The 119,645-nt window shown below is 34.4% G+C and overlaps 14 protein-coding genes across 21 annotated transcripts; 9 read left to right on the forward strand and 5 right to left on the reverse strand.

The window, feature by feature from the left end:
* Nucleotides 1–2,020: 2,020 nt before the first annotated feature.
* On the forward strand, nt 2,021–2,839 carry LOC130984001 (uncharacterized). Its single transcript, XM_057907566.1, has one exon. The coding sequence runs from the start codon at nt 2,021–2,023 to the stop codon at nt 2,837–2,839; it is 819 nt and encodes a 272-aa protein (XP_057763549.1).
* A 372-nt stretch (nt 2,840–3,211) lies between these two features.
* LOC130961569 (uncharacterized) lies at nt 3,212–4,925 on the forward strand. The gene is made up of 5 exons (XM_057887523.1): nt 3,212–3,404; nt 3,661–3,813; nt 3,961–4,136; nt 4,240–4,372; nt 4,660–4,925. Exons 1-4 carry the CDS (start codon nt 3,270–3,272, stop codon nt 4,340–4,342), a joined length of 567 nt encoding a protein of 188 aa, XP_057743506.1. The 5' UTR covers nt 3,212–3,269; the 3' UTR covers nt 4,343–4,372; nt 4,660–4,925.
* A 164-nt stretch (nt 4,926–5,089) lies between these two features.
* Nucleotides 5,090–6,100, forward strand: LOC130961561 (uncharacterized). Its single transcript, XM_057887510.1, has one exon. It carries the CDS (start codon nt 5,285–5,287, stop codon nt 5,909–5,911), a length of 627 nt encoding a protein of 208 aa, XP_057743493.1. The 5' UTR covers nt 5,090–5,284; the 3' UTR covers nt 5,912–6,100.
* A 4,972-nt stretch (nt 6,101–11,072) lies between these two features.
* LOC130967040 (GCN5-related N-acetyltransferase 6, chloroplastic) lies at nt 11,073–13,498 on the forward strand. 2 transcript variants are annotated; one of them, XM_057891865.1, is made up of 9 exons: nt 11,073–11,408; nt 11,500–11,725; nt 11,850–11,902; nt 12,228–12,264; nt 12,365–12,430; nt 12,535–12,639; nt 12,723–12,876; nt 12,983–13,062; nt 13,180–13,498. In XM_057891865.1, the coding sequence occupies exons 1-9, from the start codon at nt 11,296–11,298 to the stop codon at nt 13,243–13,245; spliced, it is 900 nt and encodes a 299-aa protein (XP_057747848.1). In that variant the 5' UTR covers nt 11,073–11,295; the 3' UTR covers nt 13,246–13,498. The 2 variants fall into 2 exon arrangements, with proteins under 2 accessions (XP_057747848.1, XP_057747855.1); XM_057891872.1 differs by having other exon boundaries at nt 12,986–13,062.
* Nucleotides 13,499–14,176: 678 nt separating this feature from the next.
* LOC130967030 (uncharacterized) lies at nt 14,177–18,777 on the reverse strand. Its single transcript, XM_057891855.1, has 6 exons — nt 17,159–18,777; nt 16,601–17,028; nt 16,112–16,273; nt 15,490–15,565; nt 14,805–14,960; nt 14,177–14,683 (listed from the first exon to the last, which is right to left on the reverse strand). The coding sequence occupies exons 1-6, from the start codon at nt 18,587–18,589 to the stop codon at nt 14,537–14,539; spliced, it is 2,400 nt and encodes a 799-aa protein (XP_057747838.1). The 5' UTR covers nt 18,590–18,777; the 3' UTR covers nt 14,177–14,536.
* A 4,081-nt stretch (nt 18,778–22,858) lies between these two features.
* LOC130984017 (uncharacterized) lies at nt 22,859–32,169 on the reverse strand. Its single transcript, XM_057907568.1, has 12 exons — nt 32,079–32,169; nt 31,859–31,969; nt 31,232–31,363; nt 30,994–31,149; nt 29,059–29,145; nt 28,358–28,444; nt 28,207–28,269; nt 27,547–27,985; nt 26,531–27,456; nt 25,352–26,443; nt 23,343–25,028; nt 22,859–22,866 (listed from the first exon to the last, which is right to left on the reverse strand). Exons 1-12 carry the CDS (start codon nt 32,167–32,169, stop codon nt 22,859–22,861), a joined length of 4,878 nt encoding a protein of 1,625 aa, XP_057763551.1.
* Nucleotides 32,170–39,590: 7,421 nt separating this feature from the next.
* LOC130984033 (replication protein A 70 kDa DNA-binding subunit A-like) lies at nt 39,591–42,297 on the reverse strand. Its single transcript, XM_057907569.1, has 10 exons — nt 42,121–42,297; nt 41,744–42,014; nt 41,530–41,629; nt 41,186–41,395; nt 40,945–41,074; nt 40,739–40,851; nt 40,344–40,458; nt 40,059–40,247; nt 39,868–39,963; nt 39,591–39,758 (listed from the first exon to the last, which is right to left on the reverse strand). Exons 1-10 carry the CDS (start codon nt 42,295–42,297, stop codon nt 39,591–39,593), a joined length of 1,569 nt encoding a protein of 522 aa, XP_057763552.1.
* A 2,446-nt stretch (nt 42,298–44,743) lies between these two features.
* LOC130984049 (putative F-box protein At1g50870) lies at nt 44,744–45,889 on the reverse strand. Its single transcript, XM_057907570.1, has one exon. The coding sequence runs from the start codon at nt 45,887–45,889 to the stop codon at nt 44,744–44,746; it is 1,146 nt and encodes a 381-aa protein (XP_057763553.1).
* Nucleotides 45,890–62,957: 17,068 nt separating this feature from the next.
* Nucleotides 62,958–67,411, forward strand: LOC130967052 (O-fucosyltransferase 35). Its single transcript, XM_057891878.1, has 9 exons — nt 62,958–63,685; nt 64,354–64,494; nt 64,580–64,652; nt 64,747–64,817; nt 64,902–64,990; nt 65,296–65,428; nt 65,731–65,963; nt 66,140–66,616; nt 66,724–67,411. Exons 1-9 carry the CDS (start codon nt 63,173–63,175, stop codon nt 66,914–66,916), a joined length of 1,923 nt encoding a protein of 640 aa, XP_057747861.1. The 5' UTR covers nt 62,958–63,172; the 3' UTR covers nt 66,917–67,411.
* Nucleotides 67,412–67,462: 51 nt separating this feature from the next.
* LOC130967063 (12-oxophytodienoate reductase 3) lies at nt 67,463–68,991 on the reverse strand. Its single transcript, XM_057891887.1, has 2 exons — nt 68,508–68,991; nt 67,463–68,433 (listed from the first exon to the last, which is right to left on the reverse strand). Exons 1-2 carry the CDS (start codon nt 68,845–68,847, stop codon nt 67,598–67,600), a joined length of 1,176 nt encoding a protein of 391 aa, XP_057747870.1. The 5' UTR covers nt 68,848–68,991; the 3' UTR covers nt 67,463–67,597.
* Nucleotides 68,992–73,555: 4,564 nt separating this feature from the next.
* LOC130967073 (uncharacterized) lies at nt 73,556–80,859 on the forward strand. The gene is made up of 18 exons (XM_057891896.1): nt 73,556–73,962; nt 74,679–74,945; nt 75,166–75,366; nt 75,553–75,636; nt 75,843–75,902; nt 76,007–76,051; nt 76,245–76,444; nt 76,532–77,129; nt 77,216–77,413; nt 77,562–77,648; nt 78,177–78,239; nt 78,636–78,710; nt 78,818–78,868; nt 79,165–79,242; nt 79,451–79,585; nt 79,852–79,959; nt 80,176–80,241; nt 80,425–80,859. The coding sequence occupies exons 2-18, from the start codon at nt 74,688–74,690 to the stop codon at nt 80,491–80,493; spliced, it is 2,376 nt and encodes a 791-aa protein (XP_057747879.1). The 5' UTR covers nt 73,556–73,962; nt 74,679–74,687; the 3' UTR covers nt 80,494–80,859.
* Nucleotides 80,860–84,446: 3,587 nt separating this feature from the next.
* Nucleotides 84,447–86,429, forward strand: LOC130943964 (growth-regulating factor 1-like). The gene is made up of 4 exons (XM_057872075.1): nt 84,447–84,822; nt 84,910–85,399; nt 85,478–85,983; nt 86,141–86,429. Exons 1-4 carry the CDS (start codon nt 84,624–84,626, stop codon nt 86,146–86,148), a joined length of 1,203 nt encoding a protein of 400 aa, XP_057728058.1. The 5' UTR covers nt 84,447–84,623; the 3' UTR covers nt 86,149–86,429.
* A 3,795-nt stretch (nt 86,430–90,224) lies between these two features.
* Nucleotides 90,225–95,044, forward strand: LOC130970201 (mediator of RNA polymerase II transcription subunit 20a-like). Of its 5 annotated transcripts, none has more exons than XM_057896201.1 (6): nt 90,225–90,623; nt 93,486–93,627; nt 93,708–93,850; nt 93,942–94,120; nt 94,193–94,282; nt 94,478–95,044. In XM_057896201.1, exons 2-6 carry the CDS (start codon nt 93,614–93,616, stop codon nt 94,706–94,708), a joined length of 657 nt encoding a protein of 218 aa, XP_057752184.1. In that variant the 5' UTR covers nt 90,225–90,623; nt 93,486–93,613; the 3' UTR covers nt 94,709–95,044. The 5 variants fall into 5 exon arrangements, with proteins under 5 accessions (XP_057752184.1, XP_057752217.1, XP_057752209.1 ...); XM_057896234.1 differs by having other exon boundaries at nt 94,202–94,282; XM_057896226.1 differs by having other exon boundaries at nt 93,585–93,627.
* A 422-nt stretch (nt 95,045–95,466) lies between these two features.
* On the forward strand, nt 95,467–99,636 carry LOC130962502 (uncharacterized). Of its 3 annotated transcripts, none has more exons than XM_057888721.1 (12): nt 95,467–95,582; nt 96,037–96,116; nt 96,217–96,272; nt 96,356–96,413; nt 96,498–96,537; nt 97,246–97,344; nt 97,460–97,491; nt 97,605–97,665; nt 97,956–98,047; nt 98,123–98,359; nt 98,578–98,703; nt 98,781–99,636. In XM_057888721.1, exons 2-12 carry the CDS (start codon nt 96,078–96,080, stop codon nt 99,333–99,335), a joined length of 1,395 nt encoding a protein of 464 aa, XP_057744704.1. In that variant the 5' UTR covers nt 95,467–95,582; nt 96,037–96,077; the 3' UTR covers nt 99,336–99,636. The 3 variants fall into 3 exon arrangements, with proteins under 3 accessions (XP_057744704.1, XP_057744697.1, XP_057744693.1); XM_057888714.1 differs by having other exon boundaries at nt 95,558–95,582; nt 96,023–96,116; XM_057888710.1 differs by lacking the exon at nt 95,467–95,582 and having other exon boundaries at nt 95,977–96,116.
* The last annotated feature ends 20,009 nt before the right edge of the window (nt 99,637–119,645 follow it).

The following is a 119,645-nucleotide window of genomic DNA, read 5'->3' on the forward strand; positions in this document are numbered from 1 at the left end:
AATAAATCTCTAAAAGTTGTTTAAATACTAAACTAGTAACCTAGGTTTACAAAAAATGAGTAAACTAAGATGGATAGTGCAAAAATCCACTTCTAGGGCCCACTTGGTGTGTGCTGGGGCTGAGACTTAAGCCTCTCACGTTCATGGGCTGTTTCTGGAGTTGAACACCAGGTTGTAACCTGTTTCTGGCGTTGAACTCTAACTTGTAACCTGTTTCTAGCGCTGAACGCCAAACTGCAACATGGAACTGGCGTTGGACGCCAGTTTACGTCGTCTATCTTCGCGCAAAGTATGGACTATTATATATTGCTGGAAAGCCCTGGATGTCTACTTTCCAACCCAATTGAGAGCGCGCCAATTGGACTCCTGTAGCTCCAAAAAATCCATTCCGAGTGCAGGGAGGTCAGAATCCAACAACATCAGCAGTCCTTTTTTCAGCCTAAATCAGATTTTTGCTCAGCTCCCTCAATTTCAGCCAGAAAATACCTGAAATTATAGAAAAATACATAAACTCATAGTAAAGTCCAGAAATATGAATTTTGCCTAAAAACTAATAAAATTATACTAAAAACTAATTAAAACATACTAAAATCTACATGAAATTACCCCCAAAAAGCATATAAAATATCCGCTCATCATGCAGCTACGACGGTGATGGTAGTGCGCGATTTGGTGATTTTGTTGAGGAAGGAGGAGAAAGGGAGGGCCAAGAGAGCAGAGACTGCGTGGAGGGAGGTCGTCTGGGAAGCTTGCGAATTTTTATGGCGGCAGTGATGATGGTAGTTGGAGATGAGAGTAGTGGTGAAGAAGAGTTTGGGTGGTGGTGGGATTTGAGATTAGAAAAGTGGTGGTGAAGATAAGGGTAATTTAGCGATTTTAAGTGATTTTTTAGTATTTGGATAATTTTGTTGTGCGGATCTCATATCTCATGGGTACAAATGGTAATTTCTTTCTTTTAGGAGTAGATATGTTAGCATTTTCAACTTTCTTGAATAGAAATTGTAGTTTACTCTAAATTTGACATAAACAATTCATATATTGAAGAGCTAATAACATTCGATTTCAATATGTAAATAAATTTGATCCATCAATTATCACTAATATAATAGTTTTTTCTTTGATTTTTGAAACATTGATGATTGATTATTAGAATTTAAAATTATGTAAAAAAAATGAAAGAAAAGAAGTGTTATAAGAGAATTTTGGTCATATTTTTCTAACACATGAAATAAAATATGATTTAACTAGTCACGTTATTAACGTTCACTCATTTGATTAATTATTAGTGTCAATGTTAACTCTAGGATAATATTAAATCTGTTTAAAATTTTTGGAGAGAGAAATAAAACGTTTAAACATTAGTTGGAGACCAAAATAATATTTTTTTTAAGTCGTATGAAAAAGAAAATTTGAAATGAATTAGAAAACAGGCAATTAAGACATTAAATTAGCATCTTTACGCGGCGGTTTAACTTTTTGATGGAGAGAAGCAGAAATGATACAGAATTTCTGAGCTTTTAAAGTAAGGGATGCCAAAGTCATTTAGTTTTACAGATATGAGTGCGTAGTTCATGGAGCCATGCAATGCTGCATTGTGTGAGAGAGAAAAGAACCTTCTATCTGCCTACGCCAATTTCAAATCAAACTCTCATCTTAAAACCAATGCTTTATTTAACCAATGCATTGACCTCGAAACCATCGCAAAACATTTTCATTTGCTGCCTAAAAATGCTGACGCCCATTTGAAAACATGCCTCCCATGCCACCATGCTTCTTTGCTTCTTCAGTCAAAATAAAATCACTCTCTAGTCTCTACTATACCTTCATGTACCTCACATTCTTCTCGGTATCCAAGAACGAAAAACCCGATTGAATGAATTAATTAATATTAATTCACCAAAGATCATGTCCCTCCAGAATGCATGAGCGAGTGACGTACCTCGTGTTCAATCGTCGTGCCTAATCGGATCATCAAGTATTTATTATCATTGAATCCTCTCATCTCATCTTATCACACATCATGGACCCTCTTGGGAATCACAATCATAACCATAAACCTTATTGTTCTTCGTTCACGGTATCGGAAGAGGAGTTCAAAGTGTTCCACAGAATAGACAGAGAGGTGTACAGAACACTTACCATGGACCTCAAGCGGGACCCCTCGGAATGCATGCAAGTCATGGGGATGTGGCTCTGGCTCGAGAGGATTGGGTTTCGCAACGTAGTTTACAAGATATTCTCATTGCCCACCCCCTTAGTAAACGACCTTGCAGAAGAGACACTTACATGCCTCAACGCCATGCTACCTTCTTCTTTGGAAAGAGACATGGACAGCATCCCTCTGCTTCAGAGCGTCTTGGACAAGGACATCTCGCTCCAGTTCTTGCACCAGCATCACGCCGACGCAGTGCAGGGAGTGGCGAAAATGGTGCAGGAAGTGTGCATCAGAGCCTTCAGTGACATCAAGATGATGGTGATGCAGCAGCAGCACAGGGTAGAGAACAGGAACAACGGTGGTAGTGGTGGTGGTGAAGTGGTTCCAGCAGAGGCGAGGACGATGTTTGTGACGTTCTCGAAAGGGTACAGAGTGGCGGAGAGGGAATTGAGGGACTTCTTGACAATGGCGTATGGAGATTGCATTGAAGCATTGTACATGCAAGAGGTGCAGCACCCAAACCATCAGCCCCTCTTCGCTCGAATTGTATTTAGAAAGCCATCCACCATTGACGTTGTACTCAGGGGTGCAACTAAGGTTAAGTTTAGCATCAATGGCAAAGATGTATGGGCCAGAAAGTTTGTGCCAAAAAACTCTACTTCTAGTTTGAATATCAGAATTTAAGTATCGGTTATTTTTTCTCTTTTATCAATATGGTTGATTTGGTCAAGGTCAATTTGTATATATGTTTTGGAATTTGTTACAATAATAACATCGTATAAATGTTGATTATGGTTTTAGACTTTTGGTTGGGGTTCTTGGAATGAAAAAGATGGAATATCTTGTGCCAAAAGTTACCCTGATTTCAACACACACATCGTTTCACAAATGATCATATTCTTTTTTGGTCTTGTTTTTTGATCTTTGTTATTTTTTGGTCAGGGCTTGAGTCCAAAACTGGTCATTTATTGGGCTCAAGCGGTTTCACGGCCCAAAAAGAAAAGAAATTTTAATTTTATAGGCGAATAGGTGGCGAATAACTGAATAAGAAAAAGAAAAAAAAAAAAGAAAAAAAAAGGGAGGATCTCCACACTCCAGTTTCTGGCATTAAAAAATGGAGCCAGCGGCGACGAACGGGGAAGAAGCGAGTTCATGGGATGAGCTGTACAACATCAATCTAATCCCTTCTGAGTTGTTTGTGAAGTTTCGCAAAGAAGTTCAGGGCATTCGAGTTGGTCTCAATATGGAGGTCATCTTCATCCTATTAGTTTTTTTCATCCTCTTGCACGTGCCTCTTGCATGTAACGTGTTTGATATTATGTCACACTGAAATTCCCGCATCTGGGTATCTATGTGTGTGCTACATCCAATCACTTTCTGCCTTGTAGCAATTAAACTCATCCTCAGAGGATCATGTTCTCTTATTAGGGTATTTTATTTTGTTAATTGTCTCTGTGCTCTTATAATTGATTGCCAAAACTCATGAGAACATTATTATCTTGCAGTTCTATAATACTCCCATCAATGAATATCAAGCCAAGCTTGTATTGAAGCCTTTAACTCCTGAATGGAAGTGGAAGCTAATTTACGAGCCTATTCATCAAGATGTTCGCATTCTCTCCAAAAAGATCCCTGTCACCAAATTTCTGAATCTTCAGGTTCCATGATGTTTAAAAAAAGCAGTAACTCTGGCATTTTTTATGTGGTTCTATGTGTTGGTTCCCTCTGTGTACTCAGTTATTAATGCCATAATAAGCTTAAGTGCTTTCGTTTGTAGTGTTTTACTCTGACATAAAACAGTGCAGGTTGGTGTAGGACACAATTTTCAAATGCATGCTACGGGTTGGAAATGGAAGCTCACTACATGTTTAGGTGGAGATGGTGTATCCCGAATTCGAAATAAGACTTCGGTTGGCTTGTTTCCAGGCTTTGATTTACGATTCGGATGGAGGGCAGACTATGTTCTCCCTGAAATTACTGGGCAAGTTTCAAATTTATGATTTTTAGATACTGCTACCTTTTATTTCTCTTATAAAATTGCTTGATGAATATGATCGATTGGTTTATACTTTGAACCTTAACAGGGCTCTAGGTACCGATGAACCACTGTTCAACATGCAGTCTGGACGGCTTCAAGCATCACTTGATAGAGTTGAAGCCATCTTAACCCATACTGATTCTGTTTGATTGGCAAAGAAGATAGTCTAAGAAAATCAGGTATTATATATAACTCTTGTTAACATAGGGGCTCTGAAGGACATCATACTGATGGCTCTTTTCTGTTATGAATAAACATGTATTAAAGATCAGATATATGTTTTACATGCACCGGTGTATGCTGTTAAGTATGCACTGTCCTATAATATTACGAATGGAAACAGTTATTCTTTTAATTTAAAATTGCATTGGTGGGTTTAGGTGACAACTAACAAGATAGCTTCACCATAGGGTCCTATAGTTGTTACTTGAAATTGACTACTTTTGTAATCGGGTTTTGTTGGCAGGATTATGCCACTTCTTGTTCGAAATGCCTGCAAGGCCTCGAAGTGGAGTTAAGCTGATAATTACCGGGAGAGATTTGAAAAAGTTTGTGACACGGGAAATTCTAGAGCGGTTGACAAGGAGCGTAGTTAGTCATTATAGACAAACGCCCCTACTTGCTTTTTGTGCATACATTATTTCAATAGTATCAAGTTATTTTGCAAGTGTGTCTGCCAGTACATTGTAATTTGTACATTACATAATCCAACATAATCAAGTTACTTGGTCATTTGTTCTGTAATTATTCATATTTGAGATGCTGCAAATCGCCTTTTTACTTTCCAAGTTATCCATACTAAGCCAGAGCAGGGTAACCATACTAATGTAATCAAGTGGCAGATTGTAGACACTTTTAATCACTATATACTTTAATTCGAACGCCTGAGGAGGGAACATTGCAGTCCCCAAGATTCAGTAAAGTTGGACCCACCAACCAACCCATCTGCTTTTGTATCCTAGTCCTAGCCGTTACACCTAGCCTTAACGGTACCATTCAGTCATTCACCACCTTATAAAAGACTCAAATAATTTAAACACCATCTTCAAAAAGATTCAAAGCATTATACAATACTCTCAAGAATCGCCGTAATGGCATCTTCCAAGCATAGAAACGCATGCTCCTTCACCACCATCCTCCTTATCTGTTTGAACTTGTCACTGTTTTTGATCTCCGCAGCCTCTTTTGCTCCCACAATCCTCCTCAAGATGCCCCCAACCTCCTTCGGCATGGCGTTCTTCATGGTCTCTGGCATCTCAATTCTCTCATCCCTTGTGGGGTTCTACTCCCAGCTCACATACTTATGCTTCCTCACCCACATTTCCCTTGTATTAGCCTCATTGGTAGGTCAAATTCTCACCATATTTGCCTTGTTTACAAGAGAGAAAGCAAGCCTGTCTCTGCTAAAGTCGCCTCGGGACCCGAAAGAAGCTAAGTTCTTGGTGAGGATGGAATGTGGGGCTTTGATGGCAATGTGCATGTTGCAGGTGGTTGTGTTGGTCCTGAGTTGTGCAGTGCATAGTTGTTGGGTCAAAGACTATGAGGAGCTGGAAGCAGAGAAGGAAGCCATGGCTAGGAAGAGGAGCAGAAAGATGGCAAAAGTGCAAGAGGAATCCATGGCCAATGGAACCAAAATTGCACAGTGCAAAACCAAGGAGTTGGATGAGAACATGAAAAGCAAAAATGAGCAGTGGGTGAAGACTGATTTTGAACCCTGAATGAAGCATTTTGTTCTGTTTTCTTCCTCCTTCTACCTTGTTAGTAGTGCAGATATTTGCATGTTTTCAAATTCTTATTCAGTTCCATGTTGTTTATATTCGGGTCACTGCGGTTGTGGCCATTGCATGTGTGAGCATCCATTTTTCTTGCTTTCAACTTAATGCAGCTAAGTAATTGATTTGTAATCATGCTTCGATGGTCTATTTATTAATTATAATACAGGCCGAAAAAGAAGGGAAAACGAGTTAAGACGCATGTTACCAAAGTTTAGGTTCAACTTCATATAATAGTAAGTTGGATGGCCAAATAATACACATGAAGTACATGAAGTTTCTAAAACATTAGTTTAAAGTGTTTAAGGAGGCAGCTCAATCAATCAATCACGTTTATACACTTTTTTTATTTTATATGGACAATGATGGTTTTTTTTCACACCAAGATCATGTTCTATGGCTAATCATAACTAGCTACAGTATTATAATAAGCTGTGAACAAACCATGGGCTTCTACCACTAGCTGTTTTGGAATCCGCAACTTCTTGTTTATGTATTGGAATTTCAGTGGGGGATGTTATTGTAATCTTACTAGTTAGTTCCAATTGTAAGGTTTTTATTTTCTCAAATGATTCTATATAAATAAGTTAGTTATTGCAATAAAGATTTTATTATTGTTATCATGTTTATTTTATTTTTAATCATTAGATGATAAATTATAAAGCTTGATTTGTTGGGAATAAGACACCATTCCCCCTTGAGAAAACACTTTTGACAGAGAAATAAAATAGACACAATCACAACACAAGAATTTAACGTGGAAACTCCAATTACCGGAGAAAAAACTACGGCCGTTGTTAAATGACAACTAGAGAATATCACTATGTGAAAATTGTTACAACACATAGACTTCTTTCTCTCACCGGCACCCCAGTAACCCACACTCTCTCAAAGCAAATATCTAACTACACCTTACAACACTCTCTAATCAAAGAGTACAGAGGAAAAGAAAAATCAAATACAAGCTTAAAGTGTTTCTGACTGGTGCAAAAACAAATGGAGAACTTAGCCTCATATTTATAGCCTAAGCCACCCACTCCATTTGCTATCCTAAACAATGTGGGACTAATTCAACTAAATTCTAACAATCTCCACCTTGATTGAAATAGTCACACATCTTTAGCTTCCATTGTCAACACCGACAATTCTTTGCTGCCATTGTCTATACCGACAATCATAGTTCAGAGAACTATCATACTCCACCATGAAAGTATACTCACTTGGAATTAGACCACTCCAAACATTTCGCCTTGGTACAGATCGAAACCTTGCTGAAAATTCATGGTGCAACTTCCAAATTGGCTTTTCCTGGAAGTTCTTCAGCCATCGACCTAACTCCGCCACACACCTTGCATCTCAACGTCAACCAATGCCCGTGTGCAATTGTGGACCCGATTGCCACAACTTATCCTTATCCATGGCAGTGCGGTAATACCATGAGGATACTTCTTGTCTTCTAGAGAACATCATCTTTCATACCAGAGATCTTCTCCTTCAACGCCTTGTGCAAACCTGATTGTATCAACACATCCTTGACTTGTATTTGCCACAAGCCAAAATTGATTCTTCCATCAAATTTCTCTATTTCAAGCTTCACAGCACTTGAATATCCTGACATTGTTGCAACCGTATACTGGAATAGTATAACTCAACTGTAGACCATGCACTAGGAAGGGTCCCCAGGAAAGAGAGGTGGGTCACAATGGACACACTTAAATACCAGGTTTTTCCTTAGCCAGAACCTTTTCCAAACTGCACTCTCACAGAGTCACACTGCCTTCCAGCAACAACAACAGCAACCAAAGCTCAACCTCAAGCCACAGGACAAAATTCTTTTCTGATGTGGAAGGTCAGACTAGGCTGCAACCACAGAGCATACTAAGAATAAATCCCACCGAACCGAAGCTCTGATACCACTTGTTGGGAATAAGACACCATTCCCCCTTGAGAAAACACCTTTGACAGAGAAATAAAATAGACACAATCACAACACAAGAATTTAACGTGGAAACTCCAATTACCGGAGAAAAAACCACGGCCGTTGTCAAATGACAACCAGAGAATATCACTATGTGAAAATTGTTACAACACATAGACTTCTTTCTCTCACCGGTACCCCAGTACACCCACACTCTCTCAAAGCAAATATCTAACTACACCTCACAACACTCTCTAATCAAAGAGTACAGAGGAAAAGAAAAATCAGATACAAGCTTAAAGTGTTTCTGACTGGTGCAAAAACAAATGGAAAACTTAGCCTCATATTTATAGCCTAGGCCACCCACTCCATTTGCTATCCTAAACAATGTGGGACTAATTCAACTAAATTCTAACATGATTTTCATATATTATAAAAATATTACTTTTATTTAAAATGTGGCTAAACAAATAAGTTAAACTTTTTAAACAAAGATCATTATAAAAAAAATGTTTTTGACATTTTTGTTCCCTATAGATAAAACTACCTACTAAAGGATAGTCTACGATTTATAATGGAATTGACAGAAGTCCTTACAAAACATACGATCTCCGCGTTGATAATCTAATGTCGAGTAAAGTATCGTTTTTGTCCCCAACGTTTGGGGTAAGTCCCAAAGTTGTCCCTAACGTTTCAATCGTCCTATTTAAGTCCCTAACGTTTCAAAATTGACTCAATGTTGTCCTGCCGTTAGGGATCCGTTAATAAAATTGACGGCAGGACAAAATTGAGACGATTTTGAAACGTTAGGGACTTAAATAGGACGAAAATGTTGGGGACAAAAATGATACATAGAAATAAATTTTAATTTTATTCTTCAATAATAATAATTTTTTACTATACATAATATTCAATTATTTTTAATCACATCTACACTTAATCACATCACTTTTATTCTAAATAAATTTTTTTTATTTTATACTTAAAGTAATGTAATTTTTTTATAAATAAATAAATTTTACACTTTTATTCTAAATAAATAATGTAATATGAATAGAATGAAAGTGTAAAATTATAAAAAAAATAAGTAATGTGATTGAGTAATGAAAGTAAATTACATTATTTAGAATGAAAGAGTAAAAGTATAAAAAAATTAATTTATTTTGAATGAAAGTGTAAAATTATAAAAAAAAATTATAAGTAATGTGATTAAGTAATGAAAGTAAAATTACATTATTTAGAATGAAAGTATAAAATTTATTTATTTATAAAGAATTACAATACTTAAGCATAAAATTATAAAAATTTATTTATTTAGAATGAAAGTGTAAAATAAAAAAAATATAAGTAATGTGATTAAGTAATGAAAGTAAAATTATATTATTTAGAATGAAAGTGTAAAAGTTATTTATTTATAAAAAAAATTACATTACTTTAAATGTAAAATTATAAAAAAATTTATTTATTTAGAATGAAAGTGTAAAATTAAAAAAAAAATATAAGTAATGTGATTAAGTAATGAAAGTAAAATTATATTATTTAGAATGAAAGTGTAAAAGTTATTTATTTATAAAAAAAATTACATTACTTTAAATGTAAAATTATAAAAAAATTAATTTATTTAGAATGAAAGTGTAAAATTATTAAAAAAATTATAAGTAATGTGATTAAATAATGAAAGTAAAATTACATTATTTAGAATGAAAGTGTAAAATTTATTTATTTATAAAAAAATTACATTACTTTAAGAATAAAATTATAACAAAATTAATTTATTTAAAATAAAAGTAATGTGATTAACTGTAATTTAAAAAACGATTGAATATTATGTACAGTAAAATTAATATTATTGAATGATAAAATTAAAATTTATTTCTATGTATCGTTTTTGTCCCCAACGTTTTAAAATTGTCTCAATTTTGTCCTGCCGTTAATTCTATTAACGGATCCCTAACGGCAGGACAACATTGAGTCAATTTTGAAACGTTAGGGACTTAAATAGGACGATTGAAACGTTAGGGACAACTTTGGGACTTACCCCAAACGTTGGGGACAAAAACGATACTTTACTCTCTAATGTCAAAAGAAGTGATAATGACATAATGTTCATGAACTTAACTTACTACTAATGGCACCATCTAACAGTGGATTACAATTTTTCAAGCCTGGTCGGCTCGGCTATCTTGTCATTAACACTTTGAATTTGGTCCAACTCCAATCAATTTTGCTTTTACCTTGTTTACCCTATTCCACTCACTTTTCAGTTTTCATGTTTTTTTCATGGGTAAAATACCTATCCCCACTATTGATAATTTTTTTAAAGATTCTGAGGTTTTCAACCAAAAAAAAATCAGTTTCGACCCTTTCTTTAATATTATGAAATTAATTAGCTTTTATATTAATAATTTTTTTTAAAATATATTTATGTTTGATCACTAATATATTTTATATTTAATTTTTATAAATAAAAATAATTTAAAGATTACTAATATTTTTTAAACAATTATTCAAAATACAATGAGACTCCTAACAAAAAAATCTATCAATCTTAGTTAGCTTTTAACGGATAAATCAACAATTTAATATATCATGTATGTTTATTTTGTTAATACGAAAAATATTGCCAGAAGAATTAATCAGTTTCATAAAAATAAAGATTAAAAGCCGAAAAATGTATTTTTTTTATTGAGAATTTCGTTATCTTTTGAGATAATTATCAAAAATCAAAAAAATTATTTCTCCTTATTCATTGGCAAGAAGAAGAAAAAAAAAGAAAGTAATCCATTTGTCATATATATTTTATGGAATTGCCTATTTCACATTATTCAACTATTTATTTATTTAAGATAAAAATTCTGGTGTAATTATTTTTATATAAAATTTATAATTAAAAATTATTAGATAATAACTCAATTAAGTTAATTTTTAAAATTATTAAATAATTCAATAAATTTAATTAAATTAATAAATCATTATCTAATAATTTTTAACTATGAATTTTACATAAAGATAATTGTAGACGAATGTTCACCATTATTTAATTAAAATTTCTTAAGTAAAGGTATTGGTTTTCAAAATTTAGTTAATGGCTATTTGCATCTAATTAATGTAGCCAATGGGGAAGAGAGGTAGCGCCAAATAATAAAATAAATAGGGAACACAACAGAAGCACTTTGAAGCTGCAGTCACAATCGTAGAGAGAGAGAATACTTTGCCTTCCTTCATACCTCAATCCTCAAACTATCAAAAACATTTGCAAAACGATAACTCTCCCCACTTTTCTTGCTTCTCTCATTCTTTCATTCTTTCATTCACCATATCGATTAAAGGGGGAAAAAAGCACTTCTTCCTTCTTTTCGCTCTTTCAAATTCCACACTTTTTTTTTCTTCAGTTCTATCGAACCAACCAACGATGCCTTGTTCCGTTTCGATTGCAATTCAGACACCGGAATTCCAGAGTTTGTTCATCCAAGTTTCTCCCACTCGTACTTGCAAATGCCGACGAATCTCTGCTTCTTGGACCACGTAAGTTCCATTTCTTTTCTTTCTTCACTCGTTCATTTTGGTTGTATCTTTCTTTCTTGAACTCTGTGTGTTTTGATTCAACGCGAAACAGGGCTATGGATTCCAATTTTAATCCAACGATGAGCAGCAAGAAGAAGAAGGAACTTTCGGTTCAGCTTCCGAGTTCAGCGCCGCCAATCCCAAAGTTCGAAACTTTGAGGTTCTGTGATCTTCACTTTGACCGATTACAGCCGTCGGATCAAGAATTGGATCAGCATAGTAGGTTCGAATTTGGCCAATTCGTTGCACGACAAGCCCTCCTTGATGAAGAGTATTGGGTAAGCCATGAAAATTGAGGGATAATAAAACCCCAAAATTGAATAAAAATTAATTGAGCTTGCTCTTTGTTTTTGTTTTTAGTGCTATTCATGTATGTATAATTTAGGGTTCATGTTGTGCTAGACAGCAGCATGGCTGAGGGCAGAAAGCCATTGGGAGAATCGAGCATATGAACGGTATGACGTTGACAATTAGACATAGTGCTTCATCAGATTATCAATTTTTTTCCATAGTTCATTAATTAATTGGGGTTCTTGACAAAAACTTGATTTGTTACTATTTGTTGCTTACTTCACGATGTTGTGATTGAATCAACAGATTTTGCTAATTTTTTATTTTATTTTCAAAATTGAAGCAAAGAATTAACCTCGTCAAAATCTGTCTCAAGCATACTTTAATTATATTTTTTTTAATACAAGGAGATCTTATCCAAACACAAGTGTATTGAGTTGATTTGGATGAAGAGTTTTATGCCACTAATTATCCTTATGTTTTCTCCAGATATACTGATCATTATAAAAGGAACTTTGCAGATCAGGTAGGAGTTGATACACATTACTTTTCTCACTGTGTATGCTAAATACAATTGAGTGTATCTTGTGAAAATCATAATCTTAACTGGAATTCTTATTGCTTAGGAATTTAATGCAATAAAACGGCGGTGCAAGGTGCAAAACGGGGAGAGTTGCACTTGCATTATCACGGTAAAACAATCTCATCTTAAATCCATGTGTATACACTTTGACAGTTAATTTGTCCTTGTTTGTGTATGTTTTCTCTTATGGTGTGTTGGAGTCAAGTTTATCAGGTGAGGAAAGAGCAAAAGAATGTAAAACGCTCAATAATAAAAAGTGTTGTTGGGACCCTTGATTTGAATATCCGGTACTTGCTGCAAGGAGAGACTTTTCCTGGGGTATGTCACATTCTTTCTCACTGAGATGCAAACTTATGGCTTGTTGCTAGTCTAGCCTGATGCCAAATTAACCATTTCTGCAGGAACGAGCGAAGGCTCCTCCATTCTGCAGCATCAACAAAACACCATCAAGCAGATATGGCTACATTTCAAACTTGTGTGTTGCCAAATCAGCACGACGCCAGGGAATTGCAAGGAACATGCTCCATTTTGCTGTTGAATCTGCAAAATCCGTAGGTAAAGTCTGGAGCATTGAAGTGAAAGTAGCTTCTACAATTCATGTTAGCACATGAAATAAGCCCGAAATCCAAAGATTTACGAATGTATTTGGATGTTGATTTAGCAGGTGTAACGCGTATATTTGCACATGTGGAGAGAAATAATGGAGCTGCACAATCGTTGTACAAGAACATGGGCTTTGAGGTAATATAGCTGTTAGTTCATATGTTTATTTCTCCAATTCTATAATGAATTCTTTCTCTTCCTGAATAATCCACTAGTCAAAGATTTTCATGTTTTCCCCATTTTGTTCCCCCTCAGATGGTTGAAATGGCAAACTCACTGTTGTTAGATGAGCAAACATACTTGCTCCGTTTACAGACGTAAAGCACACAAGGTTGATGGTTGATGGTTGATGCCGCTATGCTTTTGATTAGCCAACATCAACAACTGTGAATTCCAAAATCCAAATACGCCAAGTTCATGTAAATGCATGTAAAAGTCCATGCCATACCGAATTGACGGGTTTCTTTTTTCTTTCTTTTTTTTGGGAAAAAAGTGATTCTGTTCCTATATCATAGAGTGGAGTGAGTTGTAGTAATATTTTGTACTTGGATTACAAAAGTCAGTTTATTTTCTACCTCTTCTCTGAATCATCTATTAAGTAGTCAGATCTTTGATTAGTCTTGGTACTTTTTGAAGCACTTACAAGAGTCGACTATGTTCGAACATCTTAATGCTCAGTCAAATGGAATGAACATGAAATGGATTTTACTCTATTGTTTGCATATTTAAGGACAGAGTGAAATAAAGTAGTCACTGTTATGTGAAACAACATTGAGAGCAAAATGATGGAGAAAGAGTTTCATGTCTGAAAAAAATAAGAGGACGGAAACGACAATACGGTCCCTTTTTCATAGCATAAGCAATTCACAATCATTTTATCTAGTGAAATACAAAACTCAAATGGCCACGAAAATAGCAAATTAGAGAAACTATATGATTTTTAGTGCACAAGCAATAAATAGAAAATCAACTAGTTTAATGCAGATTGTATGGTTTGGTAAGTTGAAGAAAAAATTCTACAAAAGGTCCAATTAAATCTTATTAGTTTCCTATTTCATAACAACCACTGCGATATGAGATTAAAATTTACGAAAGTATTCAGAAGCTAAGAATGTTAAAAGGAGTTAGGAAATAATCAAATAACTCGAGCACTAATGAAAATCACCAGTATATGGCACTAGCCTTGGAATTTGGAATCCGTAGCATTTGAGTCCACAACTCAGCATAACTGAACTAAAATATTCTATCTAAATGAGAAAGAAAATTTATTTTTTGCCTCCATTCAAATTTAGACTAGAGTGTACAATTGACATCCTCTGTACAAAAGGAATAGGAATATACTCTCTGCTAGAATATGTATGGTTAAGCTGTATGTTTGAGAAGGAAAAAGAATGTTACCCTTCTCCAATTACAACAAGGGTGTACGAAAGAAATCTTCTCTGACGTCCTCGCCCAAACAAAAGGCAAAAAAAAGAAGGGGGGTGGGGGGGTGGACTTTGTCATCTCCTTCCCTCTTTAGTTAGCACCATGTTAGCAGAAAGTTAACTCTGCTTTTGCGCAAAATATCGCTGTCTATAATCTTCTATATATCTAATTTTGTTTTAACTTTAATTTATGGCGAATTTACAGGTACCGGTGAATAACGCAAAGCACCTTGATGATAATCAGGCACTTTGACATGTTGCAATAAAGGAGACATCTGCAATCCAATGATCTGGGTCTCTGGGTTTGAATATCCTTTCAGAAAAACATCTGTAACCTGAAAGAATATATAACATTTAAACAAGTCATACCCATATTATATTTTATTCTTCTGTTTGCAGGAAGACAAGAAATTCATCATAGAAATGCCTGGGGTGGGTTTGCTGATAGATAAATACCTGTGTACATCCAAAAAGTATAAGAAACTTTAGCGAGAAGCAGCTATCCACAATCAAACCCAAGTCGGTGTCTGTCAAATTTCGGCAAAAAGACAGATCTAGAACTTGCAGATTTTTCGCATGGCTTGCAAGTGACACGGCTGTATGCTGACCAACCTGGATTAGGCAAAATGTGACAAGCACTCAGAAAACAGAAAGGTATAACTAATATTTGGCATGCTGCTGGAACTAAACAGCTATCACAGCCAAATGGAAAAACAATTGACAGAAGTTTTCTTCCTTCAACAGGGAGATAGGGCTTTGTTTCATGTCACTAAATATAAGAACCAGACAATTACCGGGATCATGACACACCTTTAGAATAATTTCAATCAACTAGCTTATTTTACATTATATTATTTACAATTCTCATCACTGCAGCTATGAATTTGACTTTTGAAAACAATGATGAAAATAAGTAGCAGAAAGTTAAGTGTCTGCTGACTCTCCCAATAAAACACATGATCCAATGTTGGCAAGGGTGAAAATATATCTATTTTAATCCTTCTACAAGGTATACCCACCCAAACACATCTTTTTATGAGCATGTGCTTAGAGTATGATTTATGTGTAGGATGCACATACAAACACCTGCATTCCAGTTTGTTATTGAGTGACATTCAGTGAGGCAGTGTAACCAACATACCTTCTTGATTTTATTGAGTGAAAGTTCTTTCAAGGACTCTCCAATGATCTCTATGAAGGCAGCTATTGCTTCATCGCTGTAGTAAAGAGAAATTTTCGTAAATTAACCCATCATTAGGAATTTGAATGAAAGAAATATTCTATGCAATAAGCACTGTGTACCATCCAAAGAAGCATAAGCATAGAGTAATTACATACGCATCGAATAATGAAGAAACACTCCTGACATTCCAAATGCTAAAAAGTCGATACTGGTCCAATACAGCAGTGCCAATACTCTATGAACAAGTTATCATGGAATCTGATTCCCTAACCCTAATACAGAATCTGATGCACTGAAAGGAAGATTGGATAATGGAAATCTAATCTAATTTCTAATATGAGTCCCAGAAGCAATCAGACAAGTGCTCAAGGAGGATTGAAAATTAATCATAAACTCCTACTATGGAGAAGGAATTCAATCCACATATGGTATTGTAAGATGGTGCTAAGCTAAGCTTTTGACCCAGGTATATCACAGAATTGAAGGTTTCCATCCTAAAAAAAAGCTGTGCTAGAAAGTTTTATAAATGAGTCATCTCTAGTAACTCAAAAAAAGGAAGAGGAAGAAGAAGAAGAAGTACCTGAATGGTGTACAGGGGAGCTTCAATGTGTTAAGTGCTCGACAATTATTGGCAAGATATCCTATAGATAAATCTGTCAAATTAGGCAAGTTCTCGAGATCAAGGACACACAACAGAGGACAGTGTTCAGCAATGACTTTAATCGACACATCAGTCAACTTTCTGCATAGTTAGAAACAAACATAGCAAGGGAAAGAGATAAATTTAGCAATGAAAGAAATAGGGAAAGTACAACTTGGAAATCCTAGCAATATAATTCTTTTTTTTCTTTTAGTATAACCTGGCAATATAATTCTGATTCAGAAAGAAACTATAATTGAAAAAGATAGAAATAATAGTTAACCCATGCTCAGAGACCAATTGAATATAAATTTTGATTATTTCATTTCCCTATGATAATTTCAAAATAGGAATTCTCTCAATAAACGCTTCAATTATAGAGTAACCTTCTTTAAATTTCATGAATCAGGCAGCTCAAACAGTACTTACACACAATCCTTTAAAATAAGCTCCTTCATGTTTTGACCATTGGCAATGATGTAATCCTTGATAAATTTATCACAAACAGTTCCCACGCCTGCCAATGACAGCACTTCTAAATTTTCAAGTGCCTTCAGTGCTGGCACAATTAATGCAGTATCGATGTTTTGGCAATGATCAAGATACAACTCTTTCAGAAGTGGTCCTAGTGAATCAGCCAAAATATTAATACTGGCAGATGTGAGAAGGGAGCACTGGCTTAGGTTTACCGATCTAAGAGCCGGGGCAGAAGAAATCAGTGCTCGCAACCCCTTATCTGATAGACGGCAAGCACCAGTGATGGACAGACTGATTAATCTAGGTAAGTGTAACCACCTCGGTGACTTTGTCACAATATAATCAGGTATACAACGTCCACATTGGTCAAGTTGTAGCACCTATTCACATGTAAATACACAACAAGAATTAAGAGGTGTCAAATATAGGTAGTGATCTCAGAAACTAAATGAAATTCAACTTTAGCATTTGAGAAGAAATGACAAGTATCAAAGAATTCAAGAAGCATACCTCCAATTTGGAAGTGTCACACGCTTTGAGAGATTCTGTCAATTGATCCTCAGACATCCATGAGCAATCTCTCAGGCGAATCTCAGTGGGAGACCCTTTAACAACAAGTTCAAAAAAGTGAGAGTCCATCCGATGAGAGTCACAGGTCAGCTGGCTAAGTCTGTGCCTCAGGTCTTCTGGGACACCATCAAGTGACACAATTGCATCAGCATAGCTGGCAAGAACTTTTAGGCATATTTCTTTCAATGATGGCACCTTAATCCTAGGTCTTGTATGATTCCATTTAGGAACCCATGATTTATTTTGCACATTTTTCATCCCTTTCTCTTTGATAAATTTCAAAGCTGTCGAAAAAGGTGTTGGCCCCTCATCAATTGGAGGCTCAGGGTTAGATGATTCATCCTTAGCATCCGGCACGAACCGGGCAAACCGAGATGCATTTTCTTTGGCTATGTCCCTGAAACGTTCCCTTCTCCTTGAGCTAACAAAATCCTGTGGTGGCTGGCGGATTATAACATCGCCATCATCATCATCATGATCATCATCTGAAATTTCAATCGGAACGCCAGGGTTCGAATTTTCAGGTCTAGGTGCGCGGAATGCCTCGTCATGAAAAGCATTTGCCAAGAAATCAATTTCCATCACCGGCCCCTTCATTTTCTCTTCTCTGCTTAACCTCCTGAGACCACCGGAATTACCACCACCACCGTTGTCACCACCAAGAACCAACCTTTCAGCGGCACCACTGGTATCAGCACCATGACCATCCAATTTCCTCTTCCCTCTCGGATCACCTTGCACTTCCTCCACCTCCACCACCGGCGAAAAGAAACCTTGAGAAAAATCAAACTGAAAATCAGGGTTCTCGCTCCATACTTCTCCCATTGTCTTAGTGCGCTTGGGAGTGGCATTATCGACGTCAATGGGAACGGTAACCCCCATATAATCAACTGTTCCTCTCTTGAGAAAGCCTCTTTCTGTTTCATCAGCAACGCCATTGCATGTTGCCCCATGATCGGGACCACCAAATAAGTCGGAGTTAGAGGGGTTGAGAAAATTGGCAATAATTGAGCCAATGTCAATGTCTTGATCGGAAACCCCAAACTCAGTTGAAAATGGCTGAAAGTTGGTTTCTTGGTCAACCCAGGGATGGGTTTGAACGGAAGTGGTGGCGTAAGGAACCCCGAAATCCCTAGGTTCTTCGGGGTTTGAGAATTGGGGGAAATCGGGTATTGGATTGAGAATTGGATGAGGCTGAGGTGGTTGTTGGGGATAAGGGTTGGGGTTGGGGTTGGGGTTAGGGATAGGAGTAACCCCAGCCATGGGTTGGGAAAACAATGGAAGCTGAAATTGAGGTGTTGATGAAGAATTAGAGGAAGAAGAAGGATGAGGAATGGGTTTAGGGGTACTATGGTTGTTATTGGGAATCATCGGTTTGTTGGTGATGTTGACGTTGATGTTGACTATGATGATGAAATGCAAATGAATGGGATTTGGAGGAGAGAGAGTGACACTCGCCAGTGAAGAAGAAGAAGAAGAAGAAGAAGAAGAAGAAAGGCGTGTGCTTGGAAGCAATCCCAACGGAATTGGAAGAAAGAAACGAAAGAAAGAGAATTTATGCGTACTGTGGAGAATCGAAACTTCCTCTCTACACCTTCCTCCCTCTTAAATGGTGATCAATACTAGTAAAAAATATATATTTTTTTAAAAAATTTTATTAATAAAATAACATACTTTTATCTTTAAAATTTAATAATTTTTTAATAAATAAATAAATTTTTGTAATTACTTTTGTTAATAAAAACCATTAAAATTTAAAAATCTAGAGTTCTTTTTGGTCTAGTTTTGTTGCATGTACTTTTTACATAATTATTTAAATATTATCATAAAATTTCAGATCAAATATATAAGTAATTTGTTAATATAAAATTTATTTGGCATTTTATAAAAAAAAGTACTTTTTATTATTTTTTTTATGTCTTAAATATTTTTGTTGTTAATAAATTTAACAAATATTATTATTAATTAAAAATATTATATACGTATTAAAATTTTTTTATTATATTTTTATTTATAAATATATAATATTTAATTTATTTTTAGATATATTTTATATTCTAATATACATTTTATACAAAAAATTAATTTTAATATATAATTGTTTATCCACAAGTTAATAATTCAATATTATTTTGTGTTTACCCTTTAAAATAACAAAACACTGTAATTTATTTACTTCCCACTCTTTGCAATGTGAACTTGACTAATTAATTGCATATTGACTGATTAATTGCATGCATGGAGCATACAGTGCCATTTAATTTATGGATATTGTCGATAAATGTTTTTAAGGAGTAAACTACTAAGATTGTTCGTAATTTTTAAATATGCTGATAATTTTTTTATTTTTTATAACAATAAAAAATATTTTTAAAATGTTACAAAAATAGTAAAAAAATATTTTTTAAAGTATTAAATAATTTTTGTATTAATAAAACTCTACATTGAAACAAAATATTTAACCAAGTCTAACTAATTTATTATAACAACTTTTTAAATCATGAGTATCTTTTTCTTTTTCGTTCTCTTTTTTTTCTTTTTCTTATTTTTCTTTTTCGTTATTGTCATCACCGATAATACTAATGTTTTGTAAACATTTTTATTAGTTTTGATTTTTTTTATATCATCATTAAATAATTTATGTTTATTTCTTAATTTATTTCGATTTATTTGCATGTTAATTGATGTTCACTTGATTTTGTTGATAAGTATTGATCAAATTTTTTATTCCTTAAGTAATTTTGGTTTCTTTTTTAGTTTAATTGATATTTATTTGGATTCAAAAATAAATTCGATTTATTTTTGTTAATGATTAAGTATTTTTTACTGTTTGTTCAAATATAAACTAATTTCGGTTCATTTGTGTGTTAATTGAGATTTACTACTTGATATTACTCATGAGTATTGTCCAAATTTTTTATTCTTTAGAAATTTTGGTTCATTTCTTAGTTTAATTGAGATTTATTTGGATCAAGAAATGAATTTCACATATTTTTGTTGATGATTTAGTTTTTTTTATTGCTTGTTCAAATCTGAACTAATTAAATAGAATAGAGTGGAATCTAATGCAATTGAATAAAGTGATAATGAATAATTTCATTTTTCTTTGTTAAAAAATTTGGTCAATACATATGAACAGCATCAAGTGAACCTCAATTAACATACAAATAAGCCGAAATAAACTAAAAAATGAACTGAAATTATTTAATGATAACAGTAGATAAAATCAGAACCAATAAAAGTGTTAACAAAACTGCAAAATATTAGTATTGTTGGTGATGACAATAACGAAAGAGAAGAAGAAGAGAAGCAGAAGAAGAAGAGAAGAAGAACATAAATTTAAAAAAAAAAGAAGAGGAGGAGGAGGTAACGGAGAAGGAGAAGAAAAAGGATAGAAGACAAAGACAAAGACAAAGAAATTGCCTTATTAAAACATACATGTGATATATTTTAATATGATAAAAGTGATTTTTATTAAGTTTGTGCCAATTTGATTGAACTTGATTACAAAAAATAATTGGATAATTATTTACAAAATACATACAAAAATTCAGATAAAAAATCTATTTCTATAATTTTAAAAATATTTTTTACCATTAACTAGAAAACCGCATAAAACTTTACTTAACGTAAAATTATAAAATTTTAAAGATTAAAATGCCTTTTTTAATCATATTTAAAAAAATTAAAATGTCTCCTTTTTAAAGTATTTTTTGAAATATATATTTAATATTAAATATTTGTATCATATTTTAATATATTTTAAAAAAAAAATTTGTTAATAGGAGTAGAGTTTTTTTTGTCAGTGTTATAAAATATCGGAGATAATTTTAGTAATTTATCCGTTTTTAAGGTTGTATATTTCTTAAGGTTTTCAAAAAATAAAATTCCTACCCCAAAATATTTGTCACTTTCAGAAAATGAATACTTATACAGGGAAGAGCTAGCAAAATAAGCTTATACTACAAGGAAAAAATATCTAGAGAACTGAGAAGAGAGGCAAGGTTTTGGCCGTAGCTATTTTAGCAACCTCACTAAATTACGTTTATATTAAAAAGGAAAATTTATTTTAGACAATTGATATGTTTTCTGAACGCGATAATACATTTTTATTTAAAAATTTGTCGAGTTACTGCATACATAAAGTAAGATTTAAATTTTTAATATTGGTTTAAGTGAACTAATAAATTAATTACTAAATCAATCCAACTTGATTAGTAAATAACTATTTTTAATTATCAATGATTCGTAAATAAATCTAATAAAAAATAATTTGCTATGACAAGTGATGAGCTTGGGATAGAGTGGTTCAATGGGGTTTTGGAATTTGATAGGACACCCCTCTGAATTCATTATTATCCTTCACAAAAAAAGGAACGCCGAAAATAGTAGGTTTCATTGTTAATTTTATTTAACAATAGTTTAATTTTTTTTTATAGTATTGGACATCTTATTATCATCTAAGATTAATAACAATTGATTAAAACTTAAAAGTGTCAAACGAAGATAAATAGTAGTGGTTACAAATCATTCAGGACCAAAAATGGTTATTGATAACGACGTAACATTAAGCAAATCATGTGCTCAAGCGGAAAAGAATTTAGGTAGAGGCTTTGCCCCATGTGATCACAATATTAGTAATTATTTTAAAAAACTTGGATGACAAATAAATAAAATAATCATATATTTTCACTAAACAGAATGGTACATTTACTTACTAGTTATTACCCCATCCTTACCTTCACTAATCTTTGAAAGGTGCGTGTCCCGTTCTCACATGTGAAAATGAATATATGTGGTCAAAACTCAAAACACACATCCATTGTTTTCACGTGGTTTCCACTTTTTGTTTTATTGGTGAAACATTATTATTTACTAGCAGAAGCCCCCGCGCATACGCGCGGGTAATAGTAGTGTTTAGATGGTGTAACTGCTTTGTTCACAATATTGGATTGAATACTAATATTGTATGTAATATATATAACAGTCTTTTGAACGATTTTCTAAGACATAATATAAATAAGATGTGAAATTAAAGAAAACATAAATAAAAAAAGGAGTCGTTGAATGTTTTAGTTGTGATGTACTATCTACTATGTACTTTCTTGTAATTAAAAATGTAAGGTTCTAATATTAGTGTAAACAATAAAGGAAACACAATAAACAAAAGAAATATAAAAGATAAGAAAATGATAGAAATTGACACAGTGATTTAGATTTATGCTGTAATGAAAAATTGGAGGAAAATATGAGTAACCATGAATGTCCACTGCTTTGTTAAGTAATATTTTTCCATTTTTGCATCAAGTTGGAATATAAATGCACAGAAAGATTATAATTTAACAGAAATTTGAAATATTTGGAAGCAAACCAACCAAGGCAGCATACAATGAAAAGAATCATGTTAATAGAATTTGAGAAGAGTTTAATATACTGAATAAAGATCTATTTGTCAGAACACAATATAGTTTTTGTTCATGTTTCACAAAATTCTTAAAGCAAGAAAGTGCAACATACATTGAAAGGAACAGTTTTAAACTTGTTCAAGTAATTAAAAGAGCAAAAAATATTAAAAAGTAAATTTCCTAATGCTGGAAGACAATTTTTCCTTGTTTAATGATGGCAATTGTAGGTTTGTCGTTATGGACCTGCATAGATTGTTGAGAAAATATAAGTAAATTTGATTTAATCAACTAACAGGTGCAGATACATGTTAAATGATACAAATAGAATACTGTTTTAGTAGTTTGTTTTAAATGAGTAGTATATTATTGTAATTGGGACTTTTATGAAAATTTAAAGTATATTGGAAGTGAAGTTTAGCAACATGGAATATTGATTATGGCAAAGAAGGTAAGGCAGATAATACTTGATTTCAAACATTATGCATGATGAGAAATCAGGATATTAATGAGGTAAATTGACTTATCATTCCAAAGCAAAATAACATTCTGGGATAGATGACTTATCATTCCAAATTGTCTGTGTTAGCATGCATGGGAGGCATGACTGAGGAGTTGTAGGAAAATATAATTTTTTTAAGTCACATAGTTGCGATAGGAATATAATAGGAATTTTAACAGTAATAACAAAATATTAATCATAATGGTAGAGTTGTGCATACCGGTATCATTTGGGAGATTTCTAAAAACTTCTTGGTATACCACATTTTGTGTTTCGGTTGAGTTGTTGGATTTCTCATGGGATATTACAATTTTTAATCCACTTTTGTTGGTAACCCGTGAAATTGCCACATAAAGTTGTCCATGCGTGAATACTGGTTGTTTAAGAAGTAATCCTACATGATTCAAAGATTGTCCTTGACTCTTGTTTATTGTGATGGCATATGAAAGCATCAAGGGAAATTGTCTGCGTTGGAACTTAAAAGGTAATCTTGCATCGGATGGGGTTAGAGTCATTCTTGGTATGAAAACTTTTTCACCAGCATTATTGCCTGACAAAACTTCTGCTTCGATAACTTTATTTCCAAATCTTGTGACAATCAATCTAGTTCCATTGCAAAGACCCGCTGAATGATCAATATTTTGTATAAGCATCACAGGACAACCTTTTTTAAGTTGTAGCTCATGACTGGGGAGGCCAGATGATTTAATGGTTGCCAAAAATTCCGGTGTGTGTATGCTTTCAAATGTGTTGTTAGCTCCATCTTTAAAGCACGCTGAGTTAGAACTCACATATGTTTTCATTTCATTCACATTTAAAGAGAGCATGTAATTATTGACCTCTTCAACAACATTAATGGTAGGGGCTAAAATAGCTCGACCTTGGAGATGTAATGGATTGCAAACATTATTTAAGTAATCAGCATAAATAGCTCGAACTATTGCTTCAATTGGATCATTGAATTCTGTAATTAACAACTCCGGTGGAATGTGTATGATACTACAACCATCATCCGAGTCTCCTAGTTTACCATCTCCTATGGCAAGAATCCAATTTGCAAATTCTTTCAATTCCTCAACACTGTGGTCCTCATGCATAGAGTTTAAACGCATATTTTGAGTCAATTTTAAAATTTGACATTGTTCCCACAAATATGATGAGTTAATTGATGCATCAACAATATCTTGTCTAGAACCTTTTGTTATTACTGGAAGAATCTGCCTGAAATCCCCTCCTAAGACAACTGTTTTTCCTCCAAACGGTAAGTGCAAACTTGCATCATTGATATGACGCAATAAGTCTCTCATTGTTCTATCCAGTGCCTCAAAACAAAATCGATTCATCATAGGAGCTTCATTCCAAATAATAAGTTTCGTTATTGAAATTAATCCAGCCAACGGACTTCCTTGTTTGATGTTGCACGTAGCACATTCATCTGGAGTAAGAGGAATTGCAAATCTAGAATGTGCAGTTCTTCCACCAGGTAACAAAAGCGATGCTATTCCACTTGAAGCAACCGTTAACACGATTTCACCTTTTGATCTAAGAGCAGCGGAAAGAGTTTTCCAAACAAAAGTTTTTCCTGTTCCTCCATAACCGTATAAGAAGAATACCCCACCTGAATTTGATGTGACAGCTGCTATTATTTTGTCATAAACATGCTTTTGGTCTGTATTCATCTGTGATAGAAATTGCTTGTGTTGTTTAGCTAACAGTGCACGATCATAACGAAGCTCATCTAATATTAACTTGTTCTGAGAGGCTTGCTCCATTGTGAACTGAGTGTCATCTACATCAGGAAATGGCATTGTTGGAAATTCTCGGAGTGACTTTCCATTTCTATTAAGAATTTCCTCAATTTCAAGAAGAGTAAGTTGCAACAATTCAGCTTCTGATAAAATCAAATCTACATGATGAAAATCAATTGTATGTAAGAAACTATATGGGTAAGTGTGTAAACTTTTGTTGTTGATATTGAGTAATAAAAAATTTTTAGGCCACAATATGAAGGAAAATTTGAAAAATGAATAAATATCCATTTAAAATTAATCTTAGGATATGTAAAATAAATAAAAAACCGAAAAAGAGAGGATGGGAGTGAACCTGGTAGGCAAAACATGTTTCTATGATCATGTTGTATTCCATCTGATAAGAGACTCCAGCATTTTTGCCAAACTACTTCTGGTCTAATCATTGAATGTGTCCATAGTAGTGTGACAAATAGCTTACGTAAATAATATCCAGAACCCCAATGACTTGCTTCTTCAATAGCATCAATATATTCCCGATCATCATCCAATAAACCTCGGGCATAACATGCATCTCGAAATGATGAATATACAACATTGTTGTAGGTTCTAAGATCTCTATAACTTTTGGGGCCTTTTACAATGTTCAATAACATTCGTAGGTAGTATAATTCTCCAGATGATGGGGGAACAAAGAATAATCTCCCAATAACAGAGTAGCTTTTTCTTGGCTCCCAAATCCTAAGAGATGGCTTCCAAACAAATTTTGTTGGAAAATCATTGTAAGTTAATTCTCTTGCAGCAGCATATTCTTTGTTAGCTTTAAACCAAGCCATAAACATTGATTCTCTGACAGTTGCTTTATCAACAACAGTTTGCAATGCATCATCATCCTCAAAAAGAATTGTATGTTCATCAGGCAAGTGAAAACTTAATCGTTCAACTGATGGTCTTCTATAGTGGATGTCAAATGCAAATATCCTCCAAGCAGATTCACATGGAGAAATATATCGACAATCATAAAACATTTGAACTTCATCGACACCAGTGGCTGAACTTTCATCTATTCTTTTTGAATAGAAAGAAGCTGTAATGCGATCAGTTCCCTTGTTGACATACTTGAATAAGTATTTGATTGACCTTGATTGATTGCACCATTCGACATTTATATGGGCACCATACCTTAAGAGAAGAAATCTATTATGTGGCACAACATAACGATTATCCAAATCAATGCCAGACACCTCGATGGTACGACCATTGTTGCGACGTCTATAGACTGGATATCCCTCTTGATCGATAGTACTGTTCTGAACAAACTTTTTTGGGAAATGACGAATGCAGCGGCCGTTTTCCATGCAGGGTGAGTTTTTCCTTGCTGATCCACATGGACCATGCATCATTGAACTCTTTACAGCTTGATAATATTCATGATCAGTTGTTGGATCTGGAATCTCTGCAGAGATGATTTTATCAATGTCATCTGGAGTAGGAAACTTGTGTTCTGGTGCAAGGAATAAAAGGATATGAGCATGCGGTAATCCTCGTTTTTGAAACTCAATTGTGTAAATCACTGAAAAAATTTCCATTGAAATTGTTAGAATATGTGTAATTGTTGAAAGAACAAAAATGTAGTAGAAATTACAGTTTAAGAGATTACCTGCTAGTGATCTACCGAATATATTGTTCTTGTCGATATCTCTAATGAGCTTTTCCAATTTCAGTTTGAACATTCTGCAAACTATATCAGGTCGATCTTCTGCTTTCAATTTGTTATCTTTGCAATAATCTGCAATCTCCTTCCATTGTGGGTTGCAAGTGAAGGTTATGAACAAATCTGGATATCCGATTGCTCTACATATTGCCATTGCATCTTGATAATTTTGAATTGTATATCTTGGACCTCCGGTGAAGCTTGCTGGTAGAACAATTCGCTTGCCAAGTGTAGATGCCTGTGTTTCACCGTTAAGAACTGCATCTTTTAGGCCTTTATAAATCTCAGCTCTAAACTGTTTTTGCTTGAGGTATACATATTTCAGTCTAGCAGCTTCGATCATTGAGAACGCATCAACTATAAACTGCTGGAAAAGTCGTCGAGAGTAAATCAGAACACCTTCACGCCAAGGTCTGTGTTGTATTCTATATGCGAAAAAGTCTCTCATGCTAATGAATCCTGGTTCACTTCTCATATTCTTAGGTAGTCTGTTCAATGGAATCTTTTCTCTCCAACCGTCCTCCCCAAATGGAAAAAGGAGTGGATACTGCAGACCCAAGTATGCAGGATTCAATTCAGATATCCGTTTAAGTATTCCAGATTTTGTTTCAATTACAATATCTCTTTCTTTGGTGCGTCCATCAAAATCACCCACAAATAAACCAGCGACTTCACTAACAGAGGGTAGATTGTACCGTCTTCCATCTCTACCTCTTTTACCAAACAGTCGAAGTTTGATATCTGTTCGTGGATTAGTTCTAACCATTTCTCTTGCCATACGGAATGATTTTGCAAGAACATTGTGTGTATCTAACACGTTGATTAGATCAGAAACTATCTCGACATTCAAGGGGTTTGACTTTTCGCTTGAGCTGCAATTGACATGACAGTTGTGATTAATATTTTAAATACTTTGTAGCAATGAAAAGATGGAAATTTAGGGATTAAGATTCGATACTAACCTCACAACTGATGTTCGATTATTTATCTCATTTTCCGTGTCATAAATGTAAAGTTGAGCAAATTTTGCAGTGCTTCCTTCTGTTGGTAGTAAACTGCCCATGAGATGATAATTTTGGCCGTGTAATATGAACGTAGGGGGTGCTCGGCCTTGGTTAATTGATTTATCTACTTTGCCACCAAACGAAGTAAATGCAAACATACTATTGTATGTTCGAGTGTTTTTTTGGAAATGGGTTGCCTTAGCACTATCACCAAAGAATAGATCATCAAGTGTGTTGGGCGGTTGTTGTAAAAAAGGCAATTGAACTTGACCTTGGCGACAACATAACGTAAACTTTGGATTAACAGCATTAAAGTGTTTGTCGATACGCTCTTCATACCAGAAATTGGCACCACAATGCTGACACTGATATATTGGGTTCCCAAAGTCTAGATAAGCTGGAGTTGAAATATTATAGTGATGAGTTATCATGTATGTTAGTTAAAGAAGGAAATAAGTAAATCTGATAAAGTTTTACTTGCCGGAATCACATTTGTAGTATTATGATTCTCATCCAATTGCTCTGATTTATATAGATTGGTGTCAGGGTTGTGTATTATTTATACGGATAGAAAATGAGAAATGATTTCTTTATAGATATCGATGAATTGAAACTAACCTTCATCAGGGAGTTGGTTTGATAGTTGCAAATGATTAATATTGTTATCCTCATCCTCTATATCTGCAAAAACATTCATACAATACCGTTACTTGTTTGTTCTGAAAGGTAGTAAGTTAATTTAATAGATACAAATACTTTTGATAAATACCTCCTTCTTGTCGACTTTGGGGAACACTTCCAGAATCAAAGTTATCAACATGTATGAGTCCGCTTAAGTTACATGAATATTGCGCATCTGTCCAAAGAATAGAAAACACAAATGACCTTATGAAAATAATCCAGGCCTTCTCTTTTGCCAGGAGAATTTGTATGTTTAAAAAGTTTAGTTATAAAGGTTAATTATTGTTTATCAACTGGATTAAGCGATGATTTTAGGAACGGAGCTATATTGAATTTTAGGGAGGGGCAAAAAATTAAGTTTGTAATAAAAGAAGAGTAAAATCAAAATTTTAAAGAAGACTAAACTAAAATTTATATTAAATTTATGAAAAAAATTTGAAAGGGGGTGTTTCATAAAATGTTAAGATACGTGGGAGAACATGGAAAAGTGGAAACGCTAAACGCTGATTTTAGGGACGAAGGGCACTACATGCTCCCCTTAGATCCGTGCTTGGTATATGCAGGGTTAGAATTTAATGAATGAATGCTTGTGTTGTGGAGTTAACTTCTTAAAAAAAAAAAGTAACAAATTGAGTAGAAAGGCCAATGATTTTATTTAATAAAAGAGATATAAACATAAGAAAAGTAATTTAAATTTGTTTAAGATATCAATGTATTATTAATGCAATTTATCATGAAGGTTAAAAAACCAATTTGATTATTGTCGTTGTACACAGAAATAAATTAAACCTTGGTTCTCCCCTCTTGGTAAACACTCATGAACTCCAGTTTTGTCATGTTCCAATGGTCTCAGTGAATGATCCATACCTTGAACACCTATGAAAACATAATCAGCAGGGAATATTTAGTTGATTTAATCCAATTCATATAGTTTGGCAAGAGAATTTACATATTTAAAAAGTTTAATTATAAAGGCTATTTTTTATTTGTCATTGGAGTAAGTGATGATTATAAGGGCCACAACAGAATGAATTCTAGGGAAGGACAAAAGAATTTAGCAATGGAGGGCTCAAATAAAATTAATTTTTTAATAATTAAATAAAATATTATATATTTGGTAATATATATAATCATGATTAGTATATTTTCTAATTAGAAAAAATATTAATCAACACTTGTCAAAAATATAAGCTAATTAGAAAAAATATTAATAATCTATTTTTATTTTTTTTTGTTAATTAATTTCGTTTGCTAAGTATTAATGTGATAGTAAATTATATTTTTATACTTTGCATCATAGAATGTATGACATAAAATAATATGGATCAGTTGTTCAAACTATATGTATTTAAAATAAATTTGTGAATAAAAAATATAATATATACTCATTTTAATGAATTGATTTAATATGTTATAATTTTAATATCAAAAAGATAATAAATAAATTATAATATCATTTATTTTCATATACTATCATATATATAGATTTTTTGACATCTAATTAAATATTGATATTATTATAAATATTTAACTATTTTTATATAATAATAGACGTAAGAATCAAGTGAAAAAATGGAAGTAAAAAAAGAGAGAAGCAACCAAATAAAATAAAAGCAATGTTATTATAAATATTAAAATACTTTTTATATGATAATTAGTACAAAAATTAATTGAACAAATAAAGAAAATGTATAGGAAAAGTAATTTAAAGTTGTTTAAGATAAAATATATTGGTAATGCAATTTATCATGCAAGGGTAAAACACCAATGTGATTATTGTTGTTGTAAACATAAATAAATTAAACCTTGATTATCCCTTATTGGTAAATATGGGTTTATGTTATATGATTCATCTTATTTTTTTATTGGATTTTTTTAAATCAATATTCATCTTTTTTGTTATTTTTTATTTAGTTTTTTATAATTTTTACTATGTCAATTTGTATGTACTTTATCTGTTATTGTTATTTTTTTTATAATATAAATTATTTATTCTATTAGAAAGATCAAATTAACTAAGAAAAAGAGTATTTAAGAAGCGTCATAAAAAATTATAAGTCAAAAGAACTTAAATTTATGTGTAGAATTTAGTATTTTTTTATAAAGTACTCTTTTTCATGTAATTTGATCTTGCTAATGAATTAAATAATTGAATGAATGAATGTTTGTGTTGTGGAGTTAACTTCTTCATATGGCAAAAAAAATTTAACCAATTGAGTAGAAAGAACGATGATTTTATTTAATAGAAAAGATTTTCAACATAAAAAAGAGTAATTTAAAATTGTTTAAGATATCAATATATTATTAATGCAATTTATGATGAAATTTTAAAAATCAAATTGATTATTGTTGTTGTAAACAGAAATAAATTAAACCTTGGCTCTTTCTTGTTTGTAAACACTCTCCAGTGTTGTGCTGTTCCAATGGTCCCGGTGAATGATCCATACTTTGAGGACCTAGAGAAAGCATAATCGGTAGGAAATATTTTTTAGTCGACTTAATATTCATATTATAAAATTTGTATAATAGTGGACTTCATTGTCATATATACTTTCACTTTTAGTATATGATTTCTTGTAAATTTACAATGCATAAGATTTAAAAAAAAAAAAAACCTTATTTATTAACAAATGTAGCAAGCATATGGTCCATTAATAGTTCAGTGAAGTTGTATCCATAGATAAATAGATTTAGGCTTATATTGGAATTTAAAAAAAAAAGAACCTGTGTCAATTTCAATTTGAAAGGAACGATTCTCCTGATAAGTATGATCAATGTTTGTTATGTTTGACACAGTTGATGGTGTTTTAGAAATGATGTCGATAAAATTCTGCTGCTGCTTTCCACTGTTTAAGCTGGGACTATTTCCACCAGTTGAACCTGCGATATTTTGTTCACCAAGATTTACAATGCAACTTCACCATTCAGTTTTGTTAATCCGTATAGTAACATATATACTTACCTTGCGTTACAGGATTCGCAGCCTCTTTCCGAAAACTTAAAATTCGTGGATAGCTAAACTGCATCGTGTACACATTCCTCTCAGCAGAGGTTTGGTCATTGTGTGTGACAACACTCTTGATTGAATAAATTTCTAAAGATAGCCAAAATCATTGGACTCCAATTAGGTCAAAAGATGACATACGAAGGACAACTTATTTGTTAACATTACAAATCTTTTCAACTAAATTAATAATTTACTTGTGAGTCATGTTCAAAGGAAATCTGTATAGTTTTATTCTGATATTCTGTTTTATGCATGTCTTGTTTCATATGAAATATAAATAAATAATAAATTATGTGTATATATGTATATGATGTTTTCACATGAACGCCAATTACATCTTGCTCACGTTTAATAATTTTGTCTCTGGCTATTTAATTTCGTCATTTTGTAATGAATATTACGAAAATTAAGATTCGTGACAAAGGAAGTTGATTGCATACGTTAAATTTGAGAAATTCATTTCTTCCCTTATCTTTTGGCTTATAATTTGTTCCTGCATAGGTTTCATTTAAGTTTTGAATGTGAAATCTAAAACATGGAGAAGGACAATTTTGTGCAGGAAGCACATGAAGATTAACATGCCTGGTTGGATTTCAGTAAGGGGTTCTCTGTCTGTGAGTGCAAGCTTTGTGAAGTCTCTTGCTGCAGAACTCTCTCCTCTTATATGTTGCTTGTCAAGCCATCCATCATTCTCTGTATTTCATTCAACATAACACAATGGCCTATTAGTCGTAGCAATAAAAAAATGCCGAGATACACTGTAAATGAAGTTTGATTCATAGATGTTTCATGCGTGTATAACCTTTCTCATTTGATGTGCTTAGCTTTCTCTTTTTTGCTTCTCTGATGAGATATCTACGTTTCCTTGCCTTCTTCCCATCTTCTCCATCCATTGCCTACAACAATGGTGGGATAAGTTCTGAAAAAGTTATGGTATCGGATACTTGACGTGTTAGCTGAGGTAGAGTTTACTCTAAAATGAAGTTGAATCGCACGGTAGAAAAAGTTTCCCTGACACAAATTGGATCCTATTTGGTTGTTGTTTTGTGGTTATTTATACTGTACCAACTTGCTGGCTTAAAAAGAATTCACAAATGCAAGTTCCTTTGCAATGTGAATTACAAACATGGAATCCTTGTAACCTTAGTTGATCGTACTTGTACTTGGCGTTTAAATTCAAAGGTCCGACCTATATTAACACATGTCCCAAAGAATAAACTTGCTTAGTATACTTAGTTAGAGTTACAATGTAACAATGCAAAAAACTATGCAAAAAACTAAGTTCAAATAGTTTTAAATAAACAATTAAAAAATATACATATCAAGGTAGAAGCGGGAACATGGAACCTGCTTCGAGTCTGACATTGGCTATGTGGAGGTCACTGTAGCTGCATGACACACTAAGTTTATTAAACAGCGGGTAAAAAAATAGCTTCACCCAAATTCTTTACGCTTCCGTTTTCAAGCAGGATGCTTCCATCGTGACATGACTTTGGGAAAAATGTCTAGTGGCTGCAACGGAGTTTTGGGACAACTCAGATTCATATCCAATTTTTTGTCAGGAGTGGAAGAAGGGGAATCCACATAAAGGACAATAACGAAAATATAAATAATATGTATTAACGGTTCCGCAGATAATATTACATTTCGGTTACTACTTATGTTACAATCAATCTTAAACAAAGGCCACGAAATGAAATACATTGCATAACAAAGAATATGAAATTTGGTTGTTTAGACATGTATTCAAACGGGAAAAAGTGATTGCCAATATTCATTGATAAATTTGATTTCAAGTTGTTGGGTCCAATGTCCGCATTGAAGATGGCATCTCTTGAAATGAGGTGAATAGCAGAGTCTTGATAGGACAATCTCGTTGAAAGGCATACCAGTCCGTCCGGTTTCGTCAGTTAAGCAGATGAGGTCCTCGTCCATGAAAAATTTAGGAATGTCATGGATTCTTAAATCGGTGAGTTTGAAGAGAGCCTTCCATCTGAAAGAATGGTCTTCACCCTTCCGAATACTGAAAATAGATAAGGCATAGTGATCATGATCACGTAGATAGGATGCTAAACATATACTATTCCCATACTTCATCAAAGTTTGGCATTCCGACCGAAATACTTCTGGTACAGGTAAGATTGAAACTTTGTGAGTTAGCACGGAATAAATTACAACGGATTCTGCTGTTCCAAGTTGTTCGCCAGAAAAGTTTATCCAGACTATATCCCCATCGCTTGCCACGTACTCTGGACTAAGTTTGTGGATCTTTCCTTGGCATTTAACTGTTTCGCTCCAATCTTTTTCCCCGGAAGAATATATAGTATATGTAAGAATTTCATCTAGAAAAGTATCCTTAAAACCATGAAAAATAAAATAGTGTGTGCTACCGGGATAAAATGCAAATGCGAATATAGAAACTTGCATTGCGAAAGAAAAATTATTTGGTTGAGAAATAATTCTCTTTGCATCGGACAACATGTTCCAAACCATGATAGTTCTGTTACTCAGTTGAGTTGTATAAGCAACACATGCAAGCCCATTTTCTAAACCCAGTATCGAAAACGTTTCGCAATGACTCATTTCAGCTAGCAAGGGAGAATACAAACGATTACCTCCTTCTGGGTTGATTGTAATCAAAGAGTTATTATGGCCTCTCCAGTTAGGAAACCAAGCATGGATAATAATTGAACGTTTCGGCTTTGAGTAAAGTCTATAATGTCGGTAGAGAAACTCAGAACTTGTAAGCGTATGTTGCCACTCACGTGATAACATCCTGCATCTACAAATGACCACAGGATGGGCTCTATAAAGTATCTCCAAAATCAACTCATTTGGTAAAGATTGGTTCAGTAATGGTGTTGAGAAAGTTGTTTTGGACATGGTTTTGTGCAGAGCTATTTCCATCACTTTAGTTAACAGAATAAAAGGTAACTACCTTAGAGTAGAACTAAACGGTCAAGATTGTATGGTGAGGCCTATAAATAAATTACACTTATACTAAATATATTAATTTGCTCAATATATATAAAAATAGGGAGCTCCTCAGAAACGCATTTTTTTAAATATTTTTAAGTTATTAAAATTATATATCTATAATTGAGTAAATCATGTTATTTTTATCAAAATTAGATCATATTAAATTGATTTGTTCAAAAATTGGTAAATTATACTTTAAACCGGTCTAAATTAATATTTTTTTATAAAAAATAACTATAATATCCCTATTATAAAATGTCTAAAATATTATTATTATTATTATTATTATTATTATTTATTTTTTGAAAATTCTAAATTCTAACCAATTTTTTTCTCTGTGGCATTATAGAGTTAAGATTTAGAGTTTTTAAACAAAAAAATATATACATATAATAGGAATATTTTAGTCTTTTTTTATGATATGGTTATTGTAGTCATTTTCTATAAAAAAAGTATTATTTTAGATCGGTTCAATGTTTGATGTAGGGAATTTTCGTCTAAATCAGTTTGTCCGATCTAATTTTAACAAAAATAATACAGTTTAATTACTTATATGTATTAAATTTTAATTACTAAAAAATATCTTAAATTTTTTTTTTAAAAATGTTTGTCTGAATGGCTTCCACAAAAATATATGTTTAGATCATTTTTTCCAGACGGTTTTACAATCAAAAGTTTATTTACTTAAATTAATATTCTGTGACATTTATTTTTAAATCTTATGGTTAAGAATTAATTGCAAAATTTATTCTCTTTGAGTACTCTTCATTATCTTTTACCATCTTTTTGTTTAATAAAATATCACATTGTTGAGTTCACATCACTTGTGCCATACTTATCTATATGGACATCAATGTTTAAATGTTGATAGAATTAAATCTTCAGTTTTTAGTCATCAGAAGATGGAATATAATAATGGATTTTGTAATTTTTACTTTCAATTTTTAGAATTGAAAATTGATTACAAATTTTATTTTTTCAACTACACTTCTTCACATTATTTCTTGTGTTTTCTACATGTACAATTATTTTGTATTTCATAATTGCCCCTATTTATCTATTTGAGTACTTTTTATGACTTTTACTTCTTCTTATTCTTATTTTTGTTTAATTTTATAAATTTATGTGCCGTTTATTATTATAGTTTATAATTGTTAAACATTATCGATTATGTGTAGATATATCTAATATTAGGTGTGATTTATTATAATATGTGCATGATGTATTTAATATGATATTTTGTATAATATAAATATATTATAAATTAAAAGTATATAATATAAAAATAGTTAAAATAATAATATTATAAAATTTTATATAATTTTTATCTTTTCCGTAATTTCATATCTAAAAATGATTTTAGACATTATTATTCAAGAAATATTCTATTAATTTTAATTATTTTTCAATCACTGTATTTAAACATAAACCACATTAAAATAAATTTAATTTTAATTAAATTGAATGCTAATAGAATCAAATTTGACTCAATCAAAGTTTACAAAACTAAACCAAACACACAACAAATTATTTGTGTTTAATACAAATAATAGGGTAAAATGAAATATGGGATGACTTTGAATAGGAAATTAGTAAAATATAATAGACATATCTCATTAAAAGGTGATATATATGGTGATTTTATACAATTTAAGAGAGTGATCACTTATTTATTAAAAAGTTAACAAATATATAATAAGTAATTTTAAAGTAATGTAAATAATGATCTTTTAAATATTGATTTTTGACTATAAAATATTTGTTAGCAATAAATTAGGCACTAAGTAATGAAAATAATAGATTTTATCTAAATTTGTTTATCAATTAGATTAGCTATAATTAAACATAAAGTATGTTGATAATACCTAAATGGAATTAATTATATGTGATGGGATAATTTATTTAACAATTTTAAATTTTATTTAATAAGTGATTTTTTATTTTATAATTTTTAAGATTTATTTTTATTTTATATTTTCTTCATTAATACATTAAATAATCATAGATTTTAAATATTTGCTTGTTTAAAAATAGGATTTCTATTACCGTGCATGGAATGTAATAAATATTTTATTCAAAATTTACATGATACTGTATGTTCAGCTTTTTGTATTAAAATGATGTAGAAAATATATATTGTAATATACATTTTAATCATTTTCATATATATTTTGTTTTCTGAATATTCATTATAAAAAGTTTTTAACTATATTTTGTCAAGCTGCTGGCTTTAGGTTATTGTTTGTTAGACGAATTTAGTAAATTTTGATATTAACTTTTTAATTTCACGAAACCATCACATAAACTATAGTGTGTAGTTAAATTGTTGCTATATTTCTGTATTTGTTCAAATATTATAATTGCGTTAATTTTATATGCTTGATTCAATTAATAGTTATCACTAATGAATATGTCAGAATTAGCCAATTTTTTAGGCAAAGACGACACCCTTTGTATCCTTCCATTTAATGCAATCGGTGCTCAATGAAGATTCTTTGATACTTACTGAACTAAGACAATCACATCCATCACTAAGCATGCAGACAATAGTAACGATGACTCTTTTTGCTTAGGAGATAAAGAAAAGATCTTTACTTCCTCTTTTCTGCAAATTACTTTTTTTTCTTCTTTTGACATGACAAATTAAAACTTAATCTTTTAACTATTTTTAATAATTTATGACAATATTCAGTTTAATACAGTAAGTTATTAAGTATTCAGTTAAATACAATCTATTTTGCTATGAATAATTTAATATAAAATTATATTATTATTTTGAGAAAATTAAATTTCTAAAAATTGTTTACATATGCTTGAAATTCCACTGTTACAATAATTTGAATAATTATCTTTAATTAAAATAAAATAAATTATGTATAGTTTTTGTACGTAACAGGAATGGTAAAAATGATTACAATAACAGTATTTTAAGTATTTCAATTATATTTACAATCACTTCAAGCTTATAAAGTTGGAGTGAAACCTTTTTTCTATTCCCGGTGCAACTCAACGTGCTTAAAACTCTATATAAATAAAGAATACTACAAATTTTCTTTTATTCATGGAACATAAGTATAATATGTATTTGGTAGTTTCCAACGAAGCCTTAGCATTGCTGCAAATATAATGTTTATGCAGTGTGATAAAATATTTAAACAAATTTTCTTTAAAGTACATCTCATTATACACCAGTTTTGTCAGTTTGTTTGTTGTGATTTTTTAAAAAGCCAATCTTATTCAGCAATACCAATTTTGCACATGAAAGATAATAATTAAAATAGTCTAAAATGGTATCACCAATTTAATTCTTCTCATTGTTATGGACACAAAAATTTCACTTTTCCACTTCAAAATAGCAATATTTAGTGATTGATTAATTTTGTTGGATAAGTATCAGCAACCCAAACAGCAGGGATGACAATTGCAAAAGTGGTAATATGGAGGATATGGAAAAACATTTTTACTAAATTTTTTTTGCAGTGACTTGACAGTTACTGCTCTTAGTCATTAATAGCATTCAGTAGCCTTTCTAAATGCAATCTCTTATTAGAATGTACAATAAACACTTTATTTTTTTAATTGTCTATGTATAATCAAACTAAACACTCAAGCACAGAGGAGATCAAGGTAATTGACAAATAGAAACAAATTGAAATATTAATTTAATATAAGTAGTGGTAAGAAAGAAAATGCAGCAGGCCAAATCTTGTCTTCTCATCAGTGCTTATTAATTATTGAAGGGACAAGTTAGATTTGACAAATAGCTTCTGCAAAAAAGATTTGCAGAGTTAATTAATGCATTAGGCTTATAGAATCACCTCATTTTACCCCTAAACTCTCGTCAGAAAGACTAAAGTTACCATAAGTATAGAAGTTATAATTTGGTTCAATTGTAATCAGAGGACAAATATCACCAGAGAACAAACATGAACTTCTTATTCATTTACTATTATTTCATATATATAGTCGCAAAATATCAAAAAATTAATACCTGTTTGGTTAAACAAAATTGATTAAAAGATTAAAATTTTGTATTTATATTTAACCAAATTGATTTTTTTTAAATAACAGAACGTTTGACTACAAATTATTTCTTGTCATAACATAAAATATGTAGGATATAGAAACTTTTTTTTATCGATTCAGTTGAATTACTAACATACAACACAATAAACTAATTTAACTTGTCAATTTAGTCCCGAACAAACATAAAAAAAACGTATTTCATTCAAACATGAGTAATTTAAGGAAACTTTTAAGATTTTACCTCATTTTACTAATTAAAAAAATATATCCATTGACCTGAATATAATATTTTATTATCATAATTATTAACGTTATCTTATTTAACTTACAATTTTATTCAGTATTTATTACTAAAATTTTTTAATAATGTACAAACTATCATAATTTACTTATACATTTATTTCTTAGATTTAGATACATTATTTATAGGCCTTATTTTACAACTATTGTCAAGTATGAGTACATGCATTTTTTCAGTACTTTCTAATTGTAGTAGCCTATGAATGGGTGTTTTGATTCCACACCTTTTAGGTCGTCTTCTTAAAACTAAATACAAAACATTAAATAAGAAATAAATAATCAAATTTAAAAAATACAAAATAAAACAAAAATAATAGTATCATTTCTTATTGTAAAGTTACATAATCTACACATTCACGATTTTAGATACATTGTTAATTCCGAATCCCATTATTTTTATTTTAAAAAATTTTTGTTTTGGGCTAATGACAAAAACCGATTTGGGCTACGATTCATGATATATGGTTTTTTTATCAAGCTATATTAGGCTTTATATTTGTTATTGTATTAAATGTAATATAGGTAGAATGTGTCACTATGTATCTTAGGATCTTGTTCTTTTGATCAAGAATTTGAGGCATATGCTTCAACTTTAATGTGAACTCAAATTTAATGCTAATTACGGTGGATTAAACAATTTTTGTCTTTATTGTTTCATAATGCATATATTCTTGATTTTGAACTCAGACCATTGTTTGTAATACTGAAAATTATAATTTTCATTAACAACCCATGACACGCTGGCTAGTAAATATAGATTTTAGAACATGTAATAGATAAAACTTTATACAGAAAACTTTATACAGAAAAGGAATAGATTCCAACTTCTGTATGTTACACAAGTGATCACAAGTGATCTAAGGGAGTTAACAAACAGACTGAAATTACAGGATAAGTAAACACACCACCACTACTTGGTTTACGGCAAAAGCATAACACACAAGGTACTGACATAAATATCACGCAACAAACAAACATAAAAATACAACTTAAAAGGAAGCACGATTGATTACTCCATTTTCCTTTTTGCACCACCTCGTCTAAAAATTTTGTTACTGGAACCTTGCACTTCAGGAGGAGAGATGTATGGAATATCAGAATTAGATGCAACATCATGTGTTACCACCTTTCCAGGAGTTTGCTGACCGCTCTCATCATTGCTTTCTGTACCACTATCCTGGTATATTTTGGTTGCATACAAACAGAATAATTAATATAATCATATACAATAGATATTATTAGTAGCTATAAATTAATAAATAGTATGAAACAAAGTCATTATTCACCTTTGATAAACATACAACAGATGCACTGTTGACACCAGAATCTATTCCAATTTGACCACCTGTAGCCAAACTGCTTAGAATCAATTCATCAACACCCTACAACACCATAAATACAATGTCAATAAATTAAATACTATTAACTCTGTTTTCTAAACCATATAGCAAACAACTCATAGGACCCCGAAACATACAGGAGTATCCATGGAAGACGACTGAGAGCTATGAAGTCCTATGATAGATTCATCATCGCTTATCTTGAGGACAGTGTAGACAGTTTCCACACAGTTAATATTTTTTGATGTCACCGATAATTTGAAAAGGAACTTTTTCTCAAGTATATCATTTAGAGCTTTAGGATAGGTTTCATCATGATCATCTTTCTGTTACAAACATTAAAATAATCTCGATTGAAGACAATTTGAAATCCAAATATGAAAAATTTAACCAAGTCATCTATACGAAAATAAAAAACTTACACTCCCATCCATTATTTCATTTGCAGTTTTACCAATCATGACCCGAGCCTCATAATTCCAAATGATTATCCTTATACACCCAGTTCCATCGGTTATAATAGTATTAAGACGATACCTGAAAATACACAATCACTAAAAAATTAGTTGCATAGTAAATGAGTCGCAGATATTTAATAGCCAATATGAATACACTCATTTACATTGTAAAAATAAACTTATGACTTATTTTTAGTATTCTCTTCATTAAGTAGTCTTTTTTCCATACTACTTTTTTTTTTAACATAGAGACATAAGCTATTTCACCAAAATTATAAAATAAAATTATTTGAAAAAGATGATTTCATTACCTAAGAGGAGGATTGAACCCACCCTTCCTACAATGTTCACACCAATACCTATCTTTATTAACTTGAACTTTCCTGGGACAGAATCCACATGAAGCATAACACCAATCTCGAACACCATGCTCAATAGAAACTATAGTGCCAACCACCCAACATGTAGATTCCTAAAATTATAGAAACTTTTCACTAACACAACATACTGTCTAAATATAACTTAAATGAGTTACATATAAAGCATCTTTAAATTGCCAACACACCTCCCTCATGTTCAGAATTTCCTCAACTGACTTAATAGAGTCCCCGTTGATTTCATCGGACACAGATTGTGGTGGCTGACTTTGAATGTGAGTGATCCCTTGTGAGCATAGATCTCCTTCCTTTGTCAAGCTGAGTCATGCCAAATATTCCATAAAACAACACCACACAGTGACGTTATATTTAAGCATACATCAAATAAGTAAACTACATTTATAGTCATGGTCTTAATGAGTTGCGTACCTATCTCTAAATATAGCAACATCAGGGAAGTCAGGATTAATATAAATCTGAGACACATGAAAACTATTTTGAATGTTGACTTCATTCAAATACAAATGAGGTTTGAACAATTGAGTCACCATCACCAAGGGCTGACCATCAGCTTTATCTAAAATTTTTTCAACTTTGCTAACCAAGTCACCAAACAGAGTACACTTCAACCGATTCTTCCTAAATACAGCACATAGCCACACAGAAGTGATTAAGAAGAAGTCAACAAAAAGTGTATGTCACATATATTACACGCAACATGAAGATAGCTTTATATAAAAAATTGGAAATTATAATTTAAGTAGCAAACATACTGCAGATCCTCCAAATAGACTCCTAGAAGTTTACACTCCCTTCCTGATTTTGTCACCATATTTGTTACATCCTCTTTACCTACAACATGGCCAATATAGTCTGCACAACATGAAAAACATCCCATTCATAAGAAATGGTAAAAACAAATTATAATTTTTTACACAGATTAAGTTGAAACCATAAAAAATAATAATACATTGTCTTTCAAGATACCTATGAGATGATTTTCATTCCCAGCAGGCATGGCCTGAACCTCTTCATAAGATACAAAACGGAAGGGATTAAAGGGAAATGTCCCAGTTGTTAGCCGTGATACTGACGTCTTGATATAAAAGTTTAACTTGTACTTGTGATCACAGGTCCTAATCCCTTTCCCCCAACCCTTCACAATGAAATTCTTCATGGAATAAAGCTCATGTTCCCGAATAAGAGTCTTGAAGACAGCAATATTTTGTTTTGGTATGCTGCAATGGATTCGATCACCCTTGCATAACAACAAAAGAAAATAAAATTTAAATGTAAAGAGCTAATGCTGCATATATCTAATGAGCCAATCCATAAAATTTAGAATAACGACAACAGTAACATACCCGTTCATCTTGCAACACCATTTCCACACTGTAAACCTCAGCCGGGTTCCACTGGTTTTGCATCTCATACAGCCTAACAACTCCAACCACCAGAGACCAAGACAGCTTCGTTGGATTCACTTCCGAAACTGCATCAACCCCATTATCTCGCATATTAGATGACATTGGTTCAGCCATGACCATACAGGATGTATCAAAAAGACCAACTCTGTAACAGATTATATTAATTATGGACAAACAATAACCATCAATGTTGAAGAACTAATACCAACTTAAAAATTTCCCTGTTAGGTATTTATAGTGGTTGTTAACAACACTGTTGATTATTCAAATTACACATTCGTATCCATCAAATCAACCAAAAACCACAAAATATAGATTAACATAATCTCACTTAACAAATATAAAATTTACCCGGGAATCTAAACACCTGCCTCTTCAACGAAAAGCGATCCCCGTGATGCTGTTATCAGCCAATCAAATGCTACCACCGCCCATTGTGTGTTGCAAAATTGGGATTTTGGTATTAGAGATACACTGAGCACGTAAAGAACCGTTGTGCAATATAATGCTACATCCTTCCTTTTGGCAATAGCAGGATCTCTGGGTAATGCTCTCTTCATTATCCTCTCACGGCACGTGGAGTACACGTTGAGTTTGAAGATGATAACACAAAGACGAAAGAAATAAAAGGTTTGAGAGACACTTGTCTCTTTCTTGGAAACTATTTAACAGTATAAAAACTATATAATAATATAATAACGTGAATGTAATTAATTTTCATTAACAAAAAATGTAAAGACTTTCTTCTAGAATAATTGAGATGATTCCCGATGTTACCCTTTTCTAAATAAACAATAAATGATTATTCTCATGTTAACAAATAATTTTTTGTATAATTTTTATATAGTTTTTGTGTAAGTATTTTCGAAAAGTTTTTTTTTTATCAAACAGTAGATTAATTATCGGAACATTCATCATATTTGTATATACCTTAATAGTGTGCAATAAATATTTAGTAATAAGATAATTTTTTGTATCATTTGTATATAGTTTTGTGCAGGTATTTCCGAAATTTTATTTTGTTATCAAACAAAAGATTAATTATCGGAAGATGCATGATATTTGTATATACCTTAATAGTATGATGTTTTGGGAGTTTTGAAATTTATCATTTATAATTTTTTTTAAGTTAAATAAATTTTATATGGTATACTGTATCAAGGTTTGCTTTTGATTAAATCACTGAAATCAATATTTTATTATGATAGTAATGAAAGCTTTTTTTTAATTAAACTACACAGATCATGACTTATTATTTTTATCTTTTTTACTTCATTGGCATATCAAAAGGTTTGAAGTTTATAATCCTATCAAGCATTTGTATTTTATTTTGAAGTTGTCATTAGTTAATCACAATGCATGAACTCTGTTTCTACTTTAAATTGTAGGCTGTCATAGGTAGTTGATTTAATTTATTAACCAAATACTACATTAAATTTTGTTTAAAAAAAGTTTAAAATGGTGACGTTTCTTATTTTTCTGCATTTGCTCTTATAAAGCATGAAAAATTGAGTACAAATAAATTGTCACTTGAAAAGGAGAATTAATAACTTGCTAATAATTTTTAGGTATAGTTTATAATATTTTAAGAAGTTGATTAATTAATACTTGATTTATATGAAAAGATTAAAATTTTTTCTGATATCCTACTAAACTTTATTTATATTGAATTTAGTTAAACTCTTCTTTTATTACAATGGTAAAAGAAAATTTGCATAAAACTTTGTTGATTACCAAAAGTGTTGAAATTAATATTTTATACTGAAAAAATTTTAACATGTAGCTTGTTTTCTATGCTTGATCATATGAAGCATATAAATAGTTGAGTACAAAATACATTGTACCTTACAAAGGAAATTATTGAATTTCTTGTAATTTTCATGTATTATTTATAACATTTCTAAAAAGGTTCATTAAGTAATATTAAATTTAAAAGAAAAAATATTTTTTTAGATTTCTAATATTTAGTAAAAAAAAGTTTAGTTTCATAAAGAATTTGGCAAAAAATATTAAATTGTTAAAATAAAGATTCATAACACTCATGGAACTTATAGCTTTCTAGTACTCAACTTAATTGAACAACAAATATTTAGTAGCGGTTTTATTCATATTTTAGAATCTTTATTAATTTTTTTTATGCATGTAATCTTTATTAATTTTTTACTCTTTATAGTAGTTTAGGAAGCTTCTTTCTTAATGTCACCATTTTTTTTTATGAATTTGGATTATTTCTGGTAGGTAACTTTTTTTTCTAAGTTGAAAGTTTGAAAAATAATATTATCAATTGTTATGAAAGCTCAGTTACCTCATATGTTGATTACTTAATTATGCTAACAAACATCACACGATCACTATACGAACATGCTTATTCAACAGCAAAAACATAAACATAAAATAGATAAGTAGAAATGTCTAAAAACATCTCACACAAGCAACATGACATAGCAACAACAAACACACATTCCATTACAAACCTAGATAGAAAGAAAAAACTTAATTAGAATCACACCAGATGCATAGACCTAACACAATACGATCATTAAAGAACCAAACTTGCATATCACACCGGGAATAGTCCTGGATAGAATTTGTGTAGTGTCCATAATTTGACTACATTATCATAATTAACCCATTGAAGAGTCTTCTTTGAGCCAGTAAGTGGACTATAACGGCGTATATGAAAGTGAGTGAATCTGAAGTCATGTATATCTTCAACTTCTAGATGTCTTTCCTTAATCTGAATAATATCATCATCAACAATGGTAGCAGGTATGTAAGACGGCCCAATGCCACTGTAGGAAAATAGTTTAGTCCAGTTAAAGCTAGAACTATTCTGGTCAAGTTGCCAAATGACTGAGTAATATGAGTGATCATCACCAATATTAGCAGCAACACATAGGTGACCACTTCGGACTAAAAGAGTATGGGAACCTTGAAGTCCTTCATTTGGAAGTGAAATCTGATCAAAGGAGTAAGTGATAATATTGAAAGAAACTATATAAGGAGGCTGAATATCCTCTTCGTCAGTAATGACACTAACCCAATAAACAACACCATTAACTGACACACAGGCTGGATTCAACCTACGTGCATTCTCTGGGCATGGAACTGTAACATTCCAGTTTCTTCTAAAACTTGTGTACATGGTTAAAACACATGTGGAGCTATCTGGATTTTCCATGTACACGTGCAGCAGAGCATAGTCAAGCGTGTTTGGATAGTACAGAAAAGAGTAAAGAAAAACACAACCTTCACAATAATGGTTATTAGGGTCAGAAATGATTTTAGAGTAACGGGAAATCGGATTCCAGGTGAGCAAGTAGCTTTTGTTACCCATAGAAGAGTAGCGTATACAAACAATGTCATTTTCAACTCCAACTATCTGGAACCAACCTTCAGCAGTTAACAGGAATGGGAAGTGAAGTGGAGAAGTCTCACCAGTTAAGGCACTCATATTCATGACCCAGTCTAGTGACTTTGTCCAATCAGAAGAGTAGCCAAAGTGAGCAAAGATGGAACAACCCTTGCTCTTCCACCTTCTTGCAATCTCTTCTAAAAAAGCATATGAACTGAGATTTTTTCTCCAAAACCTGCATGTTGCTCGAGTATTGAGAATGGTAGATACATCACACAGATAAAAAATTTCGAACATAATCTCCATTGGAAGATCTGGAATGTTAACCCTTTTAGGAGGAACATCACTCATGGTGGTATTTTTAGTAATGAAATACTGGCTTATTGTAGAGGCTGGAAGAAGGATCAGTAGAAGACTTATTTGAGTGTTTTAGTTTAACTGTGAAGACTTATTTAAGTTCTGATGTAGTATTTATAGAATGATGTATGTATCACTTATAGGATAATAATATTAAGGTCACCTGCCTAATGCCTTTGAGTAAACTAAATATGGAAAAAAAACAATGCTATCAACAAATAGAAAAAAAGAATATTCATTGATTCTCAGATTAATGTTACCAATTAATTAATGAAAAAGAGAATGCTTGATCCTATTTGGTGAACACATGTCAATGTTGGAGATTGTTTTTACCTCAAATAATTTTTTAAAATGCAATTAAGTTGTGAAATGGACTATATAAGTTAAAGCATGGCATATGTGTTCCTTGACTTAATTCTACTTATATCCTTTGCTTCTGCAGATATATACTACATTGTTGCTTTGTTTTTTTAGTAAATACATAAGCTTTCTTTATTCATTTATATAACTACAATATCATAATAGACTCCTTTATTGTTAAATTAAACCAACAATATATGAAATGGGTAATTATTTGGCCAGTCAAATCATTGGGTTTCACCAGGTATTAATACATAATCTAAATTGGAAAAATCCCTGATGCAATTTTCATTGATGATTCGGTTTACTTCAATAAGCTTCAGACCACTGACACACATTTAAAGAGATAATACCTCTCATGTTGATATGAAACCACTCATTAATTGAAGATAGTAAAGAAATCATTTCTAGATACTTTATCTCATCTCTTTAACTAAGGTTTGTTTGGTTCTATTGTTCAAGAAATCTTTCCCAAGGTGAGGCTATTTCGAACTAAGATATTTGGAATAGTTAATATTTAACTTAGTAGGGAAAACAATCTTGTCTTATTTGTATGGAATTTACTATAAGTCTATAACAATATAGCTTTATCTTCAATTTGATAGGAAACAGAGAACTTGACATTAATATTAAGAGATATTAATTACACAACATCTTTTTAAATAAATAGAATAATATTGATTAGATGGAGTACATAATTGATTGCCTAAGATGATAGGACCTCAACTTGAAGGTTACTATAGTATAGCTCTAGAGAAATATTTTACCTACTGTATTTTGTTTAGCATAATTAGCCTAATTGTTTACTTGTAGAAGTCATTGGTACTCCAATAATGATGATAATTCCTATGTAGTCAAATTTGAATATGCTCATTTAAAATGGTTTGATTGGGTATATATATGAACTGTATGGTTGATAAATAGTTAAGTTAAATAGTATTTTTTTAATTAACAATCCAAACTAAAAGAATTGTGTATTTTTTTCTCAATTATCATGTTAATAAAAAGTTAAACATTTTTGGTCATAGATATGCTCTTATACCTTCATATAAGCTCTCATAATATTAAAGTAAGAAATTTTTTTGGTGTTGTAAATATATATGCATATTCTGTACTTTTATAAATCCAATTCTAATTGTTACAATACTTCTCATTGCATTTTTTATAGTGAAAAGTTTTGTTTACACTGATCTTTTCATAGGTAATTAGACTTAACTATATTAGACACTCAAAAGATTAAGTGATATGTTATTAATAAGCATGGAGATGCACTTACAAACATGTTCACGATAAACTTTCAAACCATGATTCAAGAACTCTCAAGACATATAAAATGTCAAAGCAATAGAATGTATAGGAACTATATACCTGTATTCTCGCTTACCAATCTGATAAGAAAGTGTTTTAAATAAGTTCTTTGAAAGAAAGTTTGTAAACATATAAATTGCAATAGCCAATAAAATGTTAGATTTGTGTTGAGCTTTATTCATCAATAAAGAGACTTCCATATGATAGAGCATAGCAACATTAAGCAAGAAAATAAACATTAAGTTGGCAATAAAGATGCCAGCTAAGTTAAGATATCTGTTAACCTGATAAATTTATACCACTAAGCAAATAGGTTAGTTTCTTTTACAACTTACTTATTACAGTACTTCATATTATATAAAAAAAAGGAACTTAATTAGATTACAATATCAGGAAAATAGTAGAAAATGACAAACTCAAAGAAAACATTAAGGATGTAAATTACAGCATTGCTGATACAAATGGATCCCAATTTTTGAAGCTAATTTCAGCATATATGCTATATCAGTTAGGAAATACATATAAATTATGATATATAGTTTCTCATAAAGACTTTTGAATAACATACAATAGTTCTTAAGACCATGTATATACTAAACTGGGACAATAGTGTTACAATTCAAATTCAGTGATTTAATATACGTAGAAAGTGGGAATTCCACCACTTTAAGTGTTCTTCTCTGCTGATTTTTTGTATCTAACTTGGTGATGGTGAACTGAGTTCCTCTAGTTGGTTGAGAAGTATCTTTAACTGTTATCAAATAATCATGAGTCAAATACTCTGGAGATTCTGCTGATCCATGACCTCGAAACTGAGATGACAACTCCCAGAAATATCCTTGGTTGCCTTCTTCAATTTTCCAGATGAGCCACCTATAACTGTCTGATTTAGCATGAACAGCAGCATAATACAAACAACCTTCACAGATTAAAAGCCGCTGAATCATAGCTCTGGCTTCCACAGGGATCAAAATGAATCCAAACTGATTGGTAAAAATTGAAAAGTGAACAATACACTGTGGACTTGTCTGTGCATGATTGTTCCAATTCAACCAATAAACGATGCCATGGTTAACAACATACCTAGAATCAACACCCTGAACATATGGAGGGCAGGGAAAATTACTATCCGAATGGCCAGTCACTGATGAGTATGAAGTCAACCATGATTGTGAGTCAATAATTTTCTTCTTATAAATATTTATCCACACATACCCAACGGAATCAGGAAAGTACAGGAATGCATAAGTGGAGGCACAAATACAACAATGATGTTGCATAGGATCCGGAATTCGTGTTACCTGATCAGTATTAGGATTCCACACGATGAGATTACTTGGGTGACTAATGCATGAATACCTAATGGCCATGCAACCATTATCAGTATCGATCACCTCGAATTGGCCCTGAGAGTTCCTCAAGAATGGGATGTGCAGGCGTTCATTCTCACCAGTATCCACATTAAATCTAAAAACCCAACTCCCTAATGATCTTCGTCCCTTGACACCAAAGTGAACATAAATGGAAGCTGGCCTCTTCTTAGCAGCATGTAGATGCTTGAAGACAAACTCCTCGGTCCCCAGCTCCCAGTTCCAATAGCTACACAGGGTTCTGCTACGACCAATCGTATTGACATCGGCTCTAGCAAAAATCTCCAATATGAGGTCGTCTGGCAGCAATATTTGAGGTTTGGAAGGTGGATTAGCCATTCTAAAATTTGGTTTGCTGAAGGAAGAAAAGAAGGCTATTACCACTGTCAATTATATGTATAACTCGAATATAGTAGAATGTATATGGCTACTTGTCATATTAAGAAAGAGACGTTAACCTTATATAAACTACATAAGTGGTATGTTATACAGGGGCATAATTACTTGGGGTTATACTTTTCAGGTTATTTTTTTCATATCCAAATGTTATGAATTAGGTAACAATAATGGTTGCAGGAAAAAAAATTCATTACTAAACAACTGTTCAAGTTTAGTTATAGCACTACTAATCCGGTTTGGTTATTTCAACTTAGTAATTATATTTAATAAAGAGATTCAGAAGTATGTATTTACACACAACAACATCCCAAAAACTATAAGTTATCAGGTTCACTTAGTTGATATTAATGCATGGTTTAAGTATGGGTCAGATAAAGCACCACTTTGGAAAATGGGAGTTCTTTCTTTCAGTCTGTGTTCTGACTTGGCTTAAAATTAGTCAGGCAATGCAACTACAAAAGGCACACTTCTGGTAAACAACTGCAGTTTTTTTATTGGGCAAAAGCTTCTCATATCTGATAACAATAAACACACACATAGGAATTGCTGCTCCATGTTTATTAAGCAAAAAGAGTTACCCTATTCCATTTGTTGGAGTTGGATATCACACTCTTAAATACTTTCCAATTTAAGAGTAAGCTGCTTCTTTTTTCCCATCAAATCATAAACAAAGCTGCTATATATCTATCTTTTCGCCGGCATTTTTTTGTCTGCATTTATTACCAAATTAAACATTTGGGGTATTTCTTTTTTAGGAACTTAATCTCGGGCCATGTAATTAAGATTCGCTTGGTTCGACCGAAAAAAATGTTCCTAAAAGTGACCGTACTTCCAAAGTAAGTTAGCTGAAATACTAAAATAGTTTAGTAGATAGACATTATGTTTTCATATATATAAGAGACTTGATTATAAAAAGGTAACTTTAAAGAAAACCCATTCTAAAAAATTAAGCATTTTTTAATAAAAAATCATAAAAAATGCTCACAATAAATATCGAATAATAATTTTTTGTATGAATTTTATATGTTTTTTATAAAATGTTTTCGAAATTCTTTTTTTTTATCAAATAATAGACTAATTAGCCCAAGATTCATTAATATTTCTAAACACATTAATTCTATGTCACATCCTAAATGTTTATATCATAAATCTGTCTGTCATTTATATTTTAAAGTTGCACTTTATATTGTGTACTTTAAAAAAAATAGCTTATTTTGTATATTTCTTATAAAGCAAATATAAATAATTGAGTATAAAATGTTTTTTTCTTTCAAAAGTGAATTAATAAATTTGATTTTTTTTCATTAATTATTGATGATGTTTATAAAAAGGTTGATTAAATAATATTATGTAAAGAAGCAAAGAATATTATATTTTTTGTATGTTTATGAAATTCAGTATACAAAATTTAACTCCGTGCATTACAGAAAAAATTAAATAGTTAAAATCAAACTTCATAATAATAATAATGGTAGTTCAAATAGTTTGTACTTAAAAAATGTAGCTGACTTTGGAATTTTTTTTTTATAATAAATACATAATTGAGTACAAAATACATTGAACTTTAAAAAGCGAATTACATACTAAACTTTTTTTTGTTTTCATGCTTTATTTGTAATATTTCTAAACAGTTTGATTAAGAGATATTAATTTTAGGAGTTAAACAAAATGATTTTTTTTCAATTTTTGAGATTTGGTATACAAAAGTTAACTCTGAAAACAAATTGATAAAAAAACATTAAACATATGAAATAAAGCATAATAAATAATGGTAGTTGGCTCTTATTAATCCAACTAAAAAAAATTAAATAGTAATTAGAATCTTTTGTATTCAATCTGTGCATAATTTTTTATGTTAGTATTTTCATAGCATTTATATTTCATTATATCAAATTCCATCTTATGTATTGTATTTTAAAAGGTAGATTATTTTCTATATTTTAATCATTGCAAACATAAATAATTGAGTACAAAATAAATTTGACTTTAAGGAGTGATTCACTAAGTGTCTTCTTGTTGTCATCTTTTGTTTATAATAGTTCTAAAAAGATTGATTAAGTAGAAATTCAATTTAGAAGTAATATTTTGTTTTATATTTGTGATCTTTGATAAACAAAAGTTGGCTCTGTAAAGGAATTGAGAAAAAGTTTTAAATATTTAAAATCAAGTTTCATAATAATGATAGTTGGCACCTATTAACTCCATAAAAAAACTGACTACAAATCTTATTTTTTCCAATTACCAATGCAGTATAGTTAGAAAGGATATGTAATTTGTAGTGATGTTATTAATTTGTTATCGAGTTCTATTTTTTTTAACGGAAAACACAAAATAGATGAAATTTAGGGTACATGTAAGGGTTTTCACAATCCGTTATTCCTTTATATAGGGTTTATGCATGTGTTATGTTCACTTCGTTGTCTTAAAGTTCAATTCAAATAGTTTTAACTTTTAAAAAGGAACTAATTTTTTATAATTTCGTTATAATAAACAAACAGAAGCCACTTCGATAAATTGGTCCAAAATGTCTTTTTTTAAAGATATTTTTTAATAATTAAAATTTAACATATATAATCGATTAAATCATGTTATTTTTATCAAAATTAGGGCAGACAATTTAATTTGATTGAGAAATGGTGAATCAGATTTTGAATTGGTCTAAATTACTAATTTTTTTTATAAAAGGTAAATAACTAAATTTGTTTTTATTTTTTATGTATTATGTATAATATTTCATATAAGATTGATAAAGAGATATTAAATTTAAGAGTGAATCAAAAAGATTTTTTTTTTTTTACTTTTGAGATTTGGTATACAAAAGATAACTCCCAAAAAAATCATGTTAAGAAACATTAGATATATAAAATAAAGCAACATAAAATTGCAACTTATATTTGCTATTTTAAAATTATCATTTATATTTTGTATCATAGCCGTTTTATTAATTTTATTATATAAAATTGCACTTTATATTTTGTTTAATAAAAAGTGTATTATTTAATATATTTTAATATTAACAAACAGAAATAATTGAGTACAAAATAAAATTGACGCTAAAGGTGGTTCACTGAATGTTTTCTTGTTGTGCTGTATTATTTATAATATTTCTAAAAAGCTTGATTAAGTAATATTTAATTTAAAAGTGATTGTTTTTGTATTTCTGATATTTGATATACCAAAGTTGACTCCAAGAAAAATTTGAAAAAAGTTTAAATATTTCAAATCGAGATTTATAAGAATGGTAGTAGACACTTATTAACTCCATCGAAGAAAAAACATTTAGTAATAGTTCTGTTTTCTTTATCTTGTTTTATATATAGTTGATTTGTTTTATATAATTACTTAGTAACAATGCTCTTAGATTTCACATTTTTTTTATCAAATGGAAGAACAATCAACAGAAGTTTCATCACATTTTTTTGCATCGCTTAATAACTTATTATGTCTTAAGAGTCTTGATTTTTTTTTTGTCTGTGATTTTCTTTAGTTAAAAATACGCTATGACTTAAAACGAATGATAATTTATTTTTATAATAATGCAAACCAATAATATTTGAAAAGTTGATGTTTTAAAATAAAAGACACCAAAAAGTTATATAAACAAATGAGTCCAGCTGCAGATTTGACTTAGAGCAAGGAGTTACATTTTGTTTACTGCATTATGAAAGTCAATTAAAAAAGAAAAGAAAATTTAGAGTAAAAGTAAATTACAAAACGCTAAAACTTTGATATGACATTGTTCATGGACACCCAAGGTCATTACAGCAATATACATAAGTTCATAATACTGAGTTTCATAAGGATAAATACCCATAGCAACTAAACTAAAGCCAACAAATGTGCACAATCACATTACATATCCCAAAATGAGTACAATCACTCAATCCCGCTTTCAAAGATGCTCTCAATGCCAGAATCCTACATGAGTGCAACAGGATTTACAATATCAAATATTGGGTTCTACAATGCAACAGAATTTGCAATATCTTATTGGGTTCTAATGGAATCTTGACCTTTGATAGTGAAACAATAGCAGCTCCATTCCCATCTAAATCAAGGTCATTATTTCCAGTTGTAGACACTACGTTTGAAAGGCCTCGTTCAACCCCCTGCATCACATGAATTCCAATTTTAGTTACGAATACACCCTTGAAGAGTATGGAAACTGCAATGGACAGTTTAATAATGAGTCATAATTTAAATACGAACTCCAATATCTATGGAAGAACTGTGGGATGAATAGAGATCAATGAGTGCCTCATCATCACTAATCTTAACAGCATTATAAGCTTGGTCCACAGAGGTCAGATTTTTCTGTGAGATAGACAATTTAAAAAGAACTACACTCAATCTAAGGAATGAGAAAGAAAGTCATTAAAATTTTAAGAAAACAATTTTTAGTCTAAATAAGAAAAAAAGTAACAGGAATCGGCAAATTAAATGATACTCTTTGCTCTTATCTTAGTCATCTACATCTCTTTCTATCTCTGAAATTGACATAAAAACTATTCCACATTAAATAATGAACACAAAAGAATCATTTATGCAAGTTAGGCAATCATATTGGCATTTCACCCCATTATTCTTATAACCTGAGTTGGGCAGTTGTATTACACTGATATTATCATGTTATTTAAAAACCATAAATAAGAAGATCTTGAAGCTTGTACGTACTGATCATAATATTTAAGAATTAAGATCTCAGAGTTTGTTAGGTGAAACCGAAAGGGTATCCGTGATATGCAGGAGAACAAATTTTGACCAAATGAAGAACAAATTGAAAAGATAAAAAACTGAGCAGCTACACTAATTTTAATTAGTTGTAAATCACAAAAACAGAACGTTGAAAAAATTATCTCTTACAGAATTATTTTTTGCATTACTTCATGATCTTCATTACTCCAAAATTATCTCTTATAGAAACACTTTTATGTTTGCAAATCTGAAACACTGTTATGTTAGTCATGGAATCAATTAGTTAAAATGAAATGAACATACAAATGCTTATTCTTTCTTTATATGTTATAGAATAAGGGCTGCTGACTACATGAATCAAACCCAAATAAATAGAAATATCAAGAGTACCAAAGACGATACAAAAAAGTAAAATAAAATTTAATCAAGATCCAAAAATGAAATGATAGAATAATACCTCTATCTGCTAGGTTACTTTGGGGAGATTTGATAGGATTCATTTTCAAATGCATCTGACTGGATAGAGTAAGGTGAGTTTACAGGGGGAACTGATGGAAACTCATTTTGATGATGCTTTCAGGGAGTGACTTCAAACCACAGAAGCTTGTTTGTGTGCTCCCCTCAGTTGTCGCGTCATTCCACCATTGACGACATCGAGATCTCCTAATCTTCTCCTCTTCAAGTGTAGCACACCATTCTGCCACTACGCTCTTCCAGAAAAAATATTTAACGGCAGAGAAGAAAAAAAAAACACAGCTCGAGCTCCTTCAATAAGCAGTAGAAAAGTAATCATTAAAAAGTTAGATTTTCTTTAAAAGAAAAAAGGGAGCATAACACATGCAAATATATAAAAACTCAAAAAATCTATGCAACAGACGCCATTACACTTACCTCTAATCACTCAATATAGTAACTTAATTTATCACCGGATGAAACCAAAGAAACGTCATTCTTTTCCATCACTCTGTCCACTAAACATGAAAAATCTGCAAAACACGTGGTAAAGTATGAGAGGCAGCAACATTTGCTTTAAAATGTAGATATCAAACATTTATTACAGTTAAAAAAGGAAAGAAAAATATAATTAGTCAATAAAACAAAAAAAAATAACTGATCATGATTTAAGTCTAATTAAACAACCCATTACCAATCTTCATCAACATAAAAACCGTTGAGGCCCTTTAGAGTAATAGTAGATCACATATAAATACAGGCATGAAATACCATGTTTATTAAGCACACACCCATATTATCCCCAAGAGATTCCAGCTTCGTTTTTGGTATTCAAGCACTGTAGAATGATAATAAACATAAATACGAAATCAGATGGAAACTGCAAGAATCCTATGCTTACCTGTTTTTACCCATGAATTACAGAATCAATTACGACAACTCTTTAAGCTGCAACTTGTTGGTATATGTGCAAAACCTATACAGCAAAACAAAAACGACAAAAAAAAAATCATGCTTGAAGCAATCAGCAAAAGAAAAGAACTCTAATGTTGAAAACTGAAGCCCAATAGTGTTAAAAAAGAAAGAGCGAAACTGTATAAGGTGATTAAGTTACCCAAAACTGACCATCTTTAGAGACCTTGAGTGATGAAGAACTTCTCAAAGCTCAATGAACAACAGCAACAGTGTCTTCAAAAACCTCATCAGCCTTCACATTACCAAGAGATCCACAACCCGAACCAAAGTTTGAATGCAGCAGCTATTCCAAAATAAATACCAATTCAAATACAGCAGCTTCGGTTAAACACGACTCCCAAGGCAAAACCCGCCGCTGATGCAGGAGGGTCTCAGCCTCCTCTCCCACAGAAGGATTCGTTCACCATCCTCAACATGCATACCAACCAACTACAACACCGTCAAACTTGCAGACCTTTCCCTTTTCCCTCTTATTCAACTCACGCCAGTCTTCCTTTTTGCTTCTGTATTTTCTCTAATCGTGAATGGTTGTGAGATTGAATCGAGAGAGAAACAAATTGAGGAAAAAGAGAGGGGGAGAGAGAGAAATAATGAATTCGAAATTTTTTTGAAGAAGATTAAAAGTTTAAAACTCATTCAAAAAATTTTGCGGAAAAATTCCCGCTCATGACTTTTGTTTAGAATTTGAAATAAAAACAATTGGCTGATCAGTGAAAGGCAATCCATGTGATGGTGTTATCAGCCAATCAAATGCTACGGTTATCCACTGCATGTCACCGAAGAAAAAAACAAAACTACAGAGGACACTTGTCACTCTCTTAGAAATCATTTAACAGTGCAAAACAGTGTGTGAATTTACTGTTTGGCTAGTTAACCATTATATATTAATAGATTCTTATCATATCCCTAGGGAAACTAAGAACAATTGGAGAATATTGTGATAAAAATGGGACATAAATGTCTATTTCTATGTAGAACTTATATTTTTAAAGAAAAATTAATAATTAATAAATGTTGAAATTGATCCTCCTCGTACATGTATAAATAGAAGTTTTTGCCTTCGAATAAAGTAACTAAGTAATAACAATAAACAATCAATATAATATTCTCTCTTTTTTTTTATACTTTTTCTCTTTACATACAATACTATTTATATTAGTAATATATAAGTTACTTTTATTATATCAAAATAATTACATTAGTAAACATTAAGACTAGAGTTTTATATTTATATTTATCTATCTTTATATTTATATCTTATTTATTTATTTATTTCACAACACGCTATCAGCACGAGACTCTGATCAAATTTTTAGGAAGACTCAGGTAATAAATTTTCATTATGTCGAAGCTCTCTCATCTTGAATTCAATGCTCTTGATATATCTAGAAACAATTATTTATCATGGATATTAGATGCTGAAATCCATCTTAATTCAATAGATCTTGGAGATATCATTAAGGCTGAAAATAATGCATCCCAGAAGGATAAAGTCAACGCCATGATTTTTTTTCGTCGTCATCTTGACAAATGATTGAAAAATGAATATCTCACATTAAAAGATCATGCAGATCTTTGGAAAGACCTTGAAAAAATATATAATCATCAGAAAACGGTGATACTTCCTCAAGCTCGATATGAATGGACGCACTTGCATCTACAAGATTTTAAATCCATAAATGAATATAATTCTGCAATGTTTCGAATCACCTCACGAATGAAATTATGTGGGGAAAAGATCACTGATCATGATATGTTGGAGAAAATTTTTTCAACCTTCCATGCCTCAAATGTGCTCCTGCAGCAGCAGTATCGAGAAAAAGTGTTTAAAAAATATTCTGAGTTAATTTCTTGCCTTCTTGTTGCTGAATGCAACAATGAGTTGCTATTGAAAAATCATGAAGCGTGCCCAGCTGGCGCCGCCTCATTTCCTGAAGTAAATGCGGCAAATTACCCCAGAAGAGGTAAATGACAAGCTTTTAATAACAAGAAAAATTATGGAAGGAAAAGGAATTATATTCAAAATAGAGGATCTCACCAGAAGTGGGATAAAGAAAAAAATATCGGGTAGAATAAATCAACAGATGATAAGTGTTTTCGTCGTGGTGGAAAGGGTCATTGGTCACGTACCTATCGTACCCTAAAGCACCTAGTCGATCTTTACCAGGTATTTTTGAAAAATGACGACAAGGGAAAAGAATCAAATTTCGTTTCAAATGATGCTGAAAATTTCACCACTCATTATGATGTATATGATTTCTTTGAGGATCTTGAAGGAAATATTGGTCATTTGATCAATGATGGAATAGTTTAAAATGTGGGATTGTTATGTATCCATGTAAATAAATAATGTAAAAAACTTATTATTAAGTTTTATTTTCTATGTATTTAAATTTCAAATGTGATGTATATAAATAATGAAATATTAATGTTTATGAATTTTGAAATCATTAAATATGTCATGTTTTAAAAAAATTTAGTATATGACATTATTTATTTTTTTGTGTAATATTTCTTAGAAAAATAACTCCGATCAAGTATTCAATTTAACTGTGCATACTACTCATTTTATTATTATTTGTCTTTGAAGAGAATGGCAAGGATGTGTAATGAAGATGTATGCCTTGCGGATAGTGCAAGTTCGCACACTATTCTTAAAAGTGATATATATTTTACCCATCTTGTGCCAAAAGAAGAATGTGTTAATACTATTATTGGCTCAGGCAATGTGATTGAAGGCTCCGAAAGAGCTATGATTTTGTTTCTCGGAGGAACAAAATTCATAATAAATAATGCACTGTTGTCTACCAAGTCTCGAAGAAACTTGTTGAGCTTTAAAGATATTCGCCGAAATGGATATCATATTGAGACTATGAATGAGGAAAATTATGAGTATTTATGTATCACAACTCATGATTTAAATAAAAAGGTTATATTAGAAAAATTACCATCACTTTTATCTGGGTTATATTATACCAAGATTAGTGCAACTGAATCACATGCCACTGTAAACCAGAAGTTTACTAGCCCAAATGAATTCATAACTTGGCACGACCGATTGGGTCATCTGGGAACAACCATGATGAGGAGAATTATTGAAAACTCCCATGGACATTCACTAAAGAACCAGAAGATTCTTAAAACTAGTGAATTTTGTTGTGCTGCATGTTCTCAGGGAAAGTTAATTTTAAGACCATCACTAGTAAAGATTGGATTTGAGTCCCCTGAATTCCTAGAAAGGATTTAAGATGATATATGTAGACCTATTCATCCACCATGTGGATCTTTTAGATATTTTATGGTCCTAATAGACGCATCTTCAAGATGGTCACATGTGTGCTTATTATCTTCTTGCAACCTGGCGTTTGCGAGATTATTAGCTCAAATTATTTGATTAAAAGTACAATTTTCAGAAAATCTAATTAAAGCAATTCGTCTTAATAATGCTGGTGAATTTACTTCCCAAATTTTTTATGCTTATTGTATGGCTAATGGAATAAGTGTTGAACATCCAGTAGCTTATGTTCACACACAAAATAGGTTAGCAGAATCGCTTATTAAACGCCTCTAATTAATTGCTAGACCCTTGCTTATGAGAACAAATCTCCCAACCTCGGTTTGGGGGCATGCTATTTTACATGCCGCAGCACTTATTCGTTTGAGGCCAACGAGTTACCATCAGTTCTCTCTTATGCAATTAGCCTTTGGCCAGCAGCCAAATGTTTCCCATTTAAGAATATTTGGGTGTGCAATATATGTTCCCATTGCACCACCTAATCGCACCAAAATGGGACCCCAAAGAAAATTGAGAATATATGTTGGATATGATTCTCCCTCTATAGTGAGGTATCTTGAGATACAAACTGGAGATGTATTTAAAGCCCGGTTTGCGGATTATCATTTTGATGAATCAAAATTTCCAACATTAGGGGGAGAGAATAAGCTTCCTGAAAAGGAACTTAATTGGAATGCATCATCGTTGATGCATTTAGATCATCGATCAGGGCAATGTGAACTGAAAGTTCAAAAGATTATACATTTGCAAAGAATAACAAATGAATTGTCTTATGCATTTTTCGATACAAAAAGGATAACCAAATCTTATATACCAGCGAAAAATGCCCCAATTCGAATTGATGTTCCAGTAGGACAAGTAGCCACTGAAGCAAATACACGCCAGAAGCGTGGCAGGCCTGTCGGTTCCAAAGACAAAAATCCTCAAAAGAGAAAAGAGGTAAATACGATTCTTGTTGAAAAAGACATAGTAAAAACACCTGCAGTTGTCCAAAATTCTGATATAGTTTTAACACCAGAAGACGTTCAGGTACCTGAAAATTGTGAAAATGATGAGATCTCGATAAATCATGTCTTTACAGAAGCGAAATGAGATCGAAATAAGACAATTATCAATGAAATATTTGCATATAACGTGGCTTTAAATATCATGCATGAAAGTAAGGATCTTGAGCCAAGATCAGTCGAAGAATGTCGACAAAGGAATGATTGGCCAAAATGAAAAGAAGCCATGAAGGCTGAATTAGACTCATTTGCAAAACGTGAAGTCTTCGGACTTGTAGTCCGTACACCATAGGATGTAAAACCTGTTGGATACAGGTGGGTATTTGTGAGAAAACAAAATGAGAAAAATGAAATTGTGCGCTACAAAGCCCGACTTGTGGCACAAGATTTTTCACAAAGGCCTGGTATAGATTATGAAGAAACGTATTCTCCTGTAGTGGATGTGATAACATTGCGTTATTTGGTCAGTTTATCTGCATAACATAAACTGCATATGCATTTAATGGATGTGGTAATAGCCTATTTATACGGCTCATTAGATCATGATATCTATATGAAAGTCCCTGAAGGACTAAAGATATCTAAACCATCCAATGAATATTTACAAGGGTTATACTCAGTCAAATTGCAAAGATCTTTATGGTCTGAAACAATATAGACGAATGTGGTATAATCGTCTTACTGAGTATCTGGCCAAAAATGGATTCAAGAATGATGATATCTGCCCCTGTGTTTTCATAAAGAAAACTACATTTGGATTCATTATTATTGCTGTGTACGTTGATAATTTAAATATCATTGGGACTCTTAAAGAGATTCCAACAATTATAAAAACTCTAAAAGAAGAGTTTGAATAAAAGATTTTGGAAGGACTAAATTTTGTCTCGACCTGCAGATCAAGTATATAAAAAATGGGATCTTTATTCATCAAACAACATACACAGAAAAGATCTTGAAGAGATTTTATATGGATAAGTCACATCCTTTGAGTACCCCAATGATCGTAAGATCTTTGGATGTGGAGAAGGATCAATTCCGTCCTAAAGAAGAAAATGAAGATATCCTTGGTCCTGAAGTACCATATCTTAGTGCCATTTGAGCGCTAATGTATCTTGCTAATAATACAAGACCTGATATATCATTTGCTATGAATTTACTAGCAAGGTATAGTTCCTCTCCAACCAGAAGACATTGGAGTGGAATCAAGCAAATCTTTCGATATCTTTATAGAATGGTTGATATGGGATTGTTTTATCCATATGGATCCAAGTCACAACTAGTTGGCTATGCAGATGCTAGATACTTGTCTGATCCACATAAAGGGAGATTTCAAACAGGATACCTGTTCACATATGGTGGTACAACTATATCTTGGAGGTCCACGAAACAGACAATTGCTGCAACATCCTCTAATCATGCTGAAATACTGGCGATTCATGAAACTAGTCGCGAGTGTTTTTGGCTGAGGAGTCTGATTCAATATATTCTGTCATCATGTGGACTGATTGATCATAAGATAGCTCCAACTGTCCTGTTTGAAGATAATACAGCATGCATTGCTCAACTTAAGGGTGGATACATCAAAGGTGATAGAACAAAGCATATTTCTCCCAAATTTTTCTTCACTCATGATCTTCAAAATCAAGGGACAATTAATGTCCAACAGATCCGCTCAAGTGACAATCTAGCAGATTTATTTACAAAGTCACTCCCAAAATCCTTCTTTGAAAGATTAGTACATGAGATTTGGATGCGCCGATTTCGAGACATTAAATGATGTCGGCAAGAGAGGGGAGACTGTACTCTTTTTCCTTGGTCAGATTTATTTTTTCCATTGGGTTTTTCTTGACAAGATTTTTAATGAGGCAGTCCCCATCACAAAAGATATTATACTCTTTTTTCTTCACTAAGGTTTTTTCCACAGTGTTTTCCTTTAGTAAGGTTTTAATGAGACAATAATCCTAAATGGACATCAAAGAAAGAGTATTGTGATAAGAATGAAACGTGGATGTCCATTTCCATGCAGAACTCACATTCTCAAAGAAGGAATAATAATTAATGAATGTTAAAATTGATTCCCCTCGTACATGTATAAATAGATAAATAGAGGCCTCTCCAAAAAAACAAGTAAGTAATAACAATAAACAATTAATATAATATTCTCTCTATTTTTTATAACTTTCTCTTTACATACAATACTATTTATATTAGTAATATATAAATTACTTTTATTATATCAAAATAATTATATTAATAAACATTAATACTAAAATTTTATATTTATATTTATCTATCTTCATATTTATATCTTCCTTATTTATTTATTTCACAACAGAAATAAGCCAAATTACTTCGTGTTAAATAACATTCATTTTCTAAGATTATAAATTTGTTCTATGTAAATTGAATATATACGCGTTAATGCATTATCCAGCTAATAAAGTTGTACGAGGCATATGAGATTACACGAACCGAAAAATAGAAAACCCGAAGAAGCGTGCCGCATACTTCTAGCATGAAGAATTTCGCATGATGCATAACAACCTGTTAACGGTTGTCACCCATGCATAATTTCATTTCAAGCTAAAGTTGCTAGTTTACACAAATTTTCTAATCTTAATTATTACTTAGTACCTCTTAATAAAATTTTGTTACTTAGGCATTTTTTTTTGGAGATAAGAAAACAAAAAGGGGGCCTACTTTGGAGAGTTGAACCAGGAGGCTTGATAAGTTGATAGCCCTCCCACATGATAAAGACATTTTTCATACAAAACTTGATCCAGTTACTATTCTGCACATTTTGAGTGAAAAAACAAATAAATAGTAGATAATGTTAGGAGTTAATATTTTTAATTTAATAAAAATTCATATGCAGTTATTTCATATAAAAATATTAATTAAAAATTATTAAATAATTTAATATATTTAATTAAATTATTATCTAATTATTCTCAAAGTAATTTCTACCATTTAATTATTTTGCATAATTAGTATTGGAAATTTATTTGTGACAAAAAAAGGAATATATTTTTGTTTTCACAAGAAGGGAACAAAAAAAAAGTGTAGAACGATCCTTGTCTGTTTTTTGTAAGTTGCTGGTTGCTACTTGCTACATTACAATTATCCATGTTCAATAATTATCAGCAATAATCAATCATTATCATCACTAATTCCAAAACCAAATTTAATTCTTTCCAAAAAAACAAAAAAAAAAAATAAAGAAGAAAACAGGAAGAAAAAGCAGCGAACAATCTTCGAAGCATTATTTCTCGGATTCCAAAATCCGAACGCGCAAATTAGAGCGAGAGAGAGAGAAGACTATCACAAGAAGCTGCTGCTGCTTCTTCTTCTTCAATGCAAAATCATCACTAAAAAAAAAAGAAAAAAAAGGCGTAGAATCCAAACAGAGCCTTACACGATGGGTGCCGATGGGGTATCCCAGCGGGTCAACAGCCCGCGTTTCTCGGGGCCAATGACCCGCCGGGCCCACTCCTTCAAGCGCAACAACAACGCCACCTCCACCGTCGCCAACTCCGGCGGTGGCTCCATCGGTGGCGGCGGAGGTTCTCTTGGATCGCTCAATGAACTTGAGCTGCAAATCAATTCTCCGAGATCGGAGATGGGGACTACTGGCTTGCTCTCATCGGAAGGGTTGTTGGAAACCGTGCCGGAGAGGAAGCACGTGCACCACCACCACCTCCACCTCCATCACGTGACGCACAGGGGTGGTGGCGGCGGCGGCGTGAAGGGTCTGCTGAAGAAGCCCATTGAGTCCATTGTTGTGGAGTTGGGTCTGAGGGAGAAGAAGAAGCTTGGGCACTGGATGTTCTTGATGTTCTGTGGTGTGTGCTTGTTCCTCGGTGTTCTCAAGATGTGTGCCACTGGCTGGCTTGGATCTGCCATTGAAAGAGCTGAATCGGACGCTAACAAGGTTCGAATCAAGTTTCAGGAAGATACATGTGTTAAAAAATTATAATTTTGGCAGGGGTTAATTTTAGTTTGTGTCAGTTTTTCACAAAAGTTAGAACTTTATTCGTGGCATTGTTCGTATTGTGATCTCTTTATTAATATTATTTTTTGGGGGGATTCGGTTTTCCTTAGGAATCTTAAGTTTTAAGATGCAAAGTATATATAATTTCTTAATGAGTGGAAGGTCAAATTTTGGATATTGCGTTGCAAAGTTGTTTAATCAGCTTTTTTGTTTGCGAGCGAAGACGCTATGTTTTGTGAACATGTTCTATTTGATTCATTTTTGCAGTGTTTGTAATTTGTTTGGTTGTTTGTGGAATTATCCTTTCTGTTAGAGAAACTGGGTACTTTTGGTTTTGGACAGTAGCTACTTTGTTAGAAATGCTTCACTTTCTAAATTGTTGCAGATTATTTTATCATCAATTTTGTATACAGTGTCTACCATACTAGTTTGCCAACTTTAATAAGTGAGTTGCAGAACTCACACTAGGGTGGATTAAGAACTATATAGTTGATAGTTCATGATCTGATTTGAGTCTCCTTAAATCACTTTAATTTTTATCCATCTGAGGATGGTGTGGTGTTTGGATAAGTTATATTACTAAGCAAATTATTTTACCCTTTTATCAGGAACTATCTGGCTCCGTTTCTAGATTAATAATGGACCGAAGCTCCATTGATTATGGTTATAGGGATGGAGAAGGTGATGCTGAACGAACTCTAAAGATGGTAGACACAGGAGTAATTGGTAGGGAGATTGCCATGGCCGAAGTAAGTCTTAAATCCCCTCTGTAGTATATGTTGTGTTTAGAGATGTCTATTCTTTTTCATTTATAAAGTTTGCATTTTCATTCAGGAGTCAGGCATCTGGTCTAAACCCAACAGTGACAATTTCACTCAATGCATAGAACTGCCAAGAAATCATAAGAGTATGACTCAAGTACCCTCCTATCTCGTATTATGCAGTGGGTTATTCTGTGATTTCTCTCTTCTCACTCTTCCTTTTTCTTTCTTTTTCATCAGGGCTAGATGCAAAGACCAACGGCTATATCCTCATAAACGCTAACGGTGGCTTGAACCAGATGAGATTTGGGGTCTGGCAGCATTGATTTCTGATGGTATATTATGAAAGTTAGGAAGCAAGCATAATCTAACTTATCATTGTGTTGTAATTGCAGATATGTGATATGGTTGCTGTTGCCAAGATTATGAAGGCGACACTTGTTCTTCCTTCTCTTGATCACACCTCTTACTGGGCTGATGAGAGGTTGGTTTATTTTGCCACCTTATAATATGGGGTAGAAAATTGGATCTCGAAAACTTCATTCGGTTTTGAAATTTCAGTCAATGTAGATGATATTTATGTTTAGATACAAGATTCATAGGTATTACCATCAGACTTGTTCAAATCAAGGCATTGCACCTCAATAAATATTGTTGGGCTATGCAACTTTGCTACATTCTTTTATATGTTATCCATTTTGCTATCACGTTCAAAATCATAGCTGTACCAAATGATGGATTTAATACTTTCTGTCATCTAAAACTTGATTCCTGTCAATATACTTACAGTGATTTCAAGGATTTGTTTGACTGGAGGCATTTTATTAATACACTGAAGGATGATATTCACATAGTTGAGAGATTACCAGATGTGTACGCCGGAATCGAGCCTTTCTCAAAAACTCCAATATCTTGGTCTAAGGTCAGCATGACTTGTTTACTCCAGCTCCTCCTTCTGCATATCTAGAATATATGTTTTACTAATTTTATTCATCACATTCATGTTGAACTTAGTCGTCCATTCATCTGATCTTTTAGGTAGCAAGTTGAGGTTGTTGACAAAATGAGAGTTATGCAATGATGCTGTTATATGTGTTGTCGTCATTTACTTTTGGTTGTTCTTTGTCATTGATTATTGAATTTTATGAGGATCATAGCTTCGCATTTCTTTTTCGTTATTGTTTTTAAAAGCACTCAAGTGAGAATATACATGTTTACTTACAGGTCAACTATTACAAAACTGAAGTTCTTCCTCTCCTAAAACAACACAAAGTGATGTATTTCACTCATACTGATTCCCGGCTAGCTAACAACAACATTTCAAGTTCCATACAAAAGCTAAGATGCCGTGTAAATTACAGAGCATTAAAATACTCCGCTCCAATTGAAGAATTTGGTAACACATTGGTATCTAGAATGCGACAGAATGGAAATCCTTATCTGGCCCTTCATCTGAGGTCATTTACAATACTAGTATTGCAAATATTAACCTGAATCTTCTCTCTCTGCTTATGTTTTATTTTTCTCTACATGTTCTTTTGCATATATGTGGGTATGTCTAAGCCTAAGCTGAAAAAGAAAGAGCTCAATTTCATTTATCATTGCTTCTAGTAACCTTTGCTCTTTGTTGTAGGTATGAGAAAGACATGCTTGCATTTACTGGCTGCAGTCACAATTTGACTGTAGAAGAAGATGAGCAACTAAGACAAATGCGGTATGAAGTCAGTCACTGGAAGGAGAAAGAGATTAATGGGACCGAGAGGAGATTGCTTGGAGGCTGCCCATTAACTCCTAGGGAAACTTCCCTGTTACTTAGAGCACTTGGTTTTCCGTCACACACAAGGATTTATCTGGTTGCCGGAGAAGCATATGGAAGAGGAAGTATGAAATATCTTGAGGATGATTTCCCCAACATTTTCTCTCATTCCTCCTTGTCCTCTGAAGAAGAGCTGAGCCCTTTCAAGAATCACCAGAACATGTTGGCTGGTATAGACTATGTCGTTGCCCTTCAGAGCGATGTGTTTCTTTACACCTACGATGGAAATATGGCAAAGGCTGTACAAGGTCATAGGCGCTTTGAAAACTTTAAGAAGACCATCAATCCAGACAAGTAAGATATTCTTAACGTACTTTCTCGTGTATTACTTTCTACTTGATGGTTCAATGAAACTATTTCCTTCTTATTCTTATAAGCCACAATTTCAATGGTTAATGCAGGATTGATTTTGTTAAACTTGTTGACCAATTAGATGAAGGAAAAATTTCTTGGAAGAAGTTCAGCTCCAAGGTAAAAAAGCTTCATGCAGACCGAATCGGCGGTCCGTACGAAAGGCAGGCCGGAGAATTTCCGAAGCTGGAGGAAAGTTTTTATGCAAATCCTCTGCCAGGATGTATATGTGAAAAATCATGATAGTATTCAAGACTCCGTACTGGTGGTTGTGCTTCTTATGATGACATCACTACAGCAGCAAACAGAAGACATTGTGACTGTGCTGTGGTATATTTCTCTTAGTCTTGAGGAGATTGGAATATGAATGTTTGGAAAGCCGGATTTTCTGGTAAGGTGCTATAAATTGCCCTTACCCTGTTGGAGATAAGATTTATACAAGGGACCAAGGTGGGTTTTGAACCTGAACTACGCGAATGTACTTATAAATTAAGGATCAGGCACTGGCAGCCCTAAGTATAGCACTCTCAATACACTCAATAGAAACTAAACAGTATACCTTGTGAAAGAAACCTCATCCCTAACCATAGTTTTGAATGAAAACTCTAGATTGTATTTTATTCTACACTTGTACTGAATAAGTTGTATTTATAATGCATCATAAGAGAGAAAAGAAAGGAAAAAAAGAAGAATGGATTTGTATACTCTAATGTTAAAGAGGGTAACGTGATATTATAATTTGCCCATTTTCATTATAAACAATCTCAGTGGTTGATTCTACACACCATCAGCATACAACTCCTTACTAACTTTATTAAAATCTATTTCCTTTGAAATTTCCAAACTATTTTTCAAACTTTCATACTTGAGATACATGATAAAAACATTCCCTTATTACATGCAATAATTGAAGTAAGATAAGAATTAAAGGCGTGAGAGTGGGTCAGTAGTCCCACTTAGGAAAGGGTAATCAGTGTAGCCAATAACAGGATCCTGAGTGTAAAATGTCTTTCTGTTATACTTAGTGAGAGGTGCATTGAGCTTCAACCTCTGAACCAGGTCCGGGTTGGAGATGAAAAGGCGACCGTAGGATACCAAGTCCGCATCCCCTTGAGCCACAGCTTCGATTCCCAACTCCCTTGTGAATCCACCACTTGCCATGAATGTTCCCTCATAAGCATTGCGCAGCGTCCGCATCAGCCGAGCTTCCTCTTCTTCGCTGCCCGGTCTGCCCGACTCGGTCTGCCCGTAAGCTGTGTAGCGGGGTTGAGTCACATGGAGATAGGTCAGTTTTCTGCCCAGCTCTTGCTGGAGGTTGTTGAGCCTCTCCACCACTGCTAGCCCCAGGCCAAGCGGGTCGGAGTCCATGGCATCCAGGTGGTCGATTGCCGGTGAGATTCTAACCCCTACTCTTTCTGCTCCAATTGCAGAAACGACTGCTTTAACTACCTGCATTAAGAATCTGCACCTATTTGAAATGGATCCACCATACTCATCTCTTCGCTCATTGATCCCGTCCTTCAAGAATTGATCAATCAGATAGCCGTGTGCACCGTGAATCTCAATTCCATCGAAACCTGCTCGGATAGCGTTGACCGCTGACTGGCGATAGTGGTCCACTATTTGTGGTATCTCAGAAGAGTCAAGTGGTCGGGGCTCTGGATACACCCCGTAGGACTGATCCGGCAAGAGAATTCTCCATCTGGAGGAAATAGCCTTGTTTGTGGAGGAAATGGGCGGCGCCGCCCCAGGCTGATACACTGTTCAAATCAGGAAATCAGATATTTGAATTTGATATATATTATTATAATATTATAAATGAGTAATCGGTTACCGGGATGAGATGCACGGCCAACATGCCAGAGTTGACAGAAGATGAAGCTGCCTTTGGCATGCACGGCATCGACGACGTTTCTCCATGCCTCAACTTGCTCGTCAGAGTATATTCCAGGTACATGAGGGAAGCCAGAAGCAGTGGGAGAGATCAAAGTGCCTTCGGTGATGAGGAATCCACCGGGTGTGGATCTCTGAGCGTAATACTCGGCGTGAGCGGCACGTGGGATCCCGTTCAAGGCTCTGCACCTGGTCATGGGCGCCAGTACCACCCTGTGCGAGAGGCTGAATTTCGCCATCTTGTAAGCAGAAAACAGGCTGCTGGACTCGTTGTCTGCCATTCTCAATCAGATAGAAGCGAGTCTTCCTCTTGCTGTTCTATTATTAAAGGCAGAACCGTGAAAGTGGTGGGTCCAGTCAACTCCTTGTGTGTGAAAGCAAATAAATAATGCGCTGCCATGTTCTGCAGTTCTCCAAGGATTTTTTTGGACGGTCACCTTGCTCTAATTACTTTCAATTGGACGGGCCACTCATGAAAATAATGCGCTTTATAACGAGACATGATGATCACGTGCTTTATCTTCTTTTCTTTCCCGGAAATTTCTTTTAAAAAAAATAGTATTTCCAAAACATGGGCTTGTCTCTCGGCCCATTAAATTGATACAAAAAGTAATCGAAGCCCACTTCTTTTATATTTTCCGAACACCCTACCTGAATGAAGTTAGTACTGAAATTAATGTTAGAACTTAGAAGCAATTTACCAAAAACATGAATCTCATATGGTTTACTCATATTAATATATTATTGCCATCTTCCAATTATACTCAATGTTGTTTTTAAATTGGTCACGGTTACTTCTTAAACACTTAAAGTGGCATCACCCTAAAAAAATCCCTCGAAGTAGCAAAGCAACATGAAATATAACCTTTCTTTCCTTTTACTTTTTTGTCATTCATCCATGCATCCAGCTGCCGTGGCATTAGCATTTTGTTTTTAAAAATAATTAATTGCTATTTTGTTTTAAAAAAAATAATATATATATATATAAGTGATTTAACCTTTTTCCTCTCTTATTTTCTAAATAAATACGCAAAAAAATGTTCCATCTTAACACCAAGTTATCTAACAATAATGAATTATTTCACTGCTCTGTGTTATATGTATGCATTTAAAACATTACAATGAAATCAACAAAAGAACCTTTGGGGGGAAAAAAAAAGGAAATCAACCGAAGAACCGTGCGTAAGTTTTTTTTTTTTTTTTCGAAAATGGGAATCAGGAATGGGAATAACGAACCCATTAAAATATGCTGAAATCTGTAATTTTCAGGTTATAACTAATGTCAAAGTCAAACTTTGTAAAGTCTAGAGAACATAAAACTACTTTGTGGAACTGCGTCAACCACTGCTTCCCACTTGTGGATATTTCTGCGGCCACTCTCATTTTAGACACATTCTTCTTCATCCACACTACAGTTAGTTGAGTTCTCGTTGATTTGGTAAACGTTTTAATTTTGCAACTTTTATTTTATGATGATTGAATTTAGCTATTATATATTAGTAAAAAAATTATTTCTTTCTAATAAATACTTAACAAATTTATATTAAATTACATTTTGCATCATTACACAAATGATCAAATGAATCTTACCTTCCTTTTTAAAACCCTGAACAATGAAATCTAGCCTAAATTAAGAGTAATTGGTAAAACTCAGCTTATTGCTGTTAATTAAAAGGACTATTATTGACTATTATGAGTCTGTTTGGGAAGTAGCAGAAGTTATTTTTTTTTTTGGATTATGAAAAGTCATAATATGCATGTTTAGCATCATTTTTAAAAAAAAATTTAACTTCTCAAAAAATTAATTTACAACTTTTTGAAAAAGTAGAAATATATGACTTCTCTGCTTTTCAATAAGTTATTCTACCACTTACTTAAAAAAAATTAATTTCAAAACAAAAAAATCTATTTTCCTTATTGACTCTGTGAAAAATACTGACCCTTCACCACCATCTTTATGCAAAATATGCTAGAAGCACTGGCTTTCCACCATCATTCTCACGCAATGTTCCAAACCTCACCATTTTCACGTAATGATTCATTTGATGGAAATATTGATCCTCTACCACCATTTTCAAACAATATTGCATCTGAACAACCTACTACATATATTTCTTCTAAGTATTTTTTTTATCATTTTATCATTCTATTTTTTATTATTAAATTTGTATTTAACTGTGGTATGAAATTTTAGTTTTAATTTTATTTTTTTACATGTAATTTTATAGCTTGCTATTATTTTCATAATTAATTATAGCAAGTTTTTAACCTCAATAAAGGAGAAGGGAGTTCTAAAAGGAGTAAAAATAAAAAATAAAAAACAGCAATAAAATATACATTGACACACATTTTATATTTATTTTTTATTTTCACCTACTATATCATACACAATATTAGTGATTAGGTTATAGAAAATCAACATTTAATATTGGAAAGTATTTATTATCATCGTTATTTTAATATTCATTCTCTTCTGTAAAAAAAATTTATTTTTTGAGTTATTTATACAAACACTACAATTTTAAAATAAATACTTCTATAACTAAAAATTCAAATACAAAATAACTTATTTATAAGTTGCTATTAATAAAAGTTCTTACGCTTTAAGTTCTTTTTCCAAAAGAACTTATTTAAATTATTTATCCAAACTAGACCTATATCTGCTTCGGTTTACCTCGACAATTAAAGTATCATATAAAATAGGTGAAACTTATGTAAAGTTAATAATTAAAAGCTATTAAATAATTTGATTATATTTTTATTTAATGATTCTTAGTTATCAATTTCACATAAATTTAACTACATCTAAATTTTCACCCATAAATATCATCAGTTCAAGAGACACGGTAACCGTACAAGGGAAAACGAAGGTTTGGCTAACACTTGTAGTTTCATGCAATTATATCAGACAAGATAATCATAATCCGAATAAGTAGGTCCCTTGAATAATCACGACTACAAATTAAAGAAAATTATTAAAGTCCTACATAGTTCGGTCACCCTCATGATATTCATGCCACTTTCCCCTTTTTATCCTCTAATCGTATCTAAACTAAGTTGGACTTTTCTTTTCAACCTTATATGGGGTAGTAGGTACCATGTAAGCTTCATTATACCACATCATAAATTAAAAGGACAAAAATAATTCGATTTGTACGTTCTTAATCAATTATTATTATTATTATTATTATTATTATTTGACTGTTACTATCGTAGTAAAATCCTATATTCAAATGAATTTTAGTATTTAGTAAATTCCTATATATATAAAATCATTTTATCTAGAGAATTTGACTCAGTATTTAGACATTGATCTAGATTATCACACGACTCATATTCTTTTGAATTCTCAACGTTTGACCCGAATAACAAATAAAGGTAACTTCCCACACGTAATAATTAAGATTACCCATTGAGCAAAAAGTCTGTAAAATTAAAATTAATATACTACTACATACACCAACCTTGTTAGGTTAGGTCTCCGTCTCTCTTCTTTTATGATTTAATTTTGTTTAAGTGGAACGGCATATTTTAATTAAATTAATAGGGAGGATTAGGCTTCTCCGATTTGACCAAAATAATATTATCGTTATCATCATCTATAAGAAAAGTTGGAGACTATCTTCATCCCCTACCGTATGTCTAAGACTTTAAGTTGCATGCATTTATACGCAAAGCGTCATCCTGAGTCACCCTTCTTTCACTCGCCACCATCCATTAATCAATTTATTATTAAGTGTAAAAAATAGAAAAAATATGAGTAGTCAATGAAATATTTATACAATGTGTACAATAGAGATTTAGAGAGTATTAGAGATACTTTTTTCTATCAGCTAAAGCTTTTGGATAAGTGGTATCACTAATGGTATTAGAGTACTAGATCCGAAAAATTAAGGGTTTGATTTTTGGTGAATCCCAAATTCAGTTTAAACTTTTGGGAAGATGTTTATTATCCTAGTACTCGAATGATTATTCTAGATAGTACGTGGATGTTTATTTTGTAACTCAATAACTCATTATACAAATAGTCCATTATCTCTTTAACGAGACTCTAAAAAATATTTTTTTTTTGTTTCTAATTATTTAATTATAATTAAATGGTCACTGTATTTAACTATAATAATCAACAATATTATTATATGCTTTTAGGAGTTCAATTTCAGTGTAATTTATAATGTTGCATAATTATATTAAATTTTAGATTTTCTTTAACTAAAATAATTATAATATATATATATTTTAAATCTTATTTTGTAAAGATAAATTAGAGTAATGTAGAATAGGTAGTTTTTTAAAAAACTTTGTGATGAATTTATGGATTCTAAAATTAATATGAAACAAGTTGTGAACAAATCAAAATAGATATATAAATCTATTGTTATAATTATTCATAATGAATCCTCATTTTGTTAGATTTTTGGTTTTAAAAGTTAAAAAAAAGAAGCGAAATTGAAAATTAAAAAAGAAAAAAAATAATACGAAAAACAAACTACTATTAATATCAGCTTATTCATCTGTTTAATTAAATATTAAAAATTTAAATTTTATTTTATATACATAATAATTTATTGACCAATAATAAACTTTTAAATAAAATTCAAATTAATCTTTAGCCTTTCTAATTAGTCGTAAAAAAAAAATAACAATACACCTAATAATACATCTAGTTTGATATAACAAGAGATGTAGTAAAACTCTATAAAATTATAAAAGCTGGTTACTCCCAAATTCATACTAAACAAAAAAATATATTTTAAAAATTAAAATTAAAATAATTTGTTTTTTAAAATAATATTTTTTTAATTTATTTCAAAAAAAATCCCAATTAGAGAGTAGTAGAGGAAAATAAAGAAATTAAAGAAGAATGTTATTGAGTAGAGAGATAAAGGAAGGGGAACCAAGTAGTAGTCACTAGTCACTACTCCCTAGTCAGCTGCGACTGCGAGCAGCACCAGAAACTGTATGTAACACTACCTCCCAAAACAAAACAAAACAACAAAACAAAGCCTCCTCCTTCTCTTTCTTTCTGCTGCATCTCATCTCATCTCATCTCTTCTCTTCTCTTCCTCCCACTTTGTCGTTTTATTATTATTTCGACAACCACAAGGCTTCTCCACTGCCGCTGCTCACACTCAAATTAATATTATTATTTTCCCTTTTTTTTCTTTTTATGGTTCTGCTCCCTCGGTTATTCCTAAATCTAATACCACTATTTATTTATTTAATTATTTATTATTTCACACTACTTGAAGAAGCTGATTAATAATTAATTAAGCTTTAATCTTACTTTTGTTCCTCCGTTAAAGCCAAGACCTCAACATCTTCGCTAAAGGCCGCCTCAACATCTCTCTATAATTTTCCTTCTTCCTCTTCCTTTTTAATTTTCCAGCTTCCAGGTCACCTTACTCTTCTTCTTCTTCTTTCGTTAATAATTCATTTATTTCATCTATCTAACTTTTACTGTTTCCAGTTTCAGCTGCATATATGCTCAATTAGATTTTTTGTGTGCTTTTTTTTCTGGGTTACTGTACCTTATATATAATAATAATAATAAGAAGAAGCTTCTATCGAACTTTTTTTTTTTTCTCTGTGTTTTGGTTTAATTCGATGCGCATCGCGTATACTTAATCTGTGTTTTTCAGAGCAGAACGTGAGAAATCCGATTTTTTACTATCACTGTGATCGGATACTACATGCTCTTTGGGATGAAAACAAATCTTTTAAATAATTAGGATTCTTTATTGTGGGGGGAAGTTTTTTAGGTTTACCTAACATCTTTTAATGAGCGACATGGGGAAAAAGGGAAATTGAATCATTGGATGTGGCCAAAGTATATGCAAAGTTCAGGGTTTTTACTTTGATTATTATTTTTTAATTATGTAGGAAAAAAACTTTTTCTTTTTTAATTCAGTTGGTGCAATTGCTGCTAATACTAATGAGCAAAACATCTTGCTAATGGCAAGTTTAGTCAGTTCAAATAAAGTTTTCTAAGAGTATGTTCATGTGACTACCAAATAAATGTGAAGTTCAAGCATAACATTGTTTCATAATGAATACTCTGACTTCTGACAAATTGTTTATCTGATTTTCTGTCATTGCTTATCATGATTAGGAAAGAACAATGACTGGCATAGCAAAGGAGGAAGAGTCAGCTAGTCCTAGTTGGGGTGAAGTGGCTAGGGCTGTTGCTGCTGCTGTTAGTTCTCCAACTTTGAAAGATGATACTGGTGGCAGCCAATTTCAGAGGCTGCATAATCAAGTTACAAAGATGATAAAGGGATTTTCACGCTCTCCTGATTCTAAAAATGCGTATTACAATCCAGAAATCCTGACTAGTTTGAAGCGTCAATGGGCTGCAAACTTCCAATTGCAACACACTGTATGTTACAAAATTGGGTTTTGACTTCAGTGTGCCAGAATTACATTTTCCTTCTAGGCTTTTGAGTATAACAATTAAACAAAGTTCATGCTTCTTATTATCGTATTATCTCTGGAACTTGGTTTGAATGCTTGTTTCCGTTTGTTTCACTTTAAACCGTTGCATGTTTGCTCACAACTCTTTGCTGTGCCATTAAATCGTGCCTCTTTTGAGCTTGCAGGACCACAAATCTTGGAAGGAGCCTTCACAGCTGTTTGAAAGCATGGTGGTTGTGGGACTTCATCCAAATTGTGATGTTCAGGCACTGCGAAGGCAATATGTTGTTAGAAAAATTGAAAGCCCGGGAAAATTGAGAAGTGCACTTGGTTATCAGAATCAATCCCGTATAGAACCCAATATAGAGCCCAATATTGAACCTCAGGTTGTGGATTTTGGTAGCAGAGATTGAATTATTGTACTTTTTTAATTCTCATTGCCAGTGCTACTTGTTCTAGTGTTCATGTATTATCATTTCAGTTTTTACTTTTATGATCACCAGAATTTTTATTGATGATGGTCTTTTTTAACCATCTCAGTACCTTTAACACTCATATTCAAGTTTTTCCAGGTTTTATTTGTATATCCTCCTGAAAAAAAGCTGCCTCTTAAATGCAAGGATCTTCTCTCTTTCTGCTTCCCTGGAGGATTGGAGGTTAGGTGTATGCTTAATGAACTTTTATCTTTATATCAACAACTAATGATATTCTTACTTGTATTTAAACTCTTGGCAACAATAGTTGTTTATACATGTATTTGTACAGTGAATAGTAATAAAGTCTTCTACTTGTTCGACTTACACTTTCTTAATGTTCATATGATCATTTAGTTATGTTTCAATGTTTTTGGTTTTGGTTATAGGTCCGTGCTATTGAGAGAACCCCATCCATGAGTGAGTTGAATGAAATTCTTTTTGGGCAGGTATTTGTGCTATGCAATACTGACATTAATATTAGTTTTAGCATCATTTTTAGTTTCAGTTGGATGTTCACATTGATAACAAGTATTCTGCTTGTATATTGCAGGAACATATCAAACAAAGGGATCTGTCATTTGTGTTCAGGTTACAGGTGTGTGAAGCTATCCTATTTTAACAAAGGCAGCCTTTTCAAACCATGTGCTAAATTATATGTAGGAATTTATTCTACATATAGTTAAGACGGGGAAAAGAATGCCTTTCCTTATTTATTTATTTATGCATTGTACTTGTTGCCATGTTCATGATGTTTGAAATTCTTCTTTTTCCTTCCTTCAACTTTGTAGGGTGCAGACCATTCAACGCTTTATGGGTGTTGTGTCTTAGTTGAAGAACTAGTTCATAAGCCCTCTGGATTGCTTTCTCTGATTTCTGATAAACAACCACCTTTTTCTTCTTCGAGACGTCATATATTAACCACACAGAGATGTTACTGCATTCTTTCAAGGCTTCCATTTTTTGAATTGCACTTTGGTGTTTTACAAAGGTAGGTTTATTTAATGGGTCTATCGGTAAGCCTTCTACATATGATTTTACCATTTTTGCTCACTTTGTTCTATTAATATCTCTGAAGCATCTTCACACAAGAGAGGCTGGATCGGTTGACGAAAAGTATTGGAGATTTAAGTTTTGAATCTTTTGATGGTAACTCTGAGGATGAAAACTCAGATGGTAATTTTGAGCACATGTTAGTGAGTGATGGGCCAATGGAAGGCAAACTTGATGGAAATCCAATGATTTCTGAGTCAAGCTTAAGAAGTTCTTCGCCTGAAAATATTGTGGGTGATGCTCATCCAGAGCATCAAATGGTTAACAGGGAACTGCAGATATACGAGAGAATCAGTTATGAGATTGTTGAACCAACTGATCCTGAAACTGGAAGGGCAACGGCCAAAGAAGAATCGGGCCCTACATATCCAGAAGAATGTGATCAGTATACAGATGCTTTTGCAACCAACAAACACTCAGAAGATAAGCATTTACCCAATGCTCTATTGCCACTTCTGCGCTATTGCCAGTATGAAAGCTCAGAATCTTCCTGCAGTTTTCAGGGCTCACCTTGTGAAGATAGAAATTTCAGGAGTGATGCTGATGATAACGAGACAGAGGAAGCGTCATCCTCTGGCCAAGAGGATTCAAGTGACTTAAATGATATTCTTGAATGGGCCAAGGTTTGTAGTTTTTCTATGCATCTGGTACTGTTATCTGATCTGTTGTGGTAATAGTTTATACCTGATGATATTTTTCCAATTACCAGGAAAATAATCATGGACCACTACAGATTATAAGCGAGTATTATCGATTACCTTGCCCTGCAAGGGGCTTGGCAGTTAGATTTCATCCTTTGGAACACCTGCATCCCTTGGAATATCATAGACTAGCTGAGGAAGCTCTCTGTCTTGTTGGTCCAACTGATGGTCTAAAATCATGCAGTCCTGATCTGAAATTAGTTGATGTACGTTGTTGTAAGACTTGGTTGAATGAACTTTTTTCCTTTCAACTTTTGATTTAAGATTTAGATTTGACTCTTCTGGGAGGAATTCTGTCTGGTAATCCTTTGCTCATGGTAAAGACAGTACTTCATGGTTGTTTGTTCCTCACAGGCACATAATGCTCTTTTGGCAGAAGAGGCAACTGCATTATCCCTATGGGCTGTAGCATGCATATGTGGAACCTTGAGACTTGAACATGTATGTTTAATCCTTTGGTCTGCTTTTATGGACTTAAAAATGTTCTCACCATGTGCTGTTAATTTCATGCTTGATCTTCCAAGTACATGGACTCTTGTTTACCCCTCTATAGAAGGTTTGGTTAAAACTATTTTGGGTGGATTTGTTATGGTCTTACCATTTATTTTTTATGGTAGGAGTGGACTTATGCTTCAGTTGCAGCTCAAGTACATAGTTTATGCATTTTTAAAGTTGAAATGTTCGACTTGGATACATCTTGTTTATATGCGAATTATTGTTTGTTGAGATATTGCTTTATTGAAAGATTTTCCACATTTACGGTGAAGGTCTGAAATTAATCATTAGTTTAGTGGCTTTTACTTTAATCAAAATTGAGGGGAAAATTCTGCATCTTATGCATTAGTTTAGCATGGAACTTTTTTCACTATGTTGAAATTCTGCCATCCAGGTGTACCAGTTTTTTGGTTGTACAAGAGTTTTGTAACTGATAGAATGTTTAATTGACTCTGTCCATTCTGTATTCTGCAGGTTTTAACGTTCTTTGCAGGAGTTCTGCTAGAGAAGCAGATAGTTGTTGTCTGTTCTAATTTGGTATGTCTTTTACAAGTTAGGAGCGAGTTAATGAGTTATTTGGGCCGCTGGTTTGTTTTGTCCTTTGGAAACATAACTGTTCACTTGCTGATAGCTCCTTGATATATCGGGAACAGTAATAATATTTCTAGTAATTATGCACGTGACATGAGTCAGTAATTTTTCTGCTTATTTTAGATGAAAATTCGGTTTATTTTTTGCATATCTAGCAAAGTAATGGTTATCATCTTTGTTTAATGAAATGGACAACTATTTTTCTCACCAGTGTTATGTTTGGGAAGATGATTCAGTGAAGTTTACTGCAAAAATTGCTGATATTTTATCCTAGTCTACATTAGAAATAACTTTGCCTCCTTGATTTGTTTCTATATGAATTTATAATGTCTTTCTTGCCAGGGAGTTCTATCTGCTTCAGTATTGTCAGTTATTCCGCTAATCCGGCCTTACCAATGGCAAAGCCTACTAATGCCGGTTTGATTCCTTTACTTGTAACACTAAATCGAATTAGTTTTATGAATTTTTATTTATTCTTTTTTCTTTTTCACCATATGTGATTGACTAAGAACATGACTTTCTAGGTTTTACCAAATGACATGCTTGAGTTTTTGGATGCACCTGTCCCTTACGTGGTGAGTAATGTTTCCTACTGCTTTATTTCTTAAGGAATAATATCTAATTGAAGTCAGGCAGTGAGGTTACTTTTTGTTTGTTCAATTGCAACCTTAGTACTTTGCTGCATTATATATTGACTATGAATATATATCTCTTTATATCTGGTAAAATTTTCATATATTGAAAGATAAAGTTGGACTTGCAACCACAGTTTGTAGTTTTGGATTTGGTTTCAAGTTAAACGTTTTTTTATCTTAACCCTTCTGATAATACCCTGTCTGATTTCTGTCTATCTACAAAATGATTTTTCAAGGTTGGTATCAAGAACAAGACCAGTGAAATTCAGTCGAAGTTAACCAATGTGATTCTTGTTGATGCCAATAGAAATCAGGTATGTCATTCTTTTGCAGCTCTCTTGCTGCTAATAAAAAAATAACTCCGACCAAGCATAGGATGAATTTCCTTTTCTGTGTTTTATAACTTAAAAATAAGGCTTTATTGAAGGAATTGCCGAATGCGGCTTAGCTCCTAGGATTATTTCTTTTTTCCTTCTAGTCGTTTGATGATAGACGGACCAAACTACTATTATGTTGCAACAGGTGAAGTCACCAACAATCCCACAACTGCCTAGACAGAAAGAGCTAATCTCATCTTTACGTCCGTCTCATGCAATGCTTGTAGGAGAAAGTTACACGGGTAGGAGAAGGCCAGTGTATGAATGCACAGAAGTTCAGGTGTGCCTTTCTTAATGATTTCAATGTTTCCATTCTCCATTTTTCGGTTTAATATCTTTATTATTGCTACGTTGTCAGTCATGCATATACCAAGTGGTTTAAGAGCCATTTTGCAAGAAACATTTCTCTAGTTTCCTAATAGTTCGTTATATTGTGCAGTCAGAAAATTTAGTATTTCTGGTTTATCACCACTTTTTCCATGTAAAACTGTTAACAACAGTTGCTCCATATGTTTGTTCTGTTATTCTCACTTGTTTTCCTTACAGGTGGAAGCTGCAAAGGAGTTCCTTTCTGTGTTAAGATCTTACTTGGATTCACTTTGCGATAACATCCGTTCTCACACAATTACCAATGTACAATCCAATGATGATAAGGTCTGTAATTCTGGGAACTCATCCTTTGATAAGTGAAAAGACATATTCTGGAAGCAAAAAATGGAAACAATAATTGAATTACATATTATTTTTCAAAGTTCTTACTGAAAAGACATGCATTGAAGTATTCCATCCTTTATAATTGTTGGCCTTCTGTGCAAACATCATATTTTGGTAAAATATTATGAAGATCTGAATGGTGGTTTGTACCTTCAGGTATCCTTGCTTTTGAAGGAGAGTTTCATCGAGTCTTTCCCGTACCGCGATCGGCCTTTTATGAAGGTTTACTTTTTGATCTTACTTCAGGCCTTATGCCATGTTACCAAATTGCATATCTATTCTTGATTATGTTGTTTCAAAATGCATAACTCATCTTAATCTTTTACACACAAACATTAGATTGTATTGTTTTCAGATTATTAATGCTGATCATTTTCCCCCATTTGTTGCTTCGGTTGTTTACAGCTTTTCGTGGATACGCAGCTATTTTCCGTACATACAGATCTTATACTCTCTTTCTTCCAAAAAGAATAGGGACGCAATGCAAAGCTTCATGGGAATAATTGTGTTTATTCTAGCTTGAACGCAAGTTCAGTGTTGTACAATTTTCCTACATTGAGTTAAAATATAATTCAGATTCCTTACTCACAAGGCTTTATGCGGCACATGTAAATGAACAGTCAAATAATATGTTCAAGCTTAAAAGTTCTATAGGTTTTTATTCCATATGAATGTTATTTTCCTACAGTAGGATCGAAGATATGATTCGAATCTTATGTCAAATGTAAATATCTCAATCTCTCTTTACTGTTATTATGCTTGTATCATGAAGTTACCAACTGTTATCATGTTCTATTGTTGAAGAATTACATGGAAACTTTGACCGTATTCCTTTGAAAAGTAATGGGTTTATTTTGGATTAATAATATTTTACTATCTGAAAAGATGCTGATTAAGGAAAGTAGTATTGATGGTTCAGGAAGGCTTTTTATGCACATCACGTGAGGGTTGGATACAGAGGAAAATATTCTCAGAAATTTTTACTAGAAAAAACTTGCTTGAAGTGGCATAACATAATACAAGTATTATGCCAAATGTCAACTATTTTTGGCTTTTGTTTTTGGGCAGCATTTATTTGGAACGTATAGCACTGTGGCAGCACTTAAATACAAGCATATGCCCCCGTGTTCAAGGGATTCTTATTTTGAAAATGACTTAGAGAAATGTGAATGTATAAACACAATGTCATAAGTATATAGAACTATTCACTTGAGATAATATTGAAAAGTGTGGTCCAACTTGAAGGAAATAGCAGTTCTCAGGCTGATTAAAAATCAGAATGATAAAGCAAAGATAGCGGGATTTGGCCTCCTGGCTACTACATTAATGGAAAACATTTGGTGTGTCCATTTCCTTTATTTATTTAACTTCTTAAATGTGTCCCTGTTTCTGTAGCTTTGATTAATTTGTACTTTGAATTTATATTGACTATGATAGAGTGCCAAATATAAAGGTGCATACAATGCTTATATTAGAGGCCACAGCTTCTGTGTTTTCATAAAGTGGAACAAATAATGGTAATGCTAGGGGGCACACATGTACCATGCACTTTATTTTTTCACCCTTTTTATATGAGGTTTGAACACAACATTAAAACGGAAAAATTCAAAACTCACCTAGCTCATCTTTATTACCCATATATGCTTAAAAAGTAATGATATAATTGTCTTAAAATTAAAACATATGAAGTAAATAAAATCATAAAACATGGGGTGTTGTTTGGTTAAACACCAAGGGGGAAAAATTGTGTTATATCCTAAGTGAACTCAACATGCATGTTCATAAGTTGTGTTGGTTTTAGTTGATCAACTTCACTCTTAGGATTGATTATTCTTAATTAACATTTTCATGTATATTATCTTCTTTAAAAGTTAGCTAAAATATTATTAACCATTTAGTATTAGATAGAGTCAAATATTCAACAAACTAATCAATTTTCGGCTTCTGTTGCTGAATAGTTGAAGAGCAGCTTATATACTATATATCTAATAAATGCTATTATGAATCAAATTTCTTGTTTTTATCATCAAATTCAAATTTCAATATTAATCAGTACTACAACTTTGGTGAACAATGAATGCTCTTGTGTACTATTGCCATAGCAGATTCGGTTGGGACTTGCCTTTCAGCAGAGAATGTTAGTAGTGATGAGGTCATCACATCAAGTTAATAAAAATAAAAATAAAAATGTTCAGATATTTTTTTAAATTTATCATCCTGAAATTTATTAGTGTAATTAATCTTCCAACCCATTAAGATAGACTTGATCTCTTTTTTAGATTCACCCTTACTGCTCAAAAACATTCCAATGAGGTTTGTCATATAAAAAAAGCATTTTTTCTGAAACATAGGTGCAAAAATGAACTGATTTGTTTATATCCTTAAAAAAAAAAAGGAAAATATGCATTATATAATCTCTCTAAATTGAACTAAACTAAATACAATTTAAAAAGAGTAATAAGATAAATTTGAATAAAACCTGTAAGATAAGGTATATAATTGAGTAGTAATAGAAGCCTAAGTAAGATATATAAGACATACAATTTTGTTTTCTTTGGTTGTTTGATGAAGCAAGGTGTTGTACAAAGGTAGAAAGGGTGTGTTTGTTCAGCTAGGTCTAGTGGTGGGGATACAAAACATTGATGAAAAATGCAACTTGTACTATACTCACCTGCCATACACTTAAAATACAGCAATACCTTTAAAGATCTCAAGATTTTAATACAATCCATCCAATTGTATTTACTTTTGTGTCCCCCATTTGGTTGACTAGCTTTTTTATATCTTAAAGACCTAAGCAGACATTCTTATTCTTACTTGGAGCATGTTTTTGCTTCCAATATATATTCAGATTGTAGTTTTTTTCCAATTGCTAAGTAGTATCCATCAAGTTTTGTTAGACTAGATTATGCAAATAGTTGGCAAGTTGTTTCCAAAATTGATCCTATTGAAAGGATAATTTACATCACATTGGTTGTGAAGTAGTGCAAATAAATTGTCCTCCTTTTTCTGCCATAATGCATAGAAGAAAAAAAGAGTATATTACTGTGTATTTAGGAGCATGTGTTGGTGTTTCTATAAGAATGATGTTGAAACCCCCAGGGTAAACGGAAGGATCAAAGTTATAACACCAAGTCAGTGAAGTCACTGAAAAAAGGGTTATAAATGTCTGAACACTAATCACTGTAAGAGTGTAAGTAAGTACAAGATTTGCATTAGTACTAGTATTACCTAACTAGCCTTACTTTTAACAGAACAGCAAACTTGTTTTCTTCCAATAGAGCTAGCAAAAGGACAACACAAAATGGTAAATAAACCAGTTTTACTATCTAAGATGAGATAAATCCAATTAATATTTTTACCATCAAACAAAAATATATGAACAGAAGTGGACCAAATGAAGCTAACTGTTAGCAGCATATGCATACATCAGTTAGTACAGTAACAAGTTAAAGAGAAAGAAAGAAAAAGAAAAAATGACTGAGGTTTTGTGAATTATGATAGAGCCAAAGAAGCCCCTGGGCTGCACCACTGAGTGAGTGATGTTGGAACATTTATTTTCCAAATGAAAAAGGGTCAAATTGTAAGTGGGGAGGGGTGGGGGGTTCTGTTCTGGTTCTGGTTTCTGGTTCTGGTCAGGGGTCTGAGGTAAAGGAACAGAAAAAGTAAATGAGAGTTAGTAGCAGTAAAAGCTCATATAAAACCGTACAACCTTCTCAGACCAGGGATTGGTTTCAGACACCAACACTCTTTAATGTATTAATACAATAATACTAATACTAATAATAACTATTTCCTCTTTTGTCTTTAGACCCTCTTTTTCTTTCTCTCTCTTCTAGTTTATGGATTTCCGTAAAGATGTCAGAGACAAGAGTTGCCAGAGAGCCAGCTTAGTTGCAGAAGCACCAGTAGCTGCAGCAGCACCAGCACCAGCATCAGAGAGGTGCAGTCATAATAGGAGCAGCAAGCACATAGTAAGAGAGAGAAAACATAACTCTCTCTCTTTCTAACAACTTCAATGTTGCTTTGCACATATTACATTATAAATATTAAGATTGAATCAAGCTCACTTAATTATAATATGTCAACATGTTACCCTCAAACTCTGATTCACTTAATTGTTTATTTGATATATAATATGTGTTTTAAGAAATAAGACATTTTGTGTTAAAGAAAAAAGAGAGGATTGTGAAGGCATGCAGGTGGCTAGGTCAGTAAAGAGAACCATTAGTTTTATGTATGTACAGAAGATTCTGTAGCCCAATGGTCCCTGAAATAAATATACCTACTCTCTCTCCCTCCCAAGGTTCCTAATAATAATAAATATAATAAGTAATGAGAGAGCAATAGAATAAGGCAATAACCCCTCACACACTCTATTATAACTCTGATATTAAAATATCTATCTATCTATCTATCTATCTATCTATCTCTGCTGCTATTTGAATCTGTATTCCACTACTTACTGCAGAGTGAGTGAGGCCTCAGGAGCCTTTTCTGTTTCATTCTTCATTTGTTTTCTACCATCAAAATCATCATCTCTTCTTCTTCTTCTTCTTCTTCTTCTTCTTTACAGCAAAAAAAAAAAAAAAAAAACTGATCTGATGATGAATGGTGGAAGCAGCAGGAGCAGCAGGTTCCCATTCACACCATCACAGTGGCAAGAGCTTGAACACCAGGCACTCATCTACAAATACATGGCTTCCGGCATCTCCATCCCCCCTGATCTCCTCTTCTCCATCAAAAGAGGCTACCACCTTGACCACTCTAGGCTCTTCCCTCACCACCACCCTCCACAACACCGTGAGTACTTGTTGTTTGTCTTCCTTATTTATGTATATGTACATGAACTTGTTCAAGTCATAACATACATGTATGCTATGCATGCAGTTGGATGGAACTATCTGCAGATGGGTCTGGGAAGAAAGATAGACCCTGAACCAGGAAGATGCAGAAGAACCGATGGAAAAAAATGGAGATGCTCAAAGGAAGCATATCCAGATTCAAAGTACTGTGAGAGGCACATGCACAGAGGCAAGAACCGTTCAAGAAAGCCTGTGGAACAACAACAACCTTTGAAACAATCACCAGCAGCAGCAGCAACGAACACCGATGATGCTGCTGCTTCTTCTCATCATGCTCCATCTTCTTCAACCACAACAACAATCTTATCAATCACCAACAACAATAACTCTCTCTCTCCTCTCTCATCTGCATCACTGTCCTCTCATCATGACCTTTATCATCAACACCAACACCAACACTCCTTCCTCTACCACCACCAACCCTCTTCAAGGTCCTCCAACTCCATTGGCTTCTCTTTTCAGGACAACAACGCTGCTCCTTTGTTTCTTGACACCCAGACCAACACCGACTGCAGGTACTGCTTGCTAATGCTTCACTTTTCACGCTCCATTTCTGTGTTTTGGTGAGTGATTCTCTTTTTAATTTGGTATAGAGAGAGGTATATTTATGGGCTGAAAGAGGAGGTGGATGAGCATGCTTTCTTCACTGAACCTTCGGGAACAATGAGAAGCTTCTCTGCTTCGTCCATGGATGATTCATGGCAGCTGACACCACTCACCATAAGCTCCTCAACTTCTTCGAAGCAGAGGAGCTGCTCTGGCTTGTCCAATGAAAACAACAACGAGTACTCTTACTTGCAGCTTCACCACCATAGCTTCAACGCTGATCATAACAACAACAACAACAACTCAAAGCAAAGAGAAGCAGAACAAGATCATCATCAGCAGGGTGGTGGTTGCTACATGGCTCTTGGGAAAGAAGAAGAGCCACATCATCAGAAGACCACCGTTCATCGTTTCTTCGATGAATGGCCTCACAAGAGTAGAGGAGGCTCATCCTGGCTTGATTTGGATGATAAATCTTCCACTACTCAGCTTTCCATTTCCATCCCCACATCCTCTCATGACTTCACAACCTTCACTTCAAGGAACACTAGAGGTAATTAAGTTAGTTAAATGGAATCAAATTCACTTTGTTAATCCATTTTTATTAGAGACAATGATAAAATTAAATATGTAGTGTGTTTAATTGAATCTTTTATTATTGTGGCTGGGGATTGATTGCTGAAAAGCTTGGAATTTTTTATTTTATGCAGATGGTTAAGCTTAGCTTTCAAAAGTGGGACCTACCCCTTGGCATGTGGGTGAGAGTAAGACTGAATCAATGTACTTTGGCAAGGGATGAGTGGGGTTTGCACATGGACATGGACATGGACATGGTTGTGAAAAGAGTATCTATTCCTATTCCAATTTCAAGTGCTCCCCCGTTTTTCCACCTGTGTTTTGTAAATGAAGTTCAAGTGGATTTGTGTCTCCATGACAGGGATCCAATGTCTTAATGTCTTTACCTCTTTACTGCTTTCTTATTTCTTATGTGTTTTCTAATTCTATGCTCTATTATTATTATTATTTGCCTTTTCTCTATCATTAGTCTTTCTACCAAACATATTTTCTCATGTTTATGGTAATTACACTTTTCTTTGTGTTCTTCATGCTCCCTCAAAAGTTAAGAAACCAAAAAAGCAAAGTAACACCCAAACATGAAATATTATACTGTTGATTAAGGAATAAGTTTTGGACAAAGTGAGTATTTTATAATTATTCATTCATATGCCTCTGACTCTGAGCTGAGCATAGAAATAATAATATAGCAGCACAAATGATTATTACACAGTTCGTTTTTTGTTTTTACCCTTTACTTTCTAGTTTGTATAACTCTACTAAAATCTTATGTGTTATGAGATTTGCACAAGTAATTTTACATAGAGATGATCGTAATTTTCTTTACACCCTTCAATTTTATAGTAGAATGACACCAAAACACTGAAATACGACGTTCAGTTATTTGGATCGGTGCGCGTAACGTGCAGTATTTGTCAGTTTTATTTAAAAAAAAAAGGAAAACAAAGCCATATATAAACACGTCATCCCTTGTCTATGTAGCAGAAGAGATGTCAAGATTCAAGAATTTATCAATAAGTGATTGCTATGGTGTCTAAAAGTGTTTATCTAACTTACCAAAAAGGATTAAAAATCAATATTTAATTTTAAAAATATAAAAGTAAATAATTATTAAATATTCAAAAATTACTCTAAAAAGTAAATTAGGCAAAAATTAAGCACCAAGTTATAGACACCATAGAATTTATCTTATCAATATATAGGAACAGATTTCTTCACCGTTAGGAAAAAAATAAATAAGCCAACGAATTATAATTCAAATGTCATAGTCTTTTTATTATTGTCAATAATTTATAAGATTATTATGAATTTATTGATTCTTTGGTGTTAACAATCCAAGATATCATGTCTTAGAAATTACGTGCTTATCTTCGGTTGATCTTGAGAAATACAAATACAGTAGCAGCAGACATCATGACAAAGACTGCAATAAGGACCCTTTCTCCCCGAGCTTTCGCCTTGAAAGAAGTTTGAAAGGAAAATTCAACAAGATTTTATTTTTTAAGTAGTTTCTAGTTTATTTTTTCTTTCTTAGTTGTTGTCTATTTTTTTTAAGCCACAAAAAAAAAATAAAAAATGTTATAATCTTTTTATATTTACCTAAATATCGTTCGTTCTAATTTTACTTCTAACTTTAGAGAAAAAAATAAATAAATAAATAAATAGAAGTTTGATAGTAATATGAGTCGTGGCCAGAAAAACTGAACCAAGGAGTGAAGAACTATATACATGAGTGATAAAATGATTAAAATCTTGCATATCTTATTGGGGGAAAAGCTTTATAATTAGGATGTGTAATTTAATTGGAAGCATGTGTAATGTTATCATCTAAGTTCTCAAATTTACATTACATACAATATTTTAGAATTTTCCCCATTCCTTCTATTCCTGCTTTGAGTGCTTTCTCTTTTTGTGTGTTAAAGGCTTTAAGTAATTTTTTTAGTTACTATCTCATTAAGTGAGTGACATAATATAGATTAGGATTAAAGCATGCACGAGTGTGATTCCTGGAAATTAAAATGAAAAGGAAAAGGAAGTGCCACATCTTTGGATTGTGGAAATCAGCTTTAGCTAAAAGAGAAAAGAAGGAAAAAAGGTAGCATGATTCTGATTTGAGAAGAAGGTGGGGTGGGTGAAGGTGAGGTGAGTGGGACTGTTGTTGCATTGGGTCCTCAAAAAGAGTAACTAGTGCCCTTGGCTAAGACCTATGGGGACTTCACTCTTCAGGCCTACAACCACTGACTCTAAGGACACATAACCATTCTTATCCTCTTTCTCTTCCACCATTCAACCACCTCTTCTGACTTCTGACTCCAACTCCTTCAAACCATTCTCTTTCTCCCTTTCTTCCTTTCTAATCAAATTTCAATTTCAGATAATATCAACACTACTTAATTCATTAACATTGCAATATATTTTTTCTTATTCTATGTATAATTGGGGATTAGACGATTAGTACCACTGAGTTGTATATCATGTTGCTATTGTTGTTGGCTCGAACTCATGCCATCCCATCATTTATTCCAATTCCAATACATTTTAATTATTAAATAAAGAGTAAAGTGTCATTTTTATTGTTAATATTTGGAATAAGTCTTATTTATGTTCCTAACGTTTAAATTATTTTTTGTATTTTTAATGTTTTATAAAAATGATTCAATGTTATCTTGCTATCAATTATACTAATAGATCAGATTATATTTTTTAATTATTCTTATTTTGATGTATTTATTCTTAGTTCGGTCTCACTTGGATGCGTTTGATTTTAATATTATATCTACTATTTGTGTTTAAGTTCAACTATATTCTTAAAAAAGTGAATTATATAAATGTTATAGGGATTAGTTTTAATTTTTGATGAGCTATTATCTAAAATAGATCATCCATTTTATTTAGAGATTTGTATTTTAATTTCAAGAAAAACTTTTAGAACTCCAACTAAAAGTTCACGAGGTGTAATTGAATCTAAATAAACATACTTTACTCTTTAATAAAATATCCCAAACTGTTTTTTGACCAAACTTGTCCAAATTGTAGCTTGATAGGTATTCTTTCCATTGGATTGAATTTTTCTCTATACATTTTTTTCCCTGTTCCATCCATTGTCCATCTTATAAAGTATAAACATGTATAAAATCACAATCCACCTACAACTCCTTTTTTTTAAAGAATAATAATTTCGTAAAAACAATCCAAGTTCATGCGAGACCAAAAATATACACATCTTAAGAAAAATATGACACAAACCATTATTTTACCAAGGCCCAACCGCAACAAAACATATTTTCTTAGAAGCCCACGTAATTCTTTTGGGATTTATTTTTCTTATCTTCCTTGTGAGTTGACGTTAACAGTAAAAACCAATGTTTTGAAAATCGGTTTGAACTGACCAATCAAACCATAAACTGTTAACAAATACTATTCGAACAGATAAAAAAACTGACAGATTTAAAAATTGAAGTTGAACCGTTGAATTGGTCGAAAATCGATCGGTCGAATCGAACCGTAACTTAGCCGGTTTTTTTAATTAGTTGGCAAAATACTGCATTTTGTATGCTGAAGAAAGGGCCAAAGGAGAACGAACCCTAGTCTCACCCACAAATCCACTCACCTCTCTCCTCTCGAGTCTCCACAGTCCACTCTCACCTCTCGCTCTCAGTTCTCACGTCTCCGGTCTCTATCTCGAACTTCCGGCGCAACTTCCGTCCAGCCACCACCACTGTTTGCGCAGCCACGCTCCGTCGCCATGTCAGTCCTCGAAAATCGCAGCCATCGCCAGCACCACTTTCCGTCGCGCAGTTAGGGACTGTTGGCGCCAGCTCTGTTCAACCCTGCCACCCCTTCAGCCATTTCTTGCCAGCCACTGTCCCTATCCCGACCAGATATGCATTTTTCAAACTTCCAGCTTCTAACCCTAGGTATGAATTTTGTTTTTTTTTTTTGTAATATTACACTCACAACACCAATATTCTCTGATTTCTATTACAATAAGTAACTATTTGATTTGGTCAATGTTTTGAAAATCGGACCGGATCAGTCAGTTGGACTGATTTAACCATGAACTGACAATATTAACGATCCGGTCAGGCATATGAAATCGATAATCAGAAAACCGACAAAAAACACCGGATGAGAACCGGCCGGTCAGACCGAACCGGAACCCGCCCGGTTTACACAAAAAAGGGAAGCTCTTTCGTTTCTTTCTCCCGTTCTCCCTTTCTTTCTTTCAGTCAGAGAAATCACACAAACCCAACCGCAAAACCCTAGCACTGTAAGCCTACACCACCGCCACAAGGAGTGGCATACTGCCGCCCTCCGTCGCACTCAAAGTTCGCCATCCGTCATCTAGCTTCCCTCGTGCTCCAAGTCTTCAACCCCTGTTCGCGGTTGCTTCTTCGACCTCGGCGTCCGTCGTTTTTGTCTGCTCAGCGGCGCTTCCGTCGCCGTCTGTTTGCCGTTCACGTTCGCGTCTTCGTTCGCGTTCTTCGCCGTTCGCTTTCGCTCGGCGTTCACCGTTCGAGTTCGCGTTCGTCTGGAAGCCACGTTGCTCTGCTTCAAACTCTGCGACCAACCCGCGCGCTCCACTCAGCCGTCGAACTGCTCTCTGTTGTCCCCACCGTGAGTTCCCTAAACCCGCCACCAGACAATACACTCACACAACACCAATACTCTTCTTCAAACTCTGCAACTTCTGATTTCTATTACAATAAGTAATTGTTTGATTTGGTAGTGGTTTGTATTTTTTTATAGACTAAATTAAAGTTACAATAGTTATGTTCTCTTCTCTATCACATTGAAATTAAGCTTTGAATTCTCTTATTTCGTTTTAATTTTACCGCACTCAACATGTTTGATGAAATGTTTTAACCATATTTCTGGTTGGTTTTATAATTTGTAGCTTTTAGTAACGTAGTAAGTTGATTGCATGTGAAATTAGAATAATTGGATCATAGTAATTAGGAAATTTTAGCTGTACAAATAGCATTTTTGCAGAAAACATATTAGCATGATGATTCCACTTGCATTAGTGTTCTTCTGGAAAATTTTTTAACTGTTATTGTGAACTTGTTAATTTGCTAATTGTTCTTGTGTTCTTCTGTTACTTTTAATTTTTTTTTTTGTTTTGTTGTGATTTTCTGTTCTTGAATTTGTTAAGTTGATAATTTGGTAAATTGTTGGGCTGCTGTTGTTTTAATTTGTCAAATTGTTAGGTTGCTGCGACTTAATTTGTTGGATTTTCTATTTAGGTCTTGTTCTTGTTTATTTGCTAAATTGTTGTTGTGTATTTATTGTTTATTTGCTGGATATTGGTGATCATTGTCTTTGAGATTATTTACTATGCAGGTTTAGTGTCATCACTGTTTTGGAATGTTTTATAATGTACTCATGTTTGTTGCTGTTTTGTAATTGCTGGTTGCAGGTTTAGTGTGATTATTGGTTAATGTTTTGTAATGTTTGGTGCTGAATGCTGATTGTTGAGTTCAGATATGGTTATTTTGACTTGGGTAAAGAGACTTAGGGGCATTTTTTCCTGCTTTATACTGATTCAGATGATTATTTTCAGAGGATGAGCACTTATTTATGTATTTTGAGAAACTGTTTTTCTGTGTGTTATGAACATTTGGTGAAGCCTGTATTGTACCTATTCAAAGCTTAGTTTTACCAGATGGTCTTCAAAGCAACTCATCCAAAATGCTACTGCACAAATCCAAGTCTATTGTCTCTAAAAGCCTGTATGCACCTTCATTTGGTGAAGCCTTTCTAGCACTAGTCCACTACCAACTTTATTATTAATAATGTTATCAAATTTATTTATCCGAGTACTATGTTTATTTTTTAGTTGGATTTATGATAATTCATTTGATATTCTTCCTATTTTTATCAGATATTTCTTTTAACATTTTGTGTACTGATGAAGAATTGTACTTGTTATCATGCTTTCATTTGGCAATTTGCATTTAATATAAAAAGGAAAATCCTAAGAGTAATTCACCACTCCATTAGAAAAACTTCATACTACCTTATACCCTCAACTTAATACTTGCATATTTATAATTTATTTATTATTCTATTCTAAATCGGTTTTTCCGGTTGAACCATCGGTTAGACCGGTTGGACCAGTAAACCAGTGAACCAGTAACTAAAACGGTTTGATGACCGGTCTGGTTCTCAGAACCTTGGATTTGGTAGTGATTTGAATTTTTTCATAGACTGAATTAAAGTTACAATAGTTATGTTCTCTTCTCTATCACATTAATATTAAGCTTTGAATTCTCTTATTTCGTTTTAATTTTACCGCACTCAACATGTTTGATGAAATGCTTTAACCATATTTCTGGTTGGTTTTATAATTTCTAGCTTTTAGAAACTTAGTAAGTTGATTTCATGTGAAATTAGAATAATTGGATCTTAGTAATTAGGAAATTTTAGCTGCACAAATAGCATCTTTGCAGAAAATATATTTGCATGATGATTCCACTTGCATTAGTGTTCTTCTGGTAAATTTTAACTGTTATTGTGAACTTGTTAATTTGCTAATTGTTCTTTGTTGTTGTTCTGTTGTTCTTCTGTTGCTTTTAATTTTTTTGTTTTTGTTGTGATTTTCTGTTCATGAACTTGTGAAGTTGATAATTTGCTAAATTGTTGGGCTGCTCTTGTTTTAATTTGCTAAATTGTTAGGTTGCTGCAATTTAATTTGTTGGATTTTCTATTTAGGTCTTGTTCTTGTTTATTTGCTAAATTGTTGTTGTGTATTTATTGTTGTCTTTGAGATTATTGCTGGATATTGGTGATCATTGATTTATTATATGCTTCATGGTTCCATTGTTTTCTTCTCAAGGAAAAAAAATTCTGTTTTCATTGTTTTGTTGATTGTTTGTTTTGTTTCAGAAATCAATTTCTCGTGATCAATGCTCAAACTCTGAATGTTGTTTTGCTGTTTTTGTTTTGTTTCAGAAATTAATTTCTTGTGATCAATGCTCAAACTCTGAATGTTATTCTGTTTTGTTTTAAGGTTGTGTTTGGAAGAGGTGATGATTTCTGAGTGTTGTTTTGTTTTTGTTTCAAGGCTGTGTTGTGTTCAATTTTCATTTTGTAGAAAATTCTGAGGTATATAAGAATTAAGAAGGAAACTATTTCAATGGTATTACTCTGTTGATTCTGGTCTGCTACAAGCTTGAACATAGAATTGAAGAGAGAAACCCTCTATTATTTCATCATTGGCCTATTTTTGGCATTGTATATCATTGTAGTTTGTTTATTTATAGAACTAGTTGTTTATGATCCCCTTTTGAAGTAAAAAAATGCAGTAGAAGAGTGTTTAGAACTAGTTGCTCTATTCACTAAATTTTTATAGAATCAGGTGTTTATTATAAAATGGTTTTTTCTGTTAAACCATGGTTGAACTGGTTGAATCACGGTTGAACCAATGAACTAGTAAACCAGTAACTAGAACGGTTCAATGATCGGTTCAATTTTCAGAACCTTGGTAAAACAAGCTACGAGCTTACTACCCTGATACCCTGCCTCTGTGAGTTGAGTTTTGCTTTGAATCTTTTGAATTTGTTGCAAACGGAATAGCAGATATAGCTTCGAAGTGATAACTGAAGATGACAGTCAAATGGTACCATCGCCTTCTCTTCCATCTGCGTTTGAAATTTTTTTCTCTCATAAAATGTTAATTTCTTTTTTTTTTATCGATAGGATTCTTCACTGGACTCCAACCCAAGGATCTGTCGTCAATAGCCAAATCCTGAACGAGATTTCGCAGTGCGTCGAGAGCTTCAACGCCGTCAAAGACGGAAGGTGGAAGGCTACCCTCACTTTCTACAGACCCAATTTGCGAGGTTTTTTTTATTTTTATTTAACCCCCTTTCCCTCTCTTGTTCTCTGGAACCCTAACGTTACGATTCTGATTGGCGCCGTAACTTGTAACAGACCCAACGATTCCCAGCGAATTCCCGCGTGATTTTCTGGGGATTTCGCTTTTGGAGCAGCCCAACAAATACTACTTCATAATTCGCGGTAACAAAATAATCCTTGAGGCTGATTCTACTATCTTGACTATAATGGAGAAATTGCAGTCTTATAAATCCAAAGTTGCTCTTAATTTCGAGGTGAATTTACTCATTTACCGTTGTAGTTATAACTGTCTCTGTGGTTTGTTGTTTAATATAATGATGGTGCAGGGAGTGCAGTATAAAATGGGTGACTTTCAGATGAAGGTGGTCAAAGTTGTTCCCAATCAAGGTGAAAGTCTCAGAGGAATTTTGATTGAGGTAACCACTTCTCAATTTTGATTGAGGAATTTTAGTTTATAAGCTAGTTGACCTGATAGTGAAGATACATGTTGTGCTACTTGGATTTTATCAATATGATTATCTCCCTAACTTTTATTGTTAAGTTTGAGGGAACCCGAAAACATACTTGTGTAGACATTTAATTAAGTCAAATTTGGCCTATGCTTTCTGCAGATTGAGTATCTCCCTATCTCATCAATCGAAAAAGCCAAGCCAATTATGGAAGAATTTCTTGAGCTGTGGCGAGAAGTCATGTCTAAAAAATCATTACCAGGGCATTTCTCGCAAGCAGAACCACATTTTGCAGAGTATAAGCTTCCCGACAATTATACCTCACAACATACAGCTATCCAGTATGCTGCTGCGTTAGCCCAACTAATTGCATCAGCACAGTTAAGGGGCTAGGAGGATTCCTAGGTATCTGTCCTCATATGTTAGTTGAAAGTTGAAAGACTTCATCTTTCCCTCGAGGAACAGCCAATTGTTCTAGCCTTGATTGTATTTAGCTGGCTAAACTCCGACACCCAGTGGCAGGGTGATTGGGTTCCACTCAACGAAGGAGACTGTGGTGATGTTCATATTGCTTTGCACTCGTTAAAGGGAACACATGTTCCACTTCTTTAGCGAACTCAAACCAAAATGAAAATATTGTAACTGTATGAGTCATTTTTGTTCTCACTTTTTGTCTGCCAAATATTACAGCGATTGATCCTTATCTTAATATCTTATACCTATTGTTCACGTAGTATTTGTTGTTAGTTATACATCAGTCTTGAATCTTGATTGAACGGAAGAGAGAAGAAAAAACTGGCTTGGCAAAATCTCGACTGCGAACCAAACTAGCAATAACCAATAAGTATATTAAGAGAAAATAACTTGAAAAGGTCATGCACATTTCCTCACAGCTCTATTTGAATTAAACTCTCAACTCACGCAGTGGTTTGCGTGAGTTGAAGTACTCTATTCAATCCGTCAAAATTGTAAAGCGATACACATTCATTTTTAAATATGAATGTGTTCACATCCTATCCGAGCCTGGTCCCAACTCACCTGCCGATTCGATCCCTAAGGAAGAACCCACGGTCGCAGCATACCCTAGGCCCTATAACAGCTTTCCAAACGTCAAAAACTAAACACTCATCAAACCCCTAAAAGGGAAGGGATAACAAGAATTCAAAATCAGCTCCTCCAACAAGCCGTCACTGTATAAAAGGGGAGCAATTAGCTCTCTCATTCTCCAGGATTCTTTAGTTCCTGTCTCACCCAACTCCGCGTCCAGGTAGTCTCTCAACAGAATGCATGCATACACATATACAACCGGTAGTCTTATATCAATTAATTTATTCAATAACTCTATGAACGAGCTATAGCTCAGTACAGTCTTTCCATTATCACCAAGAAGTTGCGAATTCAAGTCTCACTCCTAACTTTGGAAAAAAATAAAATTAGTTATTTCATAACTAAAAATAAAAATAAAATAAAATTACAAGCGTCAAATAGTTTTTTTCTTCCCTCGTTTTGGGTCTTGCCGTCTTGGACTCTGAAATGATTTGGATTAGAAGTAGTTTTGTTTAAAAAAAAAAAAGATTTGAAGTAGTTTGCGGCCGAGGAGCGAACCCGCCAATTTTGGGCCTATAAAACTTGGTAACTGACTGTTACTGAGAGGCCGCATTCTTTGCCGTCAGGTCTCTTCTCTCTCGTGTTTTTAAATTCAAATAGTCTCTTACTCGCAGTGGCGGCTCTGCCTTAAATCATTTCTCTACTTTGCGATCTAATGGATTCAAACCGTTCAAATAATGCCCCAGGAAGGAAGGTTTGTTCCTTTCATACTCTTCAATCAATATATATATATATATATACCAATGCTCCAGGAAGGAAGTTTTATTGCGAAATATGCTTCTTCATGCTTGTAGGTTAAATTCGCACCAAAAGCGCCACCTCGCCGAGCGCCAAAGAAAGAAGTTAAAGCGTATGTATTGTTTGTTTGGAGAATAATTTTTGTTATCCGGTTTAATCTGATGTCACTTTTGATTTTTTTTTTTGTTTCTGTAGTGAACTGGCCGAGGATCATGATGCGGAACAGGCCAAGGATTTGCTTCGGCGCTTCAACGTGTGTTATATGATTGACATTGGATTACTCGATTTTCTCTGACTTGAGATTTTCTTGTTGATATTTTCGTGATCTTTGTTTCAGGAAAGTGCCATGAATGGCAGGCACAAGGTTGAGAAAAAAGGTTTAATATGTTACTCCTCTTGATTTTGAAGTTCTTTGATCCCAGTTTCTTCAACTTTTTGTATTTTAAGCATTCATTTCCTGCTTCCATCATGTTAAGCTGTGTTTGATTGTTTTGTGCTCATCATGAAAACCGGTTCTGATTTTCTATGAATTTGTTAAGAAACTGACAGTCCACGCAATTGTTTCAATCATTTAAATTAATAATGCTGGATTTACTTATAAAATAAGCATGGAGACTAACATTGTAATCTCTACCAGAAGTTGTAGAGAGACATTTATTCATGTAGCAGAGTCAATGTTGCTACTCCTGTACTTCATTATCTTTGTATGGGATTTTGTGTTTATTCGATAGGGACCAGCAATTATAGAATATATTTGCAAGACATATGAAAAGCTACTACTAAAAATCAAAATAATTCCTTCTTAGGGGAAAATTTTCTACTTTTCATTTGAACTCAAAACAAGTTTTATCTGCTGAGATTTAGCTTTACTCTCAGAAATGATTCTGTAATTCCTATGTAAGTTCCTAGCACTACAATAATTAAAATTAAAATTGAACTTGGTCAGCATCTAGTTTGTCTATGTTGAGAGTGGAGATCACATATTTGATATAACGATGGCTGATATAATTTCATTTTCCCTAAAGCAGGGGTAGCATTATTCTTTTTGTTTTCTAAAACTGTATTTTTATCTTTGTGATTTGCAGTGTCAGCTTCACAGATTGCCTTTGGTTATGGAGGCGAAGCAACATCCTTCAAGCCATATCGCAATCCCAGCAGTGGCAGTGACAATTCTGCATTCAGTGGTATGCTACCACCAGTGCATTTCAATTTAGTAGTTTGCTTACAAGTTTTTGTTTTGCACTTTGCTGCAAGAAACTTCCTTACATTAATCATATTTTGTTGATGCTTTAACCACAGGTGTGAGAGAGAAAGAATACAAAGAACCATGGGTAAGTGCACTGAGTGCATAAAGTTGCAGACTTATGTACTTTTTTCTTTGTTTCCTCTGTGAATGTATCTGATGTATTTGGTGGTATAATTGTGCGTGCTTGTTGAATTACAGGACTATTACAGTAATTATCCTGTTACACTCCCATTGAGGAGGCCTTATTCAGGAAACCCAGGTACATTCCAAAAACCATGTTTGGAGAAAGAAAAGAAATTTAGTAAATTACAATTGATGGAATCTTATGTATGATTGGAATTTTTTTATATCAACAACTAGTCTGTTTAGTAAAACAATTTCTAAGAATCCCGAGGTTTTACTTAAGTTACATGCCTACATTCATATATCAATAGTATTATGAATCAACTATTCGTTGAAATATATTTTTCGCTTCCACTAGTGTCACGAATTTATTTCGCTATCACGCTGCATATCAAGAGGCTTTACCTATGCTTATTGTTTTTATAGAACTCCTTGATGAAGAGGAATTTGGGGAGGCTGCAGAATCCAGAACCTTCGATGAAAATTCAACAAATCCAGCAAAGGAGCTTGGCCTTTTGGTAAGTGAACTGAAACTTATGAAATTGAATTTATTAATGATTATAGTAGTTTTCTGACGAGCAATTTGATGGTAGGAGGAAAACCCGGAGACAAGTGTGTTCTTGATCCAGTTACCAGCAGCTCTGCCAGCGATTAAAGGATCAGCTTCTTCTGGAGGCCAAGATGGCAGTGAGAGCTCTTCTAAACCTCAAGGATCCATGAAAAAAGTGAAGCCCTGTAAGTTGAATGAACTACCACCTGGCCTCATGGGCAAAATGCTTGTATACAAGAGTGGTGCTATCAAATTGAAGCTTGGCGATACACTTTATGATGTAAGTATTGCATTCCCTATATAAATTGCACGATATAATCTTGGTGTTAGTTTTTCAATTCTTTTTCTTAATTTTCAAGTATTGAATGTACTTTGATAAGGCGTCGGAAAAACTAATTTGTAAAGAAAACAAGGTGGAAGCATGGTCGAATTCCAAAGTCATGTGATATAGAGGCTCAGTGACACAATGTTACTGAATTGATTCCAAAATGGTTGCAGGTTTCCCCCGGTTCAGATTGTACATTTGCTCAAGATGTTGCTGTTATGAATACTGGTGAAAAACATTGTTGCGCAATTGGGGAGATCAGCAAGCGTGTCATTGTAACTCCAGATATAGATGACATGGTAGAAAATCTCACATTCATTCGAGTATCCGAAAGTGATCTTCAATCTCTGACGTCTCCCCCTTTGTATTTGCGCAGATTAGTGTGACTCGTTGGGTGAAGCCTCCTATTGGTAAGGTGAAGCTGAATTGTAATACAAGTCTATCCTTGGCGATGGTGGAATCCAACGAGACGGGGAAACTCGAGGCGAGGAACACAGCTGGTTTTGGGGCCGTTTTGAGAGATGACAAAGGAGCTTGGGTTAAAGGTTGTGCTGGAAATCTTCCTCCTGAGTGGTCGGTCTGTCACCGGGAGATCTTTTCCATGTGGACAGGTCTTCGTCTTGCTTGGGATTGTGGTGTGAGGGATGTTGTTTGTGAGACTGATTCGCGGGAGGCCTTCATGGCGGTGCAGCAGCACCCGGAGACGGTGCAAAGAGACTATGATGACTTGTTGATGAATATTCAGGAAATGCAGAGTAGAAGTTGGAAGGTAGAGTTTAATCTAGTGTTGAGGGAAGCTAACAATGTTGCTCATCTGCTGGCCGAGAAAGGAGCAGAGGGTAGTGAGAGTGGTGTCGGCAATTACGTGGAGTGGCTGCGGCCTTTGAATTTTGTTCTGGATGCTGTCCGTCGTGATTCTCAAGCCTCTTGAGCTTGGTGTTTAGCTTTCTTTCTATCTTTTCTTTTCTTTTCTTTTCTGTTTTTGACACAATACAGAATGTAGATGTTGTCTATTTCTAGTTTTGTTAATTGTTTAAGCGAGCAATGAAGCATTTATTAGTTGAACAGACTATGGGTTTGTTTGGTTTGAAAGAAGTGGAGGCGAAATAGGGAGGAGGGAAGACAAGTTGCAAATTTTAGTGCGTAATTTATGAGCAAGTTTTGGCACTTCTCTTCTTTTCTTTCTATTTCTTCTTCATTTCTCTTGAATAATACAAAACCTACATGTTTAGTATAGATTACATTTTCATGTAAAAATAATTAATAAATTAAAATTCTATATTTAAGTCATTTAACCAACTGAGTCCAACCAAATCATTTATATCATGCGCACATTTTTCTTCACCTTCCTATGTGATGAGTTTGGAAAACTCTAAATTAATATTTGTGATGACTAAACATTATTAATATGATTAATTGCAAAATTAATTTTGGACTTAATATTGATTAAATTAATTTTGCAATGCAGGTTTTATTTGGGCCAGAATGAATGTTATTGATGCAAGTCCAAGTGAATGCTTTCTTGTGTGCTCAGTGTTTGATTCAAACCTACCAGGAAAGCAAATGCTTAAAAGAAAAACTTCAAGCCCAAGTGTTTCATGAATACATTCAGCATTGATGCAAAAATATTTTGTGTGTTATGGCTGAAATTATTGTTATTTTTATTGGGCCAGAATCCAAACTATCATAAGCCCAATTCTTCTTGCAAGCTTGGTCCGAAATCTTGAGGAAATGGGCATTATGCACTTCTTTGACTAAAACCCATTTCCATTAGTCATGTTACAAGCTTCCAACGGATACAAGCATTATACCATGTGATGGATTCCAAATTTCATTAAATTACCTTTATTACATGGGAAACATGAGAGAGAAATTGACAGCTGAATTGATTGATTGCCATAAGTGCTGCACGCTACCTTATGGAAGGGAAGTAAAAGCAAAGCTTTTAATTAATTTGTTTAATCACTTTGAATTGCTTTTTCTTCACATTCTCTCTTCTCTCTCATCTCTTTCTTCCTCTCTTCGGTTATTACACAGGAAACAATGGCTTCCTTGAAATCAAAATGAAGCTACCGAAGCAAGGGAAGGACAAGCTACAAGTCCATCACAATGATGGCAAGAAAACAAAAAGTATGTTGTGGCTGAGATAATCACCAAATATGGCAAGATTTGGTGAGGCAATCTCGGATCCTCCATACCCAAAAAGAAAGAAGAAGATTCGGCCAGTAGGGAAGATCCTTGGAGGCATGGCTTGTCTTTGATTATGCACAACCACCACAGGGAGTAGCTAGAGTGGCGAAGTGATGGTTGAAGGCAGAGATTGAAGCAGATGAAGTCATCATCATCATGAAGCATCAAGGGCCAGAAATCCATCTTGGAGAAGAAGCCAAGGATGGAGCGCTCGGATTGATGAAGAGTGATGACCAAGGAAGGACTAGAGGTATTTGCATGTTGGTTTTTGCATGAGTTACCTCTTCTCTCTGTGTGGCCGAACCGGTTTTTTTGTTGAAGGGAAGAAGCTGAGCTCGGGGTTGGGTCTCAACTATGAAGGCTTCACTTCTCTATAAAAGAGGTGAACAGTCATGGTTTGATTCAAGGAGTAAGATTTGAGAGTGCAAGGCACAGAGTTCTCAGAGCTACCTAAGCTAGCAGTTCTCTTCTCCTTCAATGTTTTCTGTTTTGTATTTTTCTGTTTAATTTTGTCATGTCTTGAGTCTCATGGAAAAAAAGCAAACAGTGAGGTTTGTATGAAAAAGCCATAGAGCGGAAAAAGGCAGAGAGTGCAAAATTAAAAGAAAAAGCCATAGATGTCTTAGAGTTCCTTTGTACATCTGTGTTGTGTTTCATGATTCTGTGGGAATCCCCTTGTAAGTTGGGTTAGCACTTTACAAGTTGTAATCTGGATGATTATAGTGAAATTCCATCATTGTTGTGATGGAGACTGGATGTAGGCTGCACTGCACTTAGCAGCTGAACCAGGATATATCTGGGTGTTCTCTTCTCTCTCTTCCTACTTCAATTCTGTTCTTATTGTTCAAGATGCAACATCAAAAATGTCTCGTGTCAAATGACGAGACAAAATGAAAATGTCTCGTGCCTAGGGACGAGCTAAAAACAGAAAAGCTTTCTCTAAGTCCAGCAAGTATCAGCAAGCGAAAAGGGGCTAAGATTCAACCCCCCCTTCTCTTAGCCACTGAAACCATCACTATGCTATATCTTTCTTCTTCTCTTTCTTTCTTGTTATTTTTCTCTTTCGTTATCATAATCACCAACACGAATTCCTTCTTGTCATCCCCCTCTTCCTTTTTTTTTCATTGTGTTACAACAAGGATAAGGATGGATGCTCATTAATGGTGGATCTGATTTCCTATGGTGAAAAAAACAAATTCTCATGACAGCACAATTAATATGGTTTGAGAATTTCAATTCATTTGCCTATAAAAGCATGGACGAGGCAAATAGATTATACACAGAGCAATATAATAATATTCTCTTTCTTTCTCTTACTATAAACAAATGCAATTTTCTCTCTTCTTACTTTTAATACTATTTTCTATCTTTATATATATATATATATATATACACATTATAACATATAATATTATTATATATATACAAATCATTATTGAGCTAATTATTTTAATGCTAGAGTCTTATATTAATACATCTATATTTTATATTTAATATATCTTTTATTTATTTCACAACACGTTATCAGCACGAGACTCTGATCAAATTTTTAGGAAGACTCAGGTAACAAATTTTCATTATGTCGAAGCTCTCTCATCTTGAATTCAATGCTCTTGATATATCTGGAAACAATTATTTATCATGGATACTAGATACTGAAATCCATCTTGATTCAATGGATCTTGGAGATACCATTAAGGTTGAAAATAATGCATCCCAAAAGGACAAAGCTAAAGCCATGATTTTTCTTCGTCGTCATCTTGACGAAGGATTGAAAAATGAATATCTTACATTAAAAGATCCTGCAGATCTTTGGAAAGACCTTGAAGAAAGGTATAATCATCAGAAAACGGTGATACTTCCTCAAGCCCGATATGAATGGACACATTTGCGTTTACAAAATTTTAAATCTATAAATGAATATAATTGTGCAATGTTTCGAATCACCTCACGAATGAAATTGTGTGGTGAAAAAATAACTGATCATGATATGTTGGAGAAAACTTTCTCAACCTTCCATGCCTCGAATGTGCTCCTGCAGCAGCAGTATCGAGAGAAAGGGTTTAAAAAATATTCTGAGTTAATTTTTTGCCTTCTTGTTGCTGAACGCAACAATGAGTTGTTATTGAAAAATCATGAAGCGCGTCCAGCTGGTGCTGCCCCATTTCCTGAAGTAAATGTGGCAAATTACCCCAGAATAGGTAAATGGCAAGGTTTTAATAATAAGAAAAATTATGAAAGAAAAAAGAATTATGTTCAAAAGAGAGGATCTCACCAGAAGTGGGATAAAGAAAGGAATATCGAGCAGAATAAATCAACAGGGGATAAGTGTTTCCGTTGTGGTGGAAAGGGCCATTGGTCACGTACCTGTCGTACCCCAAGGCACCTAGTCGATCTTTACCAGGCATCTTTGAAAAAGGACGACAAAGGAAAGGAAACAAATTTTGTTTCAAATGATGCTGAGAACTCCACCACTCATTATGATGTATTTGATTTCTTTGAGGATCATGAAGGAAATATTGGTCATTTGATCAATGATGGAATAGTTTAATATGTGGGATTGTGAAGTATCTATGTAAATAAATAATGTAAAGAACTTATTGTTAAGTTTTATTTTCTATGTATTTAAGTTTCAAATGTGATGTACATAAATAATAAAATATTAATGTTTATGAATTTTGAAATTATTAAATGTGTCAAATTTTAAAATAAAATTTTAGTATATGACATTATTTTATGTACAGTGTTTCTTAGAAAAATAATTCTGATCAAGTATTCAATTTAACTGTGCATACTACTCATTTTATTATTATTTGTTTTTGAAGAGAATGGCAAGGATATGTAATGAAGATGTATGCCTTGCGGATAGTGTAAGTACGCACACTATTCTCAAAAGTGATATATATTTTACCCATCTTGTGCCAAAAGAGAAATATGTTAATACTATTATTGGCTCAGGCAATGTGATAGAAGGCTCCGGAAGAGCTATAATTTTGTTTCCTAGAGGAACAAAATTTATAATAAATAATGCACTATTATCTACCAAGTCTCTGAGGAACTTGTTGAGTTTCAAAGATATTCGCCGAAATGGATATCATGTTGAGACGATGAATGAGGGAAATCATGAGTATTTATGTATCACAACTCATGATTCAAATAAGAAAGTTATATTAGAAAAATTACCCTCACTTTCATCTGGTTTGTATTATACCAAGATTAGTGCAATTGAATCACATGCCATTGTAAACCAGAAGTTTACTAACTCAAATGAGTTCATAACTTGGCACGACCGATTGGGTCATCCGAGAACAACCATGATGAGGAGAATTATTGAAAACTCTCAAGGACATTCACTAAAGAACCAGAAGATTCTTAAAACTAGTGAATTTTGTTGTGCTGCATGTTCTCAGGGAAAGTTAATTTTAAGGTCATCACCAGTAAAGGTTGGATTTGAGTCCCCTGAATTCCTAGAAAGGATTCAAGGTGATATATGTGGACCTATTCATCCACCATGTGGATCTTTTAGATACTTTATGGTCCTAATAGACGCATCTTTGAGATGGTCACATGTGTGCTTATTATCTTCTTGCAACCTGACGTTTGCGAGATTACTAGCTCAAATTATTCGATTAAAAGCACAATTTCCAGAAAATCCAATCAAAGCAATTCGTCTTGATAATACTGGTGAATTTACTTCCCAAGCCTTTGATGCTTATTGTATGGCTAATGGAATAAGTGTTGAACATCCAGTAGCTTATGTTCACACACAAAATGGGTTAGCAGAATCACTTATTAAACACCTCCAATTAATTGCTAGACCCTTGCTTATGAGAACAAATCTCTCAACCTTGGTTTGGGGGCATGCTATTTTACATGCCGCAGCACTTATTCGTTTGAGGCTAACGAGTTACCATCAGTTCTCTCCTATGCAACTAACTTTTGGCCAGCAGCCAAATGTTTCCCATTTAAGAATATTTGGGTGTGTGATATATGTTCCCATTGCACCACCTAATCGCACCAAAATGGGACCCCAAAGAAAATTGGAAATATATGTTGGATATGATTCTCCCTCTATAGTGAGGTATCTTGAGATACAAACTGGAGATGTATTTAAAGCCCGGTTTGCAGATTGTTATTTTGATGAATCAAAATTTCCAACATTAGGGGGAGAGAATAAGCTTCCTGAAAAGGAACTTAACTGGAATGCATCAACGTTGATGCATTTAGATCCTCGATCAGGACAATGTGAACTGGAAGTTCAAAAGATTATACATTTGTAAAGAATAGCAAATTAATTGCCTGATGCATTTTCCGATACAAAGAGGATAACCAAATCTTATATACCAGCGGAAAATGTTCCAATTCGAATTGATGTCCCAGTAGGACAAGTAGCCACTGAAGCAAATTCACGCCAGAAGCGTGGCAGGCCTGTCGGTTCCAAAGATAAAATCTTCAAAAGAGAAAAGAGGCAAATAATATTCCTGTTGAAAAAGACATAGTAGAGACACCTGCAGTTGTCCAAAATTCTTATATAACGCCAGAAGACGTTCAGGTACCTGAAAATTGTGAAAATGACGAGATCTCAATAAATTATGTCTTTACAGGAGAGAAATGGGACCGAAATAAGACAATTGTCAATGAAATATTTGCATATAATGTGGCATTAAATATCATGCATGAAAGTAAGGATCTTGAGCCAAGATCAGTCGAAGAATGTTGACAAAGGAATGATTGGCTAAAATAGAAAGAAGTCATGAAGGCTGAATTAGACTCACTTGCAAAACGTGAAGTCTTTGGACCTGTAGTCCGTACACCTGAAGATGTAAAACCTGTTAGATATAAGTGGGTATTTGTGAGAAAACGAAATGAGAAAAATGAAGTTGTGCGCTATAAAGCCCGACTTGTGGCACAAAGTTTTTCACAAAGGTCCGGTATAGATTATGAAGAAACGTATTCCCCTGTAGTGGATGCGATAACATTGCGTTATTTGGTCAGTTTAGCTGCATATCATAAACTGCATATGCATTTAATGGATGTGGTAACAGCCTATTTATACGACTCATTAGATCGGGATATCTATATGAAAGTCCCTGAAGGACTAAAGATATCTAAACCATCCAATGAATATTCGCAAGGGTTATACTCAGTCAAATTGCAAAGATCTTTATATGGTCTAAAGCAATCTGGACGAATGTGGTATAATCGTCTTACTGAGTATCTGGCTAAAAACGGATTCAAGAATGATGATATCTGCTCATGTATTTTCACAAAGAAAACTACATCTGGGTTCATTATAATTGCTGTGTACGTTGATGATTTAAATATCATTGGGACTCCTGAAGAGATTCCAACAATTATAAAAACTCTAAAAGAAGAGTTTGAGATGAAAGATCTTGGAAAGACTAAGTTTTGTCTCGGCCTGCAGATCGAGCATATAAAAAGTGGGATCGTTATTCATCAAGCAACATACACAGAAAAGATCTTGAAAATATTTTATATGGATAAGTCACATCCATTAAATACTCCAATGAACGTAAGATCTTTGGATGTGGAAAAGGATCAATTCCACCCTAAAGAAGAGAATGAAGATATCCTTGGTCCTGAAGTACCATAACTTAGTGCCATTGGAGCGCTAATGTATCTTGCTAATAATACGCGACCTGACATATCATTCCCGGTGAATTTACTAGCAAGATATAGTTCCTCTTCAACCAGAAGACATTGGAGTGGAATCAAGCAAATCTTTCGATATCTTCATGGAACGGTTGATATGGGATTGTTTTATCCCTATGGATCCAAGTCACAATTAGTTGGCTATGCAGATGCTGGATACTTGTCTAATCCACATAAAGGGAGATCTCAAACAGGATATCTGTTCACATATGGTGGTACAGCTATATCATGGAGGTCCACGAAATAGATGATAGCAGCAACCTCCTCTAATCATGCTAAAATACTGGCGATTCATGAAGCTAGTCGTGAGTGTTTTTGGCTGAGGAGTTTGATTCAATATATTCTGTCATCATGTGGACTAATTGATAATAAGATAGCTCCAACTATCCTGTTTGAAGATAATACAGCATGCATTGCTCAACTTAAAGGTGGATACATCAAAGGTGATAGAATAAAGCATATTTTTCCCAAATTCTTCTTCACTCATGATCTTCAAAATCAAGGGACAATTGATGTCCAACAGATCCGCTCAAGTGATAATCTGGCAGATTTATTTACAAAGTCACTCCCAAAATCCTCTTTTGAGATATTGGTACATGAGATTGGGATGCGCCGATTTCGAGACATTAAATGATGTCGGTATGAGGGGGAGACTGTACTCTTTTTTCCTTGGTCAGGTTTTTTTCCATTGGGTTTTTCATGACAAGGTTTTTAATGAGGCAGTCCCCATCACAAAGGATATTGTACTCTTTTTCCTTCACTAAAGTTTTTTTTCCACTGGGTTTTTTTTAGTAAAGTTTTAATGAGGCATATTCCTAAATGAGCATCCAAGGGAGAGTGTTACAACAAGGATAAGGATGGATGCTCATTAATGGTGGATCTGATTTTCTATAGTGAAAGAAACAAATTCTCATGACAGCACAATTAATATGGTTTGAAAGGTTGAATTCATTTGCCTATAAAAGCATGGACGAGGCAAATAGATTATACACACAACAATATAATAATATTCTCTTTCTTTTTCTTACTATAAACAAATGCAATTTTCTCTCTTCTTACTTTTAATACTATTTTCTATCTTTATATATATATACACATTACAATATATAATATTATTATATATATACAAATCATTATTGAGCTAATTATTTTAATGCTAGAGTCTTATATTAATGCATCTATATTTTATATTTAATATATCTTTTATTTATTTCACAACACATTGGAATTTTTTCTCCTTCTTCTTTTTTCTCCTTCTCCTCCATCATTTTCATCATCATGATCATCATCATTATAGTCATTATTATTATCATCGTTATTGTTATCGTTATCGTCAATTTTTATAATATTGATGACGTTGCCTTACCCAAAATTGATTTGGATGTGATTTTGTTGATAATTCAATTATTTTTGTGTTATTTTCAAACTGAGTTTGTGCGTCGTAATCATTAAGTAATTTCGGTGTATTTCTGAATTAATTGAGGTGCATTTGTCCTCGTTCACTTAGGTTTGGTGTAATTAGGTCATCGAATGTAATTGTAGTGATTTTGATGTCATTTAAGTCATATCGATGATATTGTCTGATCCAAAATTGATTTGGAGGTATTTTTTTTAATGATTCAATATTGTTTGTGTGCTTATTTTCGAAGTGAGTTTGTGTGTTGCAATCGTTATTTAAGTAATTTCGGAATATTTCTGAGTTAATTGAGATGTATTTCGGTGGTATTCTTCTGATAAATTCTGCACAATTCAAAACTCTTTCTCTTTATATTTTGTTTCTTCTTTTTCATCTATTTCTTCATCTTCTTATTTTATTTTCTTATAATTCTTCTTATTTTACTCTCATAAGAAGAATAAAACCATGAAAAAGAAAAAAAATAAATCAAACAGAAAAGAAGAAAAAACAAGGATAAAAAATTGTTCTTCTTTTCTTGTTCATCTTTTCTTTCTTATTTTACCTACTCATAATTCTTCTTATTTTACCCTCTTAACAAGAATAAAAACAAGAAAAAAAATCAAATAAAGAAAAAGGAACACATAATACTGTAAAATCACTTAATGGATTTAGATGTACTTTTGTTCATGATTCAATCTTGTTTGTACACGTTTTCAAACTGAGTTTGTGTGTCGTCATCATTAAGTAATTTCGGTAAAAAAAAATTAAGAAATTTATGTATTATTGTTAAGAAATTTCGGTGTATTTTTATTCTTATAAGTTCTGTATAATTTAAAACTCTTCCTCTTTTTCCTCCTCATCTTCTTCTGCTTTTTTTTCTTCCTTTTCATCATCATCGTCTTTTTTTTCTTATTCATCTTTTTCTTCTTGTTTTACTCTCTTAACAATGATAAAAACAAAAAAATCAAACAAAAAAAATACATAATACTATAAAATTACTAGAAAGAGGATGAACCTACATTCATTCAACTAAAATAAAGAAAGAAATCACGAGAAAAAGAAGAAAAAATGCAGCATGAAAAGAAGACATTTCTGTGCTTTTGTAGCAAAATTTTGGTGTAAAAACTAAGAAATTTTTGTGTTATTATTAATAAATTTTGGTGTATTTTTATTCTGATAAGTTCTGCATAATTTAAAATTCTTCCACTTCTCCTCTCCTCATCTTCTTCTTCTTATTTTATTTTTTTCATAATTCTTTTTGTTTACTATCTAAAGAGGAATAAAAAAAAAGAAAAATCAATGCTATAAAATTACTAGAAAGAAAAAGAAAAAAAATACAACAATTAAAGAATGACGATGGAAAAAAAACAAACGAAAAAAAAAGAAAAAAACATGATGAAGAAGAAAGAAGAATGCAAAAAAAAAAGAAAGAACGCAAAAAAAATGATATGTTTGCATTAATAAAACACGCATGTGTACATATTTGATTAAATCATATAATGATTCGTAATATTCTTACACAAAGATGTTATCATTAAAATAGTCAACTAACGACCGATACTCAAGCACAAAACTCATAGTAATTAACGATTTTGTAACAAAATTATTTTTTTAACAATAAAAATTAGTGAATGTATGTTTGTTTTCTTTAATATTAAATAATTTGTTTCTTAATAAATAAGAATATAATTTAGCTTTTATTTTTTAAAATTCTAAAACAAAGTAATCTTTTTGCTATATTATTTTTTAGGAAAATAAAATTATTTAACAAGTATTATATCTAAATATTAAATACTCTACCGATGCAGGTAGGGTAGAGATAAAAGAAGTGAGAGTTAAATTCACAACCTTCTTGTTACGGCCCGGCCCAAAAACAGCGCGGGTCGACCCGACCCGAGCCATACCCGACCCAGACACGCGCCCTCCACCCGACCCGGACACGCGTCCAGTACGACTCACACACGGCTGCAGGACAGCGTCCTTGGGAATATGGGCCTGTCCCATGAGGGGCCCACTACTGACATGTATATAAGGGGGGGATTGGCTCTCCCCCCGAGGTACGTCACATTCTTTCACCTCGTCATTCTGCTCGCCTGCACATTACTGACTTAAGCGTCGGAGTGTCTTTGCAGGTGGCCCCCCCTCGTCCATTCACCGATACGAGTGCTCGTCAGCTCGGCAAATCCGCAATCAGTGCGACCAAGGCTAGGGCGTCCTCACCTATCCATCCCATCACTTACACACCCGACCTGTCCAGGATCCGACGACTGAACATTGGCGCCGTCTGTGGGGACGTTGCCTAAATGGAAGTCGCGCTAGGTCTCGGCGACCGAGCTCGAGCGGCTGAGGCGGAAAGGGCGGCCTCCGTCGCCTCGCAGAGGGGAGGGCGGAGATCCCCCCAACAACGCACGAGAACACGACCCTTCGGGGGAACGGGCGCTGACAGCGCCATAATAATGCAGGAGCTACGCCACAGAGTCCAGAACCTGGAACGACAGCTGGCCGACCAGGAGCGGGACGGACGGCTTACCGATCCCAGCTACACCCCGTCTCATGAAGAGGAAGACTCTCACCAAAGCCGCTCGCGCCGTGTATCCGCATCCCGGACGGAAGCGGAGAGCACGCGGGAGGAATCACCCGTAAGAAGAAGACGAAATGACACAATCATCTATTCCCGCGGCAGAACGACCCGCCGAACGACAAGAGGTCGCGAAGACGAAAGAACACGACAACCTGTGATAATGGGCGCCACCCCGTTCCACCGATCTGTCCTCGAGGTCCGGCTGCCGAAACACTTCGACAAGCCAACGGACATGAGGTACGACGGAACTCAAGACCCTCTAGAACACCTCACGGACTTCGAGGCCAGGATGAATCTAGAGGGAGTAGGCGACGAAGTAAGATGCCGCGCCTTCCCGGTAACCCTAGCAGGACCAGCGATCAGATGGTTTAACGGCCTCCCTCAAGGTTCCATCTACAATTTCTCAGACATCAGCCGCGCATTCCTGGCTCAATTTACAACGCGAATAGCAAAGGCCAAGCATCCTATCAACCTTCTCGGGGTAACCCAGAGACAGGGAGAGCCGACCAGGAGGTACTTGGATCGGTTCAACGACGAATGCTTGGAAATCGACGGCTTAACCGACTCGGTGGCCAGTCTCTGCTTGACGAACGGCCTCCTCAACGAGAACTTCCGGAAACACCTTACCACGAAGCCGACAATGCATGAAATCCAAACGGTGGCCAAGGAGTACATAAACGACGAGGAAGTCAGCCGAGTCGTGGCTGCCAATAAGCGGCAGTCCGGTTATGGCCAGGCTCGGCAGTCCGGTGGAGACGGTGAGAGAGCAAAAGAAAAGGCCAGGGAGGAGGCATCAAACAGGGCACCTCGACCGTTCCCCCGGGTCGGGAAATTCAATAACTACACTCCACTCACTCTCCCTATTGTGGAAGTATACCAGCAGATAGCGGAGAAGGGAATTCTTCCGAAGCCCCGACCACTTAAAGACCGAACGGGAGGAAATAAGAACCTTTATTGTGATTACCACAAGGGTTATGGCCATCAAACGCAGGACTGTTTTGACCTGAAGGATGCGCTGGAACAAGCGATAAGGGAAGGAAAGCTAGCAGCGTTCTCCCATCTCATCAGGGAGCCGAGGAGACGTTATCGCGACCAAGATGAAGAATGCAAAGCCCGTTCGTCCAAACGGCGACAAGAACCCGAAGACAGAGACCACGGCCTCACTGTGATAAACGTGGTAACGGCAAAAAACGCTGCACCAAAATCACGGTCGGCGCACAAGAAAGACGCCAAGGTACTGGCGATCTCATCCCTGCCGGTGCAGAGCTCCAAGAGACCTCCATCCATTTCCTTCGGCCCGGAAGACCAATGGTTCAGCGACGCCCCGGAAAACCCCCCCATGGTCATAACGGCCAGGGTGGGGACCGGCCTCGTCAAACGAATCCTTGTCGACACAGGAGCTGATTCAAATATCATGTTCCGCAACGTGTTCGACGCACTCGGCCTGAAAGATGCCGATTTAACGACTCACCAGCACGGGGTTATCGGGTTAGGCGACCACTTCATCAAACCAGACGGAGTCATTTCCCTACCAATCTCGGTGGGGCAGATCCAAGGCCGAAGATCGGCAATGGCCGAGTTCGTAATTCTCCGAGATTCCACAGCCTACAACATCATATTGGGAAGAAAAACAATCAATGATTTTGAGGCCATAATCAACACCAAGCTGCTAGTTATGAAGTTCGTTACCGATGAGGGATCCGTAGGGACCATAAGGGGAGACCTCGAGACGGCGGTCGCTTGCGACAACGCCAGTCTCTCCCTTAGAAAGAAGTCCAAAGAAGCATCCGGCGTGTTCCTAGCCGACCTTGATGCTCGAGTAGACGACAAGCCGAGGCCGGAACCGGAAGGGGATCTGGAAAAGTTTAGAATTGGTGACGAAGTGGAGAAATTCACATTCGTTAACAAGAACCTCCCACATGAGTTGAAGGAGCCCTTAATCGAAATGATAAGAGCCAATAGTGACTTATTTGCCTGGACTCCCGCCGACATGCCGGGCATAGATCCAAAAATCATCTCACACCATCTAGCCGTCAAGCCGGAAGCACGCCCAGTGGCTCAACGGAGGAGAAAGATGTCGGCGGAAAGAACAGAGGAGGTAGCCAAGCAAACGGCCGGCCTCCTAGAAGCAGGCTTCATACGGGAAGTGGACTACTCGACGTGGCTCTCAAATGTGGTACTGGTGAAAAAACACAATGGCAGATGGAGAATGTGCGTAGACTACTCTGACCTTAACAAGGCATGCCCCAAAGATTGCTTCCCCCTCCCCAACATAGATGCACTCGTCGACGCCGCGGCAGGATACCGGTATTTGAGTTTCATGGACGCCTACTCCGGCTACAATCAGATACCGATGCACCGACCAGACGAAGACAAGACGGCGTTCATAACGCCAGGAGGAACCTTCTGCTACAAGGTAATGCCATTCGGCTTGAAAAACGCGGGGGCGACATATCAAAGGTTGATGAACAGGATATTCCACGACCTCATAGGGAAAACGGTTGAAGTATATGTGGACGATATCCTGGCAAAAACAACACGACCTGACGACCTCCTAAATGACCTGGCAAGTGTATTTGCGTCCCTGCGCCAACACGGTATGAGGCTAAACCCCCTCAAGTGCGCCTTCGCCATGGAGGCCGGCAAGTTCCTGGGATTTATGATAACTCAGAGAGGGGTAGAAGCTAACCCAGAGAAATGCCAGGCAATACTTCAGATGAAAGAGCCCGGGCTGTATCAAGGACGTCCAGAGGTTGGCAGGACGATTGACATCACTTTCCCGGTTTCTCGGAGCCTCGGCGGCAAAGGCCCTGCCATTTTTCAACCTCATGAAGAAAGGGATGGCGTTTGAGTGGACACACGCGTGCGAGGAGGCCTTTCAACACTTCAAGGAAATCCTGGCGGCACCTCCCGTTCTCGGGAAGCCAAGGGACGGGGAACCACTATACCTATACCTCGCTATAACAAGCGAAGCCCTGGCCGCAGTACTGATACGGGAGGACGGGAAAGCCCAACAACCAGTCTACTTCATAAGCAGGGCCCTACAAGGAGCAGAATTAAGATATAGCAAGTTGGAAAAGCTAGCCCTGGCACTCTTAACTTCCTCGAGAAGGTTAAAACAATACTTCCAAAGTCACCAAGTGGTCGTCAGAACGGACCAAGGGATCCGGCAAGTTCTCCAAAAACCCGACCTAGCGGGAAGAATGATGACTTGGTCTATCGAACTCTCTCAATATGACATACGGTACGAGCCCCGGCAAGCCATCAAGGCGCAGGCCATGGCGGATTTCTTGGTTGAAGTAACGGGAGATCCAGGCGAAGACATGGGTACACGGTGGAAGCTCCATGTGGACGGAGCCTCCAACCAGACCTTCGGAGGTGCCGGGATCATCCTGGAAAGCCCGATTGGGGTTGTATACGAACAGTCGATTAGATTCGAATTCCCCATCTCAAACAACCAAGCAGAATATGAAGCCCTCATAGGAGGCTTGACCCTAGCGGCGGAGGTCGGCGCAAGAAGACTGGAAGTATGTAGCGATTCCCAAGTCGTCACTTCCCAAGTAAACGGCAGCTACCAAGCCAAGGACCCCTCGTTGCAGAAGTACTTGGAAAAGGTTAAAAGCTTGAGCCAAAAGTTCGAAGAGGTCACGGTCCAGCATGTGCCCAGGGAAAGGAACACACGGGCAGACCTCCTATCAAAATTGGCCAGCACGAAGCCAGGGGAGGGGAACCGGTCTCTCATCCAAGGCATGACAAGGGAACCGGCAATTGCACTACCCATAACAACCCTAAGTTCTTCATGGCTAGACCCCATCACCAACTTCCTAGAACACGGCCAAATCCCTGGTGACGAAAAGGATGCGGCGAAGTTAAGGAGGGAAGCGGCCAAATACGCCGTCATCCAAGGACAGCTGTTCAAAAAAGGGCTTAACCAACCCCTACTGAAGTGCCTACACCCCGACCAGACGGACTATGTCCTCAGGAAAGTCCATGAGGGTTGCTGTGGGCACCATATTGGAGGCAACGCCCTAGCAAGAAAATTAATCCGAGCTGGGTACTACTGGCCGTCGATGATGGCAGATTCCAAAGAGTTTGTCAAAAAGTGCATAAAGTGCCAACAGAACGCCAACTTTGCCAAAGCACCGGCCTCCGAGTTAAGCTTGCTAACGACCTCCCGGCCATTCGCTCAGTGGGGAGTCGACCTCTTAGGGCCTTTCCCAGTCGGCCCTGGGCAGGTCAAATATCTCATAGTGGCAATTGATTACTATACCAAATGGATAGAAGCCGAACCACTGGCTAGCATATCCTCATCCAATTGCAGGAAGTTCATGTGGAGGCAGGTGATAACGCGATTCGGGATACCGGAAGCCATCATCTCGGACAACGGCACGCAATTTACTGACAAAAAGTTCACGGAATTCCTCAATGGCCTGGGTATAAGGCAAAGGTTCTCTTCGATAGAACACCCTCGGACGAACGGACAAGTGGAGTCCGCCAACAAGGTTATCCTTTCAGGACTAAAAAAGAGGTTGGACAATAAAAAGGGTGCTTGGGCCGATGAATTAGCAGCGGTTCTCTGGTCCTACCGAACAACCGAACAGTCATCTACTAAAGAAACTCCTTTCCGGCTGACGTACGGTGTGGACGCGGTAATACCCGTGGAGATCGGGGAACCAAGCCCGCGGTTGCTCCTAAAGGGAGTGGAGGAAGCCGTAGAAAAAGGACCGACCCCTGGAGAAGGCAAGCTAGCGGCCAACTGGGAAGGCCCGTATAGGATCAAGAAAGCGATGGGAAAGGGAGCCTTTAAGTTAGAAAGGCTCGATGGCAAGGAGGTCCCGAGGACATGGAACGCGGACAACCTTAGAAGATTCTACTCCTAGAGGACGGAGCGACATGTCGGCTAATCTAGCTAAGTAGTAAATTTGTCATTTATAGTAACTTTCGAGTCCTTTATGTGGTTACCGAATAAGATATACTTGTGCAAATTCTCCACCCTATTCTATCTCCGTTTTTCAGATCAACCGTCCCGTCATGACTAACGACGACACCTGACCCGGGACTGATCACCCCGGGAGATCATCAACTACCATCCTAACAAATAATTACACGAGAGGCCACGGGCCACCAGAGTAAACGACTATAAACCAAAAACGGTTAATGAAAACGATAACGAAATTAGACGAGTAAGAAAAACTTTATCGCGACAACACGAGCAAGCGACCAAAAAGTCATTGTTCACAAGCCAAAATAAAAACGGCTAAGATTAAATTGTTCATAAGCCAAAACGGCCAAAATCAACTGTTTACAAGCCAAAACAAAACGGCTAAACGAAAAGCAAGGAAACAAAGAGTTCATTTCTTGGGGGCATCGACAACTTGGCCATCCTTAATAATCTTGAAAACACCGATTGCCGACGTATCGAACTCAGGGGCAACGATTTTAATCTGAGCTTTCAAGGCTTCCTCGGTGCCCAAAATCGCGCCTTTGCCCTGTTTGACGACATCTTTGTACTTAGATTTCCATGTTGCCAATTCGGCCTCCACGGCCTGCTTCTCCTTTTCGACTTCGGCCGCACGCTTCTGCGCCGCGCCGACTTGTCCCTCCAAAGCCATCTCACGCTCGACCAAACGTGCAACCGTCGCGTCCGATTCCTTTTTTTTTGCCTCAGCAGTCGTGGCCTTCTTTTCGGCAGCAGCGGCTTTCCGTTCGGCGGCGGTGGCCTTCTTCTCGGCGGCATCCAATTTTTCTGAAGATTGAGTCAGCTGCTCCCGAAGGGTCTCAACTTCACTTTTTAACTCATTATTGGCCTTCCCAGCGGAATCCAACCTCCGACGAAGAGACTCCATCCCGGTCAGTTCGAACTCGGCCTTCCGAGCTATGACCGCGCCGCGCAGAAGAGTGCGGTACATCCACCTCGCCTGCCCGGCAAGGGATGACTCATGGAAATGCTCCTCGGTACCGGGGATCAGCTGGGTGTCTATAAAATGTGAAGCGTCGAAATTCCTTTCCATAACGGTAAGGACACCCTCAGGACTAGACGACGCCGTGGATGTCTTCTTCCTCTTTCTCTTCAGACTGGAGACTTCTACCACCTCCTCCTCATCATCCGGATTGGGCACCGAACCCCCAATCCCGGTCACCTCACGGATAGGAGAAACGTAGACCGCCTTGCCACCTTCAACCGTGGCGCCCTGAGCCGAGGTCCCGATCTCGTCGGTTGCGGCCCTCTGCTCGGGAACATCCTAGCCCTCCGGAGGAGCGTCAGGCCCCTCGGGGGCAGGCTGCTCGTCACCCTCCTCGTCATCACCACCGGCGAGAAAGGTTTGAAACAAGTCGGCAAGGCCCGTCACCGACGCAGACATATCCACTGCAGGAAAACAAAAGGTGGTAGTCGCCACACAATATCAATAAAAGGAGAAAGACAAAGGCAAAGTGAAAAGCTCCTCACAAATATAATTACGGCCGGCTCCCGGTCACCCATGAGGAGATGGGGATTTACCGGGTTCTTCCAAAAACTGCGTTTAGCACTTCGGCAATCTGCTTATCTACTGCCGACATGCTTCTATAATTACCTTAATAAAACTATTGGCCCCTGCCCGAAGCTCCAATAAGTCGGGATGAGCCGTACCCCCTCCAATGACAACCAAAAGGGGTGACGATCTTTGGCCGGGCGGACCTTAAAATACTTGTCCTTAAACCCATGGTAAGAATCTTCGAACAAACCAAAAATCTTCCGACCCTGGGCAGCCGGAAAGGACATGAACCCTTTTCTATGTTTCCCCTCCTTGGAAGGGTTTGTGAGGGTGAAGAAAAAGAGAAAAATATCCACAGACACCGGCAGTTCGAGATATTCACAGACCATCTCGAAACAGCGGATTGAAGCCCAGCTATTCGGATGCAACTGCGACGGTGACATGGAAATTCGGCTTAAGAGCGCCATTTGAAAGGCTGAGAACGGGATGCGAACTCCGACTTGAGTGAACATGGCTTTGTAGAACCAAATCCAGTCGGCGACCTAGCGGGGTTGGAAATTGATTTCGTACAATCGCTCGTGAGGAGCCGGGACGAAAACGTCGTAATTGGCCTCCTCGTCGGTCCCGCCGCACAAGTACCCGGCTTGTCGGAACTCGGTGAGCTCCTCCTCGCCCATTTGATTGGGTGAATCCCTTACATCAGAGACGACCCAAGCATATTGGTCGTACGCCGCAGGGTTAACGGATGCCCGAGAGACCGTGCGAGCCATACCTACATGGGGGTACCATCCAGTTAGTCTAAGAGATCGGTTGCTCAGGCCGAACACAAACACCACCCCCCACGACTTCCCGACTAAGACCAAACAAGACTAAATGGCAAAAAAGAACGAGGAAAAACCTACCCTGGAATGGTACTTTTCCCCCCTAACACGTCTACTCGCAACTAAAACGCTACACAGCAACTTCAAAGAACCAAGCAACAAGCATACAAAAATAATGCACAAAAGGGGGAGTGATTCGAAAGATACCTGAATTGATTAAAAGAGGAAGAAGTTGCGAATCTAGGAGGAAGCAAGAAGGACGAACAGAGGCACCACAGCAACACCTTGAAATCTTGCAGCAGGGAGGAAGAAAGGAAAAAATGGGGAGTGTGAAAAGGTGTAAAAGCACCGAAACCAACCGTTTAAAAACTGCTCCCAAAGCGCGAAACGCTTGGGGGCATAATGGTCTTTTCAAACGGAGTTTTTCACCCCATTATGAGCATTCAATGCTCGGCGCAAGAAACGAAGCGATGAAACGGTTGTTTGAGCAACCAAAAGACGCGCGTTGGGGGCACCTCCTTCCCACGAGCGGCCGACCAGACGAGATGCGAGACGACACGCCATTGGTAGCTCCCACGACTACCACCGGCGCGTGGGGGCACTGTTACGGCCCGGCCCAAAAACAGCGCGGGTCGACCCGACCCGAGCCATACCCGACCCGGACACGCGCCCTCCACCCGACCCGGACACGCGTCCTGTACGACTCACACACGGCTGCAGGACAGCGTCCTTGGGAATATGGGCCTGTCCCATGAGGGGCCCACTACTGACATGTATATAAGGGGGGGATTGGCTCTCCCCCCGAGGTACGTCACATTCTTTCACCTCGTCATTCTGCTCGCCTGCACATTACTGACTTAAGCGTCGGAGTGTCTTTGCAGGTGGCCCCCCCTCGTCCATTCACCGATACGAGTGCTCGTCAGCTCGGCAAATCCGCAATCAGTGCGACCAAGGCTAGGGCGTCCTCACCTATCCATCCCATCACTTGCACACCCGACCTGTCCAGGATCCGACGACTGAACACTTCTTCATGTAATGATTTGCAATAAGTGAACAACCACTAAACTAATTAGTTAATTTAGTAATCTAAAGCATTAGTTTTTTATTTTTTATTTTATTAATATGTATGAAATTTGGAATGATTGGATTTTATATTTGTTTTGAAAAAAATTGATATTTCAACAAGTATGATAGGATAGGGTAGGATTTAAAACTTTAGGGTGCGGGTATGATTCAGGTTGAGAGATTCTCAACCCGCAGATAGAGTAGAATAGAGTTTTAATGAAATTTTCAATTCGCAAGTACCTTACCCTACCCATTGCCAACTCTAGTTTATAATTTGGTTGTCATATCTTTTTCAATTTGTTTCTTTATTTGTGTTTTCCTTCATTTTCACAGTTGGCACTATTTTTCCTAGAATAATTTCGATGCAGTTTGTCATATTTTTAGGTGTTTTACCACATTCATTATAAAAAAATTTAGAGCCATTTAAATAAAAATGTCAAAAACGTCTTTTTTTTTAAAGTTAAAATTTAACACATATAATCAATTAAATTATCTTATTTTTATTAAAATTAGACTCAATAAATCAATTTAGTCAAAAAATTAATAAATTAAATTTTGAATCAATCTAAATTTTTTTTTATAAAAAAATGACTACAATATCTCTAACTAAAATACTTCTATTATATATATATATATATATATATATATATATATATATAAGAGTATTTTGGTCATTTTTTATAATAAGAATATTGTAGTTATTTTTATAATATTTATTTAGATTGATTCAAAATTTAATTTATTATTTTTTGGTCAAATTAATTTGTCTGACCTAATTTTGACAAAAATAACACGATTTAGTTTAATTATTAAAAAATATTTTTTTAAAAAATATTTTAAATATCTTTACCAAATGGTTCCAAAAAAATTATGAGGCAAAAGAGCAGCCAAGAAATTAAACTGCAATTAAAACTACTAAAGGAGGACAGTGGTTGGAGAAGAAACAATTAAGATAGGATTTGAAAGAGAAATGATAGTTCTACTAAAACATTTTCACTTCAATATTATTATCTTTATTTTTCAAGAGAAACCAACTTTTAAA

Source organism: Arachis stenosperma, chromosome 1 (genome assembly GCF_014773155.1).
Source record: "Arachis stenosperma cultivar V10309 chromosome 1, arast.V10309.gnm1.PFL2, whole genome shotgun sequence".
NCBI classification, from domain to species: domain Eukaryota; kingdom Viridiplantae; phylum Streptophyta; class Magnoliopsida; order Fabales; family Fabaceae; genus Arachis; species Arachis stenosperma.

What these genes read in the sequence shown, in the direction of transcription:
- LOC130943964 (XM_057872075.1), top strand. Translation starts at nt 84,624, where the DNA reads ATGATGAATGGTGGAAGCAGCAGGAGCAGCAGGTTCCCATTCACACCA. An exon ending in CCACCACCCTCCACAACACC is followed by an intron (nt 84,823 to 84,909) that starts GTGAGTACTTGT and finishes CTATGCATGCAG; the next exon opens with TTGGATGGAACTATCTGCAG. An exon ending in CAGACCAACACCGACTGCAG is followed by an intron (nt 85,400 to 85,477) that starts GTACTGCTTGCT and finishes AATTTGGTATAG; the next exon opens with AGAGAGGTATATTTATGGGC.
- LOC130961561 (XM_057887510.1), top strand. Translation starts at nt 5,285, where the DNA reads ATGGCATCTTCCAAGCATAGAAACGCATGCTCCTTCACCACCATCCTC.
- LOC130984033 (XM_057907569.1), bottom strand. Translation starts at nt 42,297, where the DNA reads ATGGCTGAACCAATGTCATCTAATATGCGAGATAATGGGGTTGATGCA. An exon ending in GTCTATTTGGAGGATCTGCA is followed by an intron (nt 41,396 to 41,529) that starts GTATGTTTGCTA and finishes TGCTGTATTTAG; the next exon opens with GAAGAATCGGTTGAAGTGTA. An exon ending in ATGAAATAATGGATGGGAGT is followed by an intron (nt 40,248 to 40,343) that starts GTAAGTTTTTTA and finishes TGTTTGTAACAG; the next exon opens with AAAGATGATCATGATGAAAC.
- LOC130970201 (XM_057896201.1), top strand. An exon ending in AAGTTGCTCTTAATTTCGAG is followed by an intron (nt 94,121 to 94,192) that starts GTGAATTTACTC and finishes ATGATGGTGCAG; the next exon opens with GGAGTGCAGTATAAAATGGG. An exon ending in TCAGAGGAATTTTGATTGAG is followed by an intron (nt 94,283 to 94,477) that starts GTAACCACTTCT and finishes TGCTTTCTGCAG; the next exon opens with ATTGAGTATCTCCCTATCTC.
- LOC130967063 (XM_057891887.1), bottom strand. Translation starts at nt 68,847, where the DNA reads ATGGCAGACAACGAGTCCAGCAGCCTGTTTTCTGCTTACAAGATGGCG. An exon ending in TGGCCGTGCATCTCATCCCG is followed by an intron (nt 68,434 to 68,507) that starts GTAACCGATTAC and finishes TGATTTGAACAG; the next exon opens with TGTATCAGCCTGGGGCGGCG.
- LOC130961569 (XM_057887523.1), top strand. Translation starts at nt 3,270, where the DNA reads ATGGAGCCAGCGGCGACGAACGGGGAAGAAGCGAGTTCATGGGATGAG. An exon ending in CCAAATTTCTGAATCTTCAG is followed by an intron (nt 3,814 to 3,960) that starts GTTCCATGATGT and finishes AAAACAGTGCAG; the next exon opens with GTTGGTGTAGGACACAATTT. An exon ending in GTTCTCCCTGAAATTACTGG is followed by an intron (nt 4,137 to 4,239) that starts GCAAGTTTCAAA and finishes GAACCTTAACAG; the next exon opens with GGCTCTAGGTACCGATGAAC.
- LOC130962502 (XM_057888721.1), top strand. Translation starts at nt 96,078, where the DNA reads ATGGATTCAAACCGTTCAAATAATGCCCCAGGAAGGAAG. An exon ending in CCAAAGAAAGAAGTTAAAGC is followed by an intron (nt 96,273 to 96,355) that starts GTATGTATTGTT and finishes TTGTTTCTGTAG; the next exon opens with TGAACTGGCCGAGGATCATG. An exon ending in TTGGCGATACACTTTATGAT is followed by an intron (nt 98,360 to 98,577) that starts GTAAGTATTGCA and finishes AAATGGTTGCAG; the next exon opens with GTTTCCCCCGGTTCAGATTG.
- LOC130984017 (XM_057907568.1), bottom strand. Translation starts at nt 32,169, where the DNA reads ATGGATGGAGAAGATGGGAAGAAGGCAAGGAAACGTAGATATCTCATC. An exon ending in TGCGAATCCTGTAACGCAAG is followed by an intron (nt 31,150 to 31,231) that starts GTAAGTATATAT and finishes AAAATATCGCAG; the next exon opens with GTTCAACTGGTGGAAATAGT. An exon ending in AATCGAACATCAGTTGTGAG is followed by an intron (nt 27,457 to 27,546) that starts GTTAGTATCGAA and finishes TGTCAATTGCAG; the next exon opens with CTCAAGCGAAAAGTCAAACC.
- LOC130967073 (XM_057891896.1), top strand. Translation starts at nt 74,688, where the DNA reads ATGACTGGCATAGCAAAGGAGGAAGAGTCAGCTAGTCCTAGTTGGGGT. An exon ending in CACTTTGGTGTTTTACAAAG is followed by an intron (nt 76,445 to 76,531) that starts GTAGGTTTATTT and finishes ATATCTCTGAAG; the next exon opens with CATCTTCACACAAGAGAGGC. An exon ending in GAACCTTGAGACTTGAACAT is followed by an intron (nt 77,649 to 78,176) that starts GTATGTTTAATC and finishes TGTATTCTGCAG; the next exon opens with GTTTTAACGTTCTTTGCAGG.
- LOC130984001 (XM_057907566.1), top strand. Translation starts at nt 2,021, where the DNA reads ATGGACCCTCTTGGGAATCACAATCATAACCATAAACCTTATTGTTCT.
- LOC130984049 (XM_057907570.1), bottom strand. Translation starts at nt 45,889, where the DNA reads ATGAGTGATGTTCCTCCTAAAAGGGTTAACATTCCAGATCTTCCAATG.
- LOC130967052 (XM_057891878.1), top strand. Translation starts at nt 63,173, where the DNA reads ATGGGTGCCGATGGGGTATCCCAGCGGGTCAACAGCCCGCGTTTCTCG. An exon ending in CTGAATCGGACGCTAACAAG is followed by an intron (nt 63,686 to 64,353) that starts GTTCGAATCAAG and finishes CCCTTTTATCAG; the next exon opens with GAACTATCTGGCTCCGTTTC. An exon ending in GGGAGATTGCCATGGCCGAA is followed by an intron (nt 64,495 to 64,579) that starts GTAAGTCTTAAA and finishes ATTTTCATTCAG; the next exon opens with GAGTCAGGCATCTGGTCTAA.
- LOC130967030 (XM_057891855.1), bottom strand. Translation starts at nt 18,589, where the DNA reads ATGATTCCCAATAACAACCATAGTACCCCTAAACCCATTCCTCATCCT. An exon ending in CTCCCCTGTACACCATTCAG is followed by an intron (nt 15,566 to 16,111) that starts GTACTTCTTCTT and finishes TCTTTACTACAG; the next exon opens with CGATGAAGCAATAGCTGCCT. An exon ending in CACTCAATAAAATCAAGAAG is followed by an intron (nt 14,961 to 15,489) that starts GTATGTTGGTTA and finishes TGCCTAATCCAG; the next exon opens with GTTGGTCAGCATACAGCCGT.
- LOC130967040 (XM_057891865.1), top strand. Translation starts at nt 11,296, where the DNA reads ATGCCTTGTTCCGTTTCGATTGCAATTCAGACACCGGAATTCCAGAGT. An exon ending in TCCTTGATGAAGAGTATTGG is followed by an intron (nt 11,726 to 11,849) that starts GTAAGCCATGAA and finishes ATGTTGTGCTAG; the next exon opens with ACAGCAGCATGGCTGAGGGC. An exon ending in TGAATCTGCAAAATCCGTAG is followed by an intron (nt 12,877 to 12,982) that starts GTAAAGTCTGGA and finishes ATGTTGATTTAG; the next exon opens with CAGGTGTAACGCGTATATTT.